The sequence below is a fragment of the Colossoma macropomum genome, unplaced genomic scaffold, assembly GCF_904425465.1.
Source record: "Colossoma macropomum unplaced genomic scaffold, Colossoma_macropomum, whole genome shotgun sequence".
Classification (NCBI taxonomy): domain Eukaryota; kingdom Metazoa; phylum Chordata; class Actinopteri; order Characiformes; family Serrasalmidae; genus Colossoma; species Colossoma macropomum.
The window spans coordinates 38,653,185-38,795,407 of NW_023494789.1; the positions used below are offsets into that span (position 1 = coordinate 38,653,185).

At 38.6% G+C, this 142,223-nt stretch overlaps 11 protein-coding genes across 19 annotated transcripts in view; 5 read left to right on the forward strand and 6 right to left on the reverse strand.

The window, feature by feature from the left end:
• Positions 1 to 1,883: 1,883 nt before the first annotated feature.
• On the reverse strand, positions 1,884 to 12,748 carry ncoa5 (nuclear receptor coactivator 5). The gene is given in 12 exon segments (XM_036571238.1): positions 1,884 to 2,787; positions 3,112 to 3,200; positions 3,416 to 3,620; positions 3,886 to 3,964; positions 3,966 to 4,086; positions 4,360 to 4,489; positions 4,608 to 4,723; positions 4,813 to 5,019; positions 6,177 to 6,231; positions 8,775 to 8,882; positions 9,158 to 9,446; positions 12,641 to 12,748. Coding segments are annotated over 11 exon segments (1,938 nt in total). The 5' UTR covers positions 9,321 to 9,446; positions 12,641 to 12,748; the 3' UTR covers positions 1,884 to 2,122.
• A 635-nt stretch (positions 12,749 to 13,383) lies between these two features.
• On the forward strand, positions 13,384 to 23,357 carry ctsa (cathepsin A). Its single transcript, XM_036571240.1, has 15 exons — positions 13,384 to 13,475; positions 13,906 to 14,069; positions 14,284 to 14,395; positions 14,983 to 15,033; positions 15,885 to 15,971; positions 16,066 to 16,221; positions 16,336 to 16,427; positions 17,364 to 17,448; positions 17,534 to 17,619; positions 19,003 to 19,081; positions 19,218 to 19,363; positions 20,760 to 20,835; positions 21,608 to 21,697; positions 21,797 to 21,898; positions 22,242 to 23,357. Exons 2-15 carry the CDS (start codon positions 13,906 to 13,908, stop codon positions 22,323 to 22,325), a joined length of 1,410 nt encoding a protein of 469 aa, XP_036427133.1. The 5' UTR covers positions 13,384 to 13,475; the 3' UTR covers positions 22,326 to 23,357.
• A 1,443-nt stretch (positions 23,358 to 24,800) lies between these two features.
• Positions 24,801 to 43,126, reverse strand: LOC118808511 (phospholipid transfer protein). The gene is made up of 16 exons (XM_036571239.1): positions 42,924 to 43,126; positions 37,685 to 37,811; positions 35,089 to 35,188; positions 33,423 to 33,548; positions 32,664 to 32,819; positions 31,432 to 31,495; positions 31,271 to 31,334; positions 31,032 to 31,123; positions 28,729 to 28,905; positions 28,588 to 28,647; positions 27,612 to 27,776; positions 27,436 to 27,503; positions 27,303 to 27,345; positions 27,123 to 27,186; positions 25,321 to 25,397; positions 24,801 to 25,225 (listed from the first exon to the last, which is right to left on the reverse strand). Exons 2-16 carry the CDS (start codon positions 37,794 to 37,796, stop codon positions 25,130 to 25,132), a joined length of 1,464 nt encoding a protein of 487 aa, XP_036427132.1. The 5' UTR covers positions 37,797 to 37,811; positions 42,924 to 43,126; the 3' UTR covers positions 24,801 to 25,129.
• A 4,386-nt stretch (positions 43,127 to 47,512) lies between these two features.
• pcif1 (phosphorylated CTD interacting factor 1) lies at positions 47,513 to 67,187 on the forward strand. 2 transcript variants are annotated; one of them, XM_036571241.1, is made up of 16 exons: positions 47,513 to 47,621; positions 48,927 to 49,069; positions 50,223 to 50,368; positions 51,092 to 51,229; positions 51,528 to 51,667; positions 51,786 to 51,940; positions 56,413 to 56,560; positions 56,655 to 56,738; positions 56,845 to 56,944; positions 57,031 to 57,193; positions 57,816 to 57,991; positions 58,092 to 58,178; positions 58,285 to 58,469; positions 58,604 to 58,697; positions 60,996 to 61,171; positions 66,118 to 67,187. In XM_036571241.1, the coding sequence occupies exons 2-16, from the start codon at positions 48,946 to 48,948 to the stop codon at positions 66,398 to 66,400; spliced, it is 2,199 nt and encodes a 732-aa protein (XP_036427134.1). In that variant the 5' UTR covers positions 47,513 to 47,621; positions 48,927 to 48,945; the 3' UTR covers positions 66,401 to 67,187. The 2 variants fall into 2 exon arrangements, with proteins under 2 accessions (XP_036427134.1, XP_036427135.1); XM_036571242.1 differs by having other exon boundaries at positions 50,244 to 50,368.
• A 3,658-nt stretch (positions 67,188 to 70,845) lies between these two features.
• On the forward strand, positions 70,846 to 81,159 carry LOC118808514 (deoxynucleotidyltransferase terminal-interacting protein 1). 3 transcript variants are annotated; one of them, XM_036571246.1, is made up of 13 exons: positions 70,846 to 70,960; positions 73,633 to 73,703; positions 73,827 to 73,923; positions 74,016 to 74,114; positions 74,196 to 74,261; positions 75,227 to 75,283; positions 76,052 to 76,113; positions 76,199 to 76,244; positions 76,346 to 76,404; positions 77,845 to 77,905; positions 78,012 to 78,083; positions 78,157 to 78,212; positions 79,596 to 81,158. In XM_036571246.1, exons 2-13 carry the CDS (start codon positions 73,648 to 73,650, stop codon positions 79,702 to 79,704), a joined length of 840 nt encoding a protein of 279 aa, XP_036427139.1. In that variant the 5' UTR covers positions 70,846 to 70,960; positions 73,633 to 73,647; the 3' UTR covers positions 79,705 to 81,158. The 3 variants fall into 3 exon arrangements, with proteins under 3 accessions (XP_036427139.1, XP_036427138.1, XP_036427137.1); XM_036571245.1 differs by having other exon boundaries at positions 70,862 to 71,269; positions 76,052 to 76,071; positions 79,596 to 81,159; XM_036571244.1 differs by having other exon boundaries at positions 70,862 to 71,269; positions 79,596 to 81,157.
• Positions 81,160 to 81,869: 710 nt separating this feature from the next.
• Positions 81,870 to 84,989, forward strand: ube2c (ubiquitin-conjugating enzyme E2C). The gene is made up of 7 exons (XM_036571247.1): positions 81,870 to 81,953; positions 83,000 to 83,110; positions 83,923 to 83,950; positions 84,033 to 84,119; positions 84,284 to 84,488; positions 84,601 to 84,660; positions 84,787 to 84,989. Exons 2-7 carry the CDS (start codon positions 83,010 to 83,012, stop codon positions 84,822 to 84,824), a joined length of 519 nt encoding a protein of 172 aa, XP_036427140.1. The 5' UTR covers positions 81,870 to 81,953; positions 83,000 to 83,009; the 3' UTR covers positions 84,825 to 84,989.
• A 900-nt stretch (positions 84,990 to 85,889) lies between these two features.
• zgc:109913 (regulator of G-protein signaling 9-binding protein) lies at positions 85,890 to 87,833 on the reverse strand. Its single transcript, XM_036569607.1, has 2 exons — positions 87,567 to 87,833; positions 85,890 to 86,425 (listed from the first exon to the last, which is right to left on the reverse strand). Exons 1-2 carry the CDS (start codon positions 87,766 to 87,768, stop codon positions 85,896 to 85,898), a joined length of 732 nt encoding a protein of 243 aa, XP_036425500.1. The 5' UTR covers positions 87,769 to 87,833; the 3' UTR covers positions 85,890 to 85,895.
• A 2,168-nt stretch (positions 87,834 to 90,001) lies between these two features.
• Positions 90,002 to 106,841, reverse strand: LOC118808516 (E3 ubiquitin-protein ligase RNF182). Its single transcript, XM_036571248.1, is given in 3 exon segments — positions 90,002 to 90,801; positions 90,803 to 92,302; positions 106,617 to 106,841. Coding segments are annotated over 2 exon segments (759 nt in total). The 5' UTR covers positions 91,415 to 92,302; positions 106,617 to 106,841; the 3' UTR covers positions 90,002 to 90,654.
• Positions 106,842 to 112,695: 5,854 nt separating this feature from the next.
• Positions 112,696 to 132,833, forward strand: LOC118808517 (nuclear factor of activated T-cells, cytoplasmic 2). Its single transcript, XM_036571249.1, has 10 exons — positions 112,696 to 112,999; positions 113,702 to 114,635; positions 115,493 to 115,658; positions 120,855 to 121,057; positions 121,392 to 121,564; positions 123,525 to 123,665; positions 125,966 to 126,021; positions 126,116 to 126,248; positions 129,229 to 129,843; positions 132,650 to 132,833. The coding sequence occupies exons 1-10, from the start codon at positions 112,873 to 112,875 to the stop codon at positions 132,697 to 132,699; spliced, it is 2,598 nt and encodes an 865-aa protein (XP_036427142.1). The 5' UTR covers positions 112,696 to 112,872; the 3' UTR covers positions 132,700 to 132,833.
• On the reverse strand, positions 132,009 to 136,152 carry manbal (mannosidase beta like). Of its 2 annotated transcripts, none has more exons than XM_036571252.1 (3): positions 135,951 to 136,152; positions 135,694 to 135,855; positions 132,009 to 134,031 (listed from the first exon to the last, which is right to left on the reverse strand). In XM_036571252.1, exons 2-3 carry the CDS (start codon positions 135,841 to 135,843, stop codon positions 133,918 to 133,920), a joined length of 264 nt encoding a protein of 87 aa, XP_036427145.1. In that variant the 5' UTR covers positions 135,844 to 135,855; positions 135,951 to 136,152; the 3' UTR covers positions 132,009 to 133,917. The 2 variants fall into 2 exon arrangements, with proteins under 2 accessions (XP_036427145.1, XP_036427143.1); XM_036571250.1 differs by having other exon boundaries at positions 136,001 to 136,148.
• A 5,123-nt stretch (positions 136,153 to 141,275) lies between these two features.
• Positions 141,276 to 142,223, reverse strand: part of LOC118808519 (synaptotagmin-2) — a 76,494-nt gene continuing 75,546 nt past the window's right edge. For all 5 annotated transcript variants that reach the window (XM_036571257.1, XM_036571253.1, XM_036571254.1 and 2 more), the window contains exon 9: positions 141,276 to 142,223. This exon is cut by the window's right edge and continues 2,707 nt beyond it. The gene's annotated coding sequence lies outside the window, so the exon portion shown is untranslated.

Here is a 142,223-nt window from a genome sequence, read left to right on the forward strand (position 1 = left end):
AGTGGCTTTGTGTTCTGAAGCATTCCAACTTTAAGCTAAACACTAGATTTTAAGGTTCCAGATGTTGCAATGTCCAGCCAGAACAGTTCTAACAGAGCCAGGGCCCAGGTTTTTTTTTTGTCTAACTCAACGCATGCACATTATCCTGAACAAGTTGATATAACTCAATATATATTTAAATGTTTTGTGGTTCTCAGTATTACATTCACTCTCAGTATTTATTTTGACTCTTTTAATTGCCTATGTGTTATTTTTACGAGCCGTGTGGTGTAACTTATTGTGTACAAATGCTTTATTTGGGTAAATCAGTAGGCTAACTAGGGTAAATGAGTGTATTGGTTACAGGATTCTATTTTTATTATAGTTAGTTTAGCCAAAAAAAAAAGAATAGGCTATTTTTCTTTTATTATTATGATTACAGAGTTAATTTATCGACAGAAGAACCAATTACCAAAGTATATTTAAGTTGACTTGGACATATATTTTGTGTGTTATAAACTGTCATTTTGATGAATTAAAAAGAAGCTTGAGGGTCTACCAAAGTCAGAAGTCCTGCCACTTTAATTCCACAGAGTTCTACTTATGCCTTAAACCAAAACATCAATTGGCAGCTATATCTTAACTGAGCCCCAATACACATGGATGGTGACAGATGGTGGTGGGCAGTTCAGCTTAGAAATGCAGACATTTTAGTACTTGAGGGACAATTTATCCAAAGACGTTAAAACCTGATGACTCTTAGGAAGTCTTGGCCCATTCAAAGACCCAGTTTAAGTTTAGTCCGGAACTAGATCTCATCCAAGTCCTGGTATGGGTAACTACAGGCCAAGAAACTGCACTGCATTCACATTAGCCCAGTATTAAACAATGTAGATTAAAAATAGCACAGAAAACTAAAACTATCATTTACAACAGGGGTCTCAAAGTCCAGTCCTGGAGGGCTGAAACCTATCCCAGGTGAGCTCCTTGGTCAGACGTTCGTGATTCGGCTCACCGATTAATGGCCAGGTTTGATTTGTATGTTTTAAGTGAAATGTGCTGGACTCCAGCACTCCAGGACAGGACTTTGGAGCCCCCTGGTTTACAAGGCTTTAAAGATCTTTCTTCCTACTGTTGGGCTTCAAAGCCTTCAAACTACATCCAGTAACCAATTAGGCTCATTAAACACATGCTGAGAAGAATGTTTTGTTTTTTTGGAACAGGATCCATAAGCGATTACCATGGACCGAGTCCTTCAAGCTTGTTTTTGATTCATTAGATGCACAAAACATTTTGTATGAATGTTTGAAAGAGAATGGATGTAGACAAAAAAGGATTTTCAAATCTTTAACACAAGTATGTAGATGTTTTATTACTTCTTTTCTTGGTATAGACCAATTATCACAAATTGTTCCACTGTGTTATTCATTTGTTTGTGTGCGCGTGGGTGTGTATGTGTGCATGTGTGTGCAGACATGTGCGTATGCACAAAAGAGAACCAAGAAAAAAAAGCATTGGGGACCATGGGCTAGGGAGGGAGGGGGTTCTGTACATACAGATATGGTTAGTGTTGAGGTGTTTATTTTTTGTGTCAGTGTAACTTAAATATTTTAAAGAGATAAATAAGTATTATCTATTGTGTTTCATGGTACAAAAGAGGAAAAAATATGTAGTTTTACATTTCAAATGCTTTATCTCTATGGCTTCTGGCAATTTCCCATTCCATTTTATAGATTCGTCAGCACAAAATGCAATAAACTAATACCATTTTATTACTGATTTGTACAAAGTCTTCTTTTCAGGGCACATACTCTTGTGGAGACGGGAAGTGAAAGTTGTCACAAAATTCATTTATTCAATCACAACTGTGTATGTACAAATGACAGGTTTTACATATTAAAAGACAACTGGATCAAACGCTCAGACAATCATGCTTCATGAAAGACTCATAGCTATCATGTTTCCTATTTGGTAAAACAAAAAGGACTTTATAAGTCACAAATTATTCCTATATCAAAATTTTTTTATCACATTTCCAAGTAAGAAATAGAAAAAATCAACAGGGGAAAAACTCTGCAAGAACTAAACCTCTAAGGAGAATCAAAGATCACAGAGCTACACTTGGGTGGTATGTGGATGTTTTTCAATAATGGCGGGGGTAGTGAGACACTGGTGGTGGTACCTGGCCCATACTTTGACCCACTCCTTGCCCCAGACTCTGGCTCATACCTTGGCCCATTCCTTGACCGAGCCCTTGTCCTGGTCTGGGTGCTGCTGCTGTTGCACTGCCTGAATTTACCAGGTGGTTAAGGGCTGGCCCACTCTGGATGAGTGTGTCGAGGGCTTTCTGCACACTGGGGTTGTCAAAGTTAATGCCCGTCCCTGCACTGCCCACAGGTCTCTGGAGACCCTGTGGTGCTGGCATGCGGCCAACGGGAGGCCTCACGGCAGGCCGGGGGCTCAGCATGCTCTGAGACTGCGTAGCAGCCAGCGTGGACATGGCCGGACTGGAGAGTGCCGAGGGCAGTCCGGCACTCTGCTGACCCAGACTGGAGGTGTAGCCCTGGGACTGGGGGGCTGAAGCTGGGCTGGAGGTCACCGACGTGCCTGAACCACTGTTGAAGAGACTGAGGATCTTTGCCTGTAGTTCTTGCTGCTGGCTGGTAGCGGATGTGGAGGCAGGCGCCAGGTGGGAAGAGTGTACAGGATGTGTGGACAGGGAAGGGTGTGTCTGGTGGGAGGCAGGGGTGAGAGCTTGGGTGGGCTGAGAGGGCTCATGAGTGGCTGATATAGCAGATGAATGGGGTCCTGCACAAAAAGAAAAGAGTAATGAGGCTTAGTGTCAATGCTGTCAATAATGCTCACTAGTGTCAACACTGCTTTCTTGTTTGAGAAACATCCTGCACTGGCACTTCGCTTTGGCTCAGTACAACATAAATAGAAACTGGTAAAACCCAAGGACGAGTACTTCAGACATGCTCTCTCTGGTATATCTGGATAAAATCATGACAAACTCATATCACCACATACTGGTGGTGAACTATACTAATTTTTAAAATAATTAATATAGACTAATATTAAGCTATAATGTATAGTAAAATCCACCCGAATTATAAATTGTGATAATCTTACCAAGAGGGTCTGTGCTGCCTCGCACCAGACGATCACGTTTGTCTTGAAGGTAGCTAATGAGCCTTGATAACTCATCGGGAGTTAAGAACCTTAGACAAGAAAATTATTTTAATACAAAACTTATACATACATGAAGTCCTTAGAAATCTTGGTACATGACTTGGTACATGACTTGGTACATGACTTGGTACATGACTTGGTACATGACTTGGGATTCCACAGCTACAACGCATTCAGTGAGTCACTGATACTCTAATTTATTCAATTTTTCTGCTTTAATTTACATTTCCATTTGTGAACATACCTGCCCTCTGACAGCAGGGTAACAGCAGTCAGTAATGAAACCGGATGGCCTTCTCTCTCATGCTCCCTCATCAACACATCGTCTGCCATCTTGGCAGCTTTTCTGGCAATCTCGTCCCGCTCCTTGGCACGGTTCTCAACCTTAAAGGAGTCAAAGTTGTGAGCCACCAGGACCATGGCATCCTGCATGGGCATGTTCCTGTGTTCTGGGACAAAAAAAAAAGAACAACAAAAAAGACGTCAGGAGAACATAGTACACTACATCTTTTAAATAAAAGCACTGAAAACCAGAAAGTAGTTTTTTTTTTTTTAAACTCACAATTTAATGTCTCCCAAAGGCTCTTTTAACTTGGCTTTAAATTTGCAGATAGCAAAAACCATTATCTTAATGACTCCTGGAATGAATCTACCATTATCTTAATGACTTCTATACAAATGAATAACTATTATCGGTCATCAAGCTGCTTGTACCCTGTGGCGTGCCAAAGAGGATGTTCACTGTGCAAGAGCGATGCACTTGGTGCTGCTGGGTAATAATTATGGCGAAAGGGCGTTCGAGCCCGGCTCACGTCTTCCAGAGCCTGGGTCAAGGACACCTCGGTGTTGAGGAAGATGAGGTCCACCACCATGCCCAGATCTCGTACCTTCCGACCCACTGTTTCTGCATACTCTCTACATAGGGTTGAAACAAAAAGACAAACGCTCATTAACTAAGGCCATCAGCCAGTCTTAAACAACTAAGAGGCACAGTTTGACCATAGTAATAGCAGTCAGAATAGTACATGTTAGTTATTCTGGGAAGCTGTGCCATTATTTAAAACAAACAAACAAACAAACAAACATAAAAAAAATAAACACAAGAAGAAACTGGTCAAACCAAATACTTCACCTCTGTCTCAAAGTCCACTTATCAAATTTAATGGGAGTAACAGTCAAAAGACTCACTTCTGCTGTTTGTTGACCACAATAACAGAGCAGTCCACAGGTCTCTCAGCATCGTAACGTCTCTGCAGCTCCTCATAGTACTGGCGGTAGAGCTCATTCCTCCGGCGCTCCTCAGGCCGCAGCCGCTCCTCTGGACAATATACAATACATAAGCGGCGAACACTGAGCAAGAGCTCATTAATGACGGACAGATTTCTGCTTGCATCTCTACCAAGACAGACACGTAGAGTATATTTGAGTAGACTAACCTTCCGATTCTCTCCTTCCATTCCAAGGCTCCCTGTAGCGGTCCACATATGGCTCTTCTTTCTTACGGTAAGCATCATACTCACCACGGTAATATCCACGATCATAACCGTCATCTCTGTGTGACAAAAGACATTTTTTTCTGTGTTCAATAGTGCAAACATAGCTATCTATTAGCATGTTCCTTTGAAATCTGTGGCCATCTACCTATAAGGAGCATCTCTTGGGTCTTTGTCCCTCCCCTCTGAGCTCCTATAGCTCCTCTCATCTTCATGATCTCGAGGAGGCCCAGGCCGCGGCCCTCGGCTATGCTCCCTCACGTCTCTGCTGTCACGGTGGTCGCGGGATTCTCGGCCATGCACTGGCGATCGAGAGCGGGGACGGGGCTCCCTGCTGTCCCCATAACCAGCTGGCCTGGATGAGCAAAACAGCAAGTCAACAAATGCCAACTAAACAAGGGAGAAACCAACTTGGCTCAGCCAATAATAAATGACCTCTGCTCTCTTACATATTAAACGCTGTGCAGAAGATTTTAACTAATTTCAAGTAATCTTATACTCACGCTCAGAAGATTTTAATTGCTGTTTATAGAAATTTTCCGCATTGAGACATACGTACTACGAATGGGACCAAAATCAAAATGCTCCCATAAATGAAAATCTTCAGACGTATTACGAGTTGATGATGCGGGTGAAGCTTCCAGAATGATTCCTCAAATACCAGTCAGGGGGAGAAACAAGTGCGAAAGCAGAAATCTTTAGGCTAACGGGTCCAAAATGACGTTCAAATAAATATTAAATGAATCCTCTCAGAAATAAAAGGATCCTCCTCTTTTCCATGGTTTGCAGAAGAACCAAAATGGGTTCAGCCAGATGACCAGGTGGTCATTTGAAACATTAATATTAATTTAGCATACCACAAATTCTGATGTTCTTCTTCTAAAAACAGATGTGGTCGACAGGATGCGAAGACAGACACGTTCCAAATTATAGAGTTAGATTCATTTTATTTCATGGAAAGGCCAACAGCAGCCCTAGCCACAATCAGTCAGGACCGACGTCTCGAAATATTCCAATCACACCAAAATCCCCCAACCCATTACTGCTTTTACAAACAAATGAAGTGTTGTAGAAGATGTAACAGCAAGGATCAGTTTGGATCAGTTTGGTGCAAATTGACAGACGTGAACAAGACGCAGTTATGAACAATTAAAGGCAATCTGTGCAATACCGCATAAGTTTGGACAGAATGAGTAACACACCGTTAAAAGACAAGGACACAAAGGGAAATAGACTCAAATTGCCCTTTCAACTTTATTTCAGCATGTTCTGAAAACCTTTAAAGAACGAACAAGCAAGAAGACACATTCTGAAGAGGAGAGGCATAAATTTAACGTTTTTCGCTGCCTGTAATGATTTATCTTGCTACGGTTACCAAACCAATGCAGGGGGAAAAGAACCCCAAAACAAACACACAATACAAAATAATAACTGAAAAAAAAACAATATTTTATTATTTACCAATAATGCGTCATCGAACACTTCGAACCCACTTTCCCAACGTTACTTTACCTGCGTGGAGGACTTGACCTGGCTTTCTGTCGTCTCTCCGCTGCCATATTTACATCTGTAAACAGACCAATCCAAAGGTTCAACATATGAATGACCGAAACCTAAAGAACTTCTCATTAAAGATTCAGTAACTTATCTGCTGAGGACATTATTAGGCTCTAAGTTATTATACTGGATTATGCTTAATTCGTCACGAATAATTATTTCAATGAGGTAGAAGAAAAGTCAACTTATTTTTAAGCAGGCTAACTTAGCATTGTGTAGCATAATTAAGCTTTTAAAATAACGTAAATCACGACCTTGAAAGCTAGTGCTCCAGACATAAAAACAGAAACAACAAAAAATGTAATATACTTTGATCAACATGACAAAGATTAGGGTGCTTCTTTATTTTTGCCTGCATTCTTTAGAAAAAAATAAAATAAATAAAAAAAAACAACATAATTCACTCACACATGCTTACTGAAAAGCCACCATTCCACATAAGAAATGACTCTGAAGGTTGCAGACTTATTCACTCAAATGATCCTTTCAGCATGTTTTTCACCACTTTGTAATGCTGAACCAAGGCCCAATCCCATTTCACCCCTTGCCCCTACCACTTAGCCCTTACCCCTCTGTTTTTTTGCGTTCATGTCTGGGGTAGGGTGTCCTGATTTTTGTTGAGAAAGGAGTAGAGCAAGGCATTAGAGCTACATGGCCCTCCAAACGGAGGTTTTCAGAGGCACACTCCAAACAGAGTGTTACAAGAGAAAAAGAGAAAAAAAGAAAAAAAAAAAGAAAAAAGAAAACCCGGCAAGATGACTACGCAAGTGACCAAAGAAACCCACAAATGTGAGTATTTTCTCAGTTACAAAATTACGATAACCATTGTATTATCTTAGTTTAATGTCGTTTCATTGTATTATGGTCCTTTTCTTCATAACAAGCAGTTAGTTAGCTAAATTTCTCGTTCCACCTTCAATGGTGCTGAAACTACATTCTGGCGCCTCAGGCGTCAGAACTGCTGCACGCTTTAAGGTGGAACGGGTCAATTCGAACAAGAAGCTGGCGAACAGCTGACTTCAGCTTCTTATTACTGAAGAATTAGGGGTGGGCGATTAATCGAAAAGTAATCAAAATGATATTCAGAACCTCGTAATCTTGCCCATGTTGGTTATTTTGTTTTTTTTTTTAATCCTGTTGATCCTTTCACCACTCTGTGTGTTCATGAACTGTCCCCTAAAAACTTAATACCGTGCGTGTCGTCAAGTGACTCCGCCACGTCCAGTCTGCGATGTGGAAGCTAAGGCTATGTTCACAAAGCAGGTAACAGTAGCCTAAATCTGATTTTCTCAGATTTTCTTTATCTTTTAAAAGTGATCTGTATGCAACATCAGTCTGAACAGATCAGCTCCTAAACTGACCCGCATGCGCAAAAGAACAATGTGTCACGCTGCTTCACGTGGCTCATCCAGAGGTAAACAATCACAACTGCCAACGAACCCCAGTCACTCCCGGAGCTTTCAGTTTAATCTTCGCCAGCATCACAGGAGCCATCATGAAACTTCACTGACTGACACCTGGGCTCATCACACAGAATGTGTTCGAGCTCACCGTAAAAAGGGCACTTCATCACTTCTTTGGTTCGCTTCCTTGGATTCTTTCAACTTTGCTTTCAGACTATTAACACAGCACGATTTTGGATAAGTCTCTTATAATCTTTGTAACAAGAAACACCAGCCCAAATGTTTATTGGATTGCATAAAAAGCTGTGTGAATTCCAATCTTGCTGTTGAGACGATTTACATTAAGATATGCAGAGCATATTTACAGTACAGACCTTGTCAGTGAACTCTGAGGGCAAAAAAACAAAATAATCGTTCATTAATTGTAATCGAGGTAAAGTAATTAATCATGACATTTATTTGAGGTCACATTGCCCAGCACTAGGTGGGCAATAATAAATACTTGTCGCTTCCTTCTATCTTTGAGGGCATGATTCCCTAAATGTAACTAAAGCCCTCAGCAAGTTTGCTGAACTTTACCCTCCTCTGCTATCACTGCAGACTGGAAGGGTCACCAACAGAGCACCACTAATGGCCTGCTAATGAAGTAATGTTCTTTTTATTTGAGGGTCCCATTTCATAGGGGACGATTTCAACCACTAACCCTTGTAACTCAGTTCCAAGGGGCAAGGGGAGACTCAAAAATAAAGGGTTGGGGTCAAAATAAGAAATGGGATTGGGCCCAAGTCTTCTGTGAAACGTCAATTTTCATTTCACACAGGCCATGTGTAGCTTTAGGTGCAACACTGTACACAAAATAAAACATAGCTGACAGAGGTTAACGCAATGAAAGCTAGATTGAGGCTTTTCACACAGAATCCATTCAATGGATGTACCACTTCTAGGTGAAAAATTGTAATGTCACAAAAACGTCAAAAAAATCTTGCATAGTACATCTTTAATTGTGAGAGAAATTTTATATTTTGAACTCTCTAACCTAAGCTATTTTGGACTTGCAAGTAATAAAGTCTCAGTTATCTCAAACTGAATGACAATAATAAACTGTCAAAATGAGGTGTGATAATGTGCTTACACACTAATTAAGCCTTACCTAGTTTATAACCTCTATAAATTCGACCGTTATGTCCCGCTATAGCTGCCTCAGCATCTTCCACCCGTTCAAACTGCACAAATCCATATCCACGAAACAGGGACAAGGCTGCAAAAAGGAAAAGTTTCATGCACGAAAACGTGATATTTGATGGTGGATTGATACGTTGTTCTTTACTCACACAAATTCATAATAAAACTCCATTTAGGATCCACAGCCAAATTCAAATTTCGTTTTGATGCGTTTGTGTAAATATTATTCTTAGCTGACCTTTGAGATGACCCATGTTCTTTTTAGAGGCTTCAATGTCAATCAAATTCAAGCATCAAATTCCATTACTCTTCACTTCAGCTAAATAAGAAAGATGGACGTTAGCTACTAACCCTGTATTTTGCCATATGGCCTGAACAGGTCCTCCATATCCTTCTTTGCCATATGCGCGGTGGGCAAATTGCCGACAAAAATCCTTCTCTCCAGGTCACGAGGGTCATTGCTGTTGGTGCCGTAAGATGGCGGACTTCCACTTCGGCTTCTTCTGTGCGACATGACGCTATTCGCTTCAGCTCCTAGCGCCCGCTTGCTCAAGATGGACTTGCAGTTGGTACTGTATACACGAGTGTATACAAAACTTTTGATTTTCTTTCTTTAAACAAATTATCTTTCCCCCAGGTCCTGAAAATGTCAGGGCATCAACATAGAGGAAGAAAAGAGAAATTCCATGATAAAATGTCTAGGAAAAAAAATACACGGAAATAGTTTGCAACATTTGGGGAGAAATTAAATAGAATGCTACTAAACGACCGAAAGACTGAAAAAAAAAAATGCAATTTCACCAGACAGGCCTACACCATCTATAAACTTGATGAAAGATACTTCATAAACACATTTAAATTAACAGATGTTTTATGATTTAGTACCATTATCCCCAACTGAGAAACGCAGAGGAGTGAAAACAAGCAGCCATGTTCTGAAAACATCAGGTGGTTCATGCGAACGTTATCGAGATTCAACCATTTCTTGTGTTATCTTGGAACTCGAGGCCAAAGTCTCATCAGATTAGAGCATTTGCGTAAAAATAAATGCAGGATCCACAAACTAAGATCATTGCAAGTGACGGGACAACCTGAAAACAGGGCTCATCCAAAATGGAATCCAAAAAGTGGTAAATAGCGATGGGGGAAATTTGAAAATGCTCCCCAAATGTTCCAAGCAAAGCTGCCCTTGTTTGAAACCCTGAGGTGACGACCGAGAAAGTCAACAGTATTAAACAACGAAAGCCAGAGGGAAAACTGAACTCGAACGAAGAAAACTGAAGCCGGTGATGATCCAATAACAGGTGGTTCACTTGGAAATGAGGTGGATTTAATAGACAACATGAATAAACGATGAAACGTTTATGCCTTGGTCAGTTATTAGTGTCCATGCTGAACAGCAGCCACATTGTGTGGTCTTTAAATTTTAAGTTTAATCTGAAAGATGGCCAAATGTTTCCCCCCTCCCTATCAAACCTCACAGGATATACATAAAATCCTCCTAGAAACCTGACAGAATTATATTTAAAACAGAATTTCACCGACTGTAAGGTAAGTCATTCACAGTGTACTGATGTGAAATGATTCACTTTACAGCAACTAACTGGCTCACATTTCTTTACAGTGGTGATGACAGGAACCAGAAATCAGAACGTCTACAATGAAAATATGGACATTTTATTTCCAATCCAACATGACCAGTAAAACTACATGTTGTCTGGGGTTTTTTAATTGCAATGTTGAGAACGGTAAAGTAGTGGTAAAGTAGTAATCTGAAAAATACGCTTTCTTTAGGTAGTATTTTGCCTCACAGCACTTTACATCTCTGTATAATGAACAGATTTAAAACCATTCATTTTAGTCAAACACTAAGTCAAAGCTAAAGTACAACAATGTCTCAGGCATCAAGCAACATATCTGTAACCATTTCATGTAATAATTATGTGATGTAGTTTTTAGGGGCATTCAACACTTTCTGGTTCCCATCACTACCACTGTGAACAATTCTGACTCAGTACGTTTCTAGAGAATTTAACTTCAAACCACTCTGAATGATTTTGTTTACATCCTAACTACTTAATTATGCAGAAATCTAGAAAAATCAGTGGAATTCCCCTTTAATATACTGAGAAGTTTTTTTTTTTTAAAGCAAATTTCTCTCACCATGAATTGATGTTCATTGTCACCACCCTGGAATCAATTTGTCAGGGTCAGCTTGCAACACCTGTTGTTGTTCATGGACTTAAAAAATAGCCTATAATTGTATTATCTATTTTATACCCTTTAGCAAGCACAGCTGAAAAATATGCATTCTGAACAACCACAGCGGAATGTATTCTCAAAATGAGGCACGACTGTCAATAGGGCACTTCGTGTTTTTAAAAACGTTGTTTTAGTTCATTTCTTTCTCAGCGTGGGATGAAAGTCCAGAAGCATAAAGTTACACGAAGCCCAGCGCTGCAAGGAAACACATCGATGAAGCAGTTATTCAGAAAGCCGCCCTGTAAGTGAAAGTGAAGGAATGACAGGTCTTGTTAGTTAGACTGCTATTTTGATCGCGTTCTTAAAGGGGAACTCCACCAATTTAAAAATCTACATATTTAAAGGGTTAAGATGACAACAAAGTTATGCTGCGTTCTAGAGAAACTTGCCGAGCCAGAGCTGTTCACAGTGGTGGTGATGGGAACCAGACATCTGAAGAGTTCAATGTCTCTGAAAGCTCCCTCACTGAGAGTTACTACATAAAATACATGCCGTCTGATGTCTGACACACTGTTTTATGATAGTGTTGTGATAACGTTTTGGCTTAAAATGTATTTTAATCCATTTATGGCCATATTTGTGCTGTAGATATGGGAACCCCTGGTTCCTATCACCACCAATGTAAAGAAATATGGGTCTGTACGTTTCTCCAAAGGTAATCATTTCTCATAAAACCACTCTGGATGGCATTGTTTACATCTCAAGGACGAGATTATTAGGTGGAATACCTAATAAAAAAGTGGTGGAATACCCCTTAAAGAGAAAGAGAGAGAGTGAGGTTGTAAATGATCCACCGACAGTGAAGTGTCGCACAACCGGTCGGCCATTTTGTACAAACAGTAAGGACACGGCTAGCAGGTGTGGGGCGCATTGTTGCAAAACGAAAAACGGGAATTATTTCGCGAACACGAAGAAATTAGAGCAGTATCCGCTGAAGGAAGCTGTTCAATTTCTCTGTTAAAGACTGAAATGCACAAACACACACAAACACAGCCCGTTACGGACTGAAACTCAAACACAAAAGCCGACAGACAGCAGGTCAGCGGCTGAAACGACGCTGAAGTTAGCTTCTTATCTGTGAGCTTCTTCAGATTTCCCTTACACCTTAAATGGTGCAGCAGTTAACCTACATTTTAGCCGACTAACTTACTACAGACGCCAGAATCAAACTGCTGCACCATTTAAGGTGGAGTGGGAAAAACGAAACAAGAAACTGGCGGAAAAGAAGCGGACTTCAGCTTCGTGTGCCTGAACCGGAGAGACAGACGCCATGTTGTTTAACTGGTCCAGCTACCGTTAACGGACAAAAATGTTTCCTTGCGGTGAAACATAGGTTTTAGTTCAACAGTAGCACAACAATATTGCAGAAAAGTATCTGTAACGAGCGTTGCCTTGAATGCACTGTGGTTTCCAATACAAACGGAGCAACACCGCTTCTGTACCCCGCGTAGGCTGTATTAGCCACTTAGCCAAAGCCCCGAGGGGTAAATAGAGAGCACAGTATTAGAAATTTGTCTGTGTTACGCGTTTTAAATTCAACGTTTATTTGGCGAACAACAAAGCAGTCCTTACCTTTAACATTAGGAGTCTGTTTATCCTATCCCACGACGCCGTTAGCTCGCCTTTCAACGGCACGAAGCTCTTGCTCCGTCTTTCTGAGAGCAGGGATGTCCGAGCTCTGAGCGAATCGTTCGTGTGAGCCGATTCTTTTCACTAAACTAATAGAACCGATTCACAAGAACTCAAAGCTGAAGATATGCCTTAAATGCATCGGTGCTCTTTGTAGGTTGTGCATTGTACATCTCTCAGTGAATGTGTGCGTAGTCCGTGTTAGTAACGACAAAAAGTTGTTTCTGACGTTGGATTCATTGAACGACACTTCAAAAGAATCAGTTCAGTAAACTGACTGGATCTTATTCAGATCAGCGACAAGCCGGAGTTTTAATAGACAGCGCATTTTTGTTTAAAATGCATATGTGTGCACCTTGATAGTGAAAATTGTGATACATTTTTTTGTACATTTGTATACCTTTATTATTTGGTCTGTGTTATATTTTAATACTAAAATAAAATAAATAAAAGCAGCCGGCGAGCTCAGATACGGAAACGACTCCTCGATGTTCTCGTCAAAATAAAAGTCCACATACATTTCCATGTCTTCATTCCTTTTTTTTTCAAAAAAGCAACATCGTATGTTACAGTTATTCTCAATTTGTATTTTTTGTTTGTTTATTTGTCTATTTTTGATTATTATGTAAACATGACCATGAAGAACACGCCAAGTTAACTTTTGTTTTCATTTTATTTTTTCTCAGCAACGTGATCTGATCACGGGACTGCGGTCACATGATTTGTTGGATCTATTTAGGCTGGATTTCACTTCCCGCTATGTTCAACATCTGCAAAGGTAGGGTAAAAAGTGTATATATTTTTTTTTGTTACTCTAGCAATGGCTTAGATTGTATTTTTTTAGGTGAAGATTATAATGTTGCAACCTCTTTTTTCCATCTAAATGGACAAAATGCCTTTTAACGTAGTCGGAGACAGCCGTCGAAGCAGCTTAGTTAACTTTCAGGGTTCTTCAGAGAAGTGGACGAAGCTCAAGTAGGCTTTTTTTTCGAATTGTCTGTTCCACCTTAAATGGTGCAGCAGTTACAGATTCCTTCTGACGCCTCAGAGGCTCCGATTGTAACTGCTGCACCATTTAAGGTGGAACGGAAAATTCGAATGAAGTCTACTTCAGTGAGAGGTTTTATGTATTACCAAGCCTTCCAGCGTTTTGTATAAAGTTAAGAATTCTTTGCCAATTGTTTTGTGCTTTGTTTGGTTCGTTTCAGATGGATTTGGTGGTGGTGGTGTGCTTGCTGTTAGGAGCGGTGGGAGTTTTCGGAGCCCCAGATGCGGATGAAATCAAGTTTCTCCCAGGACTTGCGAAACAGCCCAGCTTCAAACAGTACTCCGGCTACTTCACTGTAGCAGGAAATAAGCACCTCCATTACTGGTAGGGTTATTTTACAGTTCTTGTTTTTTCCACTAGCTGGGGCGTTACACAGGCCCATTATCCTTAAGCCGGGTTTTCCCTGCTGGAGGTCAGGATCTGATCCTGTATACTAACACCCTGTAAAAGGTCTCTTTATAGGTGCATGAAGGTGTAAAGTCTATGTGTTTGGTCCTTTTATTGTGGCTGTAAATACTCTGCTGTAAACCTTGTTCAGGTTTGTGGAGTCACAGAAGAACCCAGCCAACAGCCCAGTGGTCCTGTGGCTGAATGGGGGACCAGGATGCAGCTCCTTGGATGGTTTACTGACAGAACACGGGCCGTTTCTGGTGAGAACCTGCACTGTTTCCTGATTTCTGCTTTCGCTTCTATTGCATTTCAGTGGGGAAACAATGTGATGACTCTCAGGAAAACTTCTTCTTCAGACTTCTCATAAGTCTCTAAGGGGACTTCCTTAAATCTAATGGTTTTCATTGCCAGTAAGACATTTTGAGTACAATCTTGAAAAAAGGTGGATCTCCAGTTGTTCTTTAGTGAGTTGTATATGGAACCATTTCATGTTTAAATGGTTTGTTGCACGGTGAAGTGGTTCCTTAGTTTGATGGAGAATGCCTTGTATATAGCGCCCAAAAATGGTTCTGCTGCTGTTACGATATCAAGCTTGTAACAACAGAAGAACCCTTTTTTTGGAGCTATATAAAACCATATACAACACGTTCTCCATCAATTTGAAGAATAATTTCATGCAAAGAACCATTTAAGCATGAAATGGTTCTATGTAGAATTCACGGTTCTAAATAGAACCCTTGAAGAACCATCTTTTTCTATGTGTACATATAAATTACTTAACAGTTCCTACAATATACTCACTGTACAGATGTAGTGTTTGCAGGCTAATTTTTTTTTTGTTTTACAGATCCAAGATGATGGCACTTCTCTGGAGTATAATCCTTATTCGTGGAATATGGTATGCAATTTCACCAGCATGCACATATTTATGTATCACTGAGAGGCCAGAATTAGCTTGATGATCATAGGGGAAGTTGTTTTTTGTCTACCAATATGAATGTCTAAACAGGGCCTTTAGAGATCATGAAACTTAACTAATGATTGATTACCACAAGAATAATTTCAATTTACAGTTTAATAGTCTGGTTTTGTTCTTTGTGCACAACTATTAAGTTACAAGCCTAAACTGGCTGATTTAGCTTTCTTGCCTCCTTGCTGTCAATACTTAGTAGCACCTGACTGAAGATACAGCCCAAGCTTAAGTCAACAGACGTTACTCACCGCTGCCGTCTAAAGGTGTTAGAGCACCAGTCTGAAGTATTACTTTTGTTTTCATAAGACAGACGTGTCCCAATAAATGGTTTATGCTCTTTTATTAACATGCATTTGCGTCAAACCAAGTAATGAACAAACGCAATGTAAACGTTTCATTGCAACAAAACCTTGTGTTTCCAAAATGGAGATTTTACAGAAGAAAAGTCATTCTTAACTGAAAATTGAAGTTAATGGAGCAAGATCAAGTGATTTTGGAGCTCTTTCAAATTTATTTGAAAAATAAACAAAAAAGGGGTTCTCCAATAGTGATGATTTTTATTGTGACTAGTAACAGCTGTGGAAAATCATAACTGGTATGATGATGATGATGATGATGATGATAATCATAATCATCATAATCATAATAATAATAATCAGGAGATTGTGTAATAATAGATTGTGTAATAATGGTCAGAGACATTGTCCTTGTTTAACCATCAAAAAATCTGCATTTAACCGGATCAATGTTGATACCAAACTTACATTCGTTTCCAGATTGCCAACATGTTATATCTGGAGTCACCAGCAGGTGTCGGGTTTTCCTACTCTGATGATAAGAAGTACGCGACCAATGATACAGAGGTGTGCTTGTGCTTTATTTTTAGAGCTTTTTTTAGTTGTTTATTAAACTGCAAGGAGATGTTCTTTCCCTTTTCTAACACAATCTGTGTTCTAGGTGTCCATGAACAACTACCTGGCCCTAAAGGAATTCTTCAAGGCCTTTCCAGAGTACAGTAAGAATGAGTTCTACCTCACCGGCGAGAGCTATGGAGGCATTTACATCCCTACTCTGGCCGAGAGAGTTATGGAGGACAGTAGCATCAACCTGCAGGTGCCTGTTTGTGGGGTTTTGGGTTTAGTGGGAGTAAGAGATTGAGTGTTGTGCTTTTGAACTGTAGTTTGTAGAGTCTGTTCTTTACTCTATGTTTTTGTGTGTGTCGTTTAGGGCATAGCCGTTGGAAATGGCTTGTCCAGCTATGAGCTGAACGACAATTCTCTGGTCTATTTTGCATATTACCATGGACTGCTTGGAACAAGGTGTTTTGCTTTTAATTCATTTTTCTATACGTGTCATTTTTAAAGGTCCAGCAAGTCATGCATGCAAAATGCATCTGTTTTGCTATATCAAACTCCGTTCTCCTAGATAACGGGATCACCAGCCTTAAACGCAAGAGGCCAGTGTGGCTGCTGGTTTTTGTTCCAACCATGCAGGAACATGCCTTATATAGCTACTCGGTTGTGTGAAGACCAAATGATCAAGTGGAATCGGGTGCATTTCTGCTTTATTGTCATGAATACCAGCAGCCACACTGACCTTTTGCATATAAGATTGGTATGTCATCTCAAGAAATGGGCATCCACTGGATTAGAGGTATTTTTAACTGCTGTTCAAAGGATTGCACTCACAGTTCAAACATTTGGAATCACAAAAATATTGGCAATATGTTATCAATATACCTTATGTTAATGTTAAGAATTTAACTTAATTCATATCCAGAATGCCTAATTTTCAAAAAGCAGTGACCAAATTTTGCTGCTTAAATAGTTATGTATAATTTAACATTAAATGGTTAATTTTAAATCATGTCATAACTAAGGCCGTTAAACTGTAAGTAAATTGTCAGGTCTCTGTTTTCTGGTTTATAACATTTCAATATAAACTGTATAACTCATTACTGAATAGCAATTAAGAAAAAGGATTACATACCTTTGAACGGCAGTGTATCCTTTAGGGGAAAGTACAGCTGCTTAGGTTCGGTCACTGAACCTAAGTACAGAATTGCTCCAGGGCCCCTCTGCCCACTTTAAGGAGAAGAAAAAGGAGTTTTTCCAGCTCTAAATTGTTTTTGGCCCTCAGAAGTTTTCAAATCTCAAGTTATTTCAAATTTCAGCTTGTTGGACCTTTTACAAAGAAATTACTTAATTAAAATATCTTGGTGAAGGCAGTAATATTAATTATCTTCTCTTCTTCAGTGTATGGGCCACTCTGCAGCAATATTGTTGCAAAGATGGAAATTGTAACTTCTATAATAGTCCTGATCCAAACTGCTCCAGCAGCGTAAGTGGTTATCTGACTCTTATCTCTGAAAATGTGGATTTTTGATATATATTGTTTAGGATATACATATTTCCTCTTGTTATAGGTATTGGAAGTGCAGAATATCGTCTACAGCTCTGGACTGAACATATATAACCTGTATGCTCCCTGTGCTGGAGGAGTAGGGACAAGGTGAGAAACCGTTTAAAAACTCTCACACATGAATGTTCTCAACATTTACAGATGGTTGTACGTTTCTATAGAAAGTAAATTAAGAGGCCCTGTAGATTTTCACTTGTAGTAAAGGAGCTGATGCTTTTCCTGCTCTTGATATGATCTTGATTCTAAATGTCTAATGTGGTGTCCTTGTTGAGCTGTCAGTCATGACTTGAGATATGCAATTTTGTTTTTACAGACGTATCATTTCAGAATCTCCAATGTTTATTTATATGATAACGAGTGTGGAGACTTTGAGAATTTGATTGCTATGTTTTTCTTTCATCCTCTGATCTTTTTAAAGGTGCACTTTAAGTTAAGAACAGCAAACTGCTTGTGGTTTTGTGTACTTGTGTGCACATTCATCTGCTTTCTGGGGGTGTCCAAATACATTCCATTTCTGAAGACCACATTAAACCCACACTAAACGCACACTTTCCTGAATCTGAATTGCACATTTGCGATTGCCTGTCCCACAAAGATACAATACATATCCACACACTCATCTTATTTAAGTAAATTCGTGCACCAATGGAAAACTAATTATTTTTTCCCCCCCCATAAAGTTTGTAGTAGGTAAACTCTGACATTTTGAAACGTGCTGTTCACTCTAGTCGATACAGTTTAAATATAGAAACTAAGCTGCAAAAACAGCCCACTTGGAATTAATTTTTTTGTGATGCCATTTACAGAAATGCATGCAGCCTACAGCAGTTCTGCTCCACCCACTCACACTAAATTTATCAGGAGTTTTGCAGCTGGACTGCTTTTTTTGAGTGAGGCACAATACAGGGTAGTCAATCAGAACAGAGCTTTTTACGTATCAATTGTAAAGGTAGAGTAACAAAAGTTTAATACTAAGGGAATTGGTTTAATTCTCCTGTTTAATTCTAAGGGATAAAGAGAGGTGGTAAAATTAGCATTTTAAAATTAATTCATGACTTTGGTACATGCAACACAAATGTTAAGTAGGCCACAGACGGGGGGGAAATGGCAAGAAAAATGGGACATGGGCCCTTTAAGAAAAACCACAAATATGTATCTTTTGATCTTGATTTCTGGGAAGGTTTGAGATTATAACTTGCAGCACCACCAGCACTCACAAACATTAAATATATAATACATAAATACAAAAAGAGTTTGGACTAACCTGAAGAAAAATGTTTGCTTGTAAGTAGGGTCCTTTCTACTAATGATGAGGAGGAAATTGCTCTTTAAACATTAAGAAAAAAAAACTGTGTTTATGTTAATATAAACATGAAGTTCTATGCAAGTTTGGGTGCCCCTAGTCAAATGAGTGGTGTGAGATACTGACATGATGGAGCCAGCATGTAGTTACTGTGTGTTTTCTTGGTTTAGTGTCGAAAACGGCCAGCTTGTGATCCGTGACCTGGGCAACAACTTCATTAACCACAAGTGGGCTACATCATGGAACCAGGTAATGAATTTTGTTGATTTACAACAAGACAATACACTAACGAGACTGAGGGTTGTAAGCTTTGATCCTTTTAAATGGACCACTCATCTGCTTAAATCCACTAAGCAGTTATTGATGAGGGATTTCTGTTTCTCAGAAACTGCGAGGCGTCTCACTCTTCAAAGCCATGAAGCTTGATCCTCCTTGCACCAACTCCACCCCTTCTTCTCTGTACCTAAACAACCCCTACGTCAAGTCTGCTCTTCACATCTCGCCTAATGCGCTCGACTGGGAGATCTGTAGGTGTGTAAACGTGTGCATGGCCTTCACTGTTTTTTCCAACTTAAAAATAACAGCAGCGTAACAGATTAATCAAAGGTTAACTAGAACATCTGTGTCTTTCTGAAAGAAACTGATCAATTGAGAACTTGGATTTAATTCTACAGTGGAGGGAGTAACACTGACATTGGTTCAGAGTGTCCTCGTAGATAATCCATTTTGACGATTTACTTTGATAATTGAGATTGAACTTATCTGTAGTAGAGGACTTTGTCTGCATATATTGTCACTGTAAAAGAAAAATGCATATCTCCAAAATAGCAACTTTACATGAGAAGGCAAAAACATTTTTAATATACATGTTTGGTCAGTTTTAGTGGCGTGATCAAGATCCTGAAGAAATGCTGAATCAGAATTACAATTATATGATAACTTGAAGTGTGTGAAACTTGTACTATGCCATGTAAGTATATTTATTATTAACCCTTAGACCAGGGGTCAACAACATGCGACTCTTTTACTGCCCTGTTGTGGCTCCACAGCAGAATTAGATTTTAAGGTAAAAATAAAATATCCTAAATATAGTAATATAAAGTAAAATAAAGCTCTGCTGATCATTTTAACACAGTTATAACACTAAATAGTCCTAAACGCTGTAGTTAATGTAGCCTACATATCTGCTAATTCACCAACCTTTAACTCTGAAGGTTGGCGTGCTGACTGCTGGTCACCATAGCAACACAGACAAAAATCTCGCCTAGCTAGTAGCTAACAAAATGGCTTATTTACATTATAGGCATTCAGTTGGTTTAATCTGCAACGAGAAACTGTCAAACTCTAAAGTCGCGAGGCTGAAGTCGCTTCTCATCTGCCAGCTTGTTTGAATTTTCTTCGTTCCACCTTAAGTGGTGCAGGGCTTACATTCTTGCACCTCAGGCACCATTTAAGGTGGAACGAAGAAAATTTGAACAAGAAGCTGGTGAATGAGAAGCGACTTCAACCTCTTAAAAAGGCGAATGTTGAGCAACATTTTACAAGAAATTAGTCCACTTTTGTGGAAAAGTTTCCTGCTGGAGATGTGAGAAAAGCAGCTATAGCTGAGCTAAAACTTAAAGCAGAGCAGTGTAAGTCTGTGCTTTTGTTTATATATTGTTCTTTTTAGCCTATACTAGTACATTAGCACATACTGGGACATATTTACAGCCAAGATGGTAAAATGGACATAAATGTTGTGGCTCCCAAAGTGGTTTGATTTTTTTGTTGAAGGGACAAAATGGCTCTTTTTGACATTTGACCTCTGCCTTAGACTGTGTCCAAGAAAATAATCGTTTATGTTAGTATTAGACCATCTATGAAAAATGTAAATATTTTATGAAAGCACAGATGAGTAAGAGGTTTCATTAGATGTGTTTGTGTCCAGTTCGGAGGTGAATCTCAACTATAACCGTATCTACATGGATGTGAAGAAGCAGTATCTGAAGCTGCTTGGTGCACTGGTAAGTGAAATTATATTGTAATGCCTACAAAATAAAAAAAGTTAAAGTGAACGTTAAGTGAAAGGACAATAATGGAGATACGTTGGGTAATGGAGAAAGTTTTTGTGTGTGCGTAAAGTTGGTGGGCCGAACTAAAAAATTTAAGTGGGGAAATTGTTAAAGCCAGTGTCAAGGATTGATATGGTGACTAATCTTATTCTTGAACACTTTTGTAGATGTTTGCCAAATGTGGGTCAAATTCAAACAAATTCAACTTTTTTCCAAGGATTGGAATGGGGAACAGAACAGACTTTAAGTCACTGACATGGAGTTTCCATTAACTGTTGCAGGAAGTGATGTTAACTGTGATTTATTAAATCATAGTCAGAAAATATGACTAATTTTGATGAAAGCTAGGTGTAATGGTATGTATGTAAGTAGATGTGAAGTAGAAGAGCAGTAACAAATTAACGATTGTGATTATGGGTATGTGGAGGCCCAGTCATTCGTTCTGTGTGAGTAAGGAGTACAGACAAGCTTTGCTTGATTTAACCTTGCTCACAAAACCTCATTGTTCCATCTTAGAACCCTAACATTTCATGTTGTAATTCAGAAGTGATTCTGAATTCAATCTAAATGAATCTAAACTATCCAGTGTCCTGGAAATGGCCCAAACTGCTCAAACTGATTAACAATGCTCAGTTTCATAGGGATGTGATGTCATGTCTTCCTGAACAACCTAAAAACAGTCTTTCCTAGAATGTACAAAATGTATCTTAAACACTGTCTTCAGAAATACCGCGTGCTGGTGTACAACGGTGACGTGGACATGGCTTGCAATTTCCTCGGAGACGAGTGGTTTGTTGATTCTCTGCAGCAAAAGGTGAGTTTCTGATCTGGCACCATGTATTTGTAGTCTGAGTTTTAATGGCATGTTGTACTGTGAAGCTACAGAGCTGATGATTGAGTGTATCTGCGGCAGGTTGAAGTGAAGCGCAGGCCGTGGCTCTACTTCAACGGCCAGAATCAGCAGGTGGGCGGATTTGTCAAGGAGTTCACCAACCTGGCTTTCCTTACGGTCAAGGTAAGAGTACTCTAAAGGTGATCACTTGATGCCATTTGGAACCATTAGTGGGTTTAGCATGAATCTCAAACCTTAGGGTTCTCTATCTCAGTCCTGGTGACCCCACGCTCTGCACATTTTGTGTTTTCCGTACTCTACATGCTCTACACACCCATGAGCAGCTTGTTAGTGTGGGGTCACCAGGGATAGGAAGTAAGAACCTCTGCTCTAACTAGAAGTTGATCTCTGTTCTGTGATTTGGGAAGTGTTCTCAGTTGCACATGGCTAAATAAGCCCCTGTCCATGTTCCTGATCTACAGTATTCAGAAGTTTATTTTTCACTTACTTTTGGTTTGTTCCTCAGGGTTCTGGTCACATGGTCCCCACTGATAAGCCCATAGCAGCCTACACCATGTTCAGCCGCTTCCTCACCAAGCAGCCCTACTAAGCCTCAACCAGGGACATCTACTCTGTTGTCTAGTCAGAATTTGCACTGAGTCACTGTGAAAAGCACTTCAGTTTGGCTGTGGTACATCTCTGTGTCTAGAATAATCAAAATCTAGTTAAATGCACTGCAGTAGCTGCATATTGGCTTCCATTTTAGTCTGAATCTTGTTTTCTGACTGACAATTGGGGAAAAACTTGTAGATCTGTTTGGCAGTAAGTGTGAGTAAGGGGATAGTTAGCAGTAAATAGCTACGAAAGTCTTGGTGCAGACACCAGAGGCTCATGGAGATGTGATTTGGATTTAACTGGAAGGCTTTGATCCAGCTAATCGTAATGGCCAAAAGCTGCTGAATTTGTTCTGACTGCATCTGATTGTTTATTCTTTAAATTTTTTTTAAATAATCTTTCTAAGGTTTGTTCACATGCAATTTCTCTATTAAATGTGAAATTGTACTTGTTTTCTCTGCAGCCTTTACCTGGCAACTGCCTTGTATTTTTAATGACTTCAAAAGGGATTGTTTCATTTCATGTTATATAGATGCGTCTCATGGGGTGAGAACTCTTGACCAAAAGGAACACAATCATGTGTTGCAGCACTGAGATTATTGATGTTTTCTTGTGATTGGACTGTATTGCTCAGGGTTGCTTTAAAATGCATAGAATTTTAAGTCAGCAAGTGGAAAATGGACGAATCTGTGTGCCTTCAATCTGTTTTTATATTAAATTTTGTCACTGTGGCTCTGTTTTAGTTTGACCTGAGATTTATGGACCAAATAAATTAGGAAACACAAATGAAATTTTCCAAAAGTAGTTAATGATGTTATTTTTCTGATATTTTGTCTATCTTGTCAGGTGTTCAGCAGATAACTTGTGGTTGTGGGTAGATTGTTGCCTCACTGTAATAAACCCTGTCCAATTTAACTTAACACCATGCTAAGAGTGTCTGACAGAGAAAACCAGATGTGCATGAATGCTAAAGGTCAGTGACCCAAAGAGGTGTAGAGTGGTTATAAAGAACGTCTTGCAATCCAAATCAAGTTTACAGCACTCATTTGATCCATGTATGTTGCTTTATACCACAAGTCACTGTTCTCATCCACTGAGACCAACTGATTAAGGAAGTGGAAGCAGGTGCAACCACCCCAGCTGTTAGTCCATAAGATAGGTGACCCATGATGTATACATTCACTCCTAAAAGTAAAGACGGTGAAAAGAGTGGTATTATATGCATTGACAGAACCTTTTTTTTGGTTTTTCTTTGGAGAACATCTTTTGTAAATGTGATAGGAGTGTGAAAGCTCTACGAAGAACCCTTAAACTGGTTTAGAACCTTGACATTAGGGATCAACAATCTTATCCACAAAGGGCTGGTGTGGCCACAGGTCCTTATTCTAATCAGAATACAGAAGCTCACTTCTTTTTTTTAAGTTGGTCTCAGTCTTCAAACAACCGCTATATAGTTATGAGTGCTTCTGCTTGGTTGAAAACCTGCAGCATTTCCAGCCCTTTGAAGATCAAGATGGGTGACCTCTGCTTTATGAGAAGGATTTGCCCTTTGCCTGAGACATTGCATTTTAAAGCAGGTGTGTCAGGCTCCAGTCTGTGTGGGTTAAAACACTGCAGACTTCAGAACACTGCCTCAGTAATCGCACCTGATTCAGCTCTTCAGCTAATTAGCAAGGCCTTCATGAACTGAATTCAGTGTTAGATGAGGGTAAATGCTAATATTCACAGCACTTTGGCTCAGAGGGTCCCCAGTTTGACATGCCTGCTCCAAAGCATGGTTTTCAACTCCGGTCCTGGGGACTGACTGCCCCCCTCCGTTTTGAGTATTCCTTGCTCTAGTGCACCTAATTATACTTGTGAAGGGTGTGATAAATAGCTGACGAATTGGATCAGGTATGCTACAGCAGCTACAACCTGAAAAACCATGCTTTAAAGGGCAATGTCAGTGTATTCGTAACTAGTTCATGCAATAACTTTATGTGGGGTAGTTTTTAAAAGCAATAAACACTTCAATTCTCTGGATCCTGTCACCACCACTGCAAACAATTCTCAGTAAATTTGTCTAGAACTAAGCATTCCACATTAAGCCACTCCGAATGACCTTATTTACAATTTACTGACTTAATTATGCAGACATTTTGGGAAAACAAACAGTAGAATCCCTTTTTAATCCAGAGTTTTCCAGTCCCTGTCTTTTGCTTCATCACACCTGATTCAACTGATTAACTCTTTGTGGGCTGGATCAGGTGTGTAGAGTAATAATTCACCAGGACTGGGATTGGTAACCCCTGCTTTAAACCTTTAAATGATTCTTCAGACTCACAAATCTCTTTTTCAAACAAGGTTCTTTAAGGAATCAAAAGTGGTTTTTCTATGGTGTCACTCTTTCTAAAAAAGTGCACCTCAAATATATCAGTTTTTGTAATATTTTGTGAGAAATGTGGGACAGCATGGTAAGAAAGTTGTTGGATGACACGGGAACATCAGCTCTTCATTTTAAGCATTTGAAACAGTACATTCAGTACAAACCTGTCATTTACACGAGCTACTGAAACACTAATGTGAGACACCAATATACATGTTTCTATGGGCAGTACAGTAGTGATACATCATGTCAGAAAGTATGTGCACATAAAATTTAATCAATACACGTAATCAAGAACACAAGGTTTCTACATCTATTTGTGTGTCTCTGGCACAGTCTGTAATATCTGATGGCAGCACTGTAGTGAGCATATATTTAAAAGTGAATGTGAAACACAAATAAAAAAAAAGATCCCAAGTACAAAACGTTCAGTGTTAGTCAGTGTTGTCAGTCTCTCCAGCCTGCTTCCTCTCGATCAGCTCCCTCAGGCCACTTCTGAAATGCAGGTTGGCTCCTACAATGATGTAGCCCTAAAGGTCAAAAGGGAAAATTGAGGAATTTATTTAAAAAATGTTGTCCTTAAAAATTACATTAGTACAGGTCACATGGACGGCTCAGGACTTACATTGTGATACTCCACCACCTCCTCGATGAAGTCGATACCATCGGGCAGAGGAATCCGCACTCCTCTCTTAGTGTAATCTTACATTTAAAACAGAGGAACATTAATTGTTCAGCATACAGTCTTTGTTCAGTGTTCAACCAGACATGCTTTACAGTGTTGCAGTTCTTTAAAGGAGATTTACACCAATTTTTTAAATTTTCTTCATAATTCAGTCGTTGAGATCTCTACAGAGTCATTCAGAGTGTTTTGATGTGAACTGATTCATTGTAGAGAAACGGATCGATTTATTTATAATGGTGGTGATAGGGACTGGGGGTTTCCAAAGAAAATATAGACATTTTATTTACCATCTGAAATACATAGTGAACCTACACTTGTCTTCTGAGTTTTAATATGTAATATTGATGATGGCACAATAGGAATAAATCTGAAAACTATCATAAAACAATGTCAGACACCAGGCAGCGTATTCATTAACATTTGATATAATAGCTTCTGTGATGGAGATTAAAGTTTTCAGACGTCTGGTTCCTATCACCACCATTGTGAACAATTCTGCCGCTTTAAATGTCTATAGAATGGAGGATTTCACATCAAAACACTCTGAGTGACTTTGCTTTAACCAATTAATTATGCACAAATTTAGAAAAATCACAAGAACTCCCCTAAACCAGGTTCTTTAGGGAACAGAAATTGGTTCTATCTCATTGCGACAAAGAATTAAAATTTCATTTGAAATATTTCTTTGATTCCAAGGAAATATTTACTTTATTTTAAACCGTAGGTAACTGCATATTGGCACTGTCCAAAGAAAAACATGTATCTCCAAAACTGTAATTTTACAGGAGAAAAATTGTAACTTTCAATGTAAATGTAAAAAATGTTATTCTAAGTGATTTTATAGCATTTCCATTCTTCCATTCATCATGAAATCTTCACAAAATATAAAGCACAGCTGCTTTGTTCAACTGCTGTAGAAAAATAAAAATTGAAAAAATGGAGATGTTTTTCTTTAGACAGCGACAACATATTAATGCATGTACGATGCATTCGTTTAGGTGTGAGCAATAGGATATTTTATCATTATTGTAATTAATTACACATTACACCATAATATGCGTTTTTTTAGACTACATTGTAGATCTCATCGCTACTTAAAGAACACTGACCAACTGCATATCTCATTACAAAAATAGTATAATTAGTCTTTTTTTGATACAGTCCAGTGCAGCACACTGTTAGTAATAAAGGTTCTGTGCAGGTACATTTTATGTTCATCAAAATACAAACAATGAAAATGTTCTATCAGAGGTACAACAGTGGTTTTAAGGTCCAATTGTGTTCTTCAAATAAGTTTTTCCCAGCATAAAAGTATATAATTGTATCTTTTCATAACCAAATGTTTTAAAACAGAACAATAAAATAAAAAGACTGGAGACGAGACGGGGTGTGTGGAGTCAATACAGCTTAGAGAATATAATTTCAGTGGTTTATGGTACAATTATGTTCCCTGACTTAAGGTACTGAGATGTACCCCTGAGAGTCACACCCCAGTGACAGTAAAGTAAAAATAATTGTATTCATAGTTTTTCCCACAAATGTGACACTTCTGGTTTTATTTTGTCTGTTCCAACTTATCAAACCTTAGAAAAAAACAAATATCACGATACATCTTGTGTATTGTAAAAATGTCTTCAAGTATCATGATGTAATATTTTTGCCATATAGCCCACCCTTTCGTTCTACATTGAGGACAACTGCCATACATGGAGACAAGCAAAAGGTCATTGAATTTCACTTACTGTTGAGGAGGGGCACCACCGTGATTTGCAGCATAGTCTTCAGCGGAGCTTGGAGAGGGATCAGCTAGAAAGAGTGCAGAGATTCAGCCATTAATCCTCAAATCCTCAAATGCTGAGCTTCCATTTTACTTCCCTCAAAGCAATAACTTAATGCAAAGTTCACATTAAAAGACGTCTTACCGCTAATGACTCCAAAGCAGACTGGTTGGAGAAAATTTTAAACCTAGAAACAGAACATATGCTCAATATCTATAACCATAACTGAATCTAATGAAGTGTCCAGGAAAGTTGGTTGAAAGGTATTTGTACGCACCTTCTGAGGTCCAGATGAATGGCTAGTCTCTTCCCCTTCATGGACACTTTGGCATTGAATTTGGACTCCTATCAACACAGCAAAACAATTTTAGTTAGACCACTGTCTGAGGGACAGAAGCACCATTGTTCAGGAGGTTCATGTCTCAAAACAGGTATGTGATTGAACGTCCTTACCATGGTCATACTGCTGAGCTGGACGGGTGCCTTTCCTGGAGGAAGAGCCAGCACTCTGACCCCAGAGTGGACAGCTACGCTGGCCCCTGATGTCTTGATGGTAGAGGTAGGAGCTGAGGTGACCTCCAGCTCCAATGAGATAGGAGCTTCCATCAGAGCTGGGTTCTGAAAGATGAAACAAAATCATGTTGTTGCTATTGGCAAATGGCAAAAGCGTTCAGTCATTTCTTTTGGTCCATTAGTTATGAAATGGTCACACAATGTAAAGGGCAGCTTTCGTTGGCGAAAGGAAAGAAAAAGTACAGAAACTGAGTGGAAACATGGACCAATTTAAGCAGCACCCATTAGATTTTTGCCTGTCTGGATGCTCTTTACCAGACTTTCCACACATTAGCCCGTGTGTGGTGTTGGGGTCTGTGGGACCCATTTTTTTAATGTTTACTAAAAGAAAAAAATTATCATCATTTCAACCTCAGATTTCTTGGCTTTTGCTAATTTTCTGTGAAGAACATCTAAAATAACACATTTTCAGTGACTTCACACTGTTCACCCCCCACACATTTATATTACACATGTGGTGTTGGGTGAACCTGCAGGGAATAAAAGTGTGGAGGTGCTGTGTCTTTCACTCTGTTCTCCTCCTACATGGCCTGCTGTTAGTATGTGTGTACCTGTGTGTGTGTGTGTGTGTGTGTGTTTGTATATATGTGTGTGTGTGTGTGTGTGTGTGTGTGTGTGTGTGTGTGTGAGGGTGGACACATGGACAGGCTGCTGACTGGCTACAGCTGCTAAAGGAGAACCCTACTCTGGGCACTTGTGATATTTTAAACATCTGGAATTTTTACATAAACTGTTATGGCTGTATTGATTAAAAAAACAGTAATGTGATGGGTCCACCAGACCACTGAGTAACAACAACATCAACACCACACAAGGAATAAAAATACAAACTCATTTTGAAAGAGAAAGCTCTTACCAACATCATGATAGGTCCAAAGTAGGTGGTTCTGAGAAGCATCTCCAGGTCTTTTGGCATCTAAAATTTTTGGTATGTTATTATTCAGAGCCTTTCTACTGAACACAAACAGGAGAAAACAATCTTTAGACGGCATCTTACTCTGTCATTTGATATGTGCATCCTGAACACCCCTCCTTTGAAATATGAATAGAGTCCACTGTCGAAGAAATACTCAGACAGAGCCAGATAGATCATGCGGTCGTACTCTCTCACAACAGGATTCACTGCATAGTTCACCAGAGTATCTTTCTCATTCTGCAGATTGTAGAACATGCCCTGCAGAGACAGATAGAGATTCTTTCAGAGGAATCTAAAATTCAGAGTATTGAAACGCTCAAGTCTTAATACTCATCTACAAACCCAATTCCAAAAAAGCAGGGACAGTGTGTGAAATGCTAATAAAAGCAGAAGACAGTGATTAGTAAATTTTGCTTGACCTGTATTAAATTGAAAATGTTACAAAAACACAATATTTGAAGTTTTATCTTATGAAGATCCTTGCTTTTCATAAATATACACTCATTCCAAATTTTATGCCTGCAACATGTTACAAAAAAGTTGTCACAGAGGCATGGCTACCACTGTGTTTTAAAAGCACTTAATAATCATATGGGGACTGAATACAAAAAGTAAAAGTGGAATTTTTGCCATTTTTCTGTCAGAAAAAAAGTCTTTAGATATGTATCCATACAGGGCCTTTCTTGTCATATTTTGAGCTCAATAAGACACACATTTTCAGTGGAGGCAGGTCTGGACTGCAGGCACCTCTGCGGCTTGGTGTTGTTATGTTGAAATAAGCTTGACTGTCCCTGAAAAAGACAGTATCTAAATGTGTTCGGCATTAATGGTGCTTTTACAGATATACAGGTTACCCACTTATACCCCCCGAATACCATTACAGACCCTGGCTTTTGAACTGGTAACAATCTGTATGGTCCTTTCCTCTTTGGCCCAGAGACACGATGTCCATAATGTTTGTGAATAGTCTGAAATGTTGACTCATTAGACCACAATGCATGTTTCCACTGTGCATCATCTTAAAGAGATGATGTAATCATGTTTAGGTGTATATATATATATATATATATATATATATATATATATATATATTTTACTGTGTTCTTAGCCTTAAATTGTTTCTGCTTGCATCAATTTTAGAATGAGTGTGTATTTACAAAAAAACAAGTTGATAGAAAAACCAATAGTATCTGGTCTATGTGCTGTTTTTGTTCAAATACATGTCAAAGATGTATAAATGACTGCTTTCTGTTCTTATTTACATTTTACCTATTATTGCAATGTTTTTGTAATTGGGTTTTTAAAATAAATAACAAGTCCTGTTTGCCTCTGTATTGCACCTGCTTCTCCCGCAGAAAATCCTAAAACACTAACATCTGTGAGCTTTGTGTAGTACAAAGAAAAGAAGAGAGTAGGATTCAAATAAACACACTGACTGGTTGTGTATATTCTTGAGGCTGAAAGAGGAACTCCACAGATTTTTCAAAATTTCTGCCTAATTAAGTGGTTAAGCATTAAACAAAGTTATTCACAGTGGTTTGATGTGAAATGTTCTGTTTTAGAGAAACAAATTAATCAGAACTGTTCACAGTTGTGGTGACAGAAACCAGACATCTCAAGTGTTTAAAGCCTCTACCTCACAGAAAGTTACTAAATAAAAATGTTTTATGATAGTTTTGAGAAAAGTTTTTGGCCTAAAACATATATTTTTTTAAATCTATTCATGCGCTGAAAAAATGGTCCATGACTATAATGTGTCAAGTGGTTGCACACAAATAAAATATTTCACAATGCTTTCTTTAAGTTTGCTTTTGGCAAGATTTACGTTGATGTAACATATAATGTTTATAGGTAACCACTCAACATATCGCTGCTCTCAGAAGAAAACCTCGTATCTCCATTTTTGATGTTTGTCAGTTTTTGACATAAATTGAAAATGCCTGTGGTCCTTTACATTGTGTGTAAATTTCATGATGAATGGACTAAAGTAAACAGCCCCAAATGACTTGGAAAAAAATCTGGTTCCACTGACTTTAAATTAAAGTAGGTTTTTTCCTTCTCCTGTAAAGTTACTATTTTGGAGATACAAGGTTTTCCTCTGACAACAGCGATATTTTAATCATGTAAATTTAAAGCAAAGTTAAGAAAAAATAGTCCCTAAGGAAAATGCATTTCTTTCAGATTTACCATAATTTAACCTTCATCAACATTATATATAAAAACTCAGAGGACGTGTGGTCATTTAGTAAACAAAATGGCTATATGTGCATTGTAGACCCCTGGTTCCTATCACCACCACTGTAAATAAATCTCCTTTAACTCTATTACAGTTATTTATACTTACATACTTAATATCGACCCAAGCTTTGTGATAAAACACTCACCCTGAAGTCCATATCAAGACTAGTGCCAGTGACCACAGGGTCACTCAAAAGCGAATAATCAATGCCCACATATTTATCCACCTCTGCACGCACTGCATGAAAACACAAACAAACAAATGTCTCACAGTAAACGCCCAACCCAAACACCTCCACAATTCCCAGTACATTCTGGACAGGTCAGGCAGAGACATGACATCACAAATTCTCAGATATAAAAACAGTCAAAAGTGCTGTCTGACCTGGAATCGTCTCCAGCAGTTGGTTGATCAGCACCAGCGCGGCGTGATTCAGTGCAGGGCAAATCTAAAATGAATTTACAACTTCTGTAAATATTATGCTCATCTTAAGAACAACATACGTAGAAGGTGAAGACATGCCTCTTCAGCCTGAAGAAACAAACCTGCTGATTTAGGATGAAGCGCATTCCTGTGGTCAGGAACGTTGCGACAAAGTCGTAAACCCTCCTGTGAACATGAAAGTATTCAAATATAAATATTAAACATATAATTATACAATGTACAATACAGCCAGACCTCTACTATTTCACTCATGTCATTAGCACATTATTACACTCTTAAAAAAAAGTTTCCTAGATAGTCCTTTTCTAGGAAAACCCTTAAATTGGTATGGAACCTTACATCATGAGGAGGCTGTTTTGTTGTGGAAAAGAGGTTCTTTTTTTTCATTTTTTCAAAATGTTTGCATAATCTCATCATTGCCATGGAAACAAAGTCTGTCTGTTCATCATTTAATCCTAAAGATTTGGCCTAACATTAAATTCACAGCTTATCTTATATACAGCCATATGCAAACGTTTGGGTGGCCAAATGACATTTTGTTGTGAAAAAAAAATATGGATGTTTGTTTTGATGCAAAATTACTGTTTATATGCTGATATAAAGTATGGCCTGTGCAAAAGCTCCAGCACATTTTATGTGTGTGTATACATATATATATATATATATATATATATATATATATACATATGTGTGTGTGTATAGGTAGATAAATAGATAGATAGATTTTTTTTCCTAAATAAATTAAATTAAAGATGTTACATTTTATTCTCTATAAAGAATGTGTGAACTTATTTTCAATTAGAAAATCAACAAAGCATGTAATTTGACCTGGCATTTTCAAACTTTTGCATACAACTGCATAATGAGAGCAATAGACCGGGCAGTAGTTTGAAGTTTGGTCATTGTTTAGTCTAGTTATGCCTGTATTTCCTTTATATGTAGGTCTTATTTTGGAAAGCTATTAAAGAGCCAATGGAATCTGAAGAACCATGTGGTTGTGGTTCTTAGTGGACTGAGTGACTCATTGATCTTTTTATGGAGAGGTCCTTTAAAATTATTTAATTTTTGAAAAAGTGCTGTGAGTAACCAGTCAGAGATATTTTAAAAAAACATTTTAAGAGCTTGTTGTGAAGCTAAAAATGCCACCAAGCAAAGAACCATCTGCTGAAAGGGTCCATAAAATGCTCCTTCTACAGCATTGCTCTAAAGAACTTTTTTAAAGAACCTTTTGTTTTTAAGAGTGACATTACAGTTGAACATGAACACCTGATGATCTGCCAATGTGTATAAAGCATGATGATGAAATGTCTTATATATGTATGGGGTCCAGTACCCAAGGGTTCCGCCAAACTTGGCCCTCATCTTGCCAATGGAAGCATCACAGCTGACATTGGAGATCTTGAGACGGCCTAGCTCATCTTTGGCCAGGTCGAGGGCGGTGTGGATGTTCACGCCTTCTGCAGAGGCGTTGATGGGACCCTCGTCGTAGCTTATGGAGGAAAGAGACATCCATCAGAAAGATTGTTCTACTCAGGTTCATCTCAGTCAGCATTTGGACAACATGGTTTAAAATCCATAAGTAATTTTAAAGAGTCAGGGTGTTCAAAAGCTTGGAACCACTTACCATATTAATAACACGTGTAACTCACTTCTTAATTTTATATCGCTTTCTCAGTCATTTTGGAATCATCTACAGCTCTGTTCCTCATCTCGGACACGTCTAACATTTCTTTATTTTTATTTACAGCTCTCTAGTGTCCTACTAACTATCTAACACCTGTGAAGTTGTACAAGATAATCATATTAGAATAATTTCATACATTTGCAACTATATTGTTTTATTTTATTGAAAACACAGATTCCAAACTTTTAAATGGAGTAGTTATGTTTCATGATGGAGCTATATTAGCTGTGCCGCTTTGTTATTGCCACAAGGGTATTTTAATCAGTTATCAAGCAACACACTGTAAGACTAACTTGTGGAGAATGATTAGTTCCCATTCGCAGGAGATCATTTGCTAACTTTAGCATGAGAGAAGGAGCCCAAATGGGTTTATGCTAAGAAGAAGGAAGTTCTACGTCACAAACTTACAAGAACCAGTAGAGGATGCGTCTCTGGAAGCTGACGGTGATGGATGAGTTGTGCACCTCAAAAAGAAGTCCAGCTGTAGGCTGGAAACTGAGGTCAGCTGTCAGGTTTAGCTCTGTTATCTTCACACTGTGAGGAGGTCAGAGGCACAGGTTTATGATTAGTGGCCAATTTGATCTCCAACTGTTTTAAACAAACTCAGAACAGGGCCTTTCATAAAGTGGGATTTATGGCTCAGCCAGCTAACTTTATCCGTAGTTTAATCTTACCCTGGACTTTCTTTCTCATGATAGGGGATCACTTTTTACCCAGATACCTGCCATGGCAACTTATAATGCATGCCTAACTTGCTCCAAGGCAGGTAAAATTCAGGGTTTCACATCATGAACAACTCTTGGACCATCAGATGACCTTTAGACCAATCAGGCACTGATGGAGGTGGACCCCTGCAGGGTCTTCATGACATCTGTGACATCAATCACATGAAGAATATTACTTTTTAGCAGAGGAAACAAATCAAACTACATCGATAGTAAGAGTATTGCAGGATGTTCAAGAAATGTGTTGACATTTTAGCTTTGGGTCATGTGTTCTCCAGAATTAATTGCACTTGGTTCATTTTGCTTTGGACTCTAACGGGGGTGGGAGGTGGTCTAGGAACTACCCCGGCAGGGTGTGTATGTGTGTGTAGAAACAGAGACGTGAGCTGGGTGAAAGAACAGGAACGTGGCTGTGGCTGTGGCCAACAACAGCTGGAAAATAAGGCACCACAACTTGTGCAAAAGCAGTGCCTCTTTTAATAGCAGTGAGCGTTGCAATATAAAGCTATTGTTACCCTAATAAGCACTAATGTGGTGGCAGTGGAGACAGCATTGCTTTTTTGCTGTTGCAAATGCTTTAATTTTTACATATTTAAGTACTTTTTCATCATAACGATTAGCCTAAGTATCTGAACCTGGGTTAACAGAGAAAGCTGTTAACCACCTTTGTAAAATGACTTAAATCCCGTTCCATTTATTAGGTTTTGTGAAGCTCTTGGTCAGGAACCCTGTGTCTGCTGAACTTGCTTGGCCCCAGGATGTGGACTCGCACATCAGGAGTAATTAGACCATCAACCACAAACCTCTTTCGTTGCTAACTTATTCCTATTAGCATTGACGCTAATCAACTCTTGCAAATAATTCTCATTTTGTAAAGCCATTTGTGATAAACACCTTCATTATTGCACACTATTGATTCCACCATTGGGTCATTAATTAACTCATTAACTGCTCAGTAACTTCAACTCTTACAGCCCTTTTCTTTATTTCTTATTTGATTTGTCCACCATGTTCCTAACATTATGCCTACGCTTGGAAAACACTCATCTCTGAATAACTTGTGGTGGGTGATGCAAGTGATTTTCTGTCTCGACATTAGTCGAGTGACCTTTTTCCGTTGAAGTACGTCTTACTCATCCTCTGAGTGTTGTAATTTAACTGAGTTTGCTAAAAGTGTAATTCATCCAGGTCTAACTGATGAGGAGGAACTGATGTTCATCGTGTCTTTGCTGGAATGATAATGTCTTTGTAATTTCATATTTGGACTGAATTCTGAATTGAGGTAAATGTTGTATTAAAATAAAAAGACAGTAAACACAGCTGATGATGGCTGGACAAGTCTAACTGACTCTGTAATGGAATACTGGAAGCGCCCCTCCTTGCCATGCATCTCTGGCATGGTGATGTTTCCCAGCTCCTGCTCCACAAACTTCTGTGTCTCATACTTCACTGAAAAAAAACACAAGAAAACCTTAAGGCAGGGGTCGCAACCCAAATGTTAAGAAGAGCCATTTTATCCTTTCAACAAAAATCGAACCACCTTGTGAGCCACAGCATTTTATGTCCATTTTATTAAAGTAACATTTTAGCATCTTGGCTAAAAATGTGTCTTAATATGAGCTAGGTAATGTCCTGGTATGGACATTATATAATATTACATAATATTAACGAAAACACAGACTTACTTTGCTCTGCTTTAAGCTTTAGCTCAGTTATAATGGCTTTTCTCACATCTCCGGTAGGAAACATTTTTGCAAAAGTAGAATATTTTCTTGTAAAATGTCTAACATTTGATTTTTTACAGCTTCTCATTGGCCAGTTTCTTGTTCTAATTTTCTGGTTCCACCTTAAATGGTGCCTGAGGCTCCAGAATGCAAATGCTGCACCATTTAAGGTGGAACAGGAAAATTCGAATAAGAAGCTGGAGAACGAGAAGCTGTACTTCAGCCTTGTGACTTTTTAGTGTTTGACAGTTTCTCACTGAAGATTAAATGTATCACAAAACTAGCTGGGTGCTTTTAAATGCACATCAGTCCATTTGTCTCCAATTTATTGATGTTCATCTTAAATTTTTCTCTTTGCCTTTTTGTTAGCTATGTCTGTGTTGCTATGGTAACCAGCAGTCTGTGCTAATCTTCAGGGTTGAAGGGTGAATTAGCAGATATACAGTAACTCCAGCATTTCAAACCATTTATTTTTAAAACTGTCTTAGAATGAATAGCAGAGCTTTATTTTACTGCAAAAGAGGATTAACATTATTTTATTTTTTACCTAAAATTCTGCTGTGGAGCCGCAACAGGGCAGTAAAAGAGCCGCATGTTGCTGCCTTAAAGGGATGAAAAATATGAACATTGCTACATCTTTTGTAAATATGCTTACTCGCCTCCTACAGTTGCCTCTAGAGCGGTCTAGAGTGGTCATCAACCCTGGTCCTGGAGATCTACCTTCCTGCAGAGTCTAGTTTCAACCACTACCTGACACACCTGCTCCAGCTAATTAACTCCTTCACAGCTCCCTAAATGGCTGGACCAGAAGCATTAGTGTTAAGTAAGCGGAGGGTTACATGTAAGATGCAGGTTGGAACTAAACTCGGCAGGAAAGAAGGCTGGTGACCACTACTGTAAAGTGAGATTTCATGATTTAAAGACATCTTTTCTCATGATGTATCTTGAAGGTGGGAGGAACTATGACTCCACCTGCTTTGGAGTGTATTTTAGTTCAAGTTCAAGAGGCTTTATTGTCATTTCAGCTGTATACAAGTACACAGTGAAACAAAACAACATTCCTCCAGGACCCTGGTGCACCACAGGAACACAAGTGCAAAACAATACAATTTACATAGGACAGGCAATACAATGCAATAAATGCAAAAGACTTACAAGTAAACAGGACACAGACAGTACACAGTACTGAGAATATGTAGATTGTAAAACAGGGTGTAACATACTATGACATATTAGCAGCTAGCCTAGCATATATGAGCATAGCAGTCATCGAGGTAGTGGGTAGGGGGCTGTTTAGATTTTTTTTCCATTAGCTGGTGAATTCAGAAGGCAGGCAGAGAGCAAACATCACTGTTAGGAAGTTGAATATCTTACTATAAAAGATATTATAATAAAGATATTATGTCTGTTTTTTGTTATGTTTTTGTTCAACAACCAAGGCGCTAGTGCTAGCTTGGTTGTACTATTAGTCTATATATCAGTGGCTAGCAGTCGCGGTTGATTGCTACCACAGACATTACCTGTGTTTGTGTGACATATTTGCATAATAGATGCTGGGTTTTATAGTGAGAAAACACTTAAAACATGAAAACAAGATAGAAAATGTGACAGAATACAGTATAACTTGACAAATAATATATCAAACTCTAGCTTTTGGCTAGAATGCCCCATTAAATGGTCAGTGTCCACCTATTTTAGAGATACCTCAGTTGAACTCAGTTGCAATATTTTTTGACTTCTGAATTTAATGGAAATGCGCATGATTTAGAAACTGAAAGCAACATGTTTTTTTCTTATTCATAGGTGAGCAAGCAAGTGAACAGTTATAAAAGTGTGTTATATTTGAATGCATTTTTATAGTTGCAGCTGTCTGTAGAACAATTATTTATAAACTGCAGTTGTGTTGCACAACCATCTTCATGGAGAGGTGCAAAGTATTTTCACAGCAGCGGCTTCTCACCCCTCCTATATCACTCCTCATTGCTCACTAGCAGCTCAGCAAAGAGTAATCTGAGTCCCAGCCGTGTCCTAGTTAATCTAATAACAGAGGAAGATTATCTTATTTTATTATATTAATTTAAAAATCCTCGAGTCAATTTCCATTCCTCCAGCAGAATGGCCACTAGGGGACCTGCAGAAAGAGGTCTGCTCTGGCACAGCTGCGTCCTTTGCTACAATGATAATAAATAGTAATAAATAATGATAATAAATGATGTCTTACACATTTCCAGGCCTCTGGAGGTGATACGAATTTTGCAACCAGGTGGAATTTCTGTCATCTTTGCCACGAGCGGGAGGAGGAAGATGATGGTGACTGTTCCATAGACTCCCATTTTGCCTTACTGGAGCTGGAGCCCAAGAGAAGAGGAACATGAAGCAAAGTTAAAGAAAAGACTCACTCAGAAAGAAGGAATCATTCAAACAGTAGCCAGCAGATAAATAATGAACACATGAATTATTCAGTTACTTTCTCAACAGTGTGGTTCACCATAAACAACCACATAAAAGGTACTCCACATTCAAATTAGTCAGCAAGGACAATCCCTTTCCTGCTCGGACAGTCAACTTAACTTTCCGGGGTTCATCTTCTGATTCACTGACTGCTATATTTAGACAGTCTGAACACTATTTATCACAACATTGCTGACTATTCAGCTGCACAAACAAGTAAACAAATCCATTAAATTCTCTAATAACACATACGTAAGGTAATACAGCAAGAGTTATGCAAAGAGCGACTAAAATTTGTCAGTTATTTAATTAGTGCACTCCTACCTCAGGTGCCTTCACTGCTGTTGTCTGCAAAGGCAAACGGCTGCTTCTGGGAAGCTTTAACTTCAACAACGTCAAGGCTATTTGTTTCTGCACTCTATGCCCAACCCTCTCCTTCTCTCTCTCTCTCTGTCTCTCTCTTGCTCACTCCCCATCCTTTTCAGCCAAAGAGAAACAAACACTTCTATTACAGACTAAATAATGTTCCACTGCTGCAGAGGAAGGAGAGGAAAAGGTATGAACAGCTCCCTAAAAATCTAGACATCCCTTCAGAAAACACTTAATAATCTGTCTCTTGTCTTTTGAAACTATAGGTATATACACAATATACATATTGTAGTGTTGGCGTAGAAGGAGACATGGAAGAAGTCATGATTCTGCTGCAAGTAGTGCTCTTTTATTGGAACATTGGCAGTGAAGGAGAGCCGCCATGATAACAGGCCGGTCGCTTCAAGCCATATATTGTCCATTTGTGATAGTCACCCAGACCCACACTAACTACCCCACAGCCCAGCAAAGAATGATACAAATAACACATTTGCATGTATTTAGCCTAACAATAACAACTTATTTACAATAAAGTCTCTTGTAACACGAGCAGGGCGCCTCCTGAGAGCCTCCGCGCATGGCCAACACAGCAGCACATCAGCAAGATTGTAGTTTTCCTTTGACCATTTGAAACATGGGGTGAGTTTTGGAAGTCTGTCGTTTGGCCTGATGAGACTAAACTGGAGTTGTTCAGGCACATGGATGTTGCTCTTGTTTGGTGAAGGAAGGGAGTGGCCCTAAAAACACACTGTTCCCACAGTTAAACATCGTGGTGGAAGCATAACACTGTGGGTCTGTTTTGCTGCTTCAGGCACAGAGGACCTTGTTTGGGTACATGGAGTCATGAAGAGAGATTATGTTGACATTTTGAATGATAATGTGAAGAAATCTGCTGCCAGTCTGGCTTTAGGTCGCCTTTGCGTCTCCCAGCAAGACAATAACCCAAAGCACACATCCAAGTTCATCCAAAATGTTTTGAATGACACCAGGTCCTGGAGTGACCCTAACCTCAATCCTATAGATAATGTATGGCAGGAGCTCAAGGTTAAGGTCAAAGAACGAAACCATGTAGTTTGGATGAGCTAGAACAATTTGTCAGTAAGGATTGGGTTAAAATTCCTCAAGAAATGTGTGCCAACCTAGTTAGAAACCTCCTTCTTTCTTCATTGTCACTGCAATGATCCACCACCCAAGTAATACCTGCTCTGTGGTGGTCCTGACCATTGAGGAACAGGGTGAAAGGGGCCTAACAAAGTATGCAGAGCAACAGATGGACTGCAGTCTGTAATTGTAGAACTACACAGTGTACCTATATAGTAAGTGGAGCTGATAAAATTGACAATAAATGTAGACGTAAGGAGGTGAACTTGAATGAAGTGACCAGTCGGGGTATGTGTATATACACATAGAAGTTTGTTCATTTTTTAGGAGGACATTAGACATAAAATAATACACTTGCATAATGAAGGAGAAAAAACTGTTTCAAAAATAAACAGATACACAGAAGACCTGGTAGGCCACCAAAACTGTCCCCATAAACAGCACTTAAAGCTTTCATCTTTGTGAAAGAGGAGAAAATCAAGCTGCTTCAAATCCACAGGTGTTCCTGTTCATCCTTCCACTTTGAGAAGACAACTCAATACTATGAATCTGAAAGGTTGTGTAGCTGCCAAGAAGGCCTTACTAAGAAAAGAAAACAGAGGAAAAGGCTGCTGGTGTTCTCAGAACAATGGTCTTGACCTAAGAGTGTGTTTGGATTACTTGGATCGTGAGAAGCAAAAAGTGCAACCAGCTTCTAAGACTGACCTTTGGAGGTGTGGAAAAATATCCCTGCCAATTTCTTTGAAATACTGAAAGCAAGTCTCCACAAAATGAACATTTTTTTGTCTAAAATTGAATAAATGAAGGCTGGTCTCTGTCTTATGCCCAATACTGTATGTGGAATGGTGTATTAGAATGATCAAGTGGGGGGGGGGGTTATAAATGCAGAGGAAAAGCTGTTTGTCTCTTTGTCTAAATGAGCAGCGGGGGCTGCATGCATCTCTATAGTAACCTCTCACTGAAGAATGAATGGAGAGAGAGAGAGAGAGAGAGAGCAGTTTCCAAATGCTCCTGCTTCATTAAATACATACTTATTTTTTCCTGTATGACCATATGTGCCTCACTTCAGCGATCCTCCATAATAATAACATTTCTGTGCTTTTTGGCAGGCATCCTATCTGAAAGTCCTTTGACTGTCACGTGTCTTTGTGTGTATGTATGTGTGTGTAGGTCTTTTGGGGGCAGCTGTCTTCAGTCATCCAGACATAACCATCTGAACAAGCACGACCAAAACAAAGAGAGTCCCTATTGAGGTTTTATTAGGTCATTGACCCCAGGGTCTCTAACTTAATCGCACTTTTAAGAGAAAGGTCCTTGTGAACAGAGACGTTGCTCAAATTCTGCTTCCGTTTTTCTTAGACTCAGACCTTTTTGAAATCACAGGACTTACATGGAATACATCTCCCAGCACATGCATTGTGCAACTTCACTAAGTGGCCTTTGCCATACATAACTGACTTATCAAACACAGTGACGAAATGAGGGCAAATCTCTATGGAACCAGTTCCAGTGATACATAAGTATTCTGGAAGGTTATTAACATAGAAGTTGGCCAGCTGTTGCTTTCTCTCGCAACATCCCAGGCCTTGTATACAGGGTTTAAAACACTTGTAGTTTGTCAATGCATTTAAGTATTATTTTTGGAAGATCTGCACTTTTACTCCTTTATATTTCCAAGAGAAAAAAACATACTTCCATATCTCAAAGGGCAGCATATGTCTTGTGTTCTTATGCATTTTAATTTATTGTTTTCATTAAAACATCCAACTATATATAGTTATATATATTAGTGTAAAATGAAACTGATTTGTCTTTGTTTGAGGACGAGTGCTGCCGCTCAACACATTACCAACCAAAAAAAAACTATTTACATGTTAGAGCATTTACTTTTTATTGTTAAAGACTTGAGCATGTTTAAATGTAGATACGTTTTGAAATTCACTGATGTAGAGTAGATTTTTGGCTTCATACTTCCACTTTTAACTGAGTAAGATTTTAACACAGTGCTTGTACTTTTACTTAAACATCATATTTCTGTACTTTTTCCACTCTTCTTCTATTGTAAATGGCATATTTTCTCTACTTCCAATTCAGACCCATTGCTGCTGCACACTCTTGCCTCACTAACTGTTTACTTCTAAAATGCTTCCATTCTGGGCTTTGAACTGGTAGAAAAAAGTGGTGGGGCAGTGAAGAGTGGTAGGGGGTCCTGCAGCTCACAAACAAGTTGGGGTCAATGCCCTGTAATACCCTCATTTTTGGGGGGAAAGGAAGCAGGTTGTTCATCATTAAGAAAGAGACAAAAGGAACTCAGTTCAGCCAATCTTAAAAGGGTATGTTGTTTTTTAGGATGTTCTGGAGTAAAAAAACTTTTCCCCCAATATGTATGGCAAAAATGCATTTATAAAAAATATTCAAAATAATTTATACATATTTATATATCCATTTTTAGGCATCCTGAAACAAACTAGTAGAAATGCTCTTATACGGTTCATGGAGGCTTTTTAAATTTTTAAAAGGTTCATTACACTCGCATATCTCATCAACAAAAGGTGGTTCTTTGAAGAACCATCCACTGGAAGATTCACTAGGGAACCAGAATAAAAGAACCTCTTTGGTTCCATTTGGCATCTTTATTTTTAACAGTGTACAGTCAAAGTACATGTTTTGCTGATTTTCTAAATGAAAATAAGTTTAACACATCTTCTACAGGCAACTCAAATATTAAATATGGCATTTCTTTACTAATTTTAATGAACAGTTTCTTTTTTCATTTCAATTCTATTTATTTATTCCAAACATAAAATATAAAATGTGCCAAAACTTTTTCACAGGTCATGTTTTATGCTTTATTTTTTTCCAATATGTTAATTCAGGAAATAAACAGTAGTTTACATTAAAATGTGTAGACGTGTGTTCTCTGTAGAGGACGTCTTCACTTATTTTCACTTTAACAAAGCACGGAAATTGACCAGGGCACCCAAACTATGTACAAGAGCGAATGTGACCCACTACTGCCAAACACATCAAATGCCTTGCTCTCAAGTCACTTTATGTTTCAGCGCAGCATTCAGACAGAAATATGAAGATGGGGATGTTTGCATATTCTAAAGTCTAATTTAATTAATAATTAAGTCCTAGTAGTTCACTGACTAGCCAAAATAATTTCACACAATGTTCTTTATTTACTCTCTGATTAAGACTTAAAGTTGTAACCAGTACTAAGAAAATCTGGAATTAACTTTTTAAGAAAACAGACACTGAAATATTCTTCAAATCTACTGAAAAGCACACCCCAATCCTTGCTACACAAAAGACTAATATATATTTACTCTTTACTAAAAGCAGAAAAGGCAATACTTTAAGATTAGATTGACTCACCTCCATTTGAGCCACTGTTAAAGTGGCAAATGGTCTCCTTCCAAAAGGAAGCATAAAGTGCTGCTGTAAACTTTGTGCAGCCTTTGTGCAACAGAACTGCTTTCCCTGCATCATTTCCCAAGACTTTCACAACTTTCACAAGTCTGCCCAATACTTACAGCAGTGTGGAATGGCTGAGTGGACGTCTGGTGCGCTGGATGGAAAAGATGAGGACTGGTGAATTCGATTTGTCCCTTTTGCTCAAGAACTGGTCAGTGGCTTTTGCAAGTGACTGCTTGCCTCTAATCCTGAGTTTCACTCCTCCTTTCTAAGCCCATTCTCCGTCTGTTCCCCTTTCATGTCGGTCAGAATTTATATGGGCAGGTTGGGGAAAGGGGTGTTCCCCTCCTTGGCTGATGTCGTATGACTTTGTGGCTGCAATAATGACAGTCATTTCTTTCATAAACACATGGTATGTTAGCGTTTACTCTGAAGTGGCATTTAAAGAAGCAGAGGATTGTATTGACAGCTGAGATTTTTTAAACTTTCACACTTATCCCACAACTTGGGTATAAGCTTAGCTTTAAAATGAGTTTGCACTCTTTTAAGCTGATGTTAGTTTGTCTTTTAGTGTTTGGTTTTTTTAAGTAGGTGCTGATTCTACCTTTAACAGAAATGTAATGCTGCTCTTTAATTCCGAGAGTGACCCTTAAATTACTTTATGGCTTCTTGGAAGCACATTTAAAGTCACACCAGCTATATGGTTAAACTCTTTTTTTGTAAACCACAAAGGTCAAAGGTGGTGTATCTTGTAGAGTGAAAGGTACCCTTTTAAGAAAAAAAAAACAAGCTAAGAGAAGTAAAATTACATGCTTCTGGGAATTAGTAAAGCTTTAAAAAGTTGCAGCTAATTATAATGTGGCGCTCTGCTGAGTTCTGGTTGGGAGCCCATCTCAGGCAGAGAGGTTGCACGAAGCCTGTGTTACATCACATGCTCTTTGTGCCAGGCAGATGAAGGACCAGTCTGAAGAGTAAATCCTCAAAGCTGGTCTTCATGTCCCTCTCCTAAACCTTACAACAGATTCCCAAACACCCAGATGATTTTAGAGCACCACTTTCTGATCACTGGCACTTTAGTGTAGGCCTGGATGCCGGTTGCTCTGTGCTTTAAAGGGCCCGTATCATGCAAAACCAAGCCTTCCTTGTAAAGGGCTCATATCCCACATTTTCCTTGTACTTAGTTTTTTCCCTTGAGGTCCACATGTACAGTCATATTCATGTTTATATTCATATATTCATCTTTACATGACCATGTCCAACCTCTCTTTATCCCTTAAACAGATTTTGCCTTTGAGACTGCTATGTAAATGAGCTCTGTTCTGATTGGCTGCCATCTTTTGTGCCTCATTCAAAAAACTGCTAACTGCTGTAAGCTGAATGAGTGGGTCTACGTAAATGTGTTGGTCTTCATGACATCACAAGAACAGTGGATTCAAAACAAGCTGTTTTCCCAGCTTCATTTCCTTATATGAACTGTGTGCTTTTGGGGAGTGAATATTACATATTTATGTGTATATTAATAATAATGTTAATAATGTTCGCATAATATAACATAAAGGACTTTGATGTGGTATGTAAATAGTGTTAAAGTTACAAGATGTAGCCTTCACCCCCCATATATTAAAACTAAGATGTAAAAACAGCCTGTCTCCTACTGCAGTTAAGCTCTGCCCATTTACAATGAAGTTATAAGGAGTGTTTAAGCCTGGCACAATACAGGACAGGTAATTAGAAGAGGGGTCATTTAATTAAGACCTCATTAATTAAGAATTCATACACATATCATAAGTGGACCTAAGTGGAAAGAAATACACACAAAAACACAATAAAGATTCCAGCAGTTCTAGATATTCTAGAAATCTGATGCAGGTGTACAGCAGAACTTTGCTAAACTTTGACCAACTTAGTACACAAACATTTGTAGTACTCGGTGCTATATTAGTAAGAGTATTACAGAATCTTAAGAGATTTTAAAGAGGTGACAGGGTGTAGACATAAGCTGTTACATGCTTTATTCATAAACCGATTAAGGGGGAATTCCACCCATTTTTTCAAAATTTAAGCACCGAGATGTAAACAAAGGCATTCAGAGTGGATTAATATGAAATGGTTCACTGCAGATCTTTACAGTAGTTGAATGGGAATCTGGGGTTGTGACACCTACAGCGTAAATGAAGCCATTTTATTACTATTCAGAACAACCAGTAAACCTACATGTGTCTACACGTGTGTTTTCATAGATAATGCTGATGAAGGTCTGTCTTACACACAAATATCCCTCTAGGATTTAAAAATCTACACTGTAGCCCCGAAGCTTATATCAAAATTATTTTAAAACGTCTCCTGAATAAGGTTTTTCATTAACTTTCTGCAAGGGAGCTTTTAGAGGCTTTAAATGCTTTAGACGTCTGGTTCCTATCAGCTCCACTGGGAACAATTCTAACCCCAAGTTTCAGTACAAAGTTTTCAAATCAAATCGCTCGGAATGATTTTGTTTACATTTTAATAGTTTCGAAAATTTTGTGGAATTCCTTTTCAAGTAACACTCCTTACCAAAAAAGAACAAAAAACAAAAGTTCACCATTGTGGTTTTCAGTGCTTTATTTGAAAATGTATTATAAACTTGCTTTTTTAAAGAGACATGGGGTGGGTAATATAGCAAAAATATAATATCACAATACTTCAAGACACTTTCTCAATTTACATAATGACATTTAGCTTTTCAGAGGTTTGATAAGTCGGTACAGACAATGATTTTTCTTTAAAGTTTCACACACTACACTGAACTAAATTAAAAGACTAATTATGCCGTTTTAATGAAAAATGTAGCTGGTCCACGCTCTTTAAGTACTGACAATATCCATATTAAGCACAATGAGACCTTATTTTACACAATAACAATAAATATCGTTATACTGCCCACCCATACACAAACATAAACAGATTCCTTGTGTTATTGATAAATAGATTACAGCTTACAAGGCTTTCTATCTTCAATCTTCAGTTTAGGCTTTAAAATGTGCCTGAGATCGGAAAACGAAAAAGACCGGAAACAGAGCATTTGTATCAGTAGAAAAGAAAAGATTATTTTTAACTTATTTGTTATTTAACGTGTTAGCAGCATAGCTAACTTTGTGTTACTTTGACCGTTACTCAGCAAGTCAGCTAGGCTAAGTAACGTTAGCTAGCTAGCTTAGCTACTTTCAAATGAACCATCCGGTGTTAAGCTACCAATTTAGCTACTTTTTTGGACAAACCTTAGCTATTTTCCAAAGCAGGGAGTCTCCAGTCCAGCCCTGGCTCTAGCCTGTTCACATATTCAGTCAGCACGGCCGCTAACATAGACGTGAATGAGTTCATGTGCAAACAGTAATTTAACTAAATCGTTTTGACCATTAACTGTCTTATCGCTATCACACAGGGGTTTAGTTCATTTCTGTTTCTGAACTCTCTGAATTCACAGCCGTTTTCTTTTAACTATGAGTGATTTTGTCAGACGATGTTGTGGTTATAGTTATAATCTGAATTTTAGTGGAGCAGCGACTTGGAAGTAACAGCTGGTTAACATGTCCTAATGGGCCGCGTTTCAGTTACTATGTCATACTCATCCCCTTGTCTAACAACAGAAACAGAAAAATATGTAAACGAGAAAGGCTTTACTGGAAATTTGTCTGTATTCAAATACAGTAGGCCTATATTTTTGAGCACAGATAGTAGGAGAGGAGCAACCACGTGTAAGGGCTGACGCAACTGCGTCACGAATATGCTAATTGTGAATGGCGTCATCTAGTTACATTAAGCGACTTTTCGAGCACGCTTTAGCTACTTTCCATTGAAAGTAGTTGACAACACTGTGGCCACGTCGTGAGAAGGGTCTAACTGCAGAGCCGTAGTACCGCACACTCTCAGCTCCGGATACCATGTTAAACAGCGGTCGAGGGCGCGGAATGTAGTGCGTAACGTTTTTAGAAACCCTTAAACGCTATGGCTGAATCTCAAATGGCTCCCTACTCCCTACAGAGTGCATGTGTATAGTTCAGGAAACGATGGCTTCTGTGCACGAATACTGCTCTAAATGTTAGACGGGGAGTCTTGTAGCTAGAGTCTAAATATAAATGGCTTTTTTGGGCATATAATTCAGTTGAATATAGAATCTATTATTATACGACCTACGCTGTACACTACATAGGGAGTAGAAAGCAAGGAGATCCAGCCTGTGTGATCGTGATATAAAACACGAAGTCTGGTCGTCGAGCATTGGCTGGTAGACAACGAGATAAAAAAAAAAATGTTACCATAAATACAAATAGTTTCTTTATTATAACTCTCATCTAATAAAAGTAACGTAGTAAAGTTCAATTCACCGTTTACTCCCGCAGTCATCAGAGCCGAAAGTGCGGCTACAGTTACTAAACAGGGGCGCGGGGAGCTGAAAGTGCGAGTCTGGAGCTAAAGCTACCGTGCTGCGGCTCTGCTGTTGGATGTTACTGCATCTCGCTCGTCTTACAGCATAAACCGACAGGCGTAACTACTGAAGAGAAACATTTATTACACCGGGACATCGAGGGCTGCTTAAATCAAATCGAAACGGTCCGCTTTCACCGCACCGGCACACGCACGGCTCTCTTGACCCTCTGCAAATGGCCCCGTTCTGTTACCGAGCGGCCGCGGGCAGGAGAATCAAACCGGCGCATGCGCACTGCCCGGGTCCGAGTGCCCGATACAAGATGGCGGAGTCGGTGGGGAGGGAGAGGCGGAGGCGGGTCCGGACTGAATAGAGCAAAGCCTGTACAGGACTCCGAGCAAACCTCTCCAAGGTAAGGCATTCAGCTATTTAAGAGGCACGTTGCGGCAACAGACATGCGGCGGAATGTACGGCGCACACGAACGTGCAGCCAAACTTTGCAGGTCTGCGCCGAGCGCGGAATAAACGGGCGATATTCCGCGCAGGGAGCGCGGAGGCTCAGCCCGCCATCTTGTCTAATGTTTCCCTGATCCAAAGTGCGCGCCTAAAATCGGCTTAGTGACAGACGAGCACTGGCCGGGCTTAAATCTTCCACTTTTCCCCCCTTTTAACTATCCGTCCTGGTTGGTTTTAGATATCACTTGCCTCGAACGGCCCGGCATTTGTTCATGTTTTACCTCTTTTTTCCCCCCTCAACGTATCCCCCATCCGGGTTCGCTGGTGCTGCTGCTGTCGCCTTTGTTGTGCTGCCCGGCGCTCTCTCCCTCCTCCTCCTCCGTGTTTGTTTTCGGCCGGCTCGATTCTGGGGTGGGCGCTGGAGCAGCAGCAGGCGCATGCGTGCGCTCATTTGCGCTCTTAACGACTTTTAAAGGCAGCGAAGCTTCGGAAAACCGAGCATTTTTCTGTCTGAATGCTTCATTTAATGCCCTTGGTCGTTCATATAACCACGAAGCTTAAGTCAGCTTCCTATTTGCCAGCTTCTTGTTCAAAATTCCCCGTTCCACCTTAAACGGTGCAGCAGTTAACGTTACATTCTGGCGCCTCGTTCTGCTGCACCGTTTAAGGTGGAACGGAAAAAAATCTTGCAAGAAGCTGACGAATGGAAGCTAAATTCAGTCTTGTCACATAACCGTCAATTAACGTTATGAATCGTCCTGAAAACAATAAAACAATCTCTCGTTAGCTTACGTGCTAGCAGGCTAATCACGGACGAGTTGTTTTCGTTCCAGGACGAGCACCACCTCTGTAGACACCTTAATTTAGAGTCCCGTACATGACATTTATTTAAGACCTTTTTACACATTAAGCACACATTTTTGCACAACAAGGACTGAATCGTACTGTATTACAGTAGCTACCCTGTTAACTAGCTAAGTAGCTAGATGTTTTGGTGACGTGCTTGGTCTCCCTGAATGAAGTGTTTTGGCGCCTCTCTGTAAAAGCTCCAACTCCGTGTGAATATGTAAGCGAGCTGATGTCCTGTTTACAACAGGGCTTAACTTGATTCAGTGGTTTCAAGTCAGATCATTAAAACCAAATGATTTCGTTTGTATGAAAGTGCAAACTGCAGATGTTTACGTTTGCATACTAATTAGTACATAAGCCAGTCCTAAGCTGACCCTGTAAGGCACTTATTTCATTCTTGTTTGTGTAAAAGGCAGGACAGATGAGGAGCTATGACCAGTGAAAACCACGGAACAGTAAAGGGAGACTCGGGAATGGTCATGTCACCCACCGGGTCCTCTTCACAAGCTTCTCCCCTCACACCCTCCACCAGCAAACCTATCCAAGAGCTGCCAGGTGTGTGTTTGTCTGAATATCATGGTTACAGTTAGTGCTGGGCAATCCTGATACAATTTAATAAAACATAAAATTGCACCGTATTGTAAACATTAAAGGGGAGTTCACCCAATTTTTCAGCATTTCTTCCTTTCTTGACATGCAAGCAGTCATTGAGTGTTTTGATATAAAATGGCTTGTGGAGAAATTTTTTTAACTCTGGTTTCTCTACAGCAGTGGTGATTGGAACCAGGAGTTGCAATGTTTACAAAACATATAGGCATTTTATTTATTATCCAGATTGACCAGTGAACCTAGTTTTCATATGTAATGTTGATAGTAAAACAGTGGCAGATTAAAAAAAGCAAGTTTTCTTTGGGGACATCCATCCATCTTACCTCTTCAACGTGAATTCACTTTAGAAATACATTTTAGTCCAAAAGCTTTTGTCAAAACTGTTATAAAACAATGTCTAGACAGTGTAACAATCATAACAATTTCTTGTAATAATTTAGTGGGAACTTTTATAGGCATTAAACGCTTCAGATATCTGGTTCTTATCACCACCACTGTGAACAGTAATGACTCTTCAGGTTTTTCTAGATTTGCACGTTTCACATCAAACCACTCTCAATAACTTTCAATACAGAATACAATGCAGAAATTTAGTCAAGTTGGTGGAATATCCCATAAAAATTATATATAAAGAAAAGTTTTTAAACTGTTTTTTTTTAAATCCACCTTAAGCACTGAACGAATGGTATACATTGTAGTTAACTGTTAGATCATGGATATGGTCATTGCTGTACACAACATTGTTTTAAGCTGATTTTAATACTTTCTGCTTGGCAACAGGGACACCAAGTTTTATATCATTAATATAATGCTCATTACCTAGCAAAACTGAAAAACCACTTCACAGTATGTCAGATTGACAATATACTGGTGTAGTTGTAATGTCATTCAGTACTAATTAAAGGCCTTCATCTCTAACAGAGAACTGTAATGATAAAGAGAACACAAAGTAAAGTATTGGCATAACAGGTTGCCTGTAGTTCTGGTTATGTATTGTTTTATAACTCTGTGTAAATGATATCCTCACTGTATTGAAGAGGACTGATATTTAGGAATTTTTGAACTTTGAATTAAAAAATATTTACGTTTTTTTGTTAAGTGAGTCTGGTCATTCTCTCAGATGAGCTGATTCAGGCTGGGTGGGCGAAATGTTGGAGCAAGAGGGAGAACAGGCCGTACTATTTCAACCGCTTCACCAACCAGTCGCTGTGGGAGATGCCAGTCCTGGGGCAGCATGATGTCATCGTAAGTACAAAGTGAAGCAGAAAATTTCAGTTTCTTTTTTTAAAGCATATTTTCTGAGCATTTTTGCTAAAACTATATATGTAAGTAAAGAACAGTTTAAAAATCTCTTTTTAAACTACTAAAAAGTGTGCTTAAATACATTTAATATACTAATTCATAATATGCATGACAACCTGAGAAACTGGATGCAGTTCTGTAATTTGTAGATGTCTGTGGGATTTTATTTTTTGTAATATATTTAACTTTGGAAGCACAAAGTTCTCAAAGTGATTTTCAGTATATTCGTTTAAAGGTGACGTGTCAGATTTAGGACATAATTATGTTTTTCTCATCTGGCATTGTTATTTATTTGTAATGAATGTCAAACTTTCAGCAAGGAAATGTGTGAGCCTCTAAGGTTTGTCGTTTTCACTGATGTAAATTTTAATTGTATTTGAATAAACTGCGCATGAGCACTGAACCTGATAGGATTGTGAAGCTGGATCAGAAATAATGAGCTGTGAAATGAGCTGTAGTAACGTGTTAGTTAACGATTCACTGAATATTTGAAAGATTCATATGTTTAAGATCAAACATCCTGTCAGCCCACTTACCATCTCTTAAGCAAAAGAGCTTGAAAAAAAAAGGCAGACTATGATTTTCTTTCTTGTTTTGTCTGCATCTGTGACCAGACAGTGTTTCAGTATTGATACTCTGCTAATTTTGGCTCTGCTGCTGTTTCAGTCTGATCCTCTGGGCTTGAATGCAGCTCCTGCCTCAGGTGAGGGGGCAGGGGATCCCGGACTGGGCAATGGGCAGCGAAAGAGACGCCCATCGGAGGAGGCCTTCCAAGGGGGTCCTAACAGCTTCAAGAGGCCAAGGGTCAGGTTTTTTTCCCACAAAGCTGAATAGAAAGCGTTTGAGTACAGTTTTTAAAAAACATGTATAAAATATCACCACTTAGTGCTGTTGTATTAGATCTTTGTATGGTTTTAGATTAGTAGTACTGTATTTTCCTTTTGTATGGCAATGTCAAAAGTATACTTTGATGAAAGATTACAAAATAACAACGATATAATATGATGAAGCATGCTTAAATTGACCAGTTACGTAAATTAATGGTGTAAATTCTGATTTCAGGTTCACTTTAGTGATCATTTAAACCATTTTTTTAATGCAGGTTGAGATACCTGTAACTCCAACCACCCCAACAATACCGATATCACCCAGCACACCTGGAGCAAAGCCCTGGAACTCCACTTCAGATGACAAACAAGGCCAACCCAACACCCCGGCCCCGGCCCCATATCGGCCATCTGTGTAAGTGCACCAAATCAGCCCATCAGACTGACCACTATTTTCCTAACCAGGGCTTTTTAGAGATTTTCTGTGTTGCGTACGTTGTGCTTATATCATACCCATGATTCCATTATTTTAGGATCTACTGGGACCTGGATGTTCAGACCAATGCAGTGATTAAAGAACGAGCCCCATACGACTACCTCCCTCCCCACCCTGAGATCGAGCTGCAGCGTGCCCAGCTCACCACCAAACTACGCCAGCATTACCACGAGCTGTGCTCCCAGCGCGAGGGTACGTACATACCTTTGAGCCTAACCCCACTTAGGCTAGTCACAAATCTTTATCTGACTGTTATTAGTCATGAAAGAGCGATGGCAATGATCTGGTAGCAGATATCTGATCGTCATCAGCAGAAAATGCTGAATCTGTTGTTGGAGGAAAAAAATAATGAATCTGATCGGATCCTGCAACAGGTCTAGCCTGAAGTGGCACTCATTGCGGTATTGCCTTTAAATTGCTTTGTATTTGCCTGGATCTGTATAGTGTTTCACAGCTGTTTAAGCCCTTTAGATATGTGCTTCTTAGAGCTTATTATTTAATTTGCCGATAACATTTGTCATTATTTCATCTAAAAGGCTGCTCTGTCAATAGTAACCAGTCTGAATCTGGTCCAGTGCTGTAACCAATCTGTCCTGAAATAGCACACACTCATACAGTGTGATGCAATGTTGTTAGCTGTGTGGTTCTTTCTGTGGGCTACTGGAATCATTAAGTAGTTTGATAAGTGAAGTGTGTCAATTAAAAGTAGCTCATTGTAAGGCTTTTTTTTTTTTGTAATTTTTAAAGTACAAATTGGATCGGCTTTGGCTAATCCTCAGGGTGTCAATATCTGTATCAGTAAAGAAAGTGGTATTGTGCCATGTCTATCATGCACATAATTGTGATTCATAATTTATTTTTTTTAATATTTTGTATTTTTCTTGTCACTTTTGCAGTATAATCCTAATAACGGTGTGACTCTGTGATAGGAGTAACTCAGCAATATCTAATGATTAAATTTAACGAATGTGGAAATTGATTGTGATCATTTCAAGTAATTGTGACAATTATGTAATAATCATGGCAGGCCTAGCATCACTGTAGCATGATGTAGCGTGATGAGTGTAAGCCATGATGCAATAGAAGCTATTAATGACAATGTTTTGCAAATTGTTGGAAGAAGTTTTCCACAATTAACTCAATAATGCATCCTGGTAGTGTGTCAAGAGACTTCATATGAAGTCCACATACTACACTCTTTAAAGGTTGCTAAATGGTTCTTGGCATAAACATTCGGTCCAAAAACCTAAATTGATATAAAACATCTAGAGTAAAAGGTTAAAACAGCTGTTTGCACATCCCATTTACAAAAATAGATTTTACAGAATAATTTGAAAGGTTCTTTAGGGAACCAAAAGCTGTTCTCTGTGGCATCGCTGCAGAGTTCCCTTTCTGGCACATTTATTTTTAAGAGTTTGTGCAGAAGCAATGCCAAAGTTCTTCACTGGAAATAATTGCAAGAGAAAAGAGAGTGGATGTCCCCTCTGACCATGCATGGGTCCTCTCAGGGTTAAAATATTGTTTTTGAAGTACTATGTACATGCCTGAATCTTTAGTGCCTTGCAGCTGTTGAAGCTCTGTAGATATTTGCTTTTTAGAGCTTTTTTGTGATTTGATGTAATTTAGTAATTATCATTTCAGTTGTCAATTTATCTATTGCATTAATGTGGTCAAATAATCTAAAGTCTGCCCTGTTAAAAGCAACAGGTTCAGTTATCTATTTTTGTCATGTTTCAAGTTATTTTGTGACTGATGTCTATTTAAAATCTGAAAACAGTAATATCTTTCAAAGGGCACTACATCTTTATCGTTAATATACTTTTCAAGTTGAGAACAGTGATGTGGACTAATCTTGGTTAACCTAATTTCTGTGTTTAAGGGTTCACAGATTCTTCTGTATGTTCTGCTTGATTAAGGGTGAATTGAATTTAAACCAGATAGGTTGTTATGCTAAATGCATCAGCTGGGATGTGTAGCCTTAGAAATTTTCTTACACTGAGTAAGTAAAAATACTAAGAACATTTAATTCCCTCTCTAAGCAGTCTGGATTTCTTGAAACAGATTACTTTAATAAATGCACGACGAATACACTGATAAGCCAAAACATTATGACCACTCGCAGATTAAGCGAGTAATGTTGATAAACTCGTAACAGTGGGGCGTGTCAAGGTCTGGGATACGTTTGACGGTAAGCGGACAGATGGTTCTTGTAGTCGACTGACGTGGTGAGAAATACGCAGGTGTCCACACCTGAGCAACTCTGACAAGGGCCAGATCATTATGGCTGGACGACCAGGTCGGAGCACCTCCAAAATGGCACAGTTTGTAGGGTGCTCTCTCTCAGTAGTGAATCTACCATCGGTGGCCCGAGGAGAAAGAAACCACAAACAGGCAACAGGAGGTTGGGCGCCCAAGGCTAATGGATATGTGAGGGTGACGAAGACTGGTCTGAACTGACAGAAGAGCTACTGTGACACAAATCACAGAAATTTTTAATGATGGTTATGGGAGGAATGTGGCACAACACCTAGTTGGGGCTTCATAGCCACAGACTGGTTGAGTGCCCATGCTTACTCCTCAGTCAAAAGCACCTACTTTGGGTACACCAGCATCGCAGCTGGACCTTGGAGCAATGGAATAAGGTCGCCTGGTCTGATGAGTCCTGTTTTCTTTTACATTACATGGACTACTGGATACATGTTTCATGTTTACTTGGGGAAGTGGTGGCACCAGCGGGAGTGTGATGCTCTTTGTAGAGTCCTTCCATTCATGTGGATGTCAATTTGACACAGTCCACCTACATAAACATGATCATGGACCAGGTACACCCCTTCATGGCAATGACATTTATCAATGGTATTCCCTGCATCTGTTTTGGCTCATCAGTGTGTATTGCATAGTAAGGAAAATAGGTTTGAAGAGCACCGTATATTTAAATTCTGTTCATTTCTGCATTAGACTTTGTTCCACACCTTTCTCAGTAAGGTATGAAGGTGACTGTGGTGAGAGTGAGGAGGCAATTATCAGGCCTGTAAAAGAGATCTTGACAGAGTGCCACCGTTTTTGCATTTTTTTTCCTGCTCCCAAATTATCATGTTACTTCATAGTGTCATTCAGTTTAGACTTGTCCCTTAAATGCTCTCTCCTCGCGATAGAACATCACACTCAATCACTCATGTCAGAAAGAATGAGTTTATTAATGACAGGAGCCATTGTGGCTGTAATGTTTTAGTGAAAGGTGTGATGTCGAGGCGTGGAGTGCAGAGCAGTAGGCATAACCGCAGGGCATGAGTCATGCTTTCTGCATATCATGTTCAAAAGAAAGAATAAGCCATTCCTGCAATACATAATGGGGCTTTTTGTCTCAGTGCGCAAATGATTTGGCTCAAAATTGTGCTGCAACTTTGGAAAAAATGCTTTTAAAAGGTTATGAGAGGTAGAGAGTAGTAACAAAATTCAGAACTTCCAGTTTAGTTTGTGAGATCTAACACATGCACTTTTCCTCAGTTCAGGCTTTATTGTTAAGGCCAGCTTTCCATTGTTAAATTTCCTTTTCTTTTGGGGCAAATTTTGTGTTTAGATTACTGGTACTGTAGTTAAATTGTACCAAATATGTCTTCTTGACATTCAAAGTGGCCAGTGTGATATTTTTGAGGATATCGTCAGTTCTTACAGAGAACACTGAATGACTGCAGGTTTCGTGACAAAAAGAGCATAATTAGTTGTGTGTAAGTGGATTTAGTGCAGTTCAGTATGTGAAACACTGAATGAAGATCATGTTCATTGTTCTTGAAGGTATTTTTTTAAAACCTGAAACTGGTGGTCCTTGTTTTTCATCTGTTCCAACTTATCAAACCTAAGAAAAATGAAATCATCATGTGTATCATTAAAAAATGATATTGTGATGTCATATTTTTTTATTGCCATATCAGCCAACTCTACTTCAGAGTAGTTATCATAAACATTTTTAATATTGTGATATATTTCAAAATATCTGCTCATTTGTCATGTCTGTATGAACTGAACGAACTAAAAATAGACATCTAACGTGGAGCCCAAACTGTCAAATGCATGTTTTCCTCCTCTCTGCGAAAAGTTTGCGAAAAGAAATTGTTTTTGTTTTTTTAAGGCTTTAAGGCTATATTAGAAACAATATTCTTGCATGTGAAGTGATTTTTTTTTTTAAATACAAATCTGTCTGTTCTTTTATTGCCCCATCCTTAAACAAGCCATATGCTTCAAATAAAGATGTTTTGAAGCAACATCTTTTTGGCCAAATCAACTGGCAACTACTAAACCCAAGGCCTAGTCAGTGCTTCTTTTGTTCTGAGACCTGCTTCTGATTGGCCCAAGTCATGTACAGGCAGTTTACATGCTTCGTGCTCCATTAGGTTAAATCTCCTATTTAAAATGAGAACAATTTTCTTGACCAGCTTAACTAGACAGTAAGAGTTCAGCTTGTTCCTTTCAACCAAGTTAACATTGTTTGATTGACATCAGTGTTAAGCTTTAAATAAGGCTAGAGAGCTGTTTTGTACAAATAATAATAATAATTTCATTAAAAGAAAACACTCTTGGAGTCACAGGCTAATCCTATGGTACAGGTTCTGTTGCCCTATTTGATTTTGTGCTTCTTTACTGAGATGTTGATTTGGACCTTGAAGGGATAGAGCCGCCACGAGAGTCCTTCAACCGCTGGCTACTGGAGAGAAAGGTGGTGGATAAAGGAGTGGACCCCTTGCTCCCCAGTGAGTGTGACCCTGCCGTCTCCCCCTCCATGTTCAGAGAGGTCATGAATGACATCCCCATCAGGTTGGAATCCATTCCAAATTTTTCTGTAAAATTTAGGATATATGTACATTTCAGTTCTTTGAGAACTAACCATGTTCCTTTTCTGGAATTCTAGGCTCTCCCGCATTAAATACAAGGAGGAGGCCAGAAAGCTTTTATTCAAATACGCAGAGGCAGCCAAGAAAATGATTGAATCGAGGTGATAATTCCTGCATAATATAAATGGGAGTTAATGAAATATTGACAGTATTTTGGATGGTGGTGAAAATACAGATGGTGTAACAGCAGCACCTATTTGTCTACAGAAACGCCACACCTGACAGTAGAAAGGTTGTGAAGTGGAACGTTGAAGACACCATGAACTGGCTGAGGAGAGACCACTCTGCCAGTAAAGAAGACTACATGGTATTATCCACACCTTCCTACATACATGTTCCCCTTATTGTTTGGCTTTGCCACCCGAAGTGCTGACTTTGCTGGGTTTTTCTCAGGATCGCCTGGAGCACTTGCGGAAGCAGTGTGGTCCTCACGTGACTGCTGTGGCCAAAGACTCGGTGGAGGGGATCTGCTCTAAGATATACCATATCTCTGCTGAATATGTACGCCGAATCCGCCAGGCCCACCTCAACCTGCTGAAAGAGTGCAACATCACAGGTTGGACAAATATGCGATGAAAGACTACTTGAACTGCTGTTTAGTCTAACAAACATTTTATGCCTCAAGGGATTTATTAGTGCATGCCTTAGCTTACAGTGCCAATAATAATAATATAATAATAATAATGGTAGTAGGAGCAATAACACTTGTTATTGTTTAAAAAACCCAAAGACATTTACACTGGTTGACAGCACAAAAGTATAGTAACATGCCACATTAATTATTGTGAATGGAATTATAGTATATTATTGATAATTTAATAGCTTCTTAATTACTACTTCTTCTTGAAGTACTTCTTTTTAACGTCTTGTTCCCGAACTATTTAAATTTTCACGTTTTAGCTGTCGCTGTATGCTAAATTGGGCCTGACCGATAAAGCACAGACATTTAGTGTTATTTTTTATGCTGTAACAAATATGGTTTTATATATACCAGTTACAAATTGGACCCTAATGTTACGTCTCAAATTATTAAAATGACCAGTCCAAGCTTTACTGCAGGTGTAGCACAAAACAGTTCACTTATTTGAATTATTTCAGAATTACAGCAGCACATACGAGCAATAGAAGACTCAAAGCTGCACAATCCCTGTCTGAGAAATGTTATTTTTATGTTGTAGTGGATGGAGCAGAGAGTACAGAGGTGCAGGGCCGGTTAGTGTATTGCTATCCAGTCCGGCTGTCTATCCCGTCCCCTCCTCAGCCCCGTGTTGAGCTGCACTTTGAGAATGACATGGCCTGTCTGCGCTATAAAGGAGAAATGGTGAAGGTCAACCGTGGCCACTTTAATAAACTGGTAGGATTCTCTTATAGACTTTTATAAGGACCAATTTAGGTGATGATGTATATGAAATATTAGTATGATGTTCAAGCGTATGTCTATAAACCCTCAATAGGAGCTCCTGTACCGGTACAGTTGTATTGATGATCCAAGATTCGAGAAGTTCCTGTCACGTGTATGGTGCCTTATAAAGAGATACCAGGTAAGCAGATTTTTATCTTCATACAAAGCGTTTGCATTAAGTTTTTATCTCTTAGGTTACCCATGTTGTCCATGTCTTAATTGCACTTGACGATTGTGTGTTGTAGGTGATGTTTGGATCTGGTGTGAATGAGGGGACAGGCCTACAGGGGGCACTCCCTGTACCAGTGTTTGAGGCCCTTAACAAGCAGTTTGGGGTCAGTTTTGAGTGCTTTGCCTCACCACTCAACTGCTACTTCAAGCAGTTCTGCTCTGCCTTCCCTGACGTTGATGGTTTCTTCGGCTCTCGAGGGTGTGTGCCGAAGTTCTTGCTACTGTCACCTCAGCTGTTCTCTGCGTTCAGTGTTATTAGTGATCAGTAGTTTTATAATGAGTTACTCTGTTTCCTATGTAAATGATTTCGCTGTCTTGTGATTGTTCTATCAGGCCGTTTCTGAGCTTCTCTCCTGTCAGCGGCTCATTTGAAGCCAACCCTCCCTTCTGTGAGGAGCTAATGGATGCCATGGTCACACACTTTGAAGTAAGGGACACTGTATTTATGTCATAGCTTGTCTCAGATGGAAATGTTTTGCATGGAAGTTTATATACACTACTGTTAAAAAGTTTATAATTACTCTTGAGTAATAAGCATGAGCATTACAGTCCATGTCAGGTTCCTACTATTGACTTCTCTCAAACTCTAATGGGGTTTCTATACTTATTATGTCCCGGAAAAGAAGTAATCTTGTTGCTCTTTACTTTACTTCTACATTATTGTACAAAACCTACATAAATCTAAATGAATTACAAAACACATGGACAAAACACACTAGTCAACCCACAAACCCATTAGTCAATAGTTTATGGAAAGAAATAGTCACACTAAACGCATTTCAAATTTCACAAATTCTGCCTCTGCTCAAATTTTACAATACTTTTATATTTAGCATAGCCAGTTATCATAATGTAACTTTGCTTAGCCAGTTATTTGTCAAGTTTACAGCAGTGTAAAGAAGTTTCAAGCTTAGCCATATCTTAAGCTTCAAAACTTCTTTTCTTTGCTTGCAATTAATTAAAACTAATTAGAATTCACTTATGTAAACATCTACTCTCGTCTTACTCGGTCATTGTTCAGCTTAACCACTCTGCGCTGGTCGCAGCTGCAACAGGTAGTGCACAAAATATTGAAAAATGGCAGATACAAAGTAATATATAGATTTAATTACATTTTTCAAGAGATTAAGTGATGCATAATATTAATTGTTTATTTATATGTAATTATCTGTTTGTTATATATTTATTGTGAAGTCTGCCTTGAGATTTAATCACCACTTTTCATATACAAGGGATCCCGAGATGTTAATTTTTTTAACTTCGTTCTCGATTTTTAATGGCTTTCTCGATCATTATCGGATTTCCTACAGCTCTGTTCATCAGTTTGGGCACAACTAATATCTTCATAGAATTGCTCTAGTAACTATCTGTAGTCTAAAAGAATCAAAGGAACAAAAGGAATATCAACAAAAAGTGAAAAAAAATAAAACAGAATAAAAAAGGAATAAGAAAGGAATAAAAAAGACTTCAGCCGCTGAGTTCTTGTGGAAGGAAGGAAAAGGTCTTCTCTTAATTGAGCTTTAAGTGGCAAGATAGTTGCCGGACAACCACAATGCAAAGATCATCTCGAGGCATCCCTTTTTATTACCCATGGGGTGATGAAGTAATCACCCCACCCCTTTTTACACAATTCCATATCATATGGAGATCATAGTCCCCATTGTATTCAAACCCTGCACCCTTTTTGGAAACCCTTAGAACCAAAGCACATGATGTCATTTTTTTAAAAACCATTCTAACCTGGTTGTACCAGGCTGTTTCATCCTCTCAAGGTCATCATACAGCTTCTTCACCCAAGTACATGAGCTCACTTCAGCTATAGTTTATACTGTCATCCAACAGTTCACCTCCTTTCAACCATAACTTGCTGCTACAGTTTGTACAGTTTCTTTTTTGTGAGTTTCAAGAGTTCATCCCCTTCAGAGGTGATATCCCAAATGCATGCAGACTATAGCCTGCTTCCCAATGTTACCTTTTTAGTAGGAGATCTCCAAATACTCAAGTTAGCTAACATTTTAGTTTGTTGATTATTAATCAGGAATGTATCATCAAATCTTTCTGTCAGCAACTTCTTGCGAATAATTTGAAATCATGTAATTGTAACCAGCATCATATAAAAGAAATTATTTTATATTATTGAAAACTGTAGACTGTAGACGGTAGTCAGGGTCGTGGGAAAGGTGTTTCAGGCTGAGGTGCTGAAATTTTAAGCAGCACATACTCATTGCCACTCCCATAGTGACGCGCTGAGGTTCACCACTCGAACGCACACCGAGCAGGAGATATAACAGTTGATTTAAAAAAGAAAAACAAAAATGTAATTAAAACGTGGGCATTACATTAGGATTATTTTTGTAAAAACAATATTAGCCTGCCTTGGTGCCCAGAACATGCCTGTAACCCTGCATACACTTCCCTCTTTGCACCTCAGCTTGCTTGTAGTTAAACAACGTGCACCCAAAGCATTTGGTAGCTGGGGAGGGAAATTGATTTGTTTCACAGTAATGAAACTGCAGTGTTAACTTACACAAGTACACTTAGATCTTTACTACTTTTAAATCAAGTTTTGAAATATGGGAGTTTTGTCACACCCTTAGCACCCCCGCTTCCCGTGTCCCTGGCATGTAGTGTTCTTTTACACAGCAGCTGAGTGTGCAGATAAAACATTCAACAATGCAACCGTCAATTTCTCTTCTCCCCTCACTGCCCATGTGTTTTCATGTAGGACCTTCTCGAAAACTCCAGTGAGCCGCTGTCTTTCATCATCTTCATTCCCGAATGGCGTGACCCCCCAACCCCAGCCTTGACGCGGATGGAGAGCAGTCGGTTCCGCAGGCACCAAATGACAGTACCTGCTTTTGAACATGAGTATCGCAGTGGCTCTCAGCATATCTGCAAGAGGTAAGACTCCTTCCTGCTTTGTATTTCCCTTTAATTTCTCAGAGGTCCATACAACCCTTACTACCTAGTCATGTGAAAAAATTAGGACACCCTATTAAATATTTAGTTTTTTTATTAAGAAATATTGCTATCAAACTGTATCTATAAATAAAGGTGATATTATTACCTTTACAAAAACAATGAAAATTTGGATTTATCATTTACTTAACAAAAAATTCCTACTGATGAAAAAATTAGGACACTCTGTGCCCTAACAGCTGGCATTTCCCCCTTTTGACTGAAATGACCTGAATGAGTTTCTTGTAACCATCTACCGGTCTCTGACATTGAATGGAGCAAAGTTTATTCCTGAAGAGTTCTTTCAGCTGTGTGATGTTTGAGGGGTTTCTTGCCTGAACAGCCTGGTTCAAATCACCCCACAGCATCTCATTAGGATTAAGATCTGGACTTTGACTTGGCCATTCCAAAATTCTGCATTTCTTTCTTTTGAGCCATTCCTTAGTGGATTTACTGGAAAGTTCTGGGTCGTTGTCATGTTGCATGGTCCACCCCCATTTCAAGCCTTTGTCTTTTTTAAAATGTAGCATTTAAAATGTTTTTAACTAGTTTTTTGTTTAATAATGGCAGTAGATTGTATAATTAATAGAGGTGTAATAGTGTACCATGTCCTGAACCATAATGGTTTGGTTCATTCACTCATACGGACAATACACGGTATGTGTGAAGATTAATGAATGTAACGCGAAACCAAATTTCACAAGCGCAAGTTCCACAGAAACCTTAAACTATTAACCTGTTAACCTGGTAGCAGCAGTGGTCCGCAGAAGAGCCTTCGTCTGCACCTAGTGCCAGATGATTCAGTGTATTTAGGGTTCTTATCTTAACTGCAGCTAACTGCATAAAACTTCTTATTCCCGATCAGCTGTGAGGCTGTTTGAGGTGTACAGTGAGCAAGAGGTAAGAAAGGCAGCTCTTAAAGGTAAATAAAAAGAGAGAATTTAAAAAAAGAAACACTCACAATCTGAAACTAAATGAGTGAAATGAGACTTATCCCTCTCCACACCATGCAGTATTTTTGCGACTCAGCACAAAGCCTCACAAATTTTTCTGTTTTGTCTGCTCCTAACTACAAAATCACAACTGGACTATCACCGCACAAATTGGTTAACGTTAGTGACTTTCCCTGTCGAGTGCAAATGACCCACATAGCAGGCTGTACCAACGAAGGTTACCTCAGGGGGCAGTGTACGACACTAGCACTACTGACTGTTCAAAATGAATAAAAAGAAAGCTAGACTTATGCATTTGGGTGTTTTATTGCTTTTTTCCGTTGTACCGATCCTGTATCGAACCGTGATGTCTAAACTGTGGTGTGAACTGAACCATGACTCCTATATACCATTACACCACAAATAATAAATTATATAGTGTGTAGTGTCTTGTACATAAATTCAAGACATAAAATAAATGTAAGAATGATTCATGTGGAGCGGACATGGAGTGGGGTTTCTCGGCCGCTCTCAGTCCTTTTTTAAATATTTCATTCATATTGATTAGGTTCATCATTCTGTTTACATACAGTTAGTTTTAACCCTTCATGATTTGTGGTGTTAACATTGTCAACCAGAAGAGATAAACAGAAAAGACAAAATGTTAATATAAGTTTGCACTACTGTGGAAGTGGCTACTACAGAATAATGCATGGCCTTTTGCTTTTGAAATTCAGAACAGAATTAGCTGCAAGAATGAATGAATAAATAAAATTTGAATAAATACATATGTAACACCAAACTGTGTTCTTAAATAGTTTAAATTCCATTTTTTTTTTTCTTCTATTCTGCAAAATGCTGTGCACAAAAAATTATTTCAACCATTCTCCGATATTGGATTTGAAATGAAACACATTTATTTTGTTCAGAAAGTTTTAAAAGAAATAATTGTACTGTAATGATGAGGCTCAGCAAAGGAATATAGTTATCACAAATCATCATCAGGCCATCTTGTGTATAAGTGCAGAGTGTCTTTCATGTCGATACAGTACTGTGCAAAAGTCAAATCTCTCTGGCTTTTAAGTCTTGTCTAAAGGCTGTTTATCTGGGCAGGAAGAATTTATTTGTTTAAAATAAACTCTAACATTAAATTAAATACAAGGAAACAATAAATGATTGGATGAGCGAGCGTACTTGCTTAACCATTTCCAAAGCTCTCCTTGAGAAAGTCCAGTATTCAATTACCATCCAGTACCTCGTTTATGTGATCAGTCCTTCATTATATTAAATCTGGTGCTGCTGAAGGAACTTAGCAGATACACACAGTTAATCTTTCATTAAGTTCAGCAAGAAATCAGAAATCAAACCTTTGTTCTTCTAACCAAGATATGAATAATTGTTTAGAAAAAGTGCAAACATAGAGAGTGCTGCTAGTAGGAAAAATAAAAACACAAATATTGAAGGTGCTCTGTGGAGTAGCATCCAAAAGTTTGAGGAAAAGTGAATTTCCGTGGCACTTTTTTCACTGTATTAAAAAGCTCTTGTAGGATGACTATGGACAGAAAATCTCTGTATTTTGGCATTTTGTGTCCATTGATATTCTCAAAGAGCAGATCTCCACCTACAATAAAGCTATGAAAATATCCCTTTTTTCCACCATACCGACGATTTAACCCTAACTTTTCTGCTAGTGTGTCTCATAGTGATTTATCTTCTGAAATTTGGTAAGAGTTTGCAGTTTATTTTCAAAATAAAATAGCCTTGATAAAAGAGAGCATAGCTTAACCAGCTGAAACAAGCTTCTGTAATCTTCCTGATAAGCCACCTACATCAATAATGATGTCTTTCTCTGTCATGAATTATTGGGAGCTTACAACTGTTATAAACAAACTAAGTTCATCCACGTGTGATCTTGACCCTGTTCCTACTTCTGTCCTTAAGATGGTTTTTGATTATGTTCAGAGTGATGTTTTAACTATTGTAAAAGTGGTTCCAGACGCTTTTTAAACTGCACTGGTGAAGCCTTTGCTAATAAAGAGTAGCATGGATCCCTCCATACTAAATACTTTTAGACCAATTTCAAACCATCCTAGAAAAAGTTGTTTTCAAACAAATGTGTATCTAATATCACACAAGTTATATGAGAAGTTTCAGTCAGGTTTTTGTTTAAACCACAGTAGTGAGACAGCATTGGTTTGACCTCAGGCTCAGCGCTGATGCACAAAATACTTCTCTTCTGGTTTTAGTGGATCTTAGTGCAGCTTTTGATACTGTTGATCACTAGATTCTAATCCACTGTCTTGAACATTGGGTGGGCTCTTCGGGCACAGTTCATGGCTTGGAAATCATTCATCAAAAAATGTTTAAACTTCTTGTGGAGCTTTTCTCTTTGTACATGTTACCTCTAGATAATGTCATTAGGAAATAAAATATCGTTTTTCATAGTTATGCTGACGACACACAATAACAAGACTGTTGACAGGCTGACCAGCTGTGTGTGAGAGATTTCTCAGTGGGTGTCACGAAGTTTTCTACAACTAAATCACGCAAAAACTGAAATACTAATCGTTGGTACTAAAACTCAGAGAAAGCTGCTTTGAGAAACTTGGTTCTTTAGCTTCATAAACCAAACCTGAAGTACGAAACCTGAGTGTGATCTTAGATTCTGAGCTCTGTTTTATCCTGCATGTAAACGCAGTCACTAAAGTAGCTTTTTATCATTTGAGAAATATCGCTAAAGTTCGGCCTTTTCTGTCTCAGAGTGACGCAGAGAAACTTGTTCATGCGTTTGTTACAGCAGAGTTGATCACTGTAATGATCTTACTGGACTAGGAAAACAGTTCATCCTCTACAACTCGTACAAAATGCAGCAGCACAGATTTCTAACAAAAACAAACCGAGAGATCAGATCACTCTCGTTTTGAAAGAACTGCACTGACTGCCTGTACCTTTCAGGATAGATTTGAAAGTTCTGCTGCTAGTTTTTAAGGCTCTAAATGACCTTAAATCACCACTTACATCACAGAGTGTCTGTCTGTTTATGGTCCAGCATGTCATCTTAGATCTGCAGATACTGACCTTCTGCGTACACCTTCTGTAAAATACAGAAAGGAGAGACTCGCTCAGTTATTCTGCTTCTAAACTGTGGAACTCAGATCACCTTTTAGACAGTCAAGCTCAGTGGTCACTTTTAAGAAACATTTAAAAATGTGTCTCTTTAACTTAGCATTTAATTAGAACTCTTCGTCTCTTGGTATTTATCTTTTTAATTTGATCTTTGTTGTTTTCTTATATAATTTAAAATTAATACTCATAATTTCTTCTATTCATTTTAAGCCCTATCACTTTGAGCTGCTACAGGCATGAAAAGTGCTGTATAAATAAAGATTATTATTATTATTATTGCCATGCTACAATAAAGGGTTTTTAATGAAGATGCCGGTGCTGTGGATACTCACTTTTTCTCATGTTCACAACAGTTTTAAAAAAACTAAATATATAAAAAGAATTATTTCTCTATTTGTTTCCGTTTCCATTTGTTCAGTTTTAAACAGCTTTTATGGCTGCCCAAGATTTTGCACAGGCCAGATTTCTTCCCAGGGATTAATAAAGTACATCTATCTATTTGTTAGAGGTGGTGATATGTTTTATATATAAGTTGGAACTGACAAAAAAGTACCAATAGTCCCACATAAACTAAAAAAAAAAAAATTGCAAACTATAATTACAATGTTTCATTTCACACACTACGCTGCACTAAATCCAGTTCAACAGGTTTAACATGCTATAGTTGTAAGGAAACATGCAGTTTATCAGTGTTCTGTACTTATGATATTGATGACATACTCTGAGAAATGTGACATAACCTGTAGCGATAATGATAAATATTGTCATATTGCTCAGTCCTACTCTCTGTCTGTCAATTTAACGATTTTGTCACCTCGTTTTATTTTTCAGAGACGAGATGTACTACAAGGCCGTTCATGGAACAGCAGTCATCTTCCTGCAGAACAATGCTGGCTTTGCCAAGTGGGAGCCCACCACAGAGAGGATTCAGGAGCTCCTGGCGGCCTATAAGATCTCCGGACGCTCACTGTCCTCTCCTGGGCCCTCCTCCGCCAGTGCCGGAGACAAAGACTCCAAACCAGGCCACGAGCGCTCGGCAAGCCTGGACGTTCCAGGAAGCCGAGACAACAGCAGTCCTGTAGACAAGACTGCGCCAGAAATGGCAAACATTTAGATGTGTGAATGTGTGCGTACGTGTGAGTGAGCTTTGAAACAGTGCTTTTGGGTTGAGACTGACTCTCTGCATGTTAAGTTCATGAGTGAGAATAAAGGAGAGCGAGTGAGAGAGCGCGAGAGAGAGAGAGAGAGAGAGACTCATACTTATTTACTTTTTTCTGCCTCAACTATTTAAAGAGTTATTCTGGGTTTTTATTATTAATGTCATCATAGTTGTTGAGGGTTTTTTTTTTAATCAATGTAGTGATTGTTTGGTCACTAATTATTACATTTTGTTGTTGTTACCGTTGTCGTCTGTATAAGACGTGGTAATTCTGGTCAAGTCCTTTTGTTTCTTTGGCCTTTTTAACTTTGTGCTTTGTTCCCTGGCAGAGTTGTCGGTCTGTCAGGTCGAGAACTGAACGTTGAGGATGGAGGGCAGCGTTTCTTGGAGTTGTGCATTCTCGTTTGGGTCTGTTTTGTTTCTTTCTTTTCATGGCAACAGGAGGGAGGTGGACCAGAGAGTAGGCAGCTATGTTTATAAGCCTTTAAGATGATGCACATTACAGAGTAGTTGTAGGATTTGTGCGTAGTTATTACCTGTGCTAGAGCCAGTTCATTTTACGCTCCTGTGTGTTGTAGAGGCTCCTCCAAATGCCCTCGCAAGCCCCAGTGGTCCCTCTTCTGGAACAAGGCACCAGGAGAACTAAACTCTCCTGGGGGTCAAAGCTTGGTCTACATGGTTTCTTCAAAACTGAAAAATCGCAAAAGAGGCAAAAATAGCAAACATAGCAAAAAAAAAAAAAGGTCAGTTTTGTTTATTTTCAAATAGATATGGTTGTATGTATTGTAAAGTAGTTTCCACAGTTCGTTTTCCTTCACTTTTGGTCGATGTTTTGTTCCTAAAATATGCACAGAGGATGGTGATAAATCCAACTGACATTGTTTACTTGTCCGTAGGAACATGGTTCACTTTTTTATATCTCTTTTTGAGCTGTAAAGTACGTTCTTACGAAAGCTTTGGTATGTCTTACTGCGACAAACAGGAGCTCCATTTAAACAGAAGAAATGACAGAATCTAAAACTTGTCCCCTCTGATGAATTTAGAGAAACTTTCCAGAAAGGTTTCAGATTAGTCAGTGGCATTTGTACATGGTAATTTACTTCCACTAACAATGTGTCACCCCTGCTTCTTTTTGAGTCTACCTCTCATCTCTGAAGCTTACAAGAGCAAGCAATAGTTAAACCTAGAATTAAAAGAAGGAAAAGCTTACAAGTGGTTTGATATTGCATGTTAGCAATAGTGATTATTTTATCCATCCATGGTTTATTGGTTCCTACACTCTTCATTGTGTCCTCAGAAGATTAGTAGAGTACAAAGGCATAAAAGTGCTAAATGTCATGTTTTTTTTATTCTTCTTCTGTGATGTTACAAATGTTTATTTGTTTGTTTACTCCAGAACGAGATTAATCCTGATCACTGGGCAGCATATTGAATGTAAATTAACAAGAAAAGAAAAAGGGGGGCCAAGGACTCCCTGTCATTTCTTGTTGGATTCATGAAATTTCTTGTTAAAATTGGCTTCGTTTGTTGCTATTAGTAACACACTAATGTGGTTGAGTTTTTGGGATCCTGTATGCTTATATGTAGTATCTTCTATCTGTTGTATATTCTCACCTCCCTCTGTATATACCCGTTTTCTTTTATGTTTCTCCTTTTTTCATTAAGTAATGTATTGTAATGACTTCAAAAGGCTTGGGGAAATGGCTCATGTGTTCCTGCTGTTAAAGCAGTATGTCATTCTTTTTAGATTCATAACGTAACCTGGCTCGACATTGTTAACCTCCAACTCGCCGAACTACTCACCCTCTGAATTCCTTATTTGAGCATTTAACACCAGATGGATTCTCATTCCTGGGGTGTTTTTTCTGTCACCAGCAAAACTGTAGATATTGTACAGAAAAGCATTATGAAGTATGATTGATTTTTTTTGTTTTGTTTTTTTTTTGTAGTGCGCTCATATGGGAAAAAAAAGTATTGTACATGTCTTTTTCTCCATGCTTTTTATTTGTTTTTATTTAACATTTTTTAAACAAATCTGTTTATGAATTATACAATTTATAAAATAGAAGTCATTTTAAACTAAACCAAAGTGATAACTAAAGAGGAGAAATTTATCTTGTATGTAAAAGTAGAGCTGTGTATGAACAGTAATGCATAGTGTAACCAGCAAATGACTCATTATTTTTATAAGTCTCCTTGTTCAGTTTTTTTTTCTGCATGATCAGAAACTTCACAATCAGAAATAATTACATGTAGCTTCATTATTGCATTAGCTTGTAGGCGTTGTCACGTCTGTCTTTAATGATGGATTTGCATATATTTCTGTCCGATTGATTTTTACCCCGTCACTGTTGCATTCGTTTGTTTTATTGGCTCTAAAGCATCATGAATGTCTTCTAATTTTGATGGACAAAGATGGAATGAATGTAAATAATGTTTGTGCTTAAATCGTTAGTTTCCTCTTCCTGTATATTATCAATGTTGTGGCATTTCTCATCTTCTGAATCAATATGAAGATATACATTTGGGTCAGTTTGGCTCTCAGTAAACTCTATTGAAACCATGTACCCCTGCGTGTGTGGTGTTTTGTCCCCTCTTCCCGTCCACCATACGGTATGATAGCTGTGTCTGATTGTGACAGAGGTGGGCAGAGTAAAAAAGAAAACGAGGTCAAGAAAGTGCTCCAGTACTCTGTACATTCAGCATCTATGAGTGTAGAAAATGATGAGCTGTTACTTTTTTTTTGTTTTTATGGGGGGGGGTTTCTTTCAGTCTGAACTAAAATGTTTGACTGTCAACAAAGGAGTTATGACATAATTACACACAAAAATAGTAATTAAATATGAATTAATAAATTCAAACTCAGTATGCTGTAGATCCTTATTCATAAATTTGTATGCAAATGTTTGAATACCTTGATCAAATTACATGATCTGTTGATTTTCTAAGTGAAAACAAGTTAACAAATGCTCTACAGTAAACAACTAAAATTTTCTCCTAATCTTAGAGTTTACTAATTATTTTTTTTAAATTTGACATCCTGCAAAAAAACTAAAACAATATTAAATGTGCCATAACCTTTGTACATGCCATGTTTTGACAATATATAATAAAATGTGTTCAGCAAACAGCGATTTTGCCATAAAGTGTGCAGAACTGGTCTGCGTAGAGGATGTGTGAACTTAGTTACACCTAGAAAATCCACATAACATGATTTGATCAGGGGTGTCCCAACCTTTGCATGTGACTGTATATACTTGAGTTTAGGACAAATACAGTTTCAAACAAAGTTTTTGGCTAGAAATGGAAAGCAGTCACTAAAAAGGGTATTTCAATGATTTATCAAAAAAAATCTGCATAATTAAAGCTGCGTCATTACGTTAAATACACAAATTGACTGGCCATCTCAATGAAAAATAAGATTTAAAATTTATTATTGTTTATTATTACATATTTTTTGCAAAGGTAATACACAACACATTTTTTATGATCAGATATTTTTAAGCACAACACTGCATCATTGAACAATTACATTTTATTTATTTTCTCATTAACTAGTAAAGCTACACATTCTGAACTATTATCGTTTTAAGCAGTGTACTGGTAGTTGACATACTACCTAGCATTAACTGGCCGACAATTAGGTACAAGCATGCATTTTAGCATTTGAATCACTTTTCAAAAGTTGCTTAAAGTTTCAATGAATTTTAAAAGTAAATTTGTTGTTAGGTGCTTTAAAAACAGGGTAGTTTGAAAAGTTGCTAAATCTAGCAACAATATAAGTTGACTTGCCACAACTGTAATTTTTTTTTATTACCACCAAAAAGCAACAAGAGTTCTTGAATAACATTCAAGAACCGAAAATATACATACATTCATTGCCAGTGTACACAGAGAAAATAATGAAAAAAAACATCCATCACATTATATTAAATTCTTTAACTGCATTGTTAGACATTAGGGCTTTCTTATTTTTTCAAATATTGTATAAGGATGACATATTGTTTGAAATCTTCCAAGAAGTGTATAGAATTAGGTTTGGAGAGAGACCATTTTACTTTATGAATATGAAACTTCCCTAATATAAGAATCAGCTGTATATAGGTTACAGTTTTCTTAGTTTAAACTTATCACATCTAAGATAAAACATATCAATCCCTCTGATACTCCCAAGCTGTTAGCTAATAAAGTTGTGCATATCTATCCAAAGCGTTCTTGTGTTAAACACAGTGATAAAACAAATCAGCGATAGTTTAATCCACGTTTAATCCACAAAAACACCGATATCATCAATATCTGCCCAAAGCCACAACTGTAATGGCGGCAGAACCGTTACAAACAGCCCCATCGCTCGGCCACGCCCACGACGGCTATGCGCGTGCGCAGCTAACACCCGACTTTTATTTTGGAAAATCACCAGAACGCACCCGGATGTCAGTTCTGAAGTGATTTCAGCACGACCCGAACCTCGCAGTTTTACGAGCTCTTTGGAAAAAGCGAATTGCTGTCACTTCGGCGAGTTATTCTGTACTATTTCCCTAGATTCTAACTATGTGTGTGATACGCTGAATTTTGTTAGTATTGCACTGCGCAGCAACTTCAAACGGCCGGCAGAGCGGATAAATCTGCTTTTCGCTCTCGCTGCTCTAACGACGCGAACTGCTCGGGACCTCCGACCCGTCAGAGCCGGAGGGCAACTTCAGAACTTCGGTTAAAGCGCTGTAACCTGCACTGATGGGTGCACACAGGAATGAGGGCCGCAGAGACTGGCTCCAGCAGGACGTCGCTGAGCAGGACGTAGCTGAGCAGCAGGTTCAGTCTGTGGTGAGTCGCAAGCTGTCTGAGTGAGAAACGCACCGCCTTTACCGTCTTCATGTTGATGATGACTCATTTCTGGAGCTGAAGTCAGCTGAATTGAGGCGCAGAGGAACACGAAGCTAAAGTCAGCTTCTCATTCGCCAGCTTCTTGTTCGAATTTTCCCGTTCCACCTTAAATGGTGCAGCAGTTACATCCTAGGTGTAACTGTTGCTCCATTTAAGGTGGAACTGGAACATTTGAACAAGAAGCTGGCGAATAGGAAGCCAACTTCGGCCTCGTCAAAGCAGATGTCAGTGTTAGACTTGAACGGTTGTATATCCTAATAACTACACCATACGACCTCTTTATCCATTAGAACTAAACAGGCTGTTTTTGTTTGTACCTTTAAGACTGACATATGCAAATGAGCTCTGTTCTGATTGGCTCTGTATAGTGTCTCATTAAAAAAGCAGTCCAGGCTGAAGCGCTGCTTATAACTTCAGTGTGAGTGGGCGGGGCTAATCTGGAGAATAAGCATATGTAGTCCATGTAAATATGTTCATCACAACAATTATGAATTCAGAAGGGGCTTTTTCTGCAGCTTAGCTTTCATAGTGACTGTATGCATTGAGGAGTGAATGGTAGGTTTTGAAATTTACACATAGTACTAGAGGCGGGCGATATGGCAAAAATATAATATTGCGATACTCGATCACGCTCTTTATTTTTTTAAACATCTGATCAGCTGGAACTGAGAAAAATAAACCAGTAGTGCTACATTCTTAAAAATACTATCAAAACCTATGAATATGGTGATTTTTCTTGAATATATCGTATGCTGTGTTGCACTAAATCCAGTTAAAGGGACTCATTTTACTCTCTTTATAATGAAACAGTTGGTCAGTGTTGTACAAGTACTGATGATATATACATGATACGTTCAGAAAAGCATGTTGTATTGTGACATAGTTTTTCTTAATAACAATATATTTTGTCATATTGCCCAGCCCTACATAGTACCTTTTACCCTCATTAAAAGAAGTAAGGACAGTTCCGTTTCCATGATATGAGCTCTTTAAGATCGCCCGTTATTAAAACAGGTGTTCAGTTGCGCCCAGTAGAATGTGATGCTCTGTAGCAGCCACACAGGTCTCCATGTCTAATGCTAACCATAGGCTAGAGGGGTATAAAGCCCACCCAGTGTTGGGCTGTGGAGCAGCAGAGCAGTGTTCTATGGAGTGATGGAGCTCCATCTAACACCTTTGGGATGAGTTGGAGTGATCCAAAACTGACAGACACAGACAGGAACGGAGCCTTGAGTGCGACTTCGTGTCTGGCACTGAGATATTTTGCCGCAGGGTCATTCCAAAACCGGGTGGGCGACTCTGTTTAAGTACACAAGTCAACTGCGTGTGGAAAAAGAAGAGCATATATAACTAACCTACCTAACATTACCTTTCTGTTATTCAGTAGATTCAAATAGTCCGAATTGTTCACAGTGGTGGTGATAGGAACCAGATGTCTGAAGAGGTTAGTGCCTCTGATGTCGCCCTCACAAAAAAGCTATTACATGAAATGTTTGCCATCGTGCTGCCTGATGCCTGGAACACTGTTTTATGATCGTTTTGAAAACATGTCTTTAAAAAGCCATTCATGGTGTAGAAGTACATGCAAGGCAAAATAGTACCCAGAGAAAACTTTCTCAGATTTACCACTATTCTACCATCATTTACATTACACATATAGAAGACAGGTGTAGGTTCACTGGTGGTTTTGGATGGTAAATAAAATGGCTGTATTTGTGTTGTAGACATCACCACCACCGTATCAGAAAACAGACTTTTTAAAAATGAATAAACAGAGAACTCTGCGTTCAGAACTGATGTGTCTCATCTGTTCAGAGGCGCTGATTAAAAGTGGAAACATCAAACGCCACTGCAATACAAACTACTTGGAATTCAGTTCCACGGACGCAAAATAACCCAAAGCTCAACATAAAAGCGCCACCAGAGTGGTTGTCCATTCTCTCACAGAACGAGAATAAGAAATGCTCAAGAATAACCTTTACTGTTGTTTTATTGAATTTTATTTTTAATGTTTACATTTATTCAGCCTTATTTAAATATTTTGTATTATGCATACATGGTGGGTTCTGTATGATCCTTTTCCAGAAACATGATTTTCGTGTCAGTAGAAAGAGAGAATAGAGAGGTTGTATTCACATTGGTCAGTACTTGTTTTGTCTTGTACAAGATAATGTACCAACTTCACCTGGGCTTTAGTATTTTGGATAAAGTGATCAGTGCTTATGTCAGTAAATAATGTAGTGTCAGCATGTTTTTCTCTGCTGTATTTCCATTTTGTGCTTTCTGTTTTTTTTGTGTGCTAGAATCCCTGGAACATCATGATCAAGCACAGACAGGTTCACCGCAGGGGTCGACGCTCACAGATGACCGTGAGGTAACTGTTAACATACTCATTTCTGCTCCTCGACTTTTGACTTGAATTTATCTGTAAGTCGTGTGAAGGCATTTTGTCTGGTTGTTTACAGTTTCCAGTTATCCGTCTTTGTGCTTCTCCTAGTTACACAGATCCTGTTATTTCTATGGACCTCCTGCGGAAGGTTCTGCAGCCCAGCTTCAACGAGGACATATTGGCCGTCTTCAGAAAATACATGAAGGTGAATAAACAAGCCAGTTGTCCACCAATTCTGTGTAGTTTCGGGGATATGTATAGTGAATGTCTGTTGGCTAATTTTTCCTCTCTGCGCAGTTTTTTGAAAAGGCAGCCAGCAATGTCAAAGAGAACGTGGGAGAGGATATACAAACGGACCATCTTATCAGGGAGGCTTGTCGAAACTGCTTGGAACACGTAAGGAAGATACAGCACCCAAGCAACTGACTAAAAGTTAAGAAGGAGGATTGTTTGTTAAGCAAATTTCTCCTTGTTTAGGCGAAACAGCTCTTTCCAGAAGCAGAGAAAACTGTCCAAAGACCTGTTTTCGATACCTCAGTGAAGGTAAAGATCAGTCAGTGCTGTTCGAATGTAACGTTGTTTTTTTGTTTTTGTTTTTTTTTTCAACAGAATTTGCTGTTAGTGTATTTGTCCCAGGGTTTGTGCTCGTCTGTCTGTCAAAATATGATGATCAGAGTGATTAAAATGAACTTGCTTGGAATAATTTTAGTCTCGCAGTGCCGGACATGACCTCATAGCACAAATGCACATCTGAGGACAATTTGTTAAACTTTTGGTGCTGGATTGCAGCGAATCCCGTTGCAACCAAGGTATGCCCCTCTGAAACAGCAGACAACAGCCACAAAGGCAAAGAATTCATATAGAGCAGCAAATGAGTGCACAGCGTCACTACTCTCCTCCATCTTGGTTTTTCATCATCTTCTGCCTGCACATTTCTCTTGGTTGACATCAGAATCTGTTGCAGCAAAAGTTGAAATGGTTTGAACCTTTTTGAAGCTCGACGAAGCGTCTTTCACAGCATGCAGGCCCGTTTCTCGTCCGAAGAGCTGACGCAGCGTCCTAACTGAAATATAGTGGGGGACTGTGTTTCTGACACTGCATCAGCTTATAGTGTGTAGGCACCCTAATGGAACTTTTTATCTCTTATGAGATGTCATGTTTAAATTTACCACATATATTGTGTTCTCTGCACGTGTGACAGACATCTACATGCACCATTGGAGCTTTTTTGGGAGACTTGTCAGTCATGCTAACTTGTGTTACATCCATGGACTAACAACAGGTTGTTGTCCGTTGGACGTTAAGCTCTGTCAAGGTGTTAAATCCCACTCAGTTTGTTCCCACCCTAATAAGTCTGCGCTCCTACCCACATTTAACCCAACATTTCTCATGCCTGTCCTCATCACAAGGTCATGTCTGGCTCTGAGAGACTAAGCATAATTTAGCTGAGAAATTCAGTGCGCAGGTTTTTAATCAGCTGTCCTAAAACACTTCCATCCGTCCTGCAGCGCTCACGGCAGATGGAGGATGACTCCAGTCAAAGAGGCAGCCCAATCCCAAAAAAGGTAGGTCTGTTAATAAAGCTGCTTTATCGTCAGTGGTCAGTTTAATAATAATGTATTACTATATTATTGTATTATATTATTGGCTGATCTAAAATGACATGAACATGTATGTGGCTTCTGAGAGTTTATATGCAGTAAAAAAGATGTAGTTTTTAAAGGAAGTAAGTAACCTGGTTCAAATATTTCATTGTACCTTTAGTATTAACAGAACAATGATTTATGTTTTACATTTGTCAGGTTATTATTTGAAGTTCAGTGAACTCAAAATTTTAAGTCAACCAGGTTACTTACTTTTTTTAGTTCTGCATCATACATTTTTCACAGAGTTTGTGATGTTGATAATGGTAAAATAGTGGTAAATCACAAAAACAGTGTTTTCTTTGGGTACTGCTTTGGTGTATAATACTCTACAGATACCACTCTGCCGTGACCGTATTTTTACAAATATGTTTTAGGTTAAAACTTTTTTGCAAACCTATCAGATTTATAGCCATTTTGTGTTGTTGCTTTCTGTAAAATAGCTTTTAGATCCATTAAAAATTCAGACATGCTATCACCACCACTGTGAACAATTCAGTAAGTTTATCTAGAACTGAGCATTTCATACCAAATCACTCTGAATGACTTTCTGAAATTGTGAAAAATTGATTGAATTTACATTTAAATATTCATTAAGCCAATCTTAGGCTAATCCTTCGTAAAAGAAGCAGTGGCTCCATTTCACACTATGTAAGTTGTTACTGACACATGATTTTCCTCTGTGTTTAGAGAAAGGGACGTCCCCCTGGGCAAGTTATATCTTATGACAGAACTATACCGTACAGCACTCCGTAAGTACTGTAGGCGATTCTGTATGTTGTTTACATGTTGGAAATTATATTTTTAAACTTGGAAGTGTAAAATTCTCCTCTACAGGATAAAGCCTAAGACATCTGAACCCATAAAGCGGGAAGGACCAAAGGTTAAGAGAATGTTGTATCTTCTTCTTTACTAGATCATGTATTATTACACTACATAATAAACAGATTGCCTGCTTTTAATGTGCTTCTCCCTCTCGTTCAGTGGGATCCCACCAGGTTGAATGAGAAAAGCACGTTTGTTTTAGGATCCAGAGCGAACAAGTAAGTGTTTCTTTATTGAGTTGCTTTGCTCTCTGTTGGGTCATGTGGCTGGCTGCTAGCATGTCATAAGAACATAAGCACCACTGGCCAAAATTGTTGGCGTCACTGTAGTGGTGAACACATGATTTATAAGGTTCTGTGACTACGTTTAAAATTGCGATCCATGGTAAATATAGAGAAAGTAGTGTGTTATAACTGTAATATCAAAACCTTGTAAATCCATTTTTATATTTTTGCCCTATTTTAAAACTAGGACTAGAGCTACCAATTCCTGAATGGTACTTTTTTCAGGACCTTCTTTTAAATCACAAACTGAAAGTAGGTCAAAACTAGGTATATTTTCTGTCCGCATCAGGCTGCAAACTAATCAAGTAGTGTTGCCATTAGTAATATACATACAGATTGTAATCTACCCAGCCCATCAGCAGTCTACATTTTGGAAAACAGATGCTTGTTTGCTGCTGGATACTAATAACGCCGACAGCTTAGGTATCAAAATTTAGTTTTGAATGACATGAAATTTTTCAACACTCAGTAATTATGTAAGTACTATTGAATTAAATTACTACTGAATTTCGATATCCAGTCCTATTGAAAACATCAGCAGCTGTTTGCGTTCTGTGAACATGTAATGATAAATGGACTGATAGTTTCCGTTTCAGAGACACAATGTTTTGTTTTCACAGCAACAAAATACTGTTCAGTTGTTGTGTTAAAGGGTTCAGAGGCTCTGCTTGATTTTTTGTTTCTTATACCAAGGTCTGCTAATAGCTGCTAATAGAGCGCTAACGTAAGGCCTTAGTGTACCTCTAATGAAACGAAGTAGCGAAGTTTGCACAAAGCTGGAACATGTTGCGAGCTTGCATAATCTGCATTTCATTGTTTTGGCTGTCCTGTGTGAGCATTAAAACTGAGTTGCTATGTGCGCAACACGGCGAGCGAGGATGATGTCTGCGGTTGTTGGATTTCTCTGCAGTTACGTCACATTAGCTGCGCTCCAAAGCCCAGGCTGCATTTCTCAGCCACTACATTATAGCAGGCCTTTCCATATATCGTCCATATATCGGATTTTATTTAGGATTCTTTGTATATATGTAGTTTGTTGTACTACATGAGAACTCTCCATTTCCGTGAAGAAATGAAAAAGCAACAAACTCAATGCAACGGGCTCCATTTTCTCACCAGTTCCCTCACAAGTTTCGTGCCGCTCTGGCGACGTCACCACGCAGCCTCGTTAGGACTGTTCCATGTGTGTGAACAATAGGCTACTAAGGAGTAGTCTTCATAGGACAGTCCTACCAAGTACCCTAACTAGCTCGGCTGCAGCCTAGGCTTTGGAACACAGCTATTGGTGGCCGAAGTCAAGCGAACGTCATGTCTGTTAGAATTATTTATTGTATATATGCAGAGAGAAAAACAACTAATGGAGTTTATTTTTAGGGCTTTAGGGATGGGTGGCACCAGAGGAAGGATCTACATTAAACATGCAGACCTGTTCAAGGTATTGTGGATTTTCTTTGCTGGGTTGCTACTAAACTGTTCATAACAGTGTCCAGCCATGACGGGGTGTGTGTGTGTGTGTGTGTGTGTGTGTGTGTGTATTTCAGTACGCTGCCGATGCTCAGGACAAACACTGGCTTGCAGAGCGGCAGCACATGAGAGCCACAGGTGGAAAGATGGTAAGAGTGTGTGCTGCATTAATAAAGGCTTATTCTTAACTCTTCTGAATTTGTAATGATGTGCATTTTTCAGGCATATCTGTTAATTGAAGAGGACATCAAAGAGCTTGCTTTAAGTGAAGAATACAAGTAAGTAATAGTCCATTATAAGTCCATTATAAGACCCTTTACTCCTGGTTAAATTGAACATATACAAACAATAGATATCAATGCTTTATTATGATTAATCCCACCTTTGTTAGAGAACGTAAACAGTGGAGTCCTGCCCGTTAGTACAAATGCTTAGTCTTTTCTAATTTGATGCAAAATTTTCATTACAAATTATATTATTAGCCTAACAACTTGAGTAAAAGTAGAATCTCTGAACTGTTAGCCTTCAGAATTTCTTAGTATTTGGAATTTGACAGCATGCACTTGAGCTGGACTACACGACGTGCAAAATCCTCTCATGAGTAGATCAGATCCACCTGAGAATCGTCTGAACACGAGCTTCAGTAGAAGAAATAAGACAAAAAATATGACCTTTTTTGTTCAAAGTTAAATCTGTCACAATTTTGCTTAAATTTGAGTAGTGACCTAGAAATAAGGCAGAATTGTCAATATTTCTTCTTCGTTTTACTTGTCATAACTTTTCATTGTTTATTTTCAGGTTTAAATAGAAAAATACCAGATTTTCGATGTGGTCTCAGACTTTTGGACCCTGCTCTGTATAGAAATCTTATCAGCTGATAAGCAGCTTATGATTGACTGTCATCAAGTTTTTCAGCTTTATTTCTGCCCATCACTCACTGTCATGATGCTGAGTGCGGTTACATGCACTTAATCATCTGATAATTGCAGGAAATCAAATTTTGTCAATAATCTGATCAACATGTTTACATGCACTTGAGTAATCAGATAATGGAAAACTCCAGGTCTACATGAGTCTTTAATCAGATTTCTGCTTTACAACCAGCCAATAAACTCACAGAAGAAGACCTGACGTAAACATAATGTAAAACTGAAACTTCATGCTGAGGCTTTTTTTTTAAACATCGTGCCACTTTAGCTGAAAATATGAACATACATCATCTAAAAGATGAAGATTATTTAAATCCTTAATTTCATCAACCATGTAGTTGGTTTCAGTGTCACTCCAAAAGTGTTTTGCTGCATCTCGTGGCAGCACTGCTTGCTTATTTCCAGTACCGCTGTCTGTTTTCGCACATGTGCAGTCTGAGAAATCTGAAAGAAATCAGAGTAAGAGTTTAAATGCAGTGAGGAATCTGATTACTGAGCTAAAATCCAGCTCTCTTTATTGGATTTCTTAATCAGATTTCTAGACCTTACTGAGCTAAGAAATTGGAGTGTTACTCTCTCTTCAGAGCTTGAACTCTGCCAAGTTCAAGTTTCTAGCTCATCTTAGCTCGCTAATGTTAGAAGAGCTTGGCAGTGATGAACTAGCCACCAAGAATGGGACCATGACTATAATAACTTGAACTTCACATCATATTTGTTCTTGTAAATCTCTAGAGACTGCCCTGACTTGAGGCTGGATGAGCTGAAGCCATTCGTGGTGCCAATATGGATGGTAGAGAAGATGCAGAAGGCAATGGAAGCTCAGAGATCTGAGAAGGACTAGAGGAATGAGAGCCCAGCACATTTTAGGTTATAAGATCTTTTCTAGGATCAGCTCCCCTCGACTGTATAATATGGCTTATTTTAAGTCATAATTGTAATCATATTGAATAAAAACGAGAGGAAACTGATAGTAGATCAACAGTCTTACTCTGAGAATTTTGGTAGATACATTTCCTAATGTCATAAAAATTATCAGCCTTCTAAACCACAATAGAAGTCACTGGACCATGCACATGTTGACCACAGCGTAGTTTGCATTATTTTGATTTCCGTTTGTGGTTTTCATTATTGACTCTGGCCTTACAATCAAGCTTAGGAATTTGTTGCTTACTCTCATGCTGGAAAAGTGTGAACTATCAGATGTTCACCAGTTTTGTTTTCATAAACCAGTATTTATAGAGATAATGTTAGACTGAAACAGTTTAGATGTTTGTCTTCCTTTTTTCTTCAATCAGCAAAATACCTTTTTGTAAAAAAAGCAACAAAAAAAAAAACATTTTTTTGTATGAGAAAATATTTGCAAAAGTGCAAACTCAGTGGTACTATGAGTGCTTTCTTCTGTGATTTTGGATCTTTATTTTTCTTCTTACCCTCTCTTTAAAGGAGCATTCCACTGATTTTCCTAAATTTCTGCATAATTCAGTGGTTGAGATGTAAACTTTTATTCTTCATTCAGTTTGATATGAGACGGCTCATTGTAGAGAAACTTGCCGACTCTGAGTTCCTCTGATTTACTATCCAAAACCACCAGTGAACCTACACGTCTTCTGATTTTTTACATGTAATATTGATGATGGTGAAATAGTGGCAAGTCTGAAAAAAAATTCTTTGGTGACTATTTTGCCTTATTTTTACTCTGCATGTACCCCTTCGCCAGGAATGGATTAAAAAAATATATGTATTAGGTAAACAGTTTATAGGACGACGATCATAAAACAGTGTCTCAGACATCAGGCAGCCATTTTATGTAATAACTTTCTTTAAAGGTGCTTTTAGAGGCAGACGTCTGGTTCCTACCACCACCAATAATTCTGTCTCATCAAGTTTCTCTGAAAAAGAGCGTTTTACACCAAACCACTCTGAATGACTTTGTTTACATCTCTACCATTATATGGAAATTTTGAAAAATTAGTGGAACACTCCTTTAAGTTTATACCTTGTGAATGTTTTTTTTTACACAATACTGAACCTCTTTTATTTGTGTTGTCAAAGGGAATTGATTCATTTTGTCTATAATTTCTCTTTTTCACCTTTTATTTACTGTTTAATACTCCAGAAAAGGGAGTTCTTCTGTTCAAGCTACAAAAGCATTGTAGTATGCCATGTGCAGTACTGTACACACTTAAAAAAAGGTGGTTCTTCAAGAGTTCCTTAGTAAAGGGAATGGTTCTGTTTAGAACAGTGAGTTGTACATAGAACCATTTCATGCTTAAAAGGTTCTTTGCATGGTGGAATAGTTCTTTAGATTGACTGAGAATGTGTTGTATATGGTTGTACCTTGTTCAACCTTTTTGAAAGTAGTGCTATTTAGCACCAAAAAGTGGCGTTCTGTATTTACAAGCTTGACATCGTACACAATAGCAGAATGCTCTTTGGTGCTATATAGAACTATTTTCAAAAAGGTTCTGTATAGAACCATTCAGGTGACAACACATTCTCCGTTTGTTTCACCATGCAGAGAATCATTTAAAAATTAAATGGTTGTATATAGATCTCATGGTTTTGAATAGAACCATTGCCTTTACTAAAGAACCTTGCATAATCTTTTTTAAGTGGGTACTTGTAATTATTTTAGGGGGAAATGAGAAAAATGAGTTGTTTTACAGTGAGGAAAGAAAAAGATACTGTACATTATTTTTGAAATATTTTGTGGAAAAAATAAAGCTGTTACACTTTACATCGAAACAGAAAAAAAAATGAAATTTATCAGTTTATTTCCCAAACAATAAATATTTTTTGTCTACACTTCCTGCTCCCTTGTGTTCATCTGCGGCGCTTTCAACGGTCGTAGACACGCCCACCCGAGAGCATTGTCCAATCAAGTCGCAGCGTGCCATAAGGTGCGTTATTTAATGGTTGCTAGGGCCAAGCTTTGTTTTGAGTGCTCGTTTCTGATTGGTGGAGACGCCAGGCGGGGCGGTGAAACAGTTGAGAGAGAGTCAGTTTAAACGGGGGGGCGGGATGAGATTTTAAAATCTCACTGTGCACAACTCCGTTAGTGACTGTTGGCCGAAGGACGGCACGCAGCTGGTAATATACACCGAACATCCATTTTACTCCATTAGCTGTATTTAGGAAAGGCGTTTGATTGTACACTAAAGCTTTTGTGCACATTTTGTTTGTCTGCGTTTGACTTCAGCCTTAACGTTACTCATATGTGGCTGTTGTTGTTCTAGACGTTAACGCTGGCCAGCTTAGCCAAGAACTCGCCGTGCTAGCTATCTCATTTAATTTGCCTACTTTAAGCGGTTATTTAAGTCTGTATGAGATCGATAATGCATCTCATATCTCACGCTGAAGCTTAATAACGTGCCGGCTGATATTTAACGCTAGCTGGTTGCAGTTGGAGACCTTAATGGACGTCCGGCTGCTAGCTCGGCTAGGCTATCGTTAGTTTCGCACTGCGGTGCTTAATGTTAATGACGTTGAAATGCAAGGTTAGCTCGCTAGCTAATAAAGGGTGAAACTAGTCATGATTTATAGTTAGACTAAACTAAGCGCTCCAGGTTTTAGAATAAAAAATTGTAGCGTTATGTCTGTGCAACGTTAGATTATGAAGGTCGCTAGTTTAGGTAGCCTAACGTAAGCTAACCTAAGTGTGAGTAAAGCAGTTAACGTTATCGTTCAGCGTCTGTTAGATATCTAATCACACAACGCAGACAGAAAATATTTCCTTAAGTTATCATTTGCAGATCGTTTGAGATGATCTTGTGATGTCTTTGTGATTTGTCGCTGTTCAGTTAACTAAATCGCCTCCGACGCTGCACACTTAACGAAGCCGAAGTTGGCTTCCTTTTCGCCGGCTTGTTCGAATTTCCCAGTTCCACCTTAAATGGTGCAGCAGTTACTTTAGAGCGCCCGACGCGCCAGTGCGACTGCTTCACCATTTAAGGTGGAACTGAAAATTCGAACAGGCAGCTGGCCAACAGGAAGCCGGCCATAGCCTCATGTGGAGTTGACTTCAACTTACACAGCTAATGTTAGTCGGACTGTCCTCGTGTTTATATACAAATTGTTGTCAACTGATAAACTGGCCAGAACAGCGCGATTCCTTAACCAGAATGGTCTCTTCACAGGTTTTAAGCAATGGCCTCCCAGAATATGGATCCTGCGGCAGCCTCGTCCACAGCGGCTTTAAAAGGAAACGAAACTGGCGGAAGTGTACCGAAAGGCTCCGTTTCGAAAAGGTACGCAGTGACCTCCCCATTCAAAAGCTTTTCCAGACTCGGGATGTTGCAGGACTGGGCATTATGACAATATATATCATTATAGTGATACATTTTGGCACAATACTTTTTGCTTTTCTGAACATGTATGTCGTGTATATGTCTGGAAAAAAATAAATTTCGTGACGCATCATGTGTTGGGAAGGTTCCTCTAAGTTTGCTATATCGTCCGCCTCTAGGATGTACTCGTTCTTATTTTTGGACGACCAGTCTTCAGGTCATCTGCATTCTTGTCTTGCGTGTTTTCTTGTTGGTTGACATGATACTTTAACGTTCACATAAGTATTGAAATCATGCTGGCAACTAGAACTATGTGTAGCTAAACAAATAATCATTAGGGATGCATAATAATATCTTAATCATATTGGTATCAGCATGCATGTGCTTTAAAATTAGCAGAATGAGGCATTTGGATGATATTTGATGCGTTTATTGTACTTCAGAAGAGCAGAATGTTTAGGTGGTGCTGGACTGCTGCAGTAAAATGTATGCATTTTATTAAATGAATTGTATTCATTTTACTGCATTTGTAACCCTACAGAAACAAATGTTATATTTCTCCATAATGCTAATCCAGATGGATCTATTCCCAGTTTCCACAATTTGTACATGTGAGCATCGGTACAAAAGGTTATATTGCCCCGCAACTCCCATGTCTGTGCATCCCTAATAATCATATTGATGAATGTAGAAAAGTGAAGCACAATTTTCCTTTGGTCTTAGTTCTATGACATAAATCTACCCATTACTGATTGCTGTTATTTTGTCTCCAGGCTTCAACAAGAGCTGATGACACTTATGGTGAGTCTTTTCAAATACCTAAAGTTATTTTTAAAAATTGTTTTACAGTGTTTTAACTTTGTCTTTGTGTTTTTGCCCACAGATGTCTGGCGATAAGGGAATTTCAGCGTTTCCAGAGTCTGACAATCTCTTTAAATGGATTGGCACAATAGATGGGGCACAAGGAACAGTAAGTCTTATAATTTGTTTATTACAATTAGCTGAGGTTTATTTGCCCCACATTCAGTGCAGACAGTTCACATTTTTTCTTTACCTTTACCAGAGAGTGGGTAAAGCTCAATATTTTTCCCCCTGCATGTTGTTCAACCAGTGATTTTTATTTTTCATCTAAAGGTATATGAAGGCTTGAGGTATAAGCTGTCATTGGAGTTTCCCAGTGGATACCCTTACAATGCCCCTCGAGTGAAATTCATCACTCCCTGCTTCCACCCAAATGTTGATGAGAATGGGTTCATCTGCTTAGACATTTTAAAAGAGAAGTGGTCGGCTCTCTATGATGTTCGATCCATTCTGCTGTCTATTCAGAGTTTACTTGGGGGTAAGATGTTTCTCAGACTTGATCTACATTCTATCTTGACTTGCTTGTTGTCTCTAATATCCAGCTTCTTTTGTGAATGACCATTATCTTTCAAAATCCACTTTCTGTGTAGAGCCCAACAATGATAGTCCTATGAACTCTGTTGCTGCTGAATTATGGGATAACCAGGAAGGTAAGCAGTTAAAGCACATGCAGTGGTCAGTCTAAGGTTATGCTGCTTATTGTGGTGTAATGAATATTCACTTTATTAATGATGAGGGTAAGAAAATATGTCCATAATTCTTTGTTCTTTTTCCAGCCTTCAAAGCCCATTTGCACGCAACCTACAAGAATTGACCCCCTGCAATTTAACATGCCTGCCTTTCCTTTCCCTTTTATTTCTGTGTGTGACCTCACTTTTTTCTTGCTCATAATTATGTAAATTAAAACCTGTCTGTTTAATGTACAGTATTTGTATGTTGAATTTAACTTGTCTGAATAAAATGGCGTTCAGTAGTTGGACTCTTGGGTATTTATTCACTAATGTACAGTAAAGCCTAGCGCAGACTGCCATATTCACAAAAACAAGGCAGAACCATGGCATTATTTGAATGAACAGAACTACACTAGGATGGAAAAAATACAACAGACTTGAGCTGTCTGTGTATTCAACACATTACATTGGGAACAGGTTAAAATTAAAACATTTGTTATCCACTTCTCCAAGATATTTATACTAGCAGCAAAAGAATAGGATATTTATTTATGTCTACAGTCTTATCAAATGGTCGAAAACTTGTGACCTTTTGTTTAAGCACATTGGTTGGTGAATGAGGACCATTCTTAAGAAGAAATTTGTTCTTAAAATCCATTTATGCAGTTTTCGAAGATTCTGTCACTCACTATTGTTTTCTTATTTGGGATTTGTTTTTAAGTAAGAACAGACTCTTATGTCCACTCAACCATTTCTGCAGTTTAAGTTCACATCATGAAGCTGACGTAGACTTTTTCTTAAGATCTTTCTGAAGAGTACCAGAGAAAAAACGTAGGACGATATTGGCAAAAGAGGCTCGATGTTTGTGCCTGGAACATCATATTTGGTTGAGTTGCAAATTATAAAGTTTTGTTCATTTGACCTAAATGAAGAATAAGATGCATGAAAAATATTTATTAAATTTTCCCAGATGGGAATTTTGACCAAACGAAGGTTTTATTTGGGTTGTCTACAGTCCTGTGAAAAAAGTTTTTACTTGCAGGTAGGGGGCAGTGTTTTACACATTTAAAAAATGGTCTACCCTGTGCAACAGAGAATAGAAGAACTTGGTGAGCTCCCAACAAATGATGGTTAACTGAACTTAAAGGCATACCATGATAATTTGGACTCCCCTCCAGAGCTATAATCTTCATATTCCTATCAACACAATGGCTCTAATTGAGCAGACAGAATATACACCCTAATTTGCAGTTGGAATGATTGCAGCAGCCAGAAGCTCTGTTGTCCTGAGACACCACCTCCACCTCCATGATCTCTTCCAAAGTGTCATCCTCGTCTTGTGTGTCTCCACAGCCCTCAGCCCAGGCGTTTTGTGTGGGCTCCACTGACCACAGTGGCACGTTCACTCTCTGAAGCATCTCCTGGAGCAGCCTGTCGATCTCCTGCACATGGCTCTTGAGGTCTGGCCTCCTCTCCCCCTCTGTTGTTACCCAGGGTGTCTGTACGGTGGCAGCCCGACCTGCTACTTCAGAACCTCCACCAGTTGCTCCACTGTTGACCAGGGCCCGACGGTCCTTGCGTTGGCCAAGGGGAAAGGTCTCCTGGAGGATGCTGACCTTCCTTAGGTCCTGCTGGAAATTCTCCAGGGCACAGAGGAAGAGCACCCACATGCGCTCCACCTGCTCGCGATCCTCCTGCACTTGCTCAGTCTCCACCAGCAGGGCCAGCAGCCTCCGGTGCATCCCTGGAACATGAGCGTATCCAGGATAAATAATGCTTACATGTTGTAATGGAGGAAGTGTGCACTTAAAGAACAAGACAATAAGAAAAGAAGTACACACTAAATTCCCTCTACCCCACCCCCCAAAATAGGCATAATTCTGATATATATTTTTTGTCATTATAATCATATATATATAATATATATATATATATATATTATAATATATATAAGTTGTTGTAAAGTCAGATTTTTTACCACTGTCATTTTACTTACTGTGTTGACATGAAACTTTAAATCCAATATTGTCAGTAGTGTTACTCAGTACAATTATTCAGATATATAAATACAAAATACAGAAATTATGTGTAGTCTGAATAGACTAAAAAATCAATTTGATCAGTTATTAATCTCAGTTTTACTGAGCTCTGCTAAAGCCTGAGTAGACTGATAAATCAATGCGATGAGGAGTTATTAATCTCATTGTTACTGAGCTTTTTTGAGGGATGACCAAACAAATAATCTCCTCAGCAGTAGATGTGTTTGTAAGTAATACGTTTAGCATCGGTGTAGTACTTGACTCCTACTTGGGGATTGTGGGAGCAGCAGTGGACTGAAGCAGGCGATGACAGAGAAAAGAAAGAAGTTGAGAATTTCAGAGACCGATTTAAATGCTAAGCACGTTTTCCATGAAACTTCTTAACAGAAGAATTACATGAAGAAAACTGCCAACCAGTAACAGTAAGGAACAGCATGAATTAAATCAAAATTACAGCAGAGTTTTCCCATTGTCTTATCAATATGTATTGTAAATGTATTCTGGATGTATTCAATTAATATAGCGTATAAATTGTTACAGACTACATTAGTGAATACATTTAGCACAGTGTATTCAGTTTTCAGACATTAAATTCAATTCTCCTTTTCCTCTTTATTATTGTCATGTTTGTTATTGAGGAATTTAAAATAATTAATCACAATCATTTTCCCCATATTGCCCGGCTCTATGCTATAGTGACCGCACAAAGCTGGCTGCCAAAAGACTGGTAAAAATGTTGTATATAGTCATACAAATGATATCTTTCTTTGTTAAAATTATGTTGCCCACAAGACTTTAGTGAAATCCGCTACCAATTACCTATTACTCGCCTCCACTATTCCCTACCTGTGCATATCCTATGAGCCAATGCCCTGGTTTCCTCCAACTCCTCTCTCAGGCTGCTCCCATCTGTGTTGCTCCCTAAGCAGGTGGCCATTTGCTGGTAGCAGGCGGTTACCTTGCTGAGGGCGCTTTGCGCCTGCTCACACTCGCTCACCTGTCTCCGCCTGGCCTGTATCTCCCCCACCGACCTCCGCCAGCGATTCATGTCCACTGGTGTGCTCACAGCCCACAGCTGATCAAAGATTTAGCACATTTGGGACTCACTTCCTGTACACAGAGACATCCTGGACATAAACTAAAAATACTTTGAGTGATGAATCTTTCTGCAGAGCTAGTCTAGCACAGCTCTGTGCTTACAGGTAACTGGAATATCTCTTACCACTAAAATGTAGAATATTACATGTTTAAGTCTGTTTTTTCATGGCAGAGAAAGCACATTATTCAATCCTGCAAGTCCTTGTTCTTTGCTGTAAGCTGATTATACCAGTTTAGTCCAGCAACCCTCTCCTCAAAATCTGCAACAAAGTGATAACTATAATATATAATATTGTATGTACTGTTTTATATATAAAATAATATTGTTATAAAATCATTAAAGATTTTTGTATATTAAAATTCAACCCCACTCCAAACAACAACAGCAAAAACAGTTAGGCTCTATTACCTGTTGCTTGATATTTTTGGAAGTGGATTTTGTTACTGCTAATGCCAAATCACATTTATATACCATATATCATGTACTTATCATGTTTGAATATTAACATAATTTAAACATTTTGAATGGGATCCCACAAAACATCATCCAACATCACAAATTAGTTCTTGTTGATGTACCTATTTAAAATAGAATTCCACTGGATTTCCAAAATTTCGGGAATAATACAATGACTGAGATGTAAACATAGTCATTCAGAGTGGTTTGATGTGAAATGGTTCACTGTAGAGACACTTACTGATTCTGTTTCCTTTACAGTGGTGGTGATAGGAACCAGGAGTTGCAATGTCTACAGTGCAGTATTTTATTTACTATCCAAAATGACTGGGGAACCTGTACGTCTTCTAAGCACATTGATAATGATGAAAAAGTGATAAATCTGAAAAAAATAAATTTTCTTTGAGAACTATTTTGCCTTATATATTTTGCCTGCATCCACCATGAATATATTAAAAAAGAGGCCAAAACTGTCGTGAAACAATGTCTCAGGCGTCAGGCAATGTATTTCATATAAAACCTTTCAACGAAGTGGCTTTATGAGGACTCTCTGGTTCCGATCACCACTGCTATGTACAATCCTGACATTCTGGTTTGTCGAGAATGGAGCACAAGTCTGAATGACTTTGTGTACATGATCATTTAATTATACACATAGTTTAAAAAATCAGTGTAACTGCCTTCCAACTTTGAAAGAAAGAAACCAGTGATTACCTGAATCTTTCTAAGAGTCCTTCAGGATGTCATGCCTTCTTCCCATTCTATTGTGTTGACAGTCTCATATCACAGTTTGACTGCATCTGCTGCCAACCACTCTATTATCACCCAACTCACCTCTGCACTTCCTTTCCGATGGCTTCCTAGAAGCTGGCCTTCAGGGACACACGTTTCAATTAGGCCCAAAGCCTGCAGCTGATGCCCTCAGAATCAACCAGAGGACGTACGTCACATCTGAGGGGAAACCTCGTTTCAAAATAAACACATACTTAATGTGACTCATGGAAAGAGGAGTGTGATTTATATTGAGCAAGGTTACATCAGATCCATGCACACCACCTTTTTTCCTATGTTTGTGTGTACGTGTTGGGGCTTAGGTGCAGTTAATTGTCAGCTGGGAGAGAGGCGCGGGACTGCAGAGGAACAGGCCAGGAATCTTTGTTGACGCCCCCTGTGGTTACTCAGGCTCGTTTTGAAAGCAGCAGGTCGATGAGGAGAGGACCCTTGACACATCAGCGCTCCCACAGGTCTAGTATCCCAAGCAACCCCACCAAGATTAGTTCATTCAGTTAGAAAAACATCAGAGTCATAAACTCTCACACTTCCTCTGGCCATCTGTTAAACGGGGGTTTAACAGATACATCTGTGATTTTGGCTTTATTCTTTACAGGTCTTGCTAAATGAAGTGCATAATGTCTAGTGATGGGCTAAAACACATGGAAGCTACGTTGGCTATGAATCACTTTCTCATAAGTATTTTAATACATATCAGACTCTGAACTCTCTGTTTTTGGCTATTCTTTTGTCAGTATCTTTTTTTTTTTAAATTCAGATGACATACTGAAATTATGTTTATAGAAACGTTTCATTATTCAAACCCCCTGAAAAATGGTCCTCTCAGCTGAAAAGCTGGCCAGTCTAAATTTTGCCTGAATGATTTACTTTTTTCCCAATTCAGTTTCTGCTACTGTGTTAGGCCTTTACAATTCCCCATCAAGTGACATCCAGCTGGCGGTCTTTTGAGTCTTTATTGAATATCTAATAACAGTTTAGGCGGTTAGAAGGTATTTGTTCATTCTCATAGCAATGACAAACACATTGTTTTTCCAAATACAACATTAAAATACAGCTTGGGAATTGACATGCCTTACAAAGGCAACTAGAAACTTTGACAAAGATATGGTGACTATGCTTTAAAGTTATACAACAAATAGATTTTCATAAAACAACTTAATGTAGATAGGACACATTTTCGACTCATGTAATAGAACAAAGCCCATAGTTTCCATGTTGGGTATGACAGAATCTCATTCTCTGATTAGTGGTATGTAAAAGGATCACAGTTGTGTTGAAGGCCCACTGACTGAGCTAACAAATACAAAAATGCCAGCAAGCTGAGGCAGCCTAAGCTCAATCCACACAACCTGCAATGGTCCTCAAGTCCTAACTGCTCGATTCAAGGTGTCCTGCCCTGCATACAATCTGAAGGGGATTGCTGAGTTCACTGTTAAATGCTGGTATATTCCGGTGCAACAGTAGGTGAGCAGTCAGACAGGGGGTTTAACAGATACATCTGTGATTTTGGCTTTATTCTTTACAGGTCTTGCTAAGTGAAGTGCATAATGTCTAGTGATGGGCTAAAACACGTGGAAGCTACGCTGGCTATGTGGCGATAGCCTCCATGATCTCATGGCACAGGCACTGACAGAAGCCATAGAAGACGCAGAGGACCAGGGTGGAGGGTACCAGGCTGACCAGGATGACGCCCAAGGTTAGCTGCTGGATCATCAGCAGATAGATACCCAGCGGGAAGCGAGCTGAAGTACACCAGGCAGAGGAAGCCCATGAGGAAGCGGGGTACTGTGCGTGACGTCCATGCGCGACACTTCTGCACAGGCAGGTGGCAGGGCAGTGAGTCCAAGCTGGCCGGCCGGTACATGCGGACCATGTTCAGCATGCTCATGGAGTCGGAAGACTGCGACTCGCCCGGGACCTCCATGATGGTGATGACTAAGCAGTCGGAGGAGCTGTGGGCCTGCTCTCCACCCCCCCCACCACCTCCACTCAGGCTGTTAGGGGTGAGCAGAACCTCGCCAGCGGGTGCCGAGCCGCTCTTCCTGGCCTGGTCCTGGTAGGTGAGGATGGCCAGGATGTTGCTGTCGTCCTGCAGCAGCCAGATCTCCTCGTCGGGCACGTGCGTCTCATGGCGGCAGAAAGGGCAGCTGACGATACTGGGCGACGCGTCCAGCTCCACCATCTTTTTCAGACATTTGGCGCAGACACGGTGCAGGCAGCTGAGTACCTTGGGCTTGCGCATGCGCATGTCGTAGCGATTGTAGCAGATCTTGCATTCCAGCTCCTCTAGCGTGTAGACCACAGACGCCTGCGAGGCCTCCGCCTCCGAGTCTGATTTGTGGCTCATCCTGAGAGCGGGAGAAGAGGAGCAGAGGGGGCCAGAATGCAGGTGGGAACGTTAAGAAGCAGACAGTCTGAGCGTGCTACGTAACAGCACCTGGCTGTCCTGCAAGCGCCCTGGATTTCTGCTTTGCGGTAACTTTTTGGGGATTTTTTTCAAATTCTGTTTGTACAGTGTGGTGTCATTTTTCTTAGAGCTGTTTGGCTGCTATGATGTAACTACTCCTCAAAGGAAATTAAATTTTACCAAGTAATTAAACACTGAGGCTGATAACGGGCCGTCCTGCTCAGTGTTCCCTGATTCCTGCTTTGCTTAACAGATTTTATTTGGTCAATTTTTTTAATAGTGTGGTTTCATATTTCATAGAACTCTTCAGTTTCTCTGATGTAACATTAGCTACAGATGTGAGCAAATAATAAAGTTCTAAATGAGGTTCTAAATCAGCCCAGTCATCAAACACTGAGGGGCTAATAATCAGTATGACCCTGAAAGCTATAATTCACATATTCACAGTAGTGCATGCAAAATCTTATTTTCCATGCATAATACTTATATTGATACATATAGATAAGTGTTTTGTTTTAGAGTTGCATGGAGTGATGACGACAATCAAGAAAAGAAACACTAGTTATTAAATAGGAGGTAATGAAATGTTATAGAGCTTTAGTCACTGAATTCATTCTAGTTCAGAATCCTGAGACAATGCTGTTCCACAGTTATCCATAGCTGATTAAGGAATTTGCAGAAAGGAAAACAGTCTATAAAATACTGGGTAAAGTCATCCTTAAATGGGTCCATTTCTTCAGCCAAGTGTTCTTAAGTGAGGACGATAGACATTTCATGTCTATCAAGTATTGACCTGCAAGTATTCAGCAGGAAGCACTTTTCTTCTTTCTGAAATAAGAACACAAGTAAAAATAAACTCAGTTACAAAAGTAATACTTTTTTTCAGGTATTATTTAATTTAATTTAATATGGAGAATACAGTGGCCCCAAAATGTATTTGGATGTTTATAAAACGGATAGTCTGGTTCTAAAACCTGATTGGCTGAGGCAAGTTCTAAGCTGTTGTAAAATCCATGATATACGCACACCTATGACCGCCTCACAACCCCTGAACTCTGTATTACTACACCACGGCACAAAAAACCCTGCTGCTGTTAAAGGAATGATCTTTGACTCTCATGCTGCTCGCATGGACCACCGAGTATACTGATGAAGTGAGAACCCATTTTTGTTTAAAGTGAGGGGCTGGCAAACTTATCTTCTGGCTGGTCAGCTAGCTAACAGGCTAAAAGATAGCTAACAGCCTAAAGAACTCCATCGTTAATATCACAGGCTTGAATTAAAGTACTGAGTAGAGAACGAGCAGAAATTGGAGAAATGATACCCTTAAATGTAATCTCAACTGGTAAAATATATGCAACGACATCCTTTCTATGACCAGAAATTCAAAACTCCAGCTAATTCATTATAAAACGCTTTACAGAACATAGATTATGCCTGGCAACATTGCCCAGCTTTAACAGACAATTACTATCATGGTTTCAAGATTTGTCCCCCAACCCAGCAGTTTTGGTCAGGGGTCATGGACAGGCTATCAGAGATTTTGGGCCTTGTCATCCCTTTATGTCCCATAGTAGTACTACTCAATGACCTTTTCTCACTTTCATCACCTCAAATCCTTTATATTAATATCACTTACTATTGCCAAAAAAGTTATACTGCTGAATATGAAGGACAGAACCAAAATGTCAGGTCACTGCAACTTGGAAAGACTTACAGCAGATTTTTCTCTTTCTAAACTCATCAAGAAAAGGTCAAAACCCATGGGGGGGGGTGCATTACTACCCTGTTTATTGTTTTGTTAAATGTTCTTGTTTATCTGTCCTGTCTTGTCCAGTTTGTCTATCAATATATATATTTTTTTCTTTATGTTTTCTGCTTTGTCTCTCAGCTGTCGCTGCCTTTTCTTTCACTCAAAGGGTGGCTGGATGGGTATGGGGGGGGTGTTTGGATTGGGGTTGGGTGGTTGTAGTACCACATTACCTTATGATTATTAATAAACGATGAGTTGTGACATTAATAGTGAAATGAAAAAGACAAATTAATGTCCCCCGTTCAATTATAGTTACACTATGTAAGTTTGGGGACTTGGAGACCTCTCTGGTGAAAATAATGTATAATTGCATGCAACGTGCAAAACTTGGTGAAGGACGTGTTTTCCGAGGATGTAAGTGAAGGATCTACTATTGTCATCATCATCATCAGTTTAATTTGATTTTGTGTTTGAGATCTAAACATCGAGCAAGACCTTCTTTTTGAGACTGTGCGTGTGACGTTAACACGTAAAGACGTATGAGAGGGTCTGAAAAACTCCCACCAAATCCAAGCCGACGCCTCTGACTTTTAAAGTATTATTTCAGGCGTTACAGAGTGACTCACAGCAGCACACACACACCATATTTAGCATGTTTTCTCCTGATTCACTTACAGATTTAGTGTTTTTCCTACTCCTGTAAAGTCACATTTCAGAAATATGAGGTTTTGCTATGACGGTGATAGTATGCATAAAAAATCTGAATTTCATTGACAGCTATTCTTCTGCCAGTATGTCATGACTATGAGCTAGTATTCCCTTGAGAGCATCTAGAGAGGAGAAAAAGAGAGCAGTAATCTTTGGGGTCATTCAATGTCACCCCACATTACGGCCATCGAATGAATTACAGTGGCGTCACTGTACGTCGTCCGTGACTTGATGACTTGCCCTTTGTGGTCAAAAACCTTATATTGTCCCTAACCTCACTTTATTTACAGCCTCTGCATTCATCATGCCTTTCACATACATAAAGCTGTCGGTTACGTCATAGCTGTGCGTGTATGCGAGTGTGACTCTATACCATCTAGGAAATGAAGAAGGGAGAATTATGGTGGTCTTAGCATATGGCTCATTATTTACATCTGACAAGTGGGCTGCATCCATGCGTGGGCTGCACAAGAGATGAAGGAAAGCTCACGTAGAAAGAGGGTGTGGTGGGATGCAGCGCTCCAGGCTGAGTTAAGGAGCCGATGCAGGTGCCTGGATGCGTAATTAGCTTTCTAGTCCCCTGAGAGAATGATTCATGCACGGACCTACAGGTAGCCCACTGCCGGAGCTACGCCGCCAGACACGAACATCTCATTTAACATTATGTAACACCTCAGTTTCCTTATTTCTCGCCTTGTTTTTCCTTTTCTCCCTCTCTTCTTTCTCTCTCTGTCTCGTAGTGCAGGTTGTTAGAATTTGAACCCGGCCTATAAATAGCTCACGCCCATGCTGGAGGAAACAGAGTGGGCTTTATATAACACAGCAGCCCCCCAACTGCCCTTGATGACTCTGATTAAGAGTACCCCACTCTCTCACACTCACACATACGCAGAGACACGCACATCGACCCCCTGAAGGAGAGGAGAGACAGAGAAATTATGACTTTGACATTGTATGGCAGCTTATCTCCGAGGGATCCTGATGCAAAAAGCTTACATAAATAGCAGCGGGCGGTTTACTGAGCAGAAGACAGCGGGTCAGCCCCCCATGTCCAGAACGTAGGGGGCACAGCATGTGAAAACATATATTTTTTTTTCCAGCTTGAATTCATTACCTATTAAAAATGCAGCAAGCCAATACACGCCTGAGGGCACATCTACATTTAGCTGAGTAATCAATGTAGCTGCATCTTCACTGGTGCATGTTAACCTGTGTGGTATGGAGAGCTTATCCACAGCGCTAAAGGAAACTGCACTCTATTCACAGCAAGAAAAGGCTTCTTTTAGATGCTATTCAGGTGCTGCTGAACACCTGTTTGTGTGTTTCTATTTCTGCTTGTTTCGTCTTTATTGTACCGCTTTATCAGAGTGGAAACCCGAGGACTTCAGCACCCCACAGTGACCTCCTTCCTGTCATGCAACATAAGCCAGCCGGCACATGCTCTGCCCAAAGGTCTATAATAAGACATTCCAGAGAGCTCAGACTATCTCAAACTGACACCAGCATCCCTTCAGCATGCATGGATTGTCGCAGTTTTAATGTGAGTCTTAAGAGATAATGTCACAACTATAAGGAAAAATCGCTTGGCCGACTGCTGCTTCGGGGAGCTGCAGCTGTAGCAACATGCATTGCGAAACCTCTTGTGTGTGTGGGAGAGCGTTTGCTTTTGTACGTTTTCAGAACAAAAAGAATGTTCTGACCAGAGAGGGACACAGGAAACTTACAATGTCAGGACCAAAAGGATGTGGTTTTTACAAAAGGTCAGGTTAGGTTTATTCATATTCTGTAAAAATTTCTATCATATGCAGTCACATATACTCTGGTCCCCACTAGTTTTGAAGGCCTAATGTTTTCCGGGAATTAAAATACATGTCTGTACGTTTTAATCTATGCTTATTTAATAGTATCATTACACTTGTTGTATTTACACTCTGCAAGTATTGAACCACTTCTCTTATTTATGGTAAAGCCACCAAGCTCTCCCATTAGGTAGGCCTTCAGGAGCTGGGCAGAAGGCCTCACTGTTCGTTCATGTTAGCAGCTGAAAAGAAAATGTAAAAAATATAAGTTTGTAAGTTTGTAAGTTTCTCTTCCTTTTTTGGCACAAAACTATTGGGCATAAGAATGAAATGCCAGTAGAAACAAAAAACGCGGAGAGCAGAGGCTGGGACCTGAGAACTCGGACCACCGTGTTTATGATTGTCACTTCACCGCATTATGGTTCATTTGCATAAGTTTGAGAAAATTTCAGCTCCACTTCTAGCCCTGCCACTATGTAACTTGTCACTAAATTGCAGCTACAAATTGGAAACGACTGGTCACCTATCGCTCTGTCGACTGCTAATGTTTTATATCTAATGGTTTTATATCTAATGGTTTTATATCTAATGGTTACACATCAGAATAACTACCAACACAAGCAGGAACTGACAGTGGAGGTCAAGGTTTAATATAGATGGGACCAATTTTGTAAGAAATTGTAAGCCTGTAAGCCTTCTGGAAGTTCTAGATATGTCACTGATGCAAATATGCAAATACAAGCAATATTTAAGCAAGTAGCTTAACATTAACATACTATTAGTATTCCCCTTAGAGAGTGGCAGAAATTAGCATATATATATACACACACACACAAAACACTAAAGGCCTAGCTCTAACAGTCATGGTCCCCCAGAGTACATATGGGATATATTATTATGTATAGGTTGTTACATATTGTCAATATCACATCAAAACTTTCTCCAACTCCATTGTTTTCATTACTTTTTTCACACCCATTGAAAAACACCATCTGTCCTTTATTTCAAGACAAAATGCCAGTATAAATCACCCAAAATTACTTGTAAATTTATAGGTTACAATGTTTTCCAACGACTGCAATGCCAACACATATGGAACATGAATATACTTCATGTCCTAACACTGTTTAAAAACAAACAAATGTGTGAGTGTTTTTAGCGCCTGAGAGGGGGGACGTTGTACAGGTAGAGATGCCAGAAACGTAACAGATTAACCAGCAAACACCATCTGTGTCCCTGTCCTGTGGTCAACAAGCATGATACAAACCTATTTTTCAGTGCCAACATTTATACCTCCCTTTGGGTTTCCTTCCCAAATCCCAGTGCTTTAAAGGCACAGTTCATGATTTTTGACATGTGTATCCTTTGTATACACAAACACCTTGACAAGCTGTTTAGGTATCTACAACTTTCATTCCTCCTGGCAGTGCACATGTCTTCTCCTTTCTTCCTCCAGTGCTGCCGTTGTACTCGGGAGGAAAACAGAACTGTTTCCTTGAAGAGAAAGTAGTTCTGCTGCAGAGTGATGTAAGGAATGCTAAACAGCCTGAATGCCTGAGCCCTTTTGTTGGCTAGTCAGAATGACTTTAACACAAATATACTTCTGTTTCATTTTCTGTTTTGTTTCACAATCATTTAGAACAGAGAACTAAACAAAGAATAAGACAATGTTGTTAAACTCAACATAATTTCTTAAAACTTAAAGATGCACCATTGTTGTAAACATGCCCATTTGCCCTTTGCTGCGGTGCCGCACTGGTCTAGAGAAGGAGATTTTTGCAAGGGCTGCTAGCTGGCAAATACATAAGGAAGCCAGATATGTTAATGATAGGAAGCCAAAAATCACATCTGTATTCAATAGCCTGTGCATCACGGCCATTGGTACCCAATGGTTGTTTATATTTATGCAATGCAGGGTGGGTACCTTAGTCAGAGAACACTGATGGGCAAAAATGCAAAAATAATACAAAATCATGAATTCTGTCAAACCAGTGAGTGAGTGAAAGACTATTGAACACCGAACCCTCAATTAACTTGTTTTCTTTTATTTAATCTTCTATTTCATTATCAATTATATTTTAATCAACAGTTCCAGTAAAACAACAATGAATTATGGATTATTGATTGACTGACCAAACAACACATTTGAGATGACTTATTGATTACTAATTGGCTGAACAGCGGTTTGACATGAATTATTGTCTACTAATGGACTGAAGAGAGGTTTGAGATGTTTAACCCCTTACATGGCCATGGGCCCAAGTCTTATTACACAATACTGTAACCTAAGAATAGCTCGTCTCGTTTGCATTAAAGTCCCTTTAATTACTGAATAATAAGCCTTAGTATCTAATAAGCCTGGAATTGTAAGAGGTTGAAGGTGTGTTAATTCCATGACAACATAGACACTTGACTCAACTGTCCAGAGTTAAACAAGTTTCTCATCACTGTTAGGCCTTGTCCCCAATGCACTGCCAATAAAAAGGTGTGCAGTCTAATTGTGGATCAGGTTTACACCAATCAGTTGGTTTTTGGGCTTGTGGGGGGAAATGAGTGAGACCCAATAAACTCTGTCAACTTTACTCCTGTTTTGTCACAGTTTTCAACAGCACGACAAAGATGGATACGACAGACTAGATTAGGAAACACTGGGCATGCATGGTAACTTCTCAATCGAGCACGCAACAAAGTAAATCTGGCTTGCATGTCAACAAACTGTATGCAGCATCTGCATCTTTACTTTTTTACCAGCCTGGCGTTCCTCTCCAACAAGTCATGAATGTTTCACAAGCCTTACTCAGCAAAACAGTGAGCAAACAGATCTTTCTGTATGCACAGAATGTCTTTAACCTAAATCACATACAGTGGATTCTGCAGTCATTGGCACACCTTGCAAAATCTTGGGCTTCACACAGCTTTAAAGTATCCAGTGTCAGAGCATCCATTAAAAAACAACTACTGGAATGTCAGATAATTTGCCAGGAAAAAGATCCAAGTGCATCACATATCCTGAAAAGGATAGTGCAGATGGCAAATAGAAATCAAAGATTATAGAAATCCAGTCTTAAAGTCATTATTAAATCACATGTCTTTGCCAACAAGCTATTGGGAGTGACTGTCAGAGGAACTGGTGGGAGTTTGGACTACGTCAACTGTCTTTATGTCGCGCAAAGGCTCTAAAAGAAGACCGTCTTTTCGGCTCAGTGTTTAGACCTCAAGTACAAAATAAACTGATGAAGATATGCTGACAATCACATCCTCGAAAGACACGTCCTTCACCGCCTGTTCTCTTAGAATACTCTTTCAACGCTCTAACAATCATCATGTTCATCCGCTTGGGGAAGGGGACCAAGCCACAACTCGCGTTACAAAGTGTTCTTCTATTGTGTGCAGTTACACATTTCCACCAGAGAGGTCTCCAGATCCCTACAACTTACATAGTGTTGATTTAACTGTAAAATTACTTTTTTGGATATACAAGATTTTGTTCTGACAGTGACGATATACTGAAAAGAGCATCAACCCTTCTGTAATATATGGTGGCAGATCTTTAAAGACCCCTTGCACTCAAAAATGTGCTTTTTAAATGACCCCTCACTTTTAGAAACTGTGCAAGAAATTGCAAAGAGCTGATATCAATCATAGCTGTCAATTACAATTTAAAATTCTAATTAATATCAAAAGTGATGGTTGTTTTATTTAGTTTTAGTCAATAACAACAAAAAGTACTAACCTGCACTGGAATTGTTTTCAATACTACTGTACTATGACCATTTGTTGACTTATGCCATAACAGTGATTAATAGTCTGTCCTTTTCTTCTTGTCATCATATTTCTGAAAATTATTGGGTATTTTGCTAAAATATTTATAGCATTTCGCACTGCTACTATAAAACAAAATCTCTGTACCGAATGTATATATTTTTTATCATTATTCATTAATAATTTGTTTGTTTTTGTCTTTTAACGTTGACATACAATATATTTAATAACTTGCATGAAATATGAATAAGTCTAATTGTAGACTTACTTTGCTTACACAGTTTTACATTTAAAATGGAATTATGAAATAACTGAAATTTGGGAAGAGGACCATGCCTGAAACCCCTCCTCCTTCCGGTCTAATGCCCTATTTAATTCCCATCCCTACCTTCCGTTTCCCATGACAGAGTTTTCGCAGTCCCTACCACCATCTCCTCCCTGTTCCTCAGTCCTATATCAGTACTACCTAGAGGGGGTCCGGCCTTCTAGCTCCAGGCAGAAGCCGCCCAGAACTCTCTCCCCTCTCTCCTCTCCCACTCTCAATTTCTCACCCCTCCATCAATCAGTCTTCCCTCAGACTACCACCACATGTTGAAGGCATGGTCCAAACTCACAAATTTGTTTGTAAGCTTTAGTCACCTGTTATTGGTCCTCTCACTTGTCAAATTTGCAGCCCTGTTTAAATGAAATCTTTAGGGGTGCTAATCGCAGCTGCTGTGGCCAAATATCTGGTCGTCTATGCAACAGGACTAGATTGAGCCTAAGAGGGACGTTTTCCCATAACAGTGATCTAAAACAAAAGTCAACATCAACAAATTTAAATCAAGAATTCCTGAACTGAAATAAAGAAGTAAAGAAAATGTTTTTCTCTGTTCAAATCAGCCTCCCTGATTGAAGCTGTTTTGTTATTTGTCCAGCACAGTTTAGTGATGTCCCTGATCTACTAAACCTGGTACACATGCATGTACAAGTACATCTATTTCAACACTAAATGCACACATTTTAGAGGAAACTGAAGAAGAAACGAGTTTAGAGGTGGAAACACACACAGGTACAGTTATTTTGATTTAGTTATTCTTTCATGAATCAAAGTGTAAAAAATATTGTAGATTGTATTTGCTGTTTCATTTTTATTTACTCAGTTTATTCAGTTATTAATTCATTCATTTAACTTACTAATAGGTGTTATGATGAAGTATCTCCATTTTTGTTGTTTTTTACTATATCATTTGAATACGTCAGCTGTCCTTTACATTGTGTGGAAATTTAATGACAAATAGAAAGGCTTCAAAATTACTTAGAATAAAATCTTTTTACATTAACTTGCATTGAAAGTAAAGAACATTTTGCCTTCTTCTTTAATGTTTTTATTTTGATTATCCTTGTTTTTCGCAAAATTCAGAGAGCAAAAAGTACAATATTTATAAACAATAATCAATAATCAACAGTACTCTAACAGCTGAAGATATGTTTTAGTCTGCAACAAGGATCAACATTAATATATACATATATATATATATATATATATATATATATATATATATATATATATATGCAAACGTTTAGAATAAGTACACATCCTCTACAAAAAACACTGTATATCTGCTGAATTTAATCATTAAATCAAAATTCTGCGCTAAAATCTGCACAAAAATGCCATGTTTACATTTATTTCCTGTAGAGGATGCGTCCTGTGCCTTCTTTAACAAAGATCTTTGTCATTATAAGGTCTTTATGGAACAGTTGTAAAGAACAGAGCTCATCATGTTGCTGTAATTTCATGCCAAATTTATCAAAAAGCAGATTCCAAAATCCAGTTAGGGTATCTATTTAATCTTACATTAAAATTAAAATCACACCTTTCCACACCATTATAGCCCATTTTTGCTTACGAGAATCAGGCCTCTGGAGATTAAGCCACTGCAATGAAGTGGGTGATCCATCTATCAGGACATTTGATTGATTGCAAAATGAGTCTATGCAAAATTGATCACTGCAGCTCAGTAATGTTCAACTTTAATGGCCAGTTCAATTCCTACTATTGCACTCAATTCAGAGCACTCAGGAGAGCTACACTGCACGCCTGACTTCTGAATGTCCTGTGGGGTCACAAGTAAGATTGATAGATTAAAGATTATGCAAATGGTTAAAATTTATAGATCTTCACACTATTTCAGAATGTTAGTAATATAACTGAGCCCCTCTAACGTAAACACATACATTAACCTTCTACCTTTTACATTACAACGCCAGACTATGCTGTATTTACATTTTAGTGACCCCTTTATTTTAAATACAGGCCATCAAACAATGCCATACCATGCTTATATGACTTTTACAAAAAATGTCTCATTGCTGTTGTTTATTGTAAGGGCTTAATTATGGCTTATTCTGACATATATGACAAACACTGGGACCCAACAGGAAAAAATAAAAATGACTAAACCTTAATGATTTCATGATTCATTTTTTGCATATCGCTGTTGAAAGAAAACCTCGTATCTCCAAAATGGTAACTTCGCAGAAGAAGGAAAAAACCTGTGTTACTTTTAATGTAAGTCAATGGAACCAGACATTTTTACAAGTCATTTTGGGTCATTTCTTTTAGTCCATTCATCATGAAATGTACAAACGATGTAAAGGGTAACGGGTTATTTCAAATTATGCCAAAAACTGAAAAACATCAAAAATGGAGATACAAGGTTTTCTTCCGACAACAGCGATATATAAACACTGATACCTGGTTAAATAATTAAAAGTAAACCTGAATGATTATTTGTAAATTGAGTTTTAACCTTTTCAGTAGTAAGAGACCACATTCTCATTACCACAATGAGATAAATGCATAAATAATGTTTTGTTTTCTCAACCTTTCTTTTCACAATCTATATGTTGTTGTCGGACTAAGTATTTTAATGCTAATTATTAAAATAAATGTATTTCACAAAATCTAATATTTTGCCATTTTATCTCATTTCTGCAATATTTTGACAACCATTGATGTGCCACATTGTTGTTTTGATCATTAAATTTAATATATTCAGCAGTTAAAAGTCACTCAGGTTTTACTGTCCAATTTAAAAACATTTAAAATGAAAATAGATACATAAAATGATGTGAAACAGACATGCAGACACACTGCAGTAATGAGAATTAGGGTAAAAAAAATTAAAATAGAAACAATAATCATAGCACTTTTATGCTATACTATATAAGGTCCAACTGACATACTAAATTTTATCAATATTGTTTATCTAAGTGATAATTATGACACAAATATTTACAGAGATGGTTTGAGGCTTTTTCAGAAGAATGACCCTTACCCTAACCCCTATAATATAATTTTATACATGTATATATATTGATGCTGACAGAACAAAACCTTGTATCTCCATATTTGTCATTTTTCAGTTTTTGACATAATTTGAAAATGCCTACTGTCCTTCATGGTGAACAGACAAACAGAAATGGCCCAAAATGACTTGAAAAAACGTCTGGTTCCATTGACTTATATTAAATGTAAAGTAGGTTTTTTTCTTCTCCTGTAAAGTTATTATTTTGGAGATACGTGGTTTTGTTCCGACAGCAGCAGTATGTACATATAGAAAATACTGTACAATAATTGTATTGATGTAAACCTACGTACAGGGGCTGATCTAAGATTTGCTGTCTCAACAAATACTGAATCAAAACAAGCCTCCTTCACAAGCACTAGACCAGCGAATCTTCACAGCATATTTTACCATTTCAGAATAACAACAAACATAAAGTGCTGCTGACACCATTTCCAGTCCAACACGTTTATTATCCACATGTATTAACAGGTCTTCAGGCCTACTCTCTGTTTTCCTTCTGTGAGCAACTTTGGACTCTTGCCAATTGCTAAATTTATCTCCTATCTCTCGAAAGAATGCACCTGCACTGAGAAGACGGCGTTATCTCTTTGTGTGTGATTTGATGGGACAGCTTGGTGGCTATCTCACATGGGAGTGGAAGTGCTCGAGAAATCCGCTTTCTTCCACTCCACTGCCGGCACGGAGCTGTCAGACTAACACAGGTCATTAGTGGCCTAGTTTTGAAACCACTCCTCTTTTCGGGGGGGCTTTTCAAAGTAAATGAAACAGTGTAAACCTTGAGGCCTGCAGTTTGTGGGCCAGTGGGTGTCTATGAATTATGAAAATTCTGCACAGGGAAGATGTTCCTGCAGAACTGTTTCAAATGCTGGCATGTGTCTAGTAATGTCTATGGAGAAAAACATCTGGTTGTTAAAGGGGAACTCCACCGGTTTTTCAAAACTTCAGCATAACTAAATGGTTGAGATGTAAACAAAGTCATTCAGAGTGGTTTGGTGTGAAATGCTGCTTTCTAGAGAAATTTGCTGAGTCAGAATTGTTCACAGTGGTGGTGATAGGAACCAGACGTCTTAAGAGTTTAATGCCTCTAAAAACTCACTCACATTAAGTTATAACATTAAAGGGTTAGGAATACACTGCCTGATGCCTGAGACAAAATTTTTTTAGATAAGGCTTTGGCCTAAAACATATTTTTTTAAAGCAATTTGTGGTGGATATACAGGCAAAATTGTAGCCAGTTGTATTTTTTCATATTTATCACTATTTTACTATTATCAACATTATATATAAGAGCTCAGAAGGCACAGATAGGTTCACTAGAGGCTGTATTAGAGTTGTAGACATTGCAATCCCCTGGTTCCTATCACCACCCCTTACAGAGAGAGTGCACGTTTGAATCTTGAATCATTTCCACTATGAATGACTTTACATCTCCAAGACTGAATTATGCAGAAATTTGGAAAAACCTCTGGAATTGCCCTTTAATAGTAATGCTAACGTTTTTACAGTGCCTATAAGGCAAGTCTTTTACCTTCATGTCTGTCCTTGCCCATTTCATCCTCACCATCTAAGCATTAGCACAACTAATCCATGTCTTCCCACTTTGTCATTACCACATTAGTCTCTCAAGCCCTATTACGGCCTGTAGGTGCTTATGGGGATCGGGTCTATAGGATGATGTCGAGGCAGCTTCTTTTCTTTGAATTAATTAGAATTCGCCCTCCATTTAAGAGTTTATGTAACACTCTGTGAAGCCTCTCATTGACTGTTCCCACAGTTCATTACAGTACTGGCACCACTAGCCTCTACATGATGATGCACTTTCATACCCAGTTTCAGTGCCACTTCAAACACATTCTGATCATCAACAAATGATTCAAAGACTGTAGAGAGCCCACTTTGGATGAGAGGGAAAACACTGGCCTGCTGTAATTAGACAGACAGCACATATGGATGGTTTAGGCCTACATTATTCTGAGGCCTGGCTTATTTTCACTGGAGGGAAAAATATAAGAGAGCAGCTTTCAGGGCTGTGCAGCATAACTTAGCCACTGTCTGCAGCAAGAAAGGCAGGATGAGCAGAATGTCAAGCAATTGCAAAAATAGTATTATTAATTAATATTTAGGATCGTGATGAAGAAAAACATGAGCCTCAATTTCATTTCATGTGTTGCCATAATCCAACAGGTCTCTGATGTTAAAACTGCGTTTAACTCAGAAACACAGACAAGAAATAAGACATCGAAATACTGTAGCCTTAAACAATGGGTTCAAGGCTAATACAGTACAGAAGCCCATTTCTACCACTGGAAAAAATATGTAGCCATGTAGTGAGTCATAACAATAAAGTAATAATCTCATAATTATGAGATGCTATGTCATATTTATGAAAAAGTCATAATTATGAAATGCTATGTCATGGTTATGAGAAAGTCATGATTATGAGATACTAAATCATATGACTTAGCATCTCATTATTATGACACTGGATCTCATAATTATTACTTAGTATCTCAAAATAATGAGATCCTGTCTCATAATTGTGCAGAATTATGTGCTAGAAGCTTATTATTATGACATAGCAAGTCATAATTATAAGACATTAAGTCATGATTATGAGATGCTATGTCGTAAATATGAGAAAGTCATGATATGAGATACCAAGTCATAATTATTATGAGATACTAAATCATATGACTTAGTATCTCATTATTATGACACTGGATCTCATAATTATTACTTAGTATCTCAAAATAATGAGATCCTGTCTCATAATTGTGCAGAATTATGTGCTAGAAGCTTATTATTATGACATAGCAAGTCATAATTATGAGACATTAAGTCATGATTATGAGACGCTATGTCGTAAATATGAGAAAGTCATGATATGAGATACCAAGTCATAATTATTACTTTGTATCTCATAATTATGACTTTGTATCTCATAATAATGCGATCCTATTTTATGATTATGACTTAGTGTCTTATAATTATGGCTATGTATCTCATAATTATGACTTACTTTCTCATAATTATGACTTAGCATCTCATTACTGAGTATGATGAGTATTTCATAATAATAAATATATTTTATTTCATAATTATGATTTATAATCTCTTAATTGATACTAAATCATAATTATGACTTCTCATAATTATGACTTACTTTCTCATAATTATGACTTGCTATGTCATAATAATGAGCTTCTAGCGCATAATTCTGACTTAATTACGAGAAAATGTTCTCATTATGGTGAGATAGTCAGTCATTATTATGAGACACTCAGTCATACTATGGAAACTGTCCTCATTATTATGACTGACTACACGGCTGTATATAATCTCTCCAGTGGCAGAAACGGGTTTCCATAATACGGCGTTATAAAGGAGAATAACAGAATTTGATCCCGCTGCCATCAACTCGCATCATGAGGCTTCAAGAGGGAAATGACCGAATGAGAAATCATCCCTGTTGCTTCTGTAACTCCTGACGGTCCCATGGCGATTCGGACTGCCAGCTGAAACGCTCACAACAATTAGCTAACTAACGTTAACTGACTCCAAACGACGGACCGGGCGCGTCTGTGTCTCAGAACAAACTCTCACCGTTAAGCTGCCTCGGCATCAAATGTAGCTACATCTGCCTCACTGACCGTCAGTCTCTCCCCGGATTAACGGCGCGATCCTTCCAGCGTTTTTAACGGCTGCCGATCCTGATAATCAGTCAACACGTAGCCGAGGACTAACGGACATCCAGCAACACTCACCCTCCGGTTCCAGCTTCACGGGGTGAAAAACAAACGCGTGTCCGGCGCCGGTGTCTCCGAAGCCGGAGACTGGAGGGGGCTAATCAGAACAGCGTTCTCCCTTTCTCGCCGTTCCGTGTCGCCTGCTGTTGGTGAGTCACGGTCAATCTTGAGGTCCCATCTGCCCGAGCAGAAGCGCTACATCCCCCTCAATGCGGCACCACAAGCTGCACAGATTTCTCCTCAGCGGTTGCTGTGGCAACAAGACCGAGACGGTTGACGGTTAGAACGCGGGCGAGGGCGCGCGCGCGCGCGACGCACTGACTGCGTGCGAGGGTTCGCAGAGTTATAACATCCCTCACCGTGCAGTCCAGCACAGTCCACCTTACCTCAGCCTGGATCCGCCAAACACCGAAGAGCTGACCTGTAGAACTGTTTCCAATGAAGCGTTAATCACCCTGCTGAAAAAGCCCACAGAGACCATTAAGTGTTTCTGTTGGTTCCTGGTGGTTTTGTACTGTGTTTTGGCCCTTTTAATGGGTTGATATCACAATGTAAAGGACTCTAATGGTTTATCAGGTGACCGATAGCTGATTCTAAGTGCATTTGATGGTTTCCTAATGCGGTCTTTCTGTTGGAAACCATGCAGCCAATTCTTATTAGAAAGCAAAACCCTTAGGTTTTAATCCTAATGGTCTCTAATGGTCTTTTTTTCAGCAGGGTAAAAAGTTCAGGTGTGAGTGAAGTCATTCAGAGCGGTTCTGAAGAGGAGAAAACCTGCGGACCTGTGGTTTGTGAGTGTCCACCCTGCTGAGTAATGACCATTAGAGCTGTGACATCCACTGTGATATCAACCCATCAGGAAAACACAGAATACCATTTGTGAACACTGGACACCACCAGGAACCAATAAAGACTTTTAATAGTTTCTATGATTTTTTAGCAGCGTATAAATTTTATTGAAATTTTATGAAAATTCTGCACAGGGAAGATCTGCTGTAGATGCTGGCATGTGTTTAGTAATGTCTAAGGGGGAAAACGCCTGATTGTTAAAGGGGAACTCCACCATTTTTTTAAACTTCAGCATAATAAAATGGCTAAGATGTAAACAAAGTCATTCAGAGTGGTTTGGTGTGAAATGTGCCGTTCTAGAGAAACTTGCTGAGTCAGAGTTGTTCACAGTGGTGGTGATAGGAACCAGACGTCTGAAGAGTTTAAAGCCTGAAGAATAGTTTTAGAGATGACAAAAGCTACAGTTCAAGGAGCATGGTCATTGTGTAGACCAGTGGTTCACGAACCAGTCCTCAGGGCCCTCCAGACAGTCCATACTTTTGCTCTATTGTAGCTCTGAACACATAGGGTGTGAACCTTCTAGCAGGCCATGAGGATCGGACTGGGAATAGCCCAGTGTTTTCCTCCAGTTCTGCAGTCCAGCTACAGATTTAACTGCAGTCCAACTGTTTCCTCACTGCATTACTGTTATCTAACTGCAGGTCCAACTTCAGTCCAGATGTTCCCAAACACCATTCCTGTTGTCTGCAAAACATAATGGTTTTAAAACATGTGAGGACATTTTCACTCAGATGGTATTAAAGACTTCTTTTCTGAAGTCTTCACAAAACGTCCCCATACTGTAAACATTATATTACTGGAATGTTCTTGATTCTTAAACTGTTTTCTTCATCCCTTTAACTCAAATCCTACAGTACACTCATAAAAAAGATGCTTCTTTAAGGGTTCTTTAGCAAAGAAAATGGTTCTATATAGAACCATGAACACGCAAAGAACCCTTTCAATGATTAAAAGATTCTTTGCATTATGAAAAGGTTCTTCAGATTGATGGAGAATGTACTGTATATGGTTCTATATAGAACCTTTTTGAAAAGGACTCTATATAGCACCAAAAAGGGTTCTTCTATTGTTACAATTTCAAGCATGTCACAGTAACAGAACCCTTTTTGGTGCTATATAGAACCCTACAACACCTCTTCAATCGATCTGAAGAACCATTTAATGATGCAAATAACCCTTTAATCATGCAAAGAGTTCTTTGAGTGTTCATGGTTCTATATAGAACCTTTTTTTTTAGTAAAGAACCCTTTAAGAACTCTTTTTTAAGAGTGTAAAATATCTAAAATCATCTTTTTACATTTTGGTAGATCATAAATTGTTTTGTTCATAAATTTTTTGTAAAGGACCTTTATGCTTGGAAGAGTTGAAAGTAAGAAGAAGAGGACGACCAGCTGTAAGATGGACGGGTACAATCAAAGGAATCATCCAGCCATCCAGAAGCCTGAAGACCAAAACAGTAGACAGGACATTCTGGAGAAATACAATCCATATAGTTGCCAGGAGTCGGAAACAACTTGATGGCCCTGAGTATTGTCTTTCTTAAGTCAGTCTTGGGCAGAATCAGGGGTTATTTCACAAAGCAGGATGTTTCAGCAAAGCTAGATAACTTATCCTCAAAGTGATGAAAGTGGAACTGGGCTTTCGGTTAAAGTTAACTTTCTAACTAGTCTAGGAAATATCTGAGAAGACAAACACAAAACAGGGCAGTGCAGGTGAGTCTCTGTAGCTGACTACTGTTGGAAACTGCTGGCTCTGGCCTACATTATACATTCAGAAGTTTGTAGACAGCAGTTCGTCCAACATTTCTTCTGAAATCAAGGGTATTCATAGGGAGTTTGCGCCCTTTGCTGCTGTAACAGCCTCTACTCTTCTGGGAAGGCTTTACACTAGAAGGTAAAACATTGCTGTGAGGATTTGATTACATTCAGTCACAAGAGCATTAGTGAGGTCAGATACTGATGAGTTCTGGATCACTTCTACTCATCACAAACCCCTGGTTCCTTTCAGCAGCATCATAGACAAAATCTAATTAGCAAGTTTCTCCATAGTGCATGATTTCACTTCAAACCACTCTGAACGGCTTTGTTTACAACTGGATTATTTAGTTATTTAGAGATTTTGAAAAATCAGTGTTGGATGGAGCTCCATCGCTCTAGAGATTGCAGTTCAATTGTTCCACAGCCCTAAGCTGGAGGTCTTTATACTCCTCTAGCTGATGTTTGGCACTGGGCATGGTGACCTTAGGCTCAGGCACAGCTGCTCCAGAGTGTTGCACTCTATGCAATGCTTTTCTATAGAGCTTATAAAAGCAGTTGTAAAAAGGGGGTGTTTGGATGCTTTGGGACATAGATGATTAGGTTAAGCACACACACATATATATATACATATATATATATATATATATATATATAAATTTATATGTACTTAACCTAATCAGGATGGCAAGAAAATGGTGAATACTCATTGCAAAATGTAGCCCTTGACTTTCTGCAAGAATACTTCAAGACACCAAGTCAGACCAGCAGGTGGTGCTGTGATTAAAAGACATTCCACATCTCTGTCAGACTCTTCAAGAGTGAAGGACAGCTACTTGAGGAGCAGACGCAAATGGCAGATAGTCATCCCGAAAACAAAAGGCCGCCGTCTGCGTCATTCACACCTGCCTGCATTTCAGAACTTCCCACACAATTCAACCGCTTTAATGTGCGTTAAAAATATAGATCACAGATAGTAAAATCCATTATCATCAGCAGCAGTGACGCCCTTTACCTGAGGGTCGCTAATTTGGAACTGGAAACAGGGGGCAATGCAATGGCGCCCTCTTCTGGAAATTTGGTGTGGATAATGAAGTTTATAAAACTCTTTTCATCAGATTATTTCATTTCTGCTGAGTGAGCTTTTACATTCTGAGCTGCTGCAGCAGCACTGCACTTTTCAGTGCCTTAAATTTAAGACATTTCTTAAATTCTGAGGACTGTTATTCAGTAAGTACATGAAAAACATGCAGACTGGCTGAGTTATTTGTAAAGGAGAATGTTGATGATGGGAAAACAGTTAGAAATCTAAATAAAAAAAGTGTTCTTTGGGGACTATTTTGCTTTACGAAGCCCTGCATGTATCCCTCCACCATGAATGGATTAAATTGAATGAATTAAAATACATTTTAAGCCCAAACTTTATCACAAAACTATCATAAAACAATGTCTCAGGCATCAGGCAGCAATATGTCTAACCGTTTCATGTAACAATTCTGTGAGGGAGCTTTCAGAGGCATTAAACTCTTCAGACGTCTGGTTCCTATCACCACCACTGTAACAGAGAACAGAGCATTTCATACCAAACCACTCTGAATGACTTTGTTTACATCTTAAACTTTCAATTATATAGGATTTTTGAGAAATCGCTGGAGTTCCTCTCTAAGTTATATGAGTGAGGAATAGAAGTCTGGAATCACCAGCGGTTCTGTGCAGTTTAAAGTTAAACATTAAGGGTAAATTCCATTCACAATTTCTGCACAATCCAAATATGTATATGCAAACAAAATCAGTCAGAGTGGTTTGATCAGATTCACCACTATTTTACCATTATCAACATTACATATAGAAACTCTGAAGATACGTGTAGGTTCACTGGTGGTTTTGGATAGTAAAAAAAAATGGCTATATTTGTGTTGTTGTGCGTTGTGTCCTATCACCACCACTGTAAAGAAACCTGAGTCTGTAACTTTCTCTACAATTTCACAATAAACATCTCTGATTGACTTTGCTTACACTACAATGATGGAGAGCAAAAATTTAGAAAAATTGGTGGAATTCCCCTTAAAGGTGAAATAACGAGTTGTAGACATTGTGACCCCTGGTTCCTATCAGCAACACTGTAGAGAAATCTGAATCAGTAAGTTTCTCCACAGGGCGTCATTTCACTTCAAACCACCATGAATGACTGTTTACATCTCTATGAGAAGGTTATTTAGAGATTTTAAAATCAGTGGAGTTCCCTTTTAAATCCCTTATAGAAAGGGAATATATTTCTGTATATTTTTCAAAATATAAGTGAAATTTGTACCATATTGCCATATATCGCTGCTGTCGGAAGAAAACCTTGTATCTCCATTTTTGTCATTTTTCAGTTTTTGTCATAATTTGAAAATGCCTGTTGTCCTTTACATTGTATGACTGAAAGAAACAGTCCAAAATCACTTAGAAAAAATTCTGGTTCCCTTGACTTAAAAAGTAAAGTAGGTTTTTTCTTTCTCCGGTAAAGTTACTATTTTGGAGATATGAGGTTTTCTTCTGACAACAGCGATATGTGTATCATATATATTAACACTATAAGATATATTCCACTATATAGTCATATATGTGCATATACCGGCCTACATGTAAATATTTTAAAAATGGCACAGTTAATATATTTAGCACATATAATTTGAAACATCACATATATCTGCTGACAAAATAGACCATTAGAACTATTCGGATTAAAACCTGATGCTTCAGCTATGTAATAGGAATTGGCTTAATGGTTGCTATTAGAGGTCATTAGCTTCCTGTAGGACACCTTTAGATCCCATTTGGAAACCATCAAATGCATCTGGAATCAGGACACCTGTTAAACAATTAGATTCCTTTACACTGTGATATCCAATCTGGAAAATAGAGAATTCCATTAGTGAGCACTGGACACCACCAGAAACCAATAGAAACTTATTTGGGGTTTTTTTCAGCAGGGATTGCAAATATATGTACAATTTTATTCCATATGAGATTATTTCTTCCCTAATTAAGATTTTTTTGTTTGTTTACTTTTTCCCAAAATATAACAGCCCTGCTGAAAACACCCATAGACACCATTAAGTGTTGTTGTTGGTTCCTGATGGTTTTGTAATGCTTTTGTTTTTTTAATGGGTTGATATCACAATGTAAAGGATGCTAATGGTTTAACGGGTGACCAGAGACTGATTCTAAATGCATTTGATGGTTTCCTAATGGGATCTGAAAGTGTTCAAAGGGGAACTAGCGTGTCTACCGGAAACCATTAGGTTTTAATCCTGGTTTCTAATGGCCCCTTTTCAGCAGAGAAGTGCTGTGCAGTCTGGCGCTGTCGGTGTCAGTGTCAGTCACCTGTGCACTGTGAGAAACTTCACCGCAAGCTTTTTGGAGGAGTTTCTTTTTAAACAGGAAGTCCCCGCGTGCTTCTCTGTGCTCATCTCGCGCGCTCGTCGCGAGCTCACTCAGTCGACGCTTCAGCTGGAGGACGGTTAGTCAGTCAGACACCGTGAGAAAACGCGTCTAACTCTCACCAGCAAACCCTTCCGCCAGACCTCGCTTATTTATTTAGTCTGTACCTTCTTTCTTTCTCCTTTTGTGAACTTTTGGAGCACATTTTTGAGGATATCTGTGAGGAGGTGAGAAGACGTCCTCAAATGAATACTAACTATCCAAGCAGTGATGCCGCGTTCACCGCGGGGAACGGACAAGATGAGATGGACTTTCCTTTTCCTCTTTTCCTGTACAACCAAGCTGGAAATGACCTTCCACAGGATGACCAAGGTCAGTTAATGGGCACTAGAAGTTACTTGCCAGAGGCCAGTTTGTTAAAACATTGCCTACAGGTCCCAATTTTGCTGCAGGTTATGTTATTCAATATGTGCCTTGTGGTGCCTGTATTTCCATATTGCACTGTATTTTAACTTTTTTTTTGTAATTGTATTTTAAATGTATTATCATTGACAGAGTATTAATGTTCTATAACTGTGTTAAACCACAAAAGAACTTCTTAGAGTGAATATATGGTTGAATTTAGACACTAAGTTTCAGGATATTACTTAAGTGTCTTGAAAAGTTCCCACTCTAAAAATGGTTGTTCAAAGGTTATTTGTGGTTATATATTGGCTAGAACCATAATACCACAAAGAACCATGCATAACTGGTTCTTTGCACGGTTCAGTGGTGCTCCTCTAAGCTCCCTTTAAAAAATTGGCTATGTATAGCACACAAAAATTTCAGCTATTGTGGCACTGTTTTGATACTGCTTAGAAACCTTTCTGCTCAGAATGTATTTTTGTTGTTTGTTCTTCGTAGACGGCATGAAAAGTCATTTGCATTGCCATAAAACTGAGCAGTGAGGGTTTCCGTTTCCACACTAAAATGGCGTGCTCATAGTTTTTCTTAACCACTTGAAGAAACGTCTAGAATGTTCTTCTGTTCTTCCCCTCAACACTAACCCATGTCCACTTCTGTGCTCGTCAGCAGATGACCTTGATGGTCCGTCACACCTCGATGCCAATCCATCTTCAACCTGCACCAATGAGGGCCATGTTCCATACAGCGACCTGTCCCTCAATCAGCCTTCCTACCATCACCCAACTTCTGAGGACCTTCTCACTTGCCATCATGCCAATTTGAGAGACCTTCTTGGCCACTCGCTCTCGTCCCACTCTGGAGCTCCTCCAGCCTCCAGCCCCAGGATTGAGATCACCTGCCCTGATCTGCACCATCACCACCGTGACCATGTCCAAACGGCGCCTGTGGACATCAACCGACGGCTCACTGTTCCTCCTTATCAGAACACCCTGTACAGAGAGAACCTGAGTCCGGCCAGCAGCAACTCCTCCACCAGCTGGCAGTCAGAGGTCTGTTCTCCCGTGCCCTCGCCCTGCATTTCACCTAGTGGTGGGGGCGGCGGCGTTCTAGCTGCGGTGACAGTGGCCGATCTTTGCCCAAGACTCCAGGCTATCCACGCGTCTGGATCACCCCGTACTTCACCAACCACGTCTCCACGTACCAGCATCACGGAGGAGACGTTCCTGAACTGCAGGCAGTCTTCTTCACGGCCAGGCTCACGCTCACCTTCTCCACAGATTAAACGCACCTACGATCAGTACCAAAACCCCAGCCTGGTGCCCCCGCGCTCTCGAAGCCCCTCTCCCCATGCTGGGAGAGAAGAGCAACCAGAGCCCTACGGCCCTCTGGTTAACCTGGAAGAGTTTGTTGACAGCCCTAACAGAAACCTGACCAAACCCGTTCCCACCAAGATTATACGACCTAATCAGGAGTTCTCGATCTACAGCCAGTCGGATGCCGTCTTCTCGACCATTCAAGAAGTGAAGAGGGAACCTATAATGGAGCCTCTCTATGTCATACCATCCCTCACCTGGCCTAATCAGCTGCCCTCGGGGATGTGCGGGTAAATCACCTGATGTTAGGGGTGTAAAAATGCACCAGTTTTAAGGTGGTGATTCAACTGCATCAATTTGCGAGACTGTTATAGTTACAATTGATTATAGTAATCAGGGATGAGAATCATGGGCCGATGCTGACATCCAGTATTTTTCAAGTGCAGCATCTGCTGATGCAGATACATAAACATATATGAAATATAGAACTTGGGACTACAGCTAGCTGGATTAGCATTATAGAAAGACATAAAATGTATTTCTGTAGGGTTACAAATGCAGTAAAATGAATAATATGGAAATATTTTAGCACAGTGTCACCTAAACATTCTGGAGTACAGTAAATACATCATCATATTCGGTTTGAAATACCTGTCAGATCTAATCATTTGTCCAATGGCGGCAATTATCTGCAGGTACCGATTTTATCGTACATCCCTAATCATAATACATTGAATATAATGATTACGGATGTACAATCATATTAGAATTATATCGGTATCTGCAGATAACTGGCCTAAAAATTATTTACATATACTAAAACGTAAAAATAACTTCATTAAAAATACATATCGTCTGTGTATCACTATTGTGTAGATAGATACATTTGTGTATTTAGTGCATTTATTGAAATAATTCCCAACTTTATCGAAGTAATTAAATTAAATCATGGCAAAATTTTAAATTTAAAACCTTTCGAATCATTTTGAAGCCTTACACCTGTATTAACCAGTCAATGAACCTATTTTTGAATGGACATATATGTACTTTCAGCACTAAAAACTGCAGTTATATCCCACCACTCAGTCTAACTTTTTAATTTGGGATGTTTATGAACTGTAACTGTCCTCTCTTTTTTGGTTGTCAGTGTGACCCTGCCTCCTCTGGAGTGGCCTCTGCCCAGCAGCAACGATGAGCATGAGCTGAGTATAGAGGTGCAGCCCAAACAGCACCACCGAGCCCACTATGAGACGGAGGGTAGCAGAGGGGCTGTTAAGGCGCCAACACCTCCAGGAGGCCATCCTGTGGTTCAGGTACAGAAAACATGTCTGTGTTGTGGGGAAGTAGACTGGGGGGGTGGCGATATGTTATCATGATTGTGATAAATTACGTCATTTTTTTTCTGAGTAGAGCGTGGGCATCCTCAGTACTGCACATATCCGTATCATAAACAAGACAGACTTAGAGCAATTACAGAAAACCTGTACACAACAACCGGTGTACAGTAACTGCATGAAGTGCATAATAACAACACTGTTAACCCTGATAAGTTCAGTTTACTCGAACTATTTAGAATAAAAAACACTTCAAGGAAATTAGAATTGAAGGAAATTTATTGCCAAATTCAGGTTTGAAACTCAGATTTGTAATCATTTATTGTTTTGAATGCATGCAAGTTTAACAAAGTCTAAATAGTTATCACTGAAACTATAGTAGCTTGAGTTATTAATTAGAGTAATGACTACATATCTCATCATATTTGATTGTTTAAAGCACTGATTATGTAAAGTTTTGTATATTTTGTTGATTTCAATTCCAATTATTTTACACTTTGCTAAAGTGCTGTTTGTGTATACAACTGTAATGACCATAAATTCAGACAAAATTCTCTTCTGTTAAGAGTCTTTAGAGTTACATGCTCTTACATGAACCTTTAAAAAGGCAACTTAAGTTGCTTTGCTAGAACTGACTACTAAATAGAGGCACAAAACATATATATATAACCTATATAAAACATATGTCAAAATGTAATTAATGTGAAAACAACATCTTAAAGAAAAATATGAACTAATAAACAGAAAGCAGGGAAACTGCTAAGAACTCATACTATCTTACAACTTGTCATTCATTTTTTCACAAAAGTACACTTGAATTTTCAACCAAGCATTTCAAACAACAACAACAACAAATATTAAAAACAGCTAATTATAAAAAAAAATAAGTAATTATCACTTAATTATTTATGTACAAAAGATGTCAGAGAATTTGCTCATATATCAGAAAAAAACATTTTCTCATACAGATCTTGTATCATGAAACCGGTTTGCTATATTGCCCACCCTTGGTAGACTGTGTATGTAAATGCAAATGTGTACGTGAAGTTGATGATGGCTTTGGACATTTCGCAGAAAGTGTCTGGATAGAAAGTTGTGGTGGGGTTTGAAAGTGTAAGGATTATTGATTAATAACTAAGCAGCAGAGAGAAGAAGAGAAGTTTGTCAGTGTGTTTGTGTGTATATATTTGTGGGGAGTGTGCGTGTTTGCAGTGACAGTAACTCTCTGTTATCCAGTAAGCTGTGGTGTTCTGGTCTATGGAAATGAAGCTTGGTGTTTTTGCCCACAGTGTCAATCCATTGTCTCTCACTACTGATTGAGTTAACCCTCACTAGACTCGCAGAGTCGTTCCTACATCAGCAGTACCTATAGTAACTTGGGTTTAGCTGAGTCTCACAGATCTACAGAATTTAATATTTTAGGATACTTGGAATTTACGCTGCCTGTCAAAAGTTTGGGTACACTTTACTTTCATTTCAAATGTGAATGTGGATGGTACTTAAATTAAAAAAGGTAAAAATATTCAAAGTTTTTGTTAAAAGCTGTGTTCATACTTAGATTCATCACGATTATCTCTTTCATTGAAAATTTATGTCGTTCTTTCAAGATTTTGAATGAATTCACAAAAATTGGATTTTAATAACAAAAATAAACTCACATGCAGACAGAAATTTTATAATGTAGGCATAGCTTAGTTTGCAGGAGGAAAAATGTGAGATCTCCAGGGCCTCAGACTATTTTTTTAAGATCAGTACTGAAAATCTTTGTAAGCCATTCCAAAGTGAAAATTGATATAAATATAAACATTAACTGTAACATAATCCTACACATTCAAAGATAATACATGCAAATTAATAAATATGCTAGGAGTTTCCCAGTACAGCTTAAGTGTCCTGACGGTTCTAGTGAGTTATAAACTTATGAAAAAATAATACTCCGTCACTTTCCACAGGCATTTAAATTCCACAGCACCTTCATTTTAACAACAGAAAACAGCTCCTTTTTTAAAGCATAAAGATGTGGGTTTGGAACTCATTTACTTGCCTACGTTTAACAGTCTGTCATTTCTTCACAAGGGGGCGCTATTAGCACACAATCGCTTTTGAGTATGTCATTTAAAGAGAAGAAACAGCCATGAACCCACACCAGCAGGAATGCATGCGTTTGCCGTAACATCTTTTAAAATGAGATGTTAAGATGTGAAATACTTCTTGAAAAATGTAAATATTTTCATTAAACAGTTGATGTTACTGATAAAACATTTCTGATAAAAAATAACATTATGATGTTATGTAATTTTAACAAACAAAAGATATAATAAAACAAAACAAAGATATAATAAAAATGTCATTGGATTAAATGGTGAAACAAGACTTGACAAGTGCAGCTTTAGGCTACATTCAAATTCAACTCAGCTAACACTACTCGTTCATGACAATACAGGAGAAAACCATACTGTAGGCTATAAAAATTAAAAGTAAAAATGCATAGAGAATATTTGAATATTATATAATATTGGCACCCTGAATCAAATTTGAAACTGAATCAAATTGTGAGGTTGCTTAGAGGGTCCTACCCGTAATACTGAAACTATTTTGACCCAAAGGTGGTTTCAGCACCTGAAAGGTTTGAGTGCTGATGAGTGTTGACTCTGCAAGAGGATAATTTATGTGGTCTGTTTATTTAATATGTTAAAGTACCGCAAACCAACAAAGAGAACATGCGCATTTGTATTAAAACGTCAGCAAAGAGAACATGCACTGCCAATTTTGTGTTGTAAATCTAGATATCTCCAAACTTTTGACATCAGTGTAGCTGCAGTTGAAGAGTTTTTTTTGTACCAAGTTTTAGACGTTATCTTCAGTCCTTTATGGACTTGTTTCCTGCAAATGATAAAGAGACCTCTGTTGATGCTGTGTGTAGTCAAATTTCAGACTGTTCATGTAGAGCTAATCTACTAGAAATGCCTGTCTAGAAAACCGGATTTTTGCAGGCTTAGAATTATAAATTTATATCTGACATTTTTGTCGATCAAAAATGTCATTTTATCATTTAGTGCTGCTGTGGTGAAATAATAAAAAAAACCTGATTTAGTCTGTATTTTAAAAAAAAGCAAAAAGCTCCTTCTTAAAATTACATCCAAAGATGGTGTTACACAGATCTGCATCATAATCTGCATCAGCCAATTAGTACAGCCAATTAATGTGGGATAACCAATCAAAATTCATGTTTTACATGTGCCCTAAAGCACAGCCATAAGCTCAGTAGGGCTTGGGAATGTGAGGTCTTAACACAATGGGTGATCGGCCATTGTGGCAGGGTTCATCAGTCTAGGCTGGTTTAGAAAATCTGAAAAACACTAATTTTTCTACCTGCTTTATTTGTTTATTTTTCTGATCTGTAGTTTAAGGTCTCACTAAATATGTTTGCAGAACTTACTAACATGTAGATCTACGTGACAAACAGATCACAGATCAGAGCAAAATCAAGAAAACAGTTTAGAAAGGAAGTAAATCAGCAAACAGTTGGTCAGAAAGGAAGTTAATCAGCAATTCAGATGCAGCTGTAGTTAAAAAGGACACATGAAGCATCACAGTGAGAGTGTGGATAAGCATCAAGCTCAAGCTTATTTTATAGTTCTACTCATGTAGATTTAAAAAGAATAAAATTTTCAACACTACAAATGGCTCATGGGTGTCATGGTGTCACTGCTGCCATTTAAGGTGGAACTGAAAATTGGAATAAGAAGCTGGCGATAAGAAGGAAATCTCAGCATCATGGTGAGGTGTGATATCACTGCTGATCAACACACACAACGTTTTACTTCTCCAAACGCACTGTTTTCCAGCTATGAAGTACGAAGTGAAGTGAGCTAAACTGTGACTGGGCTAGTAATGTTAGCGGTTTGTTTAATTGTTTCTCTTAAAGACTAGATTCATTACTTCTTCAGTGTAAATGTGAGATTTGCATGATCTAATATGGATTTTATTGGGCTTAACATTGTACAGTATAGCAGTATTGTCATTTGCTAAATAGCCAGGGAAGCAGGGTTTACTAAAAAGCTGCCTACAATGGAATATGCTAAAACAGAGTGAAATACCCCAGTAAGTTAAATCAAGCGGTATATGAATCCTCTCTGGGTAATATCCCGGTGGCTGAGTGAAAGATGAAGTTTGCCTTAAATCTGCCAGTGGCTTAGGGAAATAACTGTTAATAAACTGTACATGGGCTTCGAATGACTTTAAAATTTTGTTAAATTTGGACCTATTCAAAGAACAGGCACTAGGACAACACGTCATCTGGGATAGGTCTGTAAATGGAGGAGGAGGTAACATTAGCATGTCCAGATCATTACTCGGCTCAGTGTTTGGGGGTTTTTGTGGATCCAGGCGATCAATAAGGCTAATGCTATCATTAAATAGTTTGTCTTCCCTCTGGATTTGGTTAAGATACACTCCCTTTTCATTTGATTCAATATAATGCATGAAAAAAATCAATAAGCCTAAAAAAAAACCGATAAAACAGCAATTACTTTAAGCGCATCGTGAGTATTTGTGGCATGTAAACCAAGAACGTGCCCTGCCACCATGGTGGAATGATCCCATGATTCAGCAATTAGTGATGTACGTTCCCAAGCCCTGTACGCCTTTGTAGTTTCTAAGACTGTTTGTCTTACTGTTAACTATAAAACCTATGAAAATTCAGGCTTCAAGATGCCTCCTACTGCGGCTTTAAAACATTGTCATGCAGTGTCCGAAACTACGTAAGCAAGTCTGTTCGAGATTACTGAACAGTTCAGTGTGGTTTGAGGTAAGAGTGTGATGAATTTGGCATGCACTGTTGGTTGGCTTGGTTAGCTTCCGTGACTTGTTAGCTACGTTTGCCTTGTAGCTCCAGTGCCAAACAAATTCAGGCACAAAACATGTCTTGCCTGATGATTACATTTGGTGTAAGTGGGAAAATGTGTAATTCTTGAGTAATTCAGGCCAAAAAGTGAAAATCCTCCTCAAGATTTTGTTCCAACTGCCTGGCTTCTCAAACCAGCAGAGTAACAAGTGTCCAGCGAGCTGGAGCAAAATCCTGGGGAGCATTTTTACTTTCTGGACCTGAATTATCCACCTCTGGTCACACTACATCCCAGCTTTAACTCTGGTTGCTGTTTGTTGTGAGTGCAGTTGCGTGGATACAGGGGACGAGAAGCTCTGGCTCTGCAGGTCTTCATCGGCACGGCTGACGAGAGGGCCGTGAGACCGCACGCCTTCTACCAGGTTCACCGCATCACCGGCAAGGCCGTCACCACCACCAGCCACGAAAGAATGATTCACGGAACTAAAGTTCTGGAACTGCCGCTAGAACCCAAGGACAACATGCGGGCCATGTAAGGCACTGCTTAAATTTTTTAATCTTCTCTAACATCAAACTTTTCATGATGATGATGTTTGTACTCAGGCATTTTATTTGGAAAAGTAAAAATTACTTTTTGTAGTAAAGGAAAATAGTCCCATATCTAATATTTGCTATTAACTTAGACTAGAAGTGTCACCTGAATCGTCTCATCAGCTAGTTACTAATTTCTTGTGTTGAACTGGATTATTTTTTCCTCTGATTGATAAATTATTATAGATAAACAAACAAATACTTACGAATGACAGATTACACATTATTGTCCATGTGCATGCTGTTTCATTATGTAACGTATTTGGTTCTTTCAGAGTGGACTGTGCTGGGATTTTGAAGCTGAAGAACGCTGATATCGAGTTGCGGAAAGGTGAGACAGACGTTGGACGGAAGAACACACGCGTACGCCTGGTCTTCCGTGTCCATGTGCCTCAGCCTGGGGGTCAGTTGCTTTCTCTCCAAGCGGCCTCACATCCTATTGAATGCTGTAAGTAATCGAATCATAGCTTAATCTGGTTAAAGACTGACTTTCTCCCACTGCCTAATTAGACTGCATTACATAAGATTAAATTAAGTTTAGTTTTTCTGAGGAAATGTAATATGTGGAGATGGGCACCTTTCATACTTGACAACTGTGCTGATTTCTGTATAGAAAACAAATTAAAAAATAGTCAGTATGTCAGAATGTCAGTAGCAACCATCATTCATTCATCTGCATAAATTCAAATAATTCCATTCACCAGTGCAGTTCTGTCGAGGCAGCTTTCATTATTTCTGTGTAAGTTTTTATATGGGTGCCCAATGTCTGGGGATTCTCATTTTTAAGTAATGCTTCATAATTTGAATTAAATTAATGGGGCAGGTAATCTATTCTTAGGGTGCTTTCACACTTACTTTGCTTGGTGCAGACCAAGTAAACATTTTGACAGGTATGAACTCTCCACTCAAACTCAGGTCTGCGCCAAAAAAAACTGAACAGTGGTCTGGTCCACTTCCAAGTGAACCTTGGTTCAGTTCGCTGCTGGTGGAAATGCTTTTTCATGATGCACCAAATGAGGGAATTCAGTATCGATCATGCATTCCTCCAGCAAAACATCAGCCTGTACTGTCCTCATACCTGTTCTGACATCTGACACTTGGCAGACGCACCTGCAGAATGAGCTGTTGCTAATGAAGTTATATGAGCAGTAAAATAGGAGCAAAGCAGTGTGCATGTATTTTTGACCAAGCATCAGCAACTTAGTTGGTTAAATTCAAATTAACAAACCAATCAAAAAAAAAAAGAGAAATAGATATCAAGTAAGGTTTATTGTCATGTCTTTAATTGTGATACACATGTACTTAAAAACATCTCTATTTCCTATTTACCTATTTTTATGGCAGCATATGTAAGATTAACAGAGTGCTTGTACTCCTGCAAAATTTCTAACCAGTTAACAAACACCCATTAATTTGGTGCACTTTATCCTTTACAAAGTGAAACCAACCAGACCAAATGAAAAAGATACAATGTCACAAAAACCCAAACCCAAACTGATGAGGATTTTAACAAATTAACTAGCTGTGAAAACAGCCTAAGATGCACCATGATTCTCTCTTTTAAAACATTCTCAATCAATTCACAAAATGTCACATTTTTATATTGGCTCTGAAATTCCCTACACTGTAAAAAAACTTTTTAACTAACCTGGTTAACTGAAACAGTTGAGTTCATTGAAATTCTAATATTAATTCATATTATTTAAAGTTCAATAAACTGAAAATATTAAGGTTAGCCAGGTTACTTTTTTAAGTAAAATAAACTTGTGTGCATCTAGAGACTTTATAAAGTGAGATCTTTGGAACAGCCTTGCTTTAAGGAGAAAAAAATGCAGGATCTCACTAATGTGCACGTTTACAGACACAAATGTTTGTGGTTATGAAGTAAAAAGTTAAAAATATGCCAGGGGTTTCCCAGAGTGAGAGGAAAATTTGCAGCATTTCAAATAAAAACTGACTTGGTTTAGAGAGTGAAACGAGACTTAAGAAATGCACAGATTAGTAAACCTGCAATATAGTAAAAATATCTTCCTTGATGTTTGTTTTGTTTCATTTCTTAGATTTTAGTTAAACTCATTGGATGGTAGGCCTGTAGACTTAACACGTGTGCAAGCTAACAATACTCATTAATAAACAGGAAATAAAAAATCTCATAAAAATCAAAAGATGCATCAAGAATCGTTTTATAATAGCATCCCGGCTCCATAAATTGAATTTCAATTGAACGGTGAGGTGCTTAGATATTCTCGCCGCTAGTTAATTAGCATGACATCATACTAACTTTGAATGTGTGCACTTTTAGACTGAACTGTCCCTTTGAGCTAAATGAGGTTTTATTTGGAAGGCTAATTTGTATGGTTGCAGTAGGAGGTGACTGTTCTGTATTGGTTCTGTTCTGTATGTTGCAGCTCAGAGGTCCGCCCACGAGCTTCCGGCTGTGGAGAGACAAGATGTGGATTGCTGCTCGGTGCTGGGCGGTATGCAGATGATCCTAACAGGACAAAACTTCACCTCTGAGTCGAGGGTTCTCTTCACTGAAAAAACCCAAGGTGGGTGGGGTGGATGAGCTAGGACGAGGGCTGAAAGATTAATCGGTTTAATATTGAAATTGCAGATTGAAAGAATGCTATTTCCAAATCACAAGAGCTGCATTTTTTATTACAGTCTACATTATCAACAATGTTGTCTTAACAAATTTAAAGTGGGTAAAGTGTAAACTGGGAACATGTTTGTGAACTGCCTGTACATTAATTACACAAGTCAGACCAATCAGAAGCAAATAAACGTCCATGCGCTGCGTACGTAACAATATAATAACAACTAACGGGCAGTCTGACGCAGTGTTGTCCACCGTTCAAGCCTCAAGCCAAAAAATGAAATGTCTTCTTGCTTGGCCTTCTTATGAAAAATAATCAGAATTTAAGTCACTACTGCATTATTGGACGCAAAAATCGCAATTAGATATTTGGCCAAAATCATTCAGCCCCAGCTATGACGAACCCTCAACACGACCACAAGCAACCTCCCTGTTAACTTTATCTCCCATCATCACTACCAGCTCTGTTTTAATACTTTAAGCCCCCAGGACATTGTCCTCTGCATGTAGTGAACATTAGCATGTAATTTGTTTTGGAGTTGTATTCACATCATTTGCATATCAGGTTGGAGCCAGCCTGTGGGTTTGCATTGTACACCGTAGTCTGCTTTGGTCAATGCACTTCTGGTGCAGCAGCGTAAGAACGGGAAACAGACAGATAACAGGCTTGCAAAGCAGCAACATACACGCACACAGAGAGACTCACCACACGTCACTTTGTCAGTGTTTACAGAGAAAGTCGACAGACCTCAGAGGCAACACCCACACGCTGTAGTTAAAAAGGTGAGCTTACATTGTCATCCCAAAATTAAAATCTGAATCATGCATTTAAGCAATTCAAATGTGAGCTCTTCCTTTACAGATTTTCATTTGCACAAAATTAAGGGAGATTCCACTATTTTTTTCTACATAATTAAATGGTTAAGATGTAAACAAAGTCATTCAGAGTGGTTTGATGTGAAATGGTTAATTGTTGAGAAACTTTTTGACTTAGATTTCTTTACAGTACAAGTGATAGGAGCCAGGGGTCACAATGTCTACAACATCAACGTTTACAACCTTTTTCTGTACTATCCAAAACCCACACATCTTTTGAGGTTTTATGTTATGTTGATAATGATAAAACAGTAGTAACTTGTTTTCTTTGGGTACTAATTTTCTTTACAGCACCCTGCTATCAATGTCAAAAAGTGTCTCAGATATCAAGCAGCATACTCATAATGATTTCACGTAATATTGTTCTGAGAAGGAAGCTTTTAGAGGCATCAAACTTCCTACCACCACCACTGTAAACAATTCTGATTCTGTAAGCTTATCTTGACAAACAATGAATGAATGACTTCTCAAACAGTAAATTGTACAGAAATTTTGAAAAAAAGGTGTAATTCCCCTTTAAGGCCAGAGTATCATACTTAGTAAAACTATACAACTATACTTGAGTACAAAGTTAGTAAAACTAATTTAAATTTTCTTGCTCGGTTCAAGACAGTTCACTCTCAACACTTGACAATTTTAAACCCCACCTTGCTTTACTTGCATCGATTTATAATTGTCAACCACCTTAGAAAAACTATTTTGAGTAGCTTTTGTTTAAGCACAGTTGAGTATTTAGCAAAGACCATTACTTAAACTTACACAAAGAGAAATTACACAAACAAAACGGATGTACAGTTCACTCCAGTTAACACCAGGTCAACCGTTGGGTTAATTTAAACCACAAACACAGTTCAGCTGTAAAAAATGGCATTGGCATATTACTGAGATGCCACGTAGTTTGTTACTGGTTGGTGAATATGTTTCAGCGCCATTTTCCATTGAGGTGTGCAGTGTGGTGCTAAAGGATGTGGTTAGGTATAAGCAGCGATACGATCTACAAGCAGAGTCTTCTCTTTCCTTTCCTCTACACGGAGTGCGTAGGCAGCCAAACAGAGGTGCGAGGGGAGGGGGAGCTTCACTCACCGCACATGAAAGGGACTCTCTGCTGACTTTGCCTACGCACCAGAGTCATGGAAAGGATGCAGTGGGAGTCAAGTTTGTTGTGGCACCGAACAATACAATCAGATGCTGAAAGAGTTTATTGGTGTGAAATGTGAACAGGTTATTTGTAGAACAAGAGAAACAGTGGAAAGTAATAATAAAGTGGCCAGATTAGTGTTAAAGACTCATTTGAATTAGTTATTCAACAAGTCCTTTAAATCAAAAGGCCTTTCATAAAGCCTTGATTACTTTCAAATTATTGTTTGGTTCCTGCAGATGGCTTGGAAGTATGGAAGGCAGAAGCAACAGTTGACAGGGAAAAAAGCCAAACTGTAAGTATTCAATACAATATGTGGCTGGATGAAACAGACATTATTGTGAATAAACTTATTGTTTGGAGCTAAGCAGTTATTGTGTCCCTCTCAGAATATGCTATATGTGGAAATTCCTCCATATCAAGACCTCAACATCCACCACCCAGCCAAAGTCAACTTCTATGTGCTAAACGGGAAGAAGAAGCACAGTCAGCCGCAGCATTTCACCTACATGCCTCTCGCAGGTGACTGTCTGCTTTCCACTATGACCTAGACACAGAGCAGGGCACTGCAGGGCAAATAATAAGGCCAAAAGAATGAGAATCAAGTGATGAACATCTTTTTGTAATAGAGAAGGTGGAACTGTTCCATAAAAGAGCAGACCTGAGGGAACAGCTATATTTTAGGCAAGCCAAAAAAGAGAAAGAGAGACAAGAGTTTTTATTTTCCTGGGCCTGGTTTCCCAAAAGCATCTTAGATCACAGAGAGAGTGTTTCATGTGAAGCTCACTCTGTCATTTAAGAATCATTACTGTGCTTAGATGCTTTTGGGAAATCCAGCTCTGTTTAAAAGTGCAGTGGGTTCCAGACATGAAAGAACATGAAAACATATTTAAAGTGACTTATTGTAATGTCCAAAAAACATGTTATCTCCAAATATAGGTTGGCAACAGGATAATATTTTATCGTTATTGTGATTAATTTTGTTTTCATGATGCAGTTTGCTTTTCTAAGCATATTGTGGGTTTCGTCCGGGCTCATGTAGCGAACAAGTAATGGGAAGCTTATTCCACACCACTTAGCATTGTGCAAACTGCTAAGATCTAAATCATCACACACTAGCCACAAGTTGTGTTGTTAAGTCATTTTAAAAAGATTTGCTAGTATGATTTCTGTCGCAGTATGACATACTGTTAATCAGTGGTGGAGAGTAACAAAGTACCTCTACATAATATACTTAAAAATCTTCTTTTCGACATGCTTTTTTTCCATTTTCGATACTTTTACTTTCATTCCACTACATTTCAAAGTGAAACATCCTCGTTTTCATTTCACTACTTTCTGCTCGAATGTGTCGTTACTCGTTACTCTGAAGTGAGAAAAAAACGTTTTAATATGATGCACTTTCAAATCGAAGCAAACCAATCATAGCGCACCTTTCACTAAACCCTGCCCCCTAATACAAATTGTCCAGTCGTAGGCCCCAGGCACATCTGAGAAGTTTTCAGAATTTAACCATATGCCTTGGCGTTCTGTGGGTGGAATTTTTTTTAAAAATCGGATATCCACTGATATTCTAAGCATTTGGAGGAGGGAGGGAAATTTGACCCAAGACACAAAAGGAGAAGATCTAGAATAAATAGTGTGGAAGACCGTGTTAGCACCGTTAAAAATATGAAGAGGCTTCTTCCTTTTCATCTGATATTTGTGCGTTTGTCTCTGCATTTGTCCTTTAGTGCTATTAGGCTGCCTTCATTGTTCTCCACCAGCATGCATGAGCAACAGAAGAGTAGTGAGTTATTTACACTGTGCCGATGTAACTTATTTCTGATTATGTAAAAGTTTTTTTTTTCTGCAACCATACAGGTCTTAATAGATAAAAATAATATAATGCCTAGAATAACTCACATTACTTTCCCTTTTGATGCTTAACTGCAGGTACTTTTGTATTTTACTCAAGTAGAAATATAGAAAGAAGGCTTCTACTTTTACTTAAGTAATATCTTACCAAGAGTATCTCTACTTCAAGTTCAGGAGTTGTGTACTTCGTCCACTACTGTTGTTACCCATAAAAATGGATAAAAGTGTCTTGTATGGCTAAAAACACCAGTAGCGACCATTTTGAAGCCTCAGTTTTGTCTGTATGTTTTCTGTCTTGTTCATAGATCAGAGCATGTCTGATAAAGTGTCAGAGACCACATAAGCATAAGTAAATTTGAGATTACATTACAACACAACTGGAGGCAAGTGTGTGATGATTTAATCATGCAGTTTGCACAGTGCTGACTGGTGGGTTATAAGTTTCCATTACTTCTGTTAGCCACATTAGCCTCGTAGCCTTTCCAGTGCAAAACTAAAAAACTTCGGACATCACACTTGGCTGGTCGATTGCGTTGGAGGTAAGGTGGAAATTGAGCACAAAATCAAATTAACATTGTTTTCCACTTACCCCAAAACTTTAACTTACTCCAAAACGCAGCTGATCAGCCAAGACATTTGATGTCCAGATTTTGCTTTTTTAGTTCGGAACTGGAGCTGCTAGGCTAACACTGCTAATAAACATTGAAAGTCAATAGTCACCCAAACTGTTTCAGTAAATACATGGCCAAAACTCTCAACCTGCTCAAACTATATCCGAGTCAATGTGCTTTAGGGCAGAGTGTGAGTTACTATGAACTATAAAAACAAAAAAAATCTTCTCTGTGTAGCTAAAAGAAAGGACAGTCGTTTAGGATAATCAGAATCAGTTCTTTTCTGAGAACAATTTGGTATCATTCCGTGCAAGATGACCAAAAACGAGACTAAAGGAATTCACAATACAGATGCACCGAAAAGTAGGTAGAGAAACTAAGCTAGTGCTCTCAGAAAGTCATCACACTGTCCGATTACGATTTTGAGGATCACATTTTCTGTACAAATGAGCCTCAACTGTGTATGTTTGAACCTGAATACTCACGTGAAGACAGGTAAGTTGGATGCTGGACCCACCTGCAAGTCCTTGTACAACAGGAACCTGATGGTGTACTTGCAGAAAGTGGCAGGTGATGCTGACTGAGATGGAGTGTTTCTGCTCCTCATTTTCATAGGTTTATCATAATTTGATATGGAACATCTACTCTCTCGCAGTAAGTGAGCCTTTTGTATTACTGTGCTAACGCCCCTCTGATCCAGCCCCCCAGAGTTTGAAGGTGCAGTAATATGGACAAGTAACACATTATGCAGATGAATATGCAGATGCAATTATGACTATCCATGTCGTTTTACTAAGTTGTTATTTAAACAAGTTTATGTAGCTTACTTATGTAATTTGCAAATATATGAAGATTTTGGCAGGTATTTCTGGAAAGGGTTTGAGTGACTATTGACTTTCAGTACTGTCCAGCCTAGCAGCTTTAATTCTAAATTAAAGAAAGCAAAACATGATGATCAGCCTCACATGTCTTTTTAACGTGTTTTCATAAGTTTTATCCTTGTCCTCCGGGTCATATTCTTACCCTTCTCCCAGTGCCGTTGATAAAGGCTGAGCCAGTTGACGAGTATCAGTACGGGCAGCTTGGTTGCAGCATGTCACAGGTTTTGAGCGTGTCTCCGCAGACCTGCCACCACACCAGCCAGCTCCCTACAAGCAGCTGTGCTATGCCAGTCATGGCAGCCTCGGTCTCCCCGAGGGCCAGCCCCACCTTCTACCCTCCAGTCTCAGAGTACCAGCTGCAGCACCCCTCAGCCCTCTACCAAAGCCAAGCAGATGTCCTCAGCAGCAGCCCTGGCCACTACCAGCCTCCACTGAATCACTCTGCACCTGGAGTACATGCTAGGTCCCAAATCCGTGCTAACCCAGGCTCTCACCTCAAACCCAGCAGCTACCAGCACGTTATGGCTGGGCATAGCTACGAAGCTGCGGCCTCTGTCTTTACAGGCCTGGATGTGTCAGAGTTCGGCCCCATCGTTACTCAACAGAGAGGCTTTGGGCAGAGAGCAGCTCCTGCTGCTGGGAGGTCCCCTCCGGCACAAAACTACAGCCAGCAGCAGCCCTGTCGGCCTGTAGAGCATCAGAGAACCAGCAGCCCTGCAAGAGTCACAATCAAGCAGGAAAATCTGGACCAGGCGTATCTGGATGATGGTGAGTAGGCTTTTCATAGAAATGGCATGATACTACTTTTCTTTTTTTCTAATACTGATACAGACGGTGAACCCTTGAGTATCTGTGATAACGATAACAATTAGGGGTGTGGCAGATTCTTTTGACTGATAACTGACTGTTGTTAGTTGGTGATTAATCGCTAACGGACATATATTTATATAAACAACAACATTAGGCTTTACTAAATGAAAAAATCACAGCCTAATGTTTCAGATATGACAGTAGTGTAATGTTGTCTACTTACTTATATTTACCACATATAATTAGCTCAAGTTAATAAATATAAATGGACTGACCAGTGTTTGCTTGAGGTTCATATGCATAGTTTAAACAACAATCAACATAAAGTCTGTAACTCACAGCTTTTAAGCTTTTTTTGGTTATGGGATTAACTACATTCTGTAGTGACACTGACGTGGTGGTGGTGTGTTAGTGTGTGTTGTGCTGGTACAAGTGGATCAGAAACAGCAGTGCTGCTGGAGTTTTTAAACACTGTGTCCACTCACTGTCCACTCAATCAAACGCATCGACTTAATTGGTCCACCTTGTAGATGTAAAGTCAGAGACAAAAGCTCATCTGTTGTTGCAGTTTGTGTTGGTCATCCTCTAGTCCATCATCAGTGGTCACAGGACGCTGTTGGCTGGATATTTTTGGTTGGTGGCCATGACACTGAGGCGTCACTCCAGCAGCACCGCTGTGTCTGATCCACTCATACCAGCGAAACACACACTAACACACCACCACCCAAATGATATAAAGAGTACAGATATAAGGAGGTATACTTAATGAACTGGCTGAATGAACTGGTGTATATTTCACTTTGACAGTTAGGAAACTAGTTAAACAGTTTGGAGAAAATATGTAGCTACATTTTTTTCTGACCAATATTGTGACTGTGATTTAAATTGCAATTATTTTCTATAAATTAAGGTCATTGCCTGTTTTCTTTTGACCAGTATATCCACTCTTCTGGCTTGAAGTTTGAAAGCTAATAGTAGTATGCCAGTGTTCAGTTGCTTTTTATTGGTCTGAGTCATCTCAGTTTCTGAGCTTAGTATTATTTGGTTAAATGTCCCTGTTTAAAAGTCAAGACAACATTGTTGATAGTGTAGGCTATAATTACAACAGCAGCTCTTGCAGTTTGAAAACTGCACTCTTTCAAAATGCAATTTTAATATAAAAAGATTCATCCATCGATCCTAATAGAAACCATTATGAGAAGTGATTTACTGAAGCAAACCTGGCTACACTGTAATACCACACTTTCACAGTTGTTGGTCCTGGTGTTGATTGTTACCTTTTCTTTGTATGTCAAGGAAGAACCCATGGCTTAATGTAGATCAGTATGCATTTGTTCTGTAGCATGGCCCCCTTTTCAGCATGCACTATGTGGGTCAGTGCTTTAAATAGTCTGTGGTAATGCTAGTTCAATATTGAACTGTCAGTTGGTGTAACAATACACAGAGTAGGTCTGAGAGGACTATTGATCTTTCAAGAATAGGTTCAATTGCAAAAGCCCTGGTGAATAAACAGCCTTTCTTCTTTGTTTTTGTTGATAATTAATTACTATAGTCTTTAATCAAACTGAAAAAAGTCACTTTAAAAAATACATTAAAGTTCTGGGCGTGGCTGATTAGTTTACATATGGTGGAGCACTAAGCAAATTAAAGGGCTCATATAAAAGAAAACTGCAGGTTTTTATACAAAAGAGTTTTTAAAGTCTACTGAGCTGGGTTTCCTGAAAGCATCACTAAGATGCTCGTGGGAAACTGGGCCCTGTTTGGTCATCAGTATACAGAGTCTATGAATGGAAGAAAAGCCTGCTTTGAATTCAGTGATTTTGTGATGTCACAAAAAAAAACAAAAAAACAAACAAGGAATTTTTATACATCCACCTGTTTGTCTTCCTTCCCACTCCCATTGAAGTTATAAGGAGTTTTAGCCCGGACAGCTTTTCGAAAGACACACTATGCATGGCAGCCAATCAGAACAGAGGTCATTTACATAACTCAGTCTTAAAGCCATAGTAATCACAACAGGAATAGAGAGAGGTTGGTTATGTACTAATGATTTAGGACTGTTTTTGTTACATTAAACCACTCAAACATCATAAGTGAACTTCAGGCAAAACTTACAAGAAAAATGCAGGATATGGGTCGTTTAATGAAGGAAATCAGAGTTTATTGCTCAATTTGAAGTTCAGTATATAAACTGGGATCCCAACTTGACTATTAACCAGCATTAAGTATGATGAGTAATAACTGACATTATGTTTACCATTTGATGTGTCGGATGGTCCCACTGTCTCATCTACACTACAGTGATGCTGCGGTGACTATCGTAGGAGTTGAAGTGTCACTGCAGCACTTTGCCTTCTATTTAAGGCCCAGTGCTACCTGTAACAGCCACCTTGATCTAAAATTAGACTGGAGAGGGAGAAAAGTTTCCAATTTTAGCCCACTCTTGTTCAACAACAGGAAGCAAAGCCAAATAAAGCATTAGAGATTGCCAGATGATGAACAATACTGCCCCCTAGTGATGAACTAATGCACAATTCTCATCTAGGCGGGGCCCGTACTGCAGTACCACTGACTGCGCATTTCACACTCACTACTCTGGCAGAAGCCTGTATATCACAGCAACATCTTAACCTTCTGGAATTTTCATTTGCTGTACGCAGTAGCTTGAACTCTGCAGGTCCTAGAACAGCCTTATTTCACCATAGAGTATGTAAACATTTGCATATGTCATCCCTAAAATGAAGTTTCTCTTCTGTTCTCACAGTGAATGAAGTGATCAGAAAAGATCTGACTGTCCACACCAGTGAACAGTGATGGGCGACGCAGAAAATCAGCTTCTTCCAATAAGAACCACAGCATCTTCTGAAGACACCCTTTCAGCCTTGATGTGTGTACAAAGTTCTTTATTTCATATCCAGGTTTTTAAAGGAGCTGTAAGTAATGTCCTGTAATGCTTTAGTGATGATTATTACTGATGGTCAAATAACTAGTAAAGTGTCAGAGAATGCACATTACCTTTATCCTCAGGTATAAACTACTGTTAAAAGATTTGTTTTTCAGCCAACATACAAAGATGCTGTTTATTAGATTTTAACTGAAAAGGTTACTTGTTGGTCCTTTAAAACCTATTACTGTTCTAATTTGTGAGAGAAAGTACAAAATGTTGAGCAATATCAATCTATTAGTCTTTTTTCTCCTGATATTTTTATATCACAGATGTTCTCATTTAATAATTCTTATGAAGCGTCTTCTTTTTATGAATATGTATTTATGACTGTACATTCATATTAAATTCACTATAATAAAGAAATACAACTGTGTCTACAATGTATATTCGGTGTTTCCTGTAGACTGAAAGAAAACTGACAACTACAGAGAACCAGCATGAATGTTGTAGAAAGTCTAGAAAATTAATATTGTGTTCCTAAGATGATGTACAGTATTTCCTGATTACAGCTGCTATGTGTTTTAGTAATTACAGAATGTGCGGTTTTCAAACAGTCCCTCTCTTATGAGGGTCACTTATTGGAGGGACTTGTATTACAAGTTAATGAAATGTTGCTGAAAGCGGAGCAATGAAGGCAATGATTAACTTACAGATAAGCTTTCCACAGCTATATATAGACAAGATCAGATTACTAAAGGGGAATGGAAGGGAATGGGCCTATGATCGGTTTATATATATATATATATATATATCCGATGAGTACAATTTAGGTACAAAAAGAGGAAAAAAAGGTTCAATATAGTACAATAGAAATAAAAAACTACTATTACAAAAGACCAAAAGACCTAGTAAATTTGTAAGTGTTGTAAGACGATTTGTAAGTAATGTAAAAAAAAAATGTTCTATGGTAAATGACTACCACCAGCACACTTCTTTAAATATGAGACTTTTCACATGGAAAGTGTTTAGCGTTTAGTGTTGGGAGTCCATGATGATGGTTTCGGAGTGACAGCACCTACAACCTACAACTCTTCTAACATTCACTCTCACACTTGCTGGCACACTCATATCCAAACTCGAGAACCTTATCGCTTCTTCTTGCTCTCCTTTTTTGGTTTCTGTCGCATCTGCTGTATAGCTGCCTTTGGCTTTTTGCTCTGCTCAGAACCTTTGGTGTCAGATGGCTCTGCAGTCTCTTCCTGTAAAAAACAACGAAGAACGTATCTCAGTAGTCAAATTAGATCCATAACAGATTAGTCTAGATCAGAGGTGCTTAAGCTTTTTGTACTGGGGCAAAAGTGCCCTGCTTGTGGTGGGCCTAGGTCCAAAAAGACAAAACAATATACAAATAAACTGGGTAGCTGAGTTTTTAAAAAGTGTCTTTTATAATATTACACTATATTTTCTTGCAAAAATACTTAAAAAAATATTTTAAAAGGTAAATAAGCATTTGATAAATAACACATTGCATAGACATATGTTTTGCTTTTGTGTAAGGAGCTGGGGTCAGGGTGCCTTTCTGGAGGACCAAACCAAACATCCTCAGTGCTGAACCCTTAAAAAATTGTTCTTAGAAGCTTCTTTAGTAATTGCAGTGGTTAAAGATAGAACCGTAAACACTAAAAGAATCATATGAATGTTTAAATGGTTCTTTGCTATGTTGGAAAACCTTGGTGTATATGGTTCTATAAGGAACCTTTTTAAAAATGGTTCTATATGTTACCAAAAAGGTTCCACTATTGTTAAAAGTTACAGAATGAATCCATACTTGGTACAACACACAATGAATTTGCTAATAGTGTGGTCTAGACCATGTAACTTTAAGTTCTGGACAATTTTTAATGCCAAAGGTTCTTCACAATTTAATCAATCAGCCCTTAAGCTGGGAAAGTTGGGAAACCATGTTTATATTGCGTGACAAACACTGGTAGTCTATACATACTATTCTACTGTAGATACTGCATAATAAATACATGAATGTTTAATATTTATGTATGTAACTTAATAGTCTTTGTTAGATTCAAAACAGATTAGTCATTAGACTCTGTCTAATCTGGGCTCAATCAGAGTCTGAGAAACATTTTATTATCTACCATAAAACTAACAAAGATTGATAGATATACATAAACACACAGGTCAGCCAATCAGCCATAACATTAAAACCTCCTTGGTTCACTCCCTGTCCATTTTATCAGCTTTGTTTACCATACAGAAGCACTCTGTAGTTCTACAATTACAGACTGTAGACCATCTGTTTCTCTGCATACTTTGTTAGCCCCCTTTTACCCTGTTCTTCAGTAGTCAGGACCCCCATGGACCCTCACAGAGCAGGTACTATTTGGGTGGTGGATCATTCTCAGCACTGCAGTAACACTGATGTGGTGGTGCTGTGTTAGTGTGTGTTGTGCTGGTAGTGGATCAGACACAGCAGTGCTGCTGGAGTTTTTAAACACTGTGTCCACTCACTGTCCACTCTATTAGACACTCCTGCCTTGTTGGTCCACCTTGTAAATCTAAAGTCAGAGACGATATCTCATCTGCTGCTGCACAGTTTGTTGGTCATCCTTGAGTCCTTGATCACAGAACGCTCTTGGCTGGATATTTTTGTTTGGTGGACTATTCTCAGTCCAGCAGTGACACTTAACTCCAGCACCCAAATAATACCTGCTCTGTGGGGGTCCTGACCATTGAAGAACAGGGTAAAAGGGGGCTAACAAAGTATGCAGAGAAACAGATGGACTGCAGTCTGTAATTGTAGAACTACACAGTGCTCCAATATAGTAAGTGGCGCTGATAAAATTGACAATATAATGCATGATATAAACACTAGTATCAAATACAGGCTGTTCTGCTGATCTTACCTGTTCATGGCTTTTGGATGTGGGTATAATTATGGCTAAAATGCAGACGAGCTGGAAAATAGCTCCAAGAAAAAGGCCATAGCGTAGGAGATTCTCGAAAAGGGTGGGCTCGGGAACCTCTGGAGGGGAGAGATCCAGGTCTCCAGACATGATGATGTTTATCTGTACAGAGGAAATTGACACGTGTATGGAAAACAGTGAAACAATCCCAGGACACTTAGGAACAGCTAAGCTAGTAGGAAAAGTTCGTTACTTACAACAAGAGACAAACACCTCACTAACTGGCTCCTGCATAGAAATCACTTACTGTGATAATGCAGTGAACCGCAGCGCTCCAAACCGCTCAGTTTCAGCTTTTATAATCGATATTTTGAATCTTTGCTTGGTTTTCTAGCTAAACATCTCCTTTGTTTCCCTCTTGCTCTGTAGCTGAGTACACTAAGGCTTCTGTTAAATGGAAGTCACACACTGCCACCTGCTGTACAGGCGCGGAAACGCGTTGGGCAGACTCTCATTCAGGCCGTCCGTAAGACAGTGGGTCTCAGTGTCAGTGCTGGGACCTCCATGCTGTGCACAGTTTTTGTGTTTTTCATGCTCTAACAGCACAAATGTCTGCTGTCTATCTGTCTACGTGAGGAGAGTTTGAGGGAAATATGCATAGCGGGATTGGGATCCGGACTGGGATTGAGAAGCCCTGTCACATAAGGTTTATTCCTCACCAAATCCCTGTCAATGAAATCCCGTTCAAACAAAATCGAGACTTTCAAGCAAAATTGAGACAAAGTGAGTCAAAACTGTCCTCCTAATAGGTCTTTTAGTTACTTTTTAACTTTGCCCCAGAAGGTCATATATCACACCTTAACTGCTTACATAATGACTGAACTCATATATGTATGTATGTATGTATGTATATATATATATATATATATATATATATATATATATATGTGTGTGTGTGTGTGTGTGTGTGTATAAATGTAACACTAAAAACATTTTTTCAAATAATATATCACTTAGAATAATAAGGATAACATATGTTTTATATATTATATATATATAACATATGTTATCCTTATTATTCTAAGTGATATATTATTTGAAAAAATGTTTTTAGTGTTACATTTATATATACACATATATAAACATATATATTATATATTTATATTTATACAACAGTCAGTTCCGGTCACGCAAGCTGATTGGTTGAGAGGCGTTCTAATTGTGCTGATGTTTCCCCATAACGTCACGGGTATCACTCCGCTAAGACGCTGTTGCTAAGCAACGAGTTTGACAGCTGTAGGAGACGCTCGAGCCATTTGAACGTGTTTACTTCTTACTTTGCCACAAACAGAAAATGGACGCTTTTAAGGTCACATTTGACCGACGGCCGATTTGGTCAGACTCTGAAGATGAGACGACACTAAATTCCCAAACTGTCATCACCACTGAGCAGCTTTTCAGTCGGCAGCTGTGACAGAAGAAGAGCTGAACAACCTGGAATCAGCTGGAAATGAACCCAATACCATTCGCCAAACGTGTAGTCTGATCTTCAGAGTCGGACCAAATCGGACTGAGCCATCAAACTGCCGCAATAAAAAAACAAAAAAGCTGCTCAGTGGTGACAGTTTGGGAATTTAGTGTAAGGAGCTGGAGGACGAACTGCCGGCTGTGCAGCGAGTGGGCGGAGCTCGTTACTCTGACGCAGCAACAAGCTGCTTGTTAAGGAACTATAATTTGGCGGAAGGAACTGCGAACATTAAAACATACTAAATGGCTCGTTCACGGCCCGGTTTATTAATTCATTACTTTATTTATTTAACTGTTGTATAAAAGCGATAGAACACTCGAGGTTGTGTGTTGTCGCTATAACATCACGGCTGTGATGATCTATGGCGACCAAATCACAGCCGTGATGTTATTTCGTGATTCCTCTCGTGGAACATTCCCTCTCGTGTTCTATTGCTTAAACACATATCTATCCATCCAGTTCTATGAACTATTAATTTCTACAAGCAGTAGAAACTAAAAAATCCATTACTGGAGCATTTTTGACCCAGGCTTCTCAAAATGTTACTTAAGTTACTTAAGTCTCACTGACATATAAAAATAGAGGTGTATTTATACTCTTTCATGGTTTAGTCATTTTTGAAAATGAGGTATTTGACTAAGAAGCCCAGCATAAAAATAGCAACACAGGTAAAGAGCAATGTTGGGTTTTAAAATGAATATGTTTCATGTTTTGAAGAATATGATACAGATCTCAATCAGATGCTCTTTACTGTCAGATTTCTCTGAAGGTTGTCTTGCATCACAGTGTCTCCATTTGAGGGGAAAAAGGAAAAAAAACAGAGAACCAGACAATCATACAAGACACAACAAACCATAGCAATACACTTCACACCATCACCAGATTACACAATGATCCCCACCACCCCGAATATTGCACAATAAGTATATATGTTGCTATATGTGTACTATGTAACGTGTGCTGCATATATGAATCATATGTTCTTTCATCCATTCCAAATCTCAGAGGCACACAACTAGTATCCTGTTTTACTGGCCATTGAAATGTTCTGCAGGAAAGACCTTAAAAGATTGGAGAACATCAGGAGAAACACTTTTTATGTCACTCAGGTCTTTAAACATCAGGAACAGCAGCAGAAAGTGCAAATCATAAGCTCAGCCTGAGGCAGCATATTTAGCAGAGTCTATTAGTATGATAGGAAAAGCCGGCTATCAGGAAACATCACATAATAACAGAGACATATTTGTTAATGAGCTAAGCAAATTTATTTTGATGGCCAGCAAGGCAGGATACTTGTTAGGTGCCTCTGTAAGAGATCCTGTGTAATAAATCCCCCAGCAAGAAATATATTACAACATATTACCTTATAAACCTTATAAAGGTTGTTTTGTTACTGTTGTCTTATTTACTGTTTAATATTTTCATATTGTGTTTGTTAGTCTAACACATCATATCAAAGAAACAAAATGAAACCATGACGCAGTCAGAGCACATATGGCATTTTTATTTGATAGTTGTCCTTATTTAGTAAAAAGTCCCTTTTGGGGGAATATATGGTCAAAAAGTGACTGAAATAGATTTTTAATTATGATATTCATGTACTTTTTAAATATTGCATGCAGAAAGTAATAATTCATAAGTTTGACAGAATGTAGGAATACTACATAAAACCTAAAATCTGGACAAGCTTTGGCGAAAACCCCATTCAGCCAAATGAAAAGCTGTTTTTGTCAAAATGTAAACATTTGAAGTGCATTATTCAATTTAAATTATATTATGTTTGTATGTATGTGTAAGTTCACACTATTAGGATAGATCAGGTGTATTCTGTTGCATATATGAGGTAATATTAGCATGGTGGCAAATTCATCTGTTTTCATTTCTAATCTGGCTACAAAAACAAAAACATTATGTGGTGACACTAAACAAACAATGTATGGTCCAATATTTAAGCATAAAAAAAAATTCTGATTATGTGGAATGATATTTTTCCAAGCTTGTCCAACCAACAAAATTTCCAAAAATAAAATTTGCAACCATAATTTGAAAATGGATTAATCATTGATTATGAATCTACCATTTAAGATTCATTCCAAAACACATTATAGACCACCAGGGTTTTTTTTCTTTGTGATTTCTTTGTGGTTATTGAGAGAGGGCTTTACACATACAAGACATATCAATGCTATATTGTAACTAATATTAATTAGAGAAATAAGAGTGTATTTTCCATACATCTTTTAAAAAAATTGTTATATCCAGAGTTGGTAAACTCTTAATTTGTACGTACCTAATATTTCAGCTCATTTCAGTCATTCTTTAACGAGTTAGACCCAATATTTAAGATGCAATTTAAAATCTGCTGGACAAATTTTAAAAATTAATAACTAAAAAACTATTCAAAGTACAGGAAAGTATGGAAGTTGGCAGGATTGAATAAAATAAATGGAAGTTTTTGCCTGAATTTTTTCATGGAAATCCATGATCAGCTGGGCCCTTGCTGAGCTGGCTTAATTGAGCAGTGTCACAATTTTTTGCTGTTCTGACTATTCAGTTATTCAATTTGTTGTAAAGGAAAAATGTAGTTTAAATAAATGTAGTCTACTTTTGCCAGTTGGCTGTGAACTATCTCTGCATGTAGATATTTTTCAGATGTGCTTATCAGATATTTAGAATACAGAACATTGCATCACTGGCACTTTAAACTGCCTATACATGTAAGTGATTATATAATGCATTCATCACTCAGGAATGAGATTACACTTAAAAAAATCCCAAAATAGACATTAAATGAAGTCGCGACACAAATTGATGTAGATAAAACTGTATTAATCATAGGACCAAGACTGATGCACCACTCCACACAAAGATATTTAAAAGGCTTTTATTTCATATGATTAGCTAGTCGGTAACCAATGGATGAATCTGCATGTAGACTTTTTAACGCTTGGTATCTCTTGAAGTATTAACATTTCTGGTATACAGGATGACAATAAGCTACATTAAGCTACAGGAGTAGCAAAAGCTTATTTTCCAGTGGCAAATGTGTTCCTCTGTAAGAGAAGGTAAAGCATGCCAAAGCATCCACAAAAGGAATCACTGATACAGATCACCTCTACACGAGACAAAAAAGGGACGAGGGCGAGCAGTTCTTTGGAAAAAGTCTTTACACGGTGGAGATGAGCGCAGGGACAGAGTGGGTTAGGTGGTGTTAGTAAGCAGCAGTGTCGGCAGTATTGCATCTGCAGAGGTCTTTGCGATTGACATGGTTTCTGACAGGTGGTGGAATTAAATGTCTGAAAACTGGGGATTGGGGCCAGTCATTGGCGTCCACAGTGTCCCAGGGAAGACTGGGATTTTGTTGTCTGCTTGGCAGGGGAGTAAAGAGCCCCTGCAGCTTTTTCAATCATGGTCACAGAAGAAACATGAAGACATTTCTTTTATTCTGCATTGGTCCTATTGCAACGCAGGCTCACAACACACACGCAAGCAGTCCTAAGCAGCGGCATTAGAAGTCCAAGGCAGCTCGAAAGAACTGAAAAAGCACACAGCACGTTAAAGCAACGGTAGCAGGAGAATAAGCACTGTCGCCATGACCTCAAAGTTAAAAAAATAAGATATTAAAGATGAAAAAGACAAATCAAAACATTTTGATAATGCCCCTACATCAAAGCTTCTTATCCTCACAACTGACCTGTCTATGCTCCGCCTACAAATGTGTTTTTTCATAGCTACTGTGGGCAAGCGTTGGTGAAAATCCCATTCAGTCTAATGAGAAGCTGTAATATATTCATTTAAATATATACATTTAATGTATATGTATACATTTAAAGTGCGTTATTCAGTTTAAATTATATTTCTTTTGTATGTGTGTGAAAGTTTACAGTATTAGGGCAGATCAGGTGTGTTTGTGTTGCATATGTGAGGTAATATTAGCAATTCATCATTTTTAATCGCTAATCTGGCTGGTCTTGATTTGCTACAAGAACAAAAAACATTATGTGGCGACACTAAACAAACTTTGTACACTCCAATGTTTAAGCATTACACTCTTCTGATTTGGTTGAATTTGATTTTTGCCAAGCTTCTCCCACCTAGCAACAGTTGCCACAACAGAACACATTTGTGGGCGGAGCATGGAGTTCCAAAGGCATTGCATACGGGCAAAAAACAAACAAATAAACAAACATCTTATTAGGCTATTCACAGCTTTTTCACAATGGCAGACATTAAACTGCCCTTCATGAAACATTGAAAAAAGGCCCACATATAAAGGTACAACATTAAGAAATAATTAACTCAAAGAAAAGATAAAAGAAAACAAAGGAGCACATTAGACAACAGGCTTTGAAGACAATACCCTTTACAATGATACATATTCTTCTTATTCCTTCAGAAAAGATGGAACATTATCCATCAGTGTCGTTTAGCCATATGGCAAACCATTCAGTAGAAAACAGAAATCAAACCTTAATGAATAGAAATGCTTCGTTTTACACCCGCACACATCCACACACACGCAGGCATACATCAATGTAGACACAAATTGCATAATAAAATCATGCCACTTTTACTTGTGGGTCGCTAGAATTGTAATAAACTACTAATCATTTTTTTGCAAGCACTATACTGAGCAAAGTGAAATGCTAAAGTAATTAATTTCTGATTGTGGAGGTAGCCTAGCATTAGCATACTAATACTTTCCTGCATGTGTTTATGAAATGGGTGCGTGAAATGAGTCTTGATCTCTTGGTGAACTGTTCATTTAAAGAAATAAAACTGCCTTTCAACAGACAGTCAGTCATTTTTTACACTGAAACTACCTTTCACATCCTTTTTCACAAGGATTTATAATGAGATTTATCTCTAGCAGCCAGGTGCAGGTTTTGTTGCGGAAAAGGCCCCAACGTATGGCTTTCGACAATGGTTATCTTACTCTTTGAAGGGGAATTTCACCAATTTTTTCTAATTTTGTACATACTTCGGTGGTTGAGATGTGAAT

What these genes read in the sequence shown, in the direction of transcription:
- ctsa (XM_036571240.1), top strand. Translation starts at nt 13,906, where the DNA reads ATGGATTTGGTGGTGGTGGTGTGCTTGCTGTTAGGAGCGGTGGGAGTT. An exon ending in TGAAGCTGCTTGGTGCACTG is followed by an intron (nt 20,836 to 21,607) that starts GTAAGTGAAATT and finishes CACTGTCTTCAG; the next exon opens with AAATACCGCGTGCTGGTGTA. An exon ending in TGGCTTTCCTTACGGTCAAG is followed by an intron (nt 21,899 to 22,241) that starts GTAAGAGTACTC and finishes TTTGTTCCTCAG; the next exon opens with GGTTCTGGTCACATGGTCCC.
- LOC118808511 (XM_036571239.1), bottom strand. Translation starts at nt 37,796, where the DNA reads ATGGGAGTCTATGGAACAGTCACCATCATCTTCCTCCTCCCGCTCGTG. An exon ending in AAGTTTGGCGGAACCCTTGG is followed by an intron (nt 31,496 to 32,663) that starts GTACTGGACCCC and finishes TCATGTTCACAG; the next exon opens with GAGGGTTTACGACTTTGTCG. An exon ending in GCTTCATCCTAAATCAGCAG is followed by an intron (nt 31,335 to 31,431) that starts GTTTGTTTCTTC and finishes AATTCATTTTAG; the next exon opens with ATTTGCCCTGCACTGAATCA.
- pcif1 (XM_036571241.1), top strand. Translation starts at nt 48,946, where the DNA reads ATGACCAGTGAAAACCACGGAACAGTAAAGGGAGACTCGGGAATGGTC. An exon ending in GCCCCATATCGGCCATCTGT is followed by an intron (nt 51,668 to 51,785) that starts GTAAGTGCACCA and finishes CCATTATTTTAG; the next exon opens with GATCTACTGGGACCTGGATG. An exon ending in ATGAATGACATCCCCATCAG is followed by an intron (nt 56,561 to 56,654) that starts GTTGGAATCCAT and finishes CTGGAATTCTAG; the next exon opens with GCTCTCCCGCATTAAATACA.
- LOC118808514 (XM_036571244.1), top strand. Translation starts at nt 71,180, where the DNA reads ATGGGTGCACACAGGAATGAGGGCCGCAGAGACTGGCTCCAGCAGGAC. An exon ending in GCAGCCCAATCCCAAAAAAG is followed by an intron (nt 75,284 to 76,051) that starts GTAGGTCTGTTA and finishes CTCTGTGTTTAG; the next exon opens with AGAAAGGGACGTCCCCCTGG. An exon ending in TAAAGCGGGAAGGACCAAAG is followed by an intron (nt 76,245 to 76,345) that starts GTTAAGAGAATG and finishes CCTCTCGTTCAG; the next exon opens with TGGGATCCCACCAGGTTGAA.
- ube2c (XM_036571247.1), top strand. Translation starts at nt 83,010, where the DNA reads ATGGCCTCCCAGAATATGGATCCTGCGGCAGCCTCGTCCACAGCGGCT. An exon ending in TAGATGGGGCACAAGGAACA is followed by an intron (nt 84,120 to 84,283) that starts GTAAGTCTTATA and finishes TTTCATCTAAAG; the next exon opens with GTATATGAAGGCTTGAGGTA. An exon ending in ATTATGGGATAACCAGGAAG is followed by an intron (nt 84,661 to 84,786) that starts GTAAGCAGTTAA and finishes TTCTTTTTCCAG; the next exon opens with CCTTCAAAGCCCATTTGCAC.
- zgc:109913 (XM_036569607.1), bottom strand. Translation starts at nt 87,768, where the DNA reads ATGAATCGCTGGCGGAGGTCGGTGGGGGAGATACAGGCCAGGCGGAGA. An exon ending in GGCTCATAGGATATGCACAG is followed by an intron (nt 86,426 to 87,566) that starts GTAGGGAATAGT and finishes CTCATGTTCCAG; the next exon opens with GGATGCACCGGAGGCTGCTG.
- LOC118808517 (XM_036571249.1), top strand. Translation starts at nt 112,873, where the DNA reads ATGAATACTAACTATCCAAGCAGTGATGCCGCGTTCACCGCGGGGAAC. An exon ending in AAGGACAACATGCGGGCCAT is followed by an intron (nt 121,058 to 121,391) that starts GTAAGGCACTGC and finishes TGGTTCTTTCAG; the next exon opens with AGTGGACTGTGCTGGGATTT. An exon ending in CCAGGCGTATCTGGATGATG is followed by an intron (nt 129,844 to 132,649) that starts GTGAGTAGGCTT and finishes CTGTTCTCACAG; the next exon opens with TGAATGAAGTGATCAGAAAA.
- manbal (XM_036571252.1), bottom strand. Translation starts at nt 135,843, where the DNA reads ATGTCTGGAGACCTGGATCTCTCCCCTCCAGAGGTTCCCGAGCCCACC. An exon ending in CATCCAAAAGCCATGAACAG is followed by an intron (nt 134,032 to 135,693) that starts GTAAGATCAGCA and finishes TGTTTTTTACAG; the next exon opens with GAAGAGACTGCAGAGCCATC.